Here is a 109,885-nt window from a genome sequence, read left to right on the forward strand (position 1 = left end):
AAAATGCACGCGAAGACAAAGCGCTAAGACCAGTAATTATATTTTCCATCTGAGGCTCGGGATCAAAAACGGAATGTTTTAACACTACACTCGAACCTGAAAGTCTGCAGCAAGTAATTGCGGGTTTGGATTTACCCTTGTGTGAAGATGTTCCTTTGCACTTGGCACACGCCAAAACAAGATGTGGCGTGTTCGTGCGCCCTAGGAGTTTCTCAGAGCGGCGACTCAGACTTATTTAAAAATTCTCTTTTCCTCAGGCGACGATGGTGCGCTCTGTTTGCCCGAGAGGGCGGGCCGAAGTGGGGCGAACCAACCCCCGAGGTTCGACGCCATCATGAGCAATGCACGACCACCAGGTGGCACGACAGGCTTCTTTGTTGCCCGTCACCAAGAAGTTCCAACAACACCTCGCACCACTGACCGCTCGTCGGACTTCCTCTGCAGAAGGGTGAGTTTCCCTCTGTCTAAAATACCGATGGTTCCGATATTAACTTCATTAAAAATACTGCCGAAACTTACAGTGAGGTGAATTATTGCTAGAGACTGGAAAAATTCGCGGGTTCAATGACCTCCAGGATAGACTCCACTATCCTCTACACACTCGGGAAAATGCCAACTGTTCATTGGCTGCTGACTTGTGAGTCGTCTCGACTGGGCAGCCTGTTATTTGACACTTCTACGAGTGAGGGTCTCTAATTGGCCCTCATTACTCCAGATTAACAATGAACCAATGGCAGAAGCACCACTAAGGTATAATTATTTGAATTGTAGCATGTCACGAAATGAATCCGCGAATTTTTCAGGTCTCTAGTTATTGCCCAGACAGATCGCTCAGTGAGACAGTAAGCTGTTTCCCAGACAGATCGCTCAGTGAGACAGTAAGCTGTTGCCCAGACAGATCGCTCAGTGAGACAGTAAGCTTTTGCCCAGACAGATTGCTCAGTGAAAAATGTAAGCTGTTTCCCAGACAGATCGCTCAGTAAGACAGTAAGCTGTTTCCCAGACAGATCGCTCAGTGAGACAATAAGTCTGCAGGACAGAACTACTTCAGGTAACATGTTCCACTTTTGCGAGCGGTTACACACAGTCTGAACATGTTTCGTTCGAGTCCATTTCTCATTCAACCTAAAAAGGTTTGTAAAGAAGTTTGAAACGACTATATCTTCAACAAAAGCCTCTGATTGGCTATTGAATGATGTTTGTAAAAAGTCCTTTGCAAAAAAAAAATGCTAATGGAGAATGTTACCGGCACAAGTTCTTGTAATAGTTTACCTACTACAACAAAAAATAACATTTAAATATTTTATTTTAAAATTGATGTTGATGGTAATTCTTTATAGTAAATGTACACTTTCTCAAATAAACATGATCAACAACATTCATTCGATGACAGTAGACAACCTGTTTTGGAGTTGAACACATTTTATGCCAAATGCTGTGTAATGTACACATTCACGTTTGTAAACATGTTTACTTAAAACTTGATCACCTGAAGAAATTTGGCGTTCCGTGTAACCGCACTCCAAGTTGATGATTGGTTGTCCTTACTTTGTAACTTTCCTGCGGGCCGTGTTCGAGAAGGCCTGGCATCAGGGCAGCCCAGCGTGAGCTGGAACCGTGAGCCGGACGAAGGAGACGAGAGAGCCAAACTCCCGATCGTGCATCTTCGGGTTTTTTTTTTTTTTTCATTGTAACTCATGATAACTAATGGTTAATTATGTTAGGTTAGCTACATTATAAATACTTTAAAACATTTTGGACGGTTGATATGATTATAATAGCTACATTAAAGATACTGTGAAATCATGCAAACGGTTACCTAGCCCTGAATAGCTACATTTTAAAAAGTTATTTGCTACGCAACCGTAAAATGATTTTACAGGTTTTTTTTAATGTAGCTATTTTTACCTAATATAACCAACCATCCACAACGTTTTAAAGTATTTATAATGTAGCTAACCTATCCTAATCGACCGCAAAATTTAATGCCACGCCGGTTTATATAAATGAGATAGAAAGGGGAAAAAATATTGGTTGTCTGTAAAGTCGGTTTACGGACGATAGTTTAACGTAACGTCATAACAGAACATTGATGAAAGGATTGCATACTTTTATGAATAAAATTGAATCATTTTTATTGAATTATCACTATTTCGTATGGATACAAAGAAGGTGTGAAATGAAATCTACAATTTAATTGTTAAATTTACTTTTATTTGCACTCATTAATTCAAATATGTTTATTACTCTAACGAAGAGTTAATTTTAACTATAACTTTTATACATGTTTTCTATTTAACTTCTTCCAATCTGTGTTATTCTGTTAAGGATAGGATGATGATAGGAAAAGTAGGAAACGAATGGGAGTGTTTCAAGTTTAATGTGCCTCGAAAAAAGTCAAATCGATGGTTGTTCCAATCGAGCGGAAGTGAGATAGATGTGGCGCAAGCGTACAATGAGCATAACGGGACACTTTTTCGTGCGTGCAGTAGGCGTTCATCGATTTATTAGACATTGTCACGTCAAAAAGCTAGCATGAACTTGGGGTGTGTCTCTCTCGTGTGTGAAATGAAGGCGAAGGAGGCGAACGTGGTGGCATGGCGGCCCCCGGAGGCGGCGTGACTGCGCTGCCGCTGACCCTGCTGGCGGTGTTCGGGCTGTGGCGGCGGGGTGTTTCGGCGCGGCTGCTGCGCTGGGCGTCCCTCGCGCTGTCGGCGGGGCTCATGGCGTCCCTCGGCCGCGCCTACCTGCAGCTGGCGCGCGACCCCGTCATGGCGTTCCGCGCGCTGGGCTGGCACTCCACCATCGTGCCCACCTACATCATGGCGCGCTCGCTGCTCGTTCGCAAGCACCGGTACCTTACTTGCGCTCACCCTCCGAGACACAGAGTACATGCTGGGTCACAGAGAGAAGGGAAAACCCCCGCAGCCCGGGGACCAGGAAGGCCCAGTTTTGTTCGTCCTACCCTGAGAGTGGAACGAAATTACAAGTCTATTTATAATGGTATTCCTTAGAAACCTTCCAAGTTATGCAATATTCATAGGTTACATTTGCAGTTATGGCCACTGTAATGATAACAGTTTTAAGATTTCTTTAAATTGTAAGTTGTACTTACTTGACATGGTAAATAACTTACCTTAATTTCGGGTGCATATAATTAATAAAAAAATAAATAAATAAATGGAGTGAAAATATAAATATGGCCAGCAAAGTATAAATTCAATCAAATTAAAATTTTAAAATAAATACTCAGTATTCAATTATTTAATTTAGTTCAATTAATTAGATTTAATAAATATGCTGTAAGTTTATTCTAATTTATTAATTTTATTTTTTTGAATAAATAATAATGTAATAAATTATAATTTAAATTAATTAGTATTCATATGGGGATATTAATTCACTTATATAAATACATTTGAAAATACACTTTAAAAAGTTTATATAAACACAATTTATATCACTAATAGTCATAATGAAAATTATGAAGTTATACTTCTTTAGGCGCGTTATGAAAAAATTATGAGAGTGAAATTTTAAGATGTGCGCGCATCACTGTAACACACAATTAACAGGTTGAAGCTGCCTTCTGAACCGTTCTTTAAGTCTCGAAAAAAAAAGCTACCAACAAAATAGAAATAGAACCTCTATTAGTCGCGCATGTCGGCACGCTCGTCGCCTCTGATCACTGTTTTCATATTTATAATATTTATCCACATGTTTCTAGTCTCTACATTGTGCTTATATACTTTTTCAAGTGCTCCAATATAATTGAGGTCAACTATCCGTATGTATTATTTATTGATATAAATTAAAATATTATCATTTAATATAATTAATATTAAGTATTATTAAATTATTAATGTTAAATATTTATTATTGGTTGTTTAGTATTTAAAAAATAAAGAACAAAATTTAATAAAAAAATTAATAAAAAAATGGTGATAAAAATTAGAATCGAACATCAAATTAAAATATTAATTTTTAATATTTATTATTAAATTAAATAAATAATAAATATTTATAAAAATAAATGAACTAATTTAATGAAAACTTTTTGATAAAAATGAAAAGTGAATATTAAATTAAGAAAATATGTGGACTGATAATGACGAGACAGTTGTAACAAGAATGGAAAATACAGACTATCAACAATCTTGGACAACACAGCATTAAACAGACGAACCTAACGATTATACAAAACAGATAATCTGGTTATCATAACAACAGCATAGTGAGACACATACGAACCCAGCGATGAAACAAAACAGGTATTCTGAACAACACAAGGATGACCTTACATTCAAATATTATAGACAACACAACGACGATAGCACAGACGAATACAGTGGGCTTCCTAAGACAAACAGCTGCAAAGTTTCGGGTACTGAAACGTGTTTCCATCATCAGGCACAGACTGATATGAGTTAATTGGGAGGACCCTTTTTGCTGCACAGGTACGTGAGAATCATGTCGAGGGCGAGTGCAGATGAAGGCATGGCGGAGACAGCGCACATCTACCTAGCGGCGAAGGCCCAGGGGCAGAGGCTGACCTCCGTGTACCTTTGCCTCGGCACCGTGTACACTCTGTCCACCTGGGCTGTGCCCCTGCTGATATCGCGCGGAGACCGCGCTCCCTACGACATCTGGTTCCCAGCTTCCGCTGGCCCCGTCACGCAGTACGTGTTCCAGAGCATCGGCATCGAGCTCAGCACCTACATGGTGATCGTGTGCGACATGTTCTTCATCTCGCTCATGCTCAAGATGATCGCCGACTTCAAGACCTTGAACATGGCGCTCACGCGACTCGGGCCTGCGGAGGGGCCTGGGAACCGTGGCCACCTCCTGGGAACTGTCGGCGCTCCGAGGAGGGCCGACGATGGCATGGAATTAAAGCTGGTGGCACTCGTCCGTTACCACCAAGATTTGCTGAGGTGAATGCCCGAAATACTCCAGTTGCCTCGGTCATAAAGTATCGTGTCCCATGTAGCTAATATCTTCCGCTTCTACCAAGACTTGCTGAGGTGAGTGCCAGACAGACTCCAGTTTACTCAGTCCTGTTTTTTCATATCCCATATAGCTAATATCGTCCGCTACAACAAAGTCTTGTTGAGGTGAATGCTCGAAAGCCTTAATTTGATTCGGTCATGATATCCTGATCCTCATCCTCAGAACGTTAATGTCGTCCACTATCACCAATATCTATTGAGGTGGGTGCATTGTGGCAGCCTCTGCTTTCCTCGTTCAAGTAGTCCTGAATTTAATGTAGCTTATATCGTCACCCACAAAAATTAAATTTTCTTGAAGCAGTTGCCTATAGGAATGCTGTTTGCACTGACGAAATTTTGTTGGAAATAAGGGCGCGGTTACACGGGAGTCTGAACTACTTCAGGTGAACATGTTAAGCTGTTGAGTGCGGTTACACACAATCTGAACATGTTTCGTTCGAGGCCATTTCCCATTTAACTTAAACAGGTTGGCAAAGTAGTTCAGATCGACATATCTTCTACATTAGCCTCTGATTGGCTGTTTAGAATATAAACAGTCTTTTGCAGAAATTCAAGATGGAAAGTGTTTCTGGCACAAGTTCGAGTAATATTTTACCGAATGCAACAAAAAAATTCAACAGATAATTATATATATATATATATATATTAATTGATCCTGACCTTAATTTTCTTAAAACTGAGATAGGTACTCTCGCTCAAAAATAATAATAAATAAGTTTAAAAATTTTACTGTGCATGTTGTTTGAATTCCCGATTTGTAAAAAAAAATATTGAGCAATATGACAACACATTCCATTTCTGCTGATAATGCTGTATAAACAAGTGAGAAAATCCCGCGTTTTCTGGATACAATTACAAAATAGAGATCAACAACACAGTCATTCGTTGACAGTAGACAATCGGTTTTAGAGCTAAACACACTTTTCAGCAACTACCGTGTAACCGTACACTTTCGCGTTTGTAAACGTGTTTACTTAAACATGTTCACCTGAAGTAGTTCAGGGTCCCGTGTAACCGCGCCCTAAAATAATTAAAATCCATATTCTTTAAATTCTTAGTGGAAATATATTTTTTCTAAAAAAATTTTAATCTCATTACTGTTGGAAAAATAACAGACTTTTGTATTTTTTAATAAATGTTTGGTGTTTAACATTTTAAGAAAGTGGGAGACCTGCTACCTTCTTGTAAAAGTATGGATTATTGTACACATCTTACTATAAAGTATGTCCATAAAAGAAAATCTCAATTATAAATTTTAATAGTATGAACGTTGTAGTTTTGGTTCAAGGTCACAATTAAAGAGTAACTCAAACAGTTTTCGATAATCGCATGCGTGAATATTGCTTTGTAATTTTCTCGCCTGCAGCGCAACCTCTATGGCGCAACCTACGTAAAATCTAAAATGGCGTTTCCTGTGCTTAAAGTGTTTTGTGTTCAGCAATGTTTAAAGAATGAATCTTTAATTTTATCCCTTCCCATTGGAATATGTTTTTACGAAAGTGGTTGAACGTCGAAGTGCCTGGTCGTTTGATATGGTCTTTGGTCATAATGATCGAGATGATAGAAACTTTATTTCGCTGGCCTCCCCATTCATCTGACATAATGCCATGCGAATTTTCCTTTGGGGCTTTATAAAAGATCGTGTCTATGTTCCACCTTCACAGTTGAGACGCAGAATTGAAGAGTCTAATGCTTCCATTTCTCCAGACTTTTTGAACAAAATGTGGGAAGAATTGGTCTTCATGTTGGATGCTTGCCATATAACTAAAGGTGCACATATTGGACTTAAGTATGAAAAACTAGCTTAGTTTACCTACAATTTCATGTATGATTTGTTGTAAATATTCTAAATTAAACTGTTCTAATATACCATTGCAAACGGTATATTCTTTTATGGACATATTTTACTTTAAATGAGTTCTCTGTTGAGCGTTTAATTAGCTGGCTGTGTTGTTTCTAAGTTGTAATGACATGACTGAATAAAAAAAAAAAAGGTTTGACCCACTCATATATTGTACGTTGACTGATTTGGTATTGTGTTTCCACCTAGAACTGCCCTAACCCTACCACATTATATTTGCCAATAATCCCCAATAATGAAAACCTAACAGTGTCTCAGTGCGGGGCGCTGAACTCTGATCATCATGGTGGCAAGCCTGCATGCTGTGTGGCCACTAAGGTGGCTCGGGTGGCCCGATGTCGTGAGGATGCCCACAAAATGTCTTGTTTTGCAGGGATGTTCGCGAGCTGCGAGAGCTGATGGAAAACTTCCTGTTCGTGCTGTACCTGCTGGGGTCCGGCAACCTGTGTGCCCTTGCCTACGAAGTCTCCAAGGTAAGACTGCCCTCTCGCCCAAGTCCTCGGTTCTTGTGACAACCAAGCTTTCCCAGAGATTTTTGCTGGGAGGGATTAAATGAAACTGCAATCATACCCTATAAACCCATCACAATGTTTAACAGTTAAATCTGAATTTTTCAGGTATATACTAGCCACAATTGCAAAAAAATTATTGATATGCAATGATTAAAATCAATGTTAAAATACTTAAGCGCACATTATTGTCAAAATGTTTTACAAACAATACCAACATAACTGGGTATTGGGAAGTGTTCTGGGAACTGTTTAGTAGTAGTTAATTGGCCTCTTTTTTTTGTGAGAAGTCAGTTTAAGTATTGATATTATATAAACAATTTGTTTATTTTATTGCTATTGACAATGGCCACCCTGGACTCTGTGGGGCTCTGTAGACCCTCTGGAAAATTTGAAAAACGAACTATTTTAAACAAAATTTTAAGCCAACCTATAACTTAAATTTCGACAATGAGTTACCTATCTCATTTATCTCTTAAGAATTGTTGATATTCTTTCCTGATAAATTATCTTCGGGTCAGTTTTATAAATGCCTTACGACCAAATCCCTGTGAAATTGCGTAATTATGGGAATAAAGTACTGCGGCAAAAAAATATTTGATAATTTTTCTAATATAAAAACATAAATTGAAATTTGTTTGGTACCAATCCTTTAATTTACATGAAAATAAAATTTATTTTCTTCTTCCTATCAAAATTTATATTCTAAAAATAGCACCAGGCAAACAAGTAAAATAAAAAGACAAATATCGGCATGGGGCTTCACTAACTGCTACCCGCGGGGCCTGGCTTGCCCCGCCCTGGAGTAGGGACGTCGGAATGTTTTCTTGAGTGGGGGGACGAAAAGATGTATCACACATACCTCAGTCCTAGAGTGGGGGGTCCGGGGGCCCTCCCCCGGAAAAATGTGGAATTTTAGATGCAAAATTGTGCTATTTAATGAGTTTCCGAACTAAAATATTAAATATACCATTCCAAGAATTTGATGACGTAGTATGTATTAAATATGGATTAAAATATCGTGGGTAATGGGTGACAAATAATCTAACCCATGTGATCTACCCCTTAGCTTCGGTCTTGGAATTTAATGTCAATAGATATTTCTTTGGTTCCATAACCTGTGAACATTGGTAGCTTGAACATATTATTTATAATCAATGTGATCACCAATGCAACGTTTGTAACTACTGGTTGAGAAAAATACTACTACGACCAAACATTTAATCTGGGAAAAGGAGGGGGCGAAATGCTACTCTCGCCCCCCCCCCCCCCTCCCATGCATAACAGCACGGGGGCGACTCGCCCCTGCTGCCCCCCCCTGTTCCGACGTCCCTGTCCTGGAGCCACCCCTGACTATGGAATTTTGTTGGCTCTAGGGCACTTAAATTAATAAAAAAAAAACTACTTTTCAATCAAAAAAGTGATACGATTGTGCAACTGTTCAAAATTTAACCTGTTAAGAAGTTATTTAAACCACCAATTTAAAAAATAAAATGTATTTTTAGAATTAGTGTCCTGGACAAGAATACATTTGCGGGAAGGGGGGGGGGGGGGGGGGTAAAACTAACAAACCATCACCTTTATAACTGCAGCACTGAGAGAAAATTATGACATCAACATTCTTTTGCAAACTGGAGGAAAAAATCCTATCTGTGGCTCTTTTGTCAGGTTTCAAAATATATTGCAAAAATAAACCGCTGTGGTTTCGTAGCTGCGGATGTAAGGACCTTGTATTCCCGTCATCGTCTTCTGTTGCTGCTGCATCTCATTCTTCGCTGATGGTTACTGTGTCAAGTGATATTTTAAACCACTATTCATTATTCATCCAATATTTTTTATGTTTTGTGGTCAGGCGCCCGGCTTCAACCATCAGATGACATCTGCCGGCAGTTACCTAATGGGCATGGTGTTTCGGCTGGGCGTCTACTGCTACTACGGATCTGAGATCACCAGCGAGGTCAGCGCCCCAGACTGTGCTGCACACAATCAACTACGTAATACACACCCCCATGTTCCATAGGCACTGTTCCCATTATTTTGCTTTGCTTACTTGCCAACAAGCATGTTTATTTTTGCCCCCTTACCTTACCATCACGCTAAAACTTAAATGTTCACCCTTGTGACTATAGCAAATTACATAATCCTATTCCTGACTCCCCCCCGCCGAATGCTCACTTCATCTCTGATGGTTTTTCTGTTTCCTCCCAGAGATATTCCTATTTTCAGGGTATGTTCACGACCTAAATAATTATTGCAATCACATTTAATTGTAGAAAAAGTATTAAAGTAGGTACCTACCATAATCAGCTACTAACATGCATCTCCAAAAAGCTAACAGAATAATTGTTAAGGGGCTCACGCTGGAACATGTGGATTTGCGAGAGAAAAACTGTCTTAAAGTATAAATGTTATACGATGAGAGATTTACGGTGGCTCGGAAAATGTAAGCTAGCTTGGAAGTTTGCTACACCCTTTTAAAGAACTTTCAACATTATAAACCAAATTTTCCATGCTTGAAAATGATTGCATATACATTTGTTGAAGCATTACATATTACTATAAAGTACACTTTAAAAACTATCAAACATTTTTACGTTGTACTGCCCCGGGCAGAGTCCCAGTTCTGGCCACAGCGAGCCCGCCGCCGTCGGTCGTCCTCGGGGGTTTATAATTTTTGATACAATACACTGAAAGGGCAGACGGATGGTGTAGAATGGGGAAGCCTTCATTTCACAGACGAGAGAGCCACACCCGAAGTTAATTCTCGCTTTTTTTTTCGTATCTTTAATGTAGCTATCCTAACCAAATCAACCGTCCACAATGTTTTAAAGTATTTTATAATGTATCTCACGTAACCTAATTGACCATTAGTGTCCTTTTATCAACACCCCCATATTTATTTACAATGAACACAAAAAAAACCTGAAGATGCACGATCGGGCGTTTGGCTCTCTCGTCTGTGAAAAGAAGGCTTCCCGTGTAGAATGTGCCGATTGCACGAGGGCTGTTCGTAAAGTAAGCTTCGTTACACCATTAAAATTTTAACTCGCGAGTAAAAAGCTTTTTCGTTGACAGTTCTAGTTTAATACAGACCTAATTTACATTTTCACATGATTTCATTCAGCTCCAAGCTTTAGGGCATGTGATCCCCCTGGAGAGCGATAGCAGATGGCGAGCTAAAGGCTCCGTGTGCGAAGCATCCGGGTGTCGTGTGTGCGAAGCATCCGGGTGTCGTGTGTGCGAAGGACGAGTGAGTAGTGCGAGGCAGTGTGCTGGGACAGAGTTTCGTGGCAAGAGACCAGCAGTAGAGAGAGCCCCGGTCGAGCCGAGCTCCAGAGATGAGAGTAAATTGTGGACTAAATGAAAAAGGGATCAATTTGTGGACAAGCAATTAAATCGTCGTAACATAATTAATAGTGTAAATAGTAGCAAATAAATAAAACCATATTTAATTAATTAGGTTAATCATTTCAAACGTTAGGTGTCCGAAGTTGGAATAGCCCTAGTTGATAGATTTAGGACTGAGATTAATATATAAAATAAATGAAAAAAAAAAAGCTAGAAAAAATTAGAATTCAGATATTCATTAATAAAGTTAGTGCTACGAAAAGCAGTTAGTTTTGAGTGTAAAAAAAAGTTACTGTTAGTTTTGAGTAGAATTTTAGGCAATGTAATAGGTGAAATTTGGGTGCAGGTATTATGAATAAATAATAATTTAGGTTATGTAATTAGTAAAAGTGATAGAAAGAGCGAGGAAGTTGCTGAGGATCTCAAGAAAGTTGAGAGCTGTCCTGGAGGAAATATTCAATTACATGGGGGTTAAAGACCGATATGAATAACTTCATGAAATAAATGAAAAGTGAGATAAATGATAAGAACTGCTGTGAAGAAACAAAAAGTGAGAGGAAAAACTGCTACGAAGAAACTAAGAGTGAGGGGAAGACTGCCATGAATAAAGGAAGAGTGAGATGAATAATTTTCTAAAGGAAATAATGACTGATTTAAACAGGAGGAGAGCAGCCAGAAAGACACAGATAATGAAATGAAGAGTGAAATGTAGAGTGAGATGGAGAACAGCCACGTAGTATGGAGGAGAAGAAGGTTCTCAAGGAAGAGAGAGTAACCAGGAGGCCATGAAGAATGAAATGAAAAGCAAAATAAAAGACAACCAAACAAAAGGCAAGGAAGGCCATGAAGAGTGAATACAACCTAGAAGAGGGAAAGAATGAAATGTAAACAAGTTAAATGAAACAAAGATTAGACAAGCAGAGGAGGCGAACAATGTTATGGAGCTCAAATTTTGTAACCAGATTTTACCAAAAGTTATTTGCAAGATGAAAAAAATTCACACAAGTGATCATAACTGCAAAAACATTTGTGACTTTTTACCGATATTAGTTAACGCTTAGTAAATGTCTGGTGACAGAAGTAGTTATGAAGAATAAAATACAATAGAAGTATTATGATCAATTTAGAACAATAACCCTTAAAAAGTAGTACCTACAAGGAAACTTAATATTTAAAATGGCACTTAGGACCGAGCTTTAATGTATAAACATGTAATTATTTGCTTCGCACACTCGTCCTGCTCCAAGAGGTGCCACCGGCTGTGGGAATTGTTGTCGGCAGAGCCTGAAAGTGGGGGAGGCGCTTTACTTCAGCGACTGGCTGGGGGCACCCATGGCCTTCAAGCAGCACTGCGTTCTGGTGATAGCACGCTCGCACCGCCCCGTCCGCTTCACGGCCGGCAAGTTTGGCACGCTGTCTCTGGACACCTACTCCAAGGTGAGTTATCTCTCTCCTTCAGCTGGGCTCTGTGAGCTGGTGATCGCTCGCATCGCTTCACGGCCGGCAAGTTTGGCATGCTCTCTCTCGACACCTACTCCAAGGTGAGTTATCTCTCTCCTTCAGCTGGGCACTGTGAGCTGGTGATCGCTCGCACCACCCTGTCCGCTTCACGGCCGGCAAGTTTGGCACACTGTCTCTCGACACCTACTCCAAGTTGAGTTATCTCTCTCCTTCAGCTGGGCACTGTGAGCTGGTGATCGCTCGCACCACCCTGTCCGCTTCACGGCCGGCAAGTTTGGCATGCTCTCTCTCGACACCTACTCCAAGTTGAGTTATCTCTCTCCTTCAGCTGGGCACTGTGAGCTGGTGATCGCTCGCACCGCCCTGTCCGCTTCACGGCCGGCAAGTTTGGCACACTGTCTCTGGACACCTACTCCAAGGTGAGTTATCTCTCTCCTTCAGCTGGGCTCTGTGAGCTGGTGATCGCTCGCACCGCCCCGTCCGCTTCACGGCCGGCAAGTTTGGCACACTGTCTCTGGACACCTACTCCAAGGTGAGTTATCTCTCTCCTTCAGCTGGGCACTGTGAGCTGGTGATCGCTCGCACCGCCCCGTCCGCTTCACGGCCGGCAAGTTTGGCACACTGTCTCTGGACACCTACTCCAAGGTGAGTTATCTCTCTCCTTCAGCTGGGCTCTGTGAGCTGGTGATCGCTCGCATCGCTTCACGGCCGGCAAGTTTGGCATGCTCTCTCTCGACACCTACTCCAAGTTGAGTTATCTCTCTCCTTCAGCTGGGCACTGTGAGCTGGTGATCGCTCGCACCGCCCCGTCCGCTTCACGGCCGGCAAGTTTGGCATGCTCTCTCTCGACACCTACTCCAAGTTGAGTTATCTCTCTCCTTCAGCTGGGCTCTGTGAGCTGGTGATCGCTCGCACCGCCCCGTCCGCTTCACGGCCGGCAAGTTTGGCATGCTCTCTCTCGACACCTACTCCAAGTTGAGTTATCTCTCTCCTTCAGCTGGGCTCTGTGAGCTGGTGATCGCTCGCACCGCCCCGTCCGCTTCACGGCCGGCAAGTTTGGCACACTGTCTCTGGACACCTACTCCAAGGTGAGTTATCTCTCTCCTTCAGCTGGGCTCTGTGAGCTGGTGATCGCTCGCATCGCTTCACGGCCGGCAAGTTTGGCATGCTCTCTCTCGACACCTACTCCAAGGTGAGTTATCTCTCTCCTTCAGCTGGGCACTGTGAGCTGGTGATCGCTCGCACCGCCCTGTCCGCTTCACGGCCGGCAAGTTTGGCACACTGTCTCTGGACACCTACTCCAAGGTGAGTTATCTCTCTCCTTCAGCTGGGCTCTGTGAGCTGGTGATCGCTCGCACCGCCCCGTCCGCTTCACGGCCGGCAAGTTTGGCACACTGTCTCTGGACACCTACTCCAAGGTGAGTTATCTCTCTCCTTCATCTGGGCTCTGTGAGCTGGTGATCGCTCGCATCGCTTCACGGCCGGCAAGTTTGGCATGCTCTCTCTCGACAGCTACTCCAAGTTGAGTTATCTCTCTCCTTCAGCTGGGCACTGTGAGCTGGTGATCGCTCGCACCGCCCTGTCCGCTTCACGGCCGGCAAGTTTGGCACACTGTCTCTGGACACCTACTCCAAGGTGAGTTATCTCTCTCCTTCAGCTGGGCTCTGTGAGCTGGTGATCGCTCGCACCGCCCCGTCCGCTTCACGGCCGGCAAGTTTGGCACACTGTCTCTGGACACCTACTCCAAGGTGAGTTATCTCTCTCCTTCAGCTGGGCTCTGTGAGCTGGTGATCGCTCGCATCGCTTCACGGCCGGCAAGTTTGACATGCTCTCTCTCGACACCTACTCCAAGGTGAGTTATCTCTCTCCTTCAGCTGGGCACTGTGAGCTGGTGATCGCTCGCACCGCCCTGTCCGCTTCACGGCCGGCAAGTTTGGCACACTGTCTCTGGACACCTACTCCAAGGTGAGTTATCTCTCTCCTTCAGCTGGGCTCTGTGAGCTGGTGATCGCTCGCACCGCCCCGTCCGCTTCACGGCCGGCAAGTTTGGCACACTGTCTCTGGACACCTACTCCAAGGTGAGTTATCTCTCTCCTTCATCTGGGCTCTGTGAGCTGGTGATCGCTCGCATCGCTTCACGGCCGGCAAGTTTGGCATGCTCTCTCTCGACACCTACTCCAAGGTGAGTTATCTCTCTCCTTCAGCTGGGCTCTGTGAGCTGGTGATCGCTCGCACCACCCTGTCCGCTTCACGGCCAGCAAGTTTGGCATGCTCTCTCTCGACACCTACTCCAAGTTGAGTTATCTCTCTCCTTCAGCTGGGCACTGTGAGCTGGTGATCGCTCGCACCGCCCTGTCCGCTTCACGGCCGGCAAGTTTGGCACACTGTCTCTCGACACCTACTCCAAGGTGAGTTATCTCTCTCCTTCAGCTGGGCACTGTGAGCTGGTGATCGCTCGCACCGCCCTGTCCGCTTCACGGCCGGCAAGTTTGGCATGCTCTCTCTCGACACCTACTCCAAGTTGAGTTATCTCTCTCCTTCAGCTGGGCACTGTGAGCTGGTGATCGCTCGCACCACCCTGTCCGCTTCACGGCCGGCAAGTTTGGCATGCTCTCTCTCGACACCTACTCCAAGTTGAGTTATCTCTCTCCTTCAGCTGGGCTCTGTGAGCTGGTGATCGCTCGCACCGCCCTGTCCGCTTCACGGCCGGCAAGTTTGGCACACTGTCTCTGGACACCTACTCCAAGGTGAGTTATCTCTCTCCTTCAGCTGGGCTCTGTGAGCTGGTGATCGCTCGCACCGCCCCGTCCGCTTCACGGCCGGCAAGTTTGGCACACTGTCTCTGGACACCTACTCCAAGGTGAGTTATCTCTCTCCTTCAGCTGGGCACTGTGAGCTGGTGATCGCTCGCACCGCCCCGTCCGCTTCACGGCCGGCAAGTTTGGCACACTGTCTCTGGACACCTACTCCAAGGTGAGTTATCTCTCTCCTTCAGCTGGGCTCTGTGAGCTGGTGATCGCTCGCATCGCTTCACGGCCGGCAAGTTTGGCATGCTCTCTCTCGACACCTACTCCAAGTTGAGTTATCTCTCTCCTTCAGCTGGGCACTGTGAGCTGGTGATCGCTCGCACCACCCTGTCCGCTTCACGGCCGGCAAGTTTGGCATGCTCTCTCTCGACAGCTACTCCAAGTTGAGTTATCTCTCTCCTTCAGCTGGGCACTGTGAGCTGGTGATCGCTCGCACCGCCCTGTCCGCTTCACGGCCGGCAAGTTTGGCACACTGTCTCTGGACACCTACTCCAAGGTGAGTTATCTCTCTCCTTCAGCTGGGCTCTGTGAGCTGGTGATCGCTCGCACCGCCCCGTCCGCTTCACGGCCGGCAAGTTTGGCACACTGTCTCTGGACACCTACTCCAAGGTGAGTTATCTCTCTCCTTCAGCTGGGCTCTGTGAGCTGGTGATCGCTCGCATCGCTTCACGGCCGGCAAGTTTGGCATGCTCTCTCTCGACACCTACTCCAAGGTGAGTTATCTCTCTCCTTCAGCTGGGCACTGTGAGCTGGTGATCGCTCGCACCGCCCTGTCCGCTTCACGGCCGGCAAGTTTGGCACACTGTCTCTGGACACCTACTCCAAGGTGAGTTATCTCTCTCCTTCAGCTGGGCTCTGTGAGCTGGTGATCGCTCGCACCGCCCCGTCCGCTTCACGGCCGGCAAGTTTGGCACACTGTCTCTGGACACCTACTCCAAGGTGAGTTATCTCTCTCCTTCATCTGGGCTCTGTGAGCTGGTGATCGCTCGCATCGCTTCACGGCCGGCAAGTTTGGCATGCTCTCTCTCGACACCTACTCCAAGGTGAGTTATCTCTCTCCTTCAGCTGGGCTCTGTGAGCTGGTGATCGCTCGCACCACCCTGTCCGCTTCACGGCCGGCAAGTTTGGCATGCTCTCTCTCGACACCTACTCCAAGTTGAGTTATCTCTCTCCTTCAGCTGGGCACTGTGAGCTGGTGATCGCTCGCACCGCCCTGTCCGCTTCACGGCCGGCAAGTTTGGCACACTGTCTCTGGACACCTACTCCAAGGTGAGTTATCTCTCTCCTTCAGCTGGGCTCTGTGAGCTGGTGATCGCTCGCACCGCCCCGTCCGCTTCACGGCCGGCAAGTTTGGCACACTGTCTCTGGACACCTACTCCAAGGTGAGTTATCTCTCTCCTTCAGCTGGGCTCTGTGAGCTGGTGATCGCTCGCATCGCTTCACGGCCGGCAAGTTTGGCATGCTCTCTCTCGACACCTACTCCAAGGTGAGTTATCTCTCTCCTTCAGCTGGGCACTGTGAGCTGGTGATCGCTCGCACCGCCCTGTCCGCTTCACTGCCGGCAAGTTTGGCACACTGTCTCTGGACACCTACTCCAAGGTGAGTTATCTCTCTCCTTCAGCTGGGCTCTGTGAGCTGGTGATCGCTCGCACCGCCCCGTCCGCTTCACGGCCGGCAAGTTTGGCACACTGTCTCTGGACACCTACTCCAAGGTGAGTTATCTCTCTCCTTCATCTGGGCTCTGTGAGCTGGCGATCGCTCGCATCGCTTCACGGCCGGCAAGTTTGGCATGCTCTCTCTCGACACCTACTCCAAGGTGAGTTATCTCTCTCCTTCAGCTGGGCTCTGTGAGCTGGTGATCGCTCGCACCGCCCCGTCCGCTTCACGGCCGGCAAGTTTGGCACACTGTCTCTGGACACCTACTCCAAGGTGAGTTATCTCTCTCCTTCAGCTGGGCTCTGTGAGCTGGTGATCGCTCGCACCGCCCCGTCCGCTTCACGGCCGGCAAGTTTGGCACACTGTCTCTGGACACCTACTCCAAGGTGAGTTATCTCTCTCCTTCAGCTGGGCTCTGTGAGCTGGTGATCGCTCGCACCGCCCTGTCCGCTTCACGGCCGGCAAGTTTGGCACACTGTCTCTCGACACCTACTCCAAGGTGAGTTATCTCTCTCCTTCAGCTGGGCTCTGTGAGCTGGTGATCGCTCGCATCGCTTCACGGCCGGCAAGTTTGGCATGCTCTCTCTCGACACCTACTCCATGTGTCATTTACTTTTAATTATTATTTTCCCCGGGTATTTTTTCATATAGACTTGGGATTGCATAGAGATCCATTCGTATATTTGTTCTAAAATCCCCTGTGTGTTTTGACATAGAATAAGAAGGATGTTGACACATATACTTTACTTATTGAAAATATTCTTTTTAACAAATACTAGTTACATGTGTTTTTTTGTTTATAGTAGGGATGGGGCGAATCCTGATTTCCTCGAATCCGAATCCTAACTCAAATCCTCGACTGGAATTGCCGAATCTCGAACCCGAATCCGAATCTTTTAACAGATGATGTCCACATATCTAATGTAAGTGAGATGTATTCTGCTTGCACTAAAAGTCCCTTGACTTTATCACATGTAGTTTGGTACATTTCTGGTATAGCCTAAGTGTATATAAAGACAAAAAATTTTTCTTGAGAAATTTCAGTTTTAGTACAGATTAGCAGTTAGGATTTTTTCTATAAATAAGCTAGAGGTCTGCGAGCCTAAGAATTTTACTTCGAGCCGAGCTCGAGCTTTTGTGGTACAGTTACACTTTTGGGAAATTATTTTTATCTTAAACTTAGTATAATGTTTGAATAAAGTATTAAAATGAAGTGGGCTTATTAATTTTGGGTAACTATTTACAGTGTGTGTTTACATTTTGCACTGCTAGAAAAAAATAACATTTTTTTCCATTGACTCTTACCTGTTTCCATTGGTTCATTAGTAACTGATATCATCCAACTAACATAACCAAGTATATGTTTGTGTAAATGTAACATATCTTTGGGAAAATTTCATCCTTGTCAATTTTTCTGGAGTCCTTACTGAGCTTCAACAAACTTAGCACCAAAAATCATGTTGTTTGAAAAGTACATTCACATTGTTTCAACATTTCCACTTTTCAGCACAATAATTCTGAGAGAGATTGTCACAGAGTATTAAATTCTGTTCTTTAATCTATCATGCAGAACAATAATTTGTTCTGCACGTTCAGGAGTTAAATTAGCTCTACGATTGGCGATAGTGTTTCCAGCAGAAGAGAAGCGTCTCTCGCTGGCAACCTGCTTGGCTGGAATGCTTTAGTAAAATTGCTTAACCCCAAAATTAGTGTCATAAATATCTGTAACTGGTCATTAAAGTTTAATCAATTGAAAGTTAAAAGCATTTTACTTCATTCAATTTACACTTGCAAAAAAACATACACACATAAACCTACATTGAAATTAAAGTCTTTTTCAATATCCTGAAATCTGAAATATGTTTACTCATGTCATTAAATGTACAGCTGTATTGAAGAAGCCGATTTTGCCAATATTTAGTTGAATCGGCATTTCTGCCGACTTCCGATACAGTACGCTTGTTAATTTTCGGCCGATATTACTGAAAAACGAAAGAGACTGACATAACCTAAAAATCCACGAGTACCATTTTCACTTTTCGTAGTAGTACTGCATTCTTTCACATCACATTATTTCTTAGCAAAATGTGCCAACCATACATATCAAAGTTTAACATCCTTTTTTTTTCCAACAATGTTCTTTAATTTAATATGTCATAAATAAATAATACATTACTATCACGGTAAATATACATCTCGGTTGTTACGGTAAATATAGTGCAAATATGGTAGCCATCATGCTTCTGTAGTAATTATGGTATTCTACAAAGAATCTTTAGTTCTTATTATGGTAATTATCTTAAAATATCTATTGGCTTTGTACTGTAGTTATGGTACATCAGCCATATTTCTTCGTATATTGTTGTTCATTTGTCTTTTCTTCATATTTACGTTTTACGTGCGCCATAATTTGAGACAGAAAGTTTCAGAAAAAATTTTAACGGACTTTATATCACACATTTAATGGCGTAAATGATGCGACCTCGGGCAATTTAAACGCTTTATACGGAAAAACCTACCATGCGGGACCTCGTAAGTGAGTTTTACTGTATTTTTTTTCCCGTAAATAGTAAAAAACCGAATCCTTTGACGAATCCTATATCAGACCCGCCGAATCTTCGAATCCCTAGGATTCGGCGGATATTGGATTCGGTCGCCCCATCCCTAGTTTATAGTATAATTTGCATATAGGCAGTGTAATATATATATATTTAGAGTCTTTTTCCATAAATGTATTTGATAAATAAAATCCACAAATGGAAACAAGATGGGTGTTTTTTCTTCCTGTTAGTTGGATGATCTAGACAGAGCACCTTAAGATTGTAATATGGACCGTTGAATACCATAGTAATGATTAAAATAGGTAGTTTTTCTTCGATAATGACATAACATAACATTGTACAACATTCAACTTTTTTAAGGCAATTTAATGATTCAGTACTCCAAATATGTTATTAAAAAGCTTTTTACGTTAATGTTATTAAGTATATTTTATATTTGTAGGTTAGTGTAGTTAGCTATCAATTTTATTTATTTATTTTAAACAATTTGGGGTCTGACTAAATGGATTACATAACTAAAAACTTTCAGGCTAAGATCTGTGAAAATGTTTAAAGGCTTTTGGCTACTTTGTGAACTAATCACAATTTTTCCTCAGATGATTTTATTTTGCTTTAGTTGAATGTTGTAAATCTCAAACAAGTGAGAATTTTGGCACCAAATGGAAAAAAAAAAAAGGAATTTTAAATAAGTACCAAAAACTAGCAATATCAGCTAAACGGAACCAAATACCCTTACAGGGATCTAGCCCAGCACGGTGGACTCAGAATAACAGTATGTAATGTATGAAAAATCTATATCCAACACACATATAGAAACAAATTTACACTATCCTTCTCACAATTATTCAGTGATGAAAACATATGAAGACTACCATTGGTCAGCAGTCCTTACAGTTGAATACAACGTAACAGTATAGGCAAACTGTCTCGTCACAAAAAAAAAATTGTGATTTTTTTACTTGTCATTAACAGTTTTTGTTAAAAACAAATTTTTACTTGAAATGCTTTTACCTACTCAGTGTTAATTGCTCAAATGTAATTTTTTTAAAGCAAAATATGTATTCTATTCATATATGTAATTCTAATATAATTCTATTAATATAATTCTATTAATATAAATGTGGTCATTTTGTTATGATGAGATTTGAAGAGAAGTTTTAGGGTTGTTCAAAATAATCACAGGTCATAGACAAAAATATTGTCGATCTTCATTCAGACATTGGAAATGGGTGCTTGTCACGTCCATGACACCACTGTGTGTCTTTTTAATGATTGCAGATCATTAACACAGCTTACTCCTACTTCATGCTGCTGAGAAAGATGCAGAGTGTTTGAAGATTCAGCATTCATCACTTTTGGCAAGCATTGTAGCATTTATCCTGAATAAAGTTGTACAATCCTGAGTACATTTTTAATATCTGAATCCATTGCAGGCCATAGCCAGGATTTTGTGAAGCAGACAAATTTATTTTTGAACCGCAATTATATTCTTACTGACCGTAAAAACTATTAATACATTAATAATAAAGTTAAGTACATTAAAAAAATCACAAATAATTTTTGGAACACACTAAACCATATCGATGATGAATTGGAACAATTGATCACTTGGATTACAAGATGTCAGCTTTAAAATATACATACCTATTAATTATTATTGAAGAGATAGTTTTTAGTTTGTTTTTTTAATTTAATGTCGCTTGTGTGAAATTTGACTTGGTGACATTCGCCTAAAACAATAGCATTAAATATCATATTTATGTAAATATGGGTACAAAAAAGTCTCAAATGTTTTATAAAATTTTATTATAAACATCTTTTTATCACATTTACAGAAATTTTTTATCAATAAAACATCTTAAGATCTTATAAAAGTGTAAATGGTAACAAACATATTTTTGGTAATTAACAATAAAACCTGCATGCTTGCATTCATATCTGCTCTACCAACTTAAAACAAGAAAAAAATTGCCAGAAAAATAATTTCCACGCTGGTTGTCTTCTACCAATTTGATGATAAACTTATAATGCCCTTTGGGTTTCTTTCTTGTTAACTTGTGTTGTCCTGTGGTGTCAACTGTGATTTTCAATGAATCAAGTTTTCTCTGAATGTATCGAACAAAATGCTACTTCAGGTCTCAGGTAATTACTGGATCAAGCACCCACTCATCAGGTTATGCATCACAATGGTAGATGTAACCAAGCCATGGCGTGTGTTGGTTTCACAGTAAGGGCGCGGTTACACGGGAGTCTGAACTACTTCAGGTGAACATGTTTAGCTGTTGAGTGCGGTTACACACAGTCTGAACATGTTTCGTTCGAGGCCATTTCTCATTTAACTTAAACAGGTTGGCAAAGTAGTTCAGATCGACATATCTTCTACATTAGCCTCTGATTGGCTGGTTAGAATATAAACAGTCTTATGCAGAAATTCTAGATGGAAAGTGTTTCTGGCACAAGTTCGAGTAATATTTTACCGAATGCAACAAAAAAAAACCAACAGATAATTACATATATTTTTTAATTTATCCTGACCTTAATTTTCTTAAAACTGAGATAGGTACTCTCGCTCAAAAAATAATAAAAAATAAGTTTAAAAATTTTACTGTGCATGTTTGAATTCCCGATTTGTAAAAAAATATTGAGCAATATGTAAACACATTTCATTTCTGCTGATACTGCTGTATAAACAAGTGAGAAAATCCCGCGTTTTCTGGATGCAATTAAAAAATAGAGATCAACAACACAGTCATTCGTTGACAGTAGACAATCGGTTTTAGAGCTAAACACACTTTTCAGCAACTACCGTGTAACCGCACACTTTCGCGTTTGTAAACGTGTTTACTTAAACATGTTCACCTGAAGTAGTTCAGGGTCCCGTGTAACCGCGCCCTAAATGAGTGACGGGACAGTAGCAACACACAGCATTGTAGTAATTATCTATTAATTCTGGCACACATGTGAATAAAGTTATTGTCTCTGTAGTTAATATATTTGCCACGGGTAATCCTAGGTTTACCCGGGTTAACTTAGCATTATCTAAGTTTTGTTGGGTAAAGTCTGAATGATTATTAAAATAAATGTGAAATTGGCATTTCCCTGCATACACCTAGGTCTACCCGACAATGACTGGGTAATATTCTTTGGGCACTTGGCCAAACAGAATAATGCACGTGCAGTGTTAAGTGATCATTTTTATAAAAAGTTTCAAGATTTATTATTGGCTGTGAAGGGATCGCATTGATTTTACTTTAACAACGCACAAACAACATGAAACTGTAAGAAAATTTTCTTAAAGAACCAGTTTTCTGTTTGTGAGGATAAATGATTAATACTGAAAATGTTTCTCCTGGAAGAAAAAAAAAAAGACAACTTGCAAATGAACAATAGCTTTCAGGTGGTCAAGGCTATAAAAAAATGTAATTATAAAACAAAATGTGCTACAAAGAAGTGTAAATGCATGTATGCAGGAAAACTTTGTCATTTGTAGAGTCATGGCAGTTTATCGTAATTAAAATAAATAACAATTTCTTTGTTATTAATAACAACATAAAAACTATTTTGTGAAAGTGCCACTTTGTGGATTATTGTCATAATTATAATTTGGATTACATTTATTACGAACATTCTCATTAAAATACTTTAAATAGGTATTTTTAATTACGGTATCTGTGTTTAGTTGGTTGTTAAATTCATTAAATTAAACTAAAGTTATCAATAATTTTTGTTTTTCTAACATTACCCAGGTACACATACCAAATTAAAAATTATTTGAGTGATTATTCAGACATTACCGATCCAACTTGGATAATGTTAAGTTAACCTGTGTAAAAATCTAGTTTTATTTTTTCTAGCATTACCCTTAACATATTCATTAATAAACATTTTGTATTCAAAAAACAATTCATTCACACTTTTATTCAATGGCACAAGACTAGCAATACTTAAAATAATAGCTAAAGAATAATCTATTCCAAATAATATGTACACTGTTTAAAATTAATAAATACTTTGTACAAAATGCAGTAAAGTATAAAACTGCACACTCATTATGTACATCTTTGGCATTTCAGCTTACTGAGCGACTGCCATAATCTTGTTTATCACAGTTATTTATTTGGCATATTTCAGATTCTAACATTTGTAAAAGGTCTCTTTATAAACCATTGGCATTAATATTTTTTTTTATCAAGTAGTCAAGAAAATATTATTTATGTTTCACATATTAAAAAACATATTTTAGTTCAGATATAGACACTAAAGATGACAGATCAACTTTTAAAATAACAGAAATGAATAGCAATAAATAAAACACTAGTAGGCCTTCGGGAAATGTGCAGCAAGCTTCCATGGAGTAGTTATAAAAATAATTTAAAAATAATTGTTGATAATATTGATTTCATGTCAATATGATCCTAATCTTGAAAGAGTACAAAAATATTTTTTTAGTTTATAATGCATTTAGGATGCATCCAGAGTTTTAAAATAGGTTTATAAAATAATATAACATCTCTATGATTCAATAACAATGGTAATAGATATAATTATTTTTCTTTTCTCTAGGCATACATTATTGAAAATCAACGGAAATGTACTGTTGTTGGTTTACAGTACATCTTCCAACAATCTGTCATACAATGGAACATTGCTAATATGAGTACCAGATATCACAAGAGTTTTGTAATGCACTTTCAGGTTGACTTTAAAAATCTTAGAAAAATTATATGGTATTTACAGTGATGCGCAACTCCATTTTCCTCATTTGCTTTGAGACCATTATGGAACATCACTGCCCTGCCTCAGTGTTTTAGTGTTAGGGGTTTAGCAAGTGAGTTATATATGTATGCATTATTATTTTAGCTAGTGCGCCATAGTTTTGTAGCCTTCGACACGGTGCCGAGGGTTGGTAGTAGTGTGTGTCGAAGCGCAGCTTGGAGTCTCTGCCTGACAGATTGGCAACAGGGAAACGCGTCAGGCGGCAGCTCCGCGTTTCGCTTCCCTTCTGGTACACCCCAGACATCTCAACTACTTAATGGACGATGTGTAAGTGAGCTCGTACAGTGATCAGACAGACACTTCGTGTGGACGGCGATGCCAGTGCCGAATGTGCATTAATACAGGTTTAGGTTTATCTGGCATCGCGTTGGGCGCAGAGAATGTTCGGGTGTGTCCGATAAACAGCAGTTGGACCTTGCGACAAGTGTTTTAAACGTGGTTTGCCTGATCTTTACAGCCACGCAAACGTGTCCCGTGTAGTGTCTAGTGTTCCGGGGGCCAGCGGTCCGGACTGGTGCTAACCGGGCGTGTGCGTCCGTCCCCGCAAAGCCCTTCGTCTCACGCCGGAAGTACCCATCATCCCCGGGGTCCCTCTTCCCCGTGCTCTGCCCTGACCCACCTCCTGGCGCCCATTCCCAACGTTGTTTCTCCCGCCGACCAACCCACACTGTTCCGATCCCTCCCTTCCAGGTCCAAGGGCAGTGGTGCGACGACGCGAGCTTATCTGGTGCTGTTTGTTGCAAGAGAAAGTGATTTGAATTGCCTTTTTTTAAAGCAGCGAGCAGAGTTAGTTGAAGGAAACTGCAGCACATGAGCCATGACTTGTGTGTCAGGGGGGAAGAGTGATAAGGCGAGAAGGGGCTATTGTTAACAGCCAGAGGAGAGAGAGAATGTCGCAGATATGCTGCCACAAACTACACGTGCACTTGCTCTTGCTCTGGAAGAACATGGGTGAAGAAAAAGGACAATTCTGGAAAGAAGGAAAAAAAAGGAAATGTGAGAGAGAAGGATGGCTAGGCTCAGGATGAATTGGAAAATAATGGTCAAACGTGGCATAAGTGATGCAGTTCAGGTGCAGAACATGTAGTTTTGAAATAAATTTCCCCCATAGCATAAAGTTTTCGCGATATCACGTGAAAAAATTGAGACACATTTGGAAAGAGAGTGCATCTAATGTTAGACTTGTATTGCATTTCTATGGATATAACAAGCATATGTTGTTCCACGAATGTCTACCGTCATTTTTGTGGTACATTTTATACCATGTGTTGTATAATTTTTTACTCAAAACAATGAGCAGCCCATCAACTTACCACTCTCGTGGGACACTGTGACACTTCTAGTGAGGCAAGTTCTGACTGAGACCTTCCTTTCAAGTGGTCTGTGAATGAACTGAAGTAGTGCAAGCAATATAAATATCTACTGTTGACTATCTTTGCAGATCTGATAAGCTGTTGTTTTACCTAGGATCCAGGGAACACACGTCAAGGTCACACATTTTTCTTCACATTTTGCCTCCGTCTAAAATTCACTTTAACCAATAAAAATACATATTCACAACAAAGAAACAAGGTATTAAAATTCAACAGTTCAAACTTACTACACGTATTGTATACGGCATAACCACTAGCTGGTTACTGCCACACAAATTGAGCACTGTGGGAGCTTGAGCAAATAAGTAATTCTCCGTGGTTGCAGGGCAAACATAGAGTATCAGGGACCTGGTTCCACAAAGATACAAGTCTCGTAAACAACGATTGTACGAAATAAGCACTTGTGATCACAAGTTGTCTGTCACAAAAACAAGTATTTCACATACCTTAGTGGACAAAGTTATTTGTCTGTAACAAGTATACCAAAACTTTTCCGTGACAAGTGTTTAATCTAGAGTCAATAACAAATGACGCTTAAACCGGTCGGATAAAGTTGTAAATTGCTTGATCGGGTGCGTAGCGTTGGTAGACAAAAAGAGTGACGTACGGAGGTAACAGGCTATTGTAATCTGGCTTTAGGTGCCTACCAACAAGTTGTACAGTCATCACCAACAAGCCAATTTACTTTGCAAACTTACATGTATTAATCTGTTGTCAGTAGAGACCGGGAAAAAATTCACGAATTCGTTTCGCGGTAGGCTTAAAATACAAAATCGTTACACCTCAGTGCCGCCTCTGCCATTGGCTCACAACTCACCCTGGATGACTCCGGGCCGATGATAAACGCCCGAGCAAAGCTTCATCGAATCACGGGCTGCTACGTTGGGATGTCTCACAAGACATCAAGCCAAATTTGACCGAGTGTACGTAGAACTACGGAGTTCATCCTGCAGGTCATCGAAAACCGCAATTTTTTTCCGGTCCCTAGTTATTGGAAATTTATTAATTGTTTCTTTGAGAAACAATATTTCGGTCGTTTTTACGAACTGGATGAGATGCGCTGGTCACGAGCGGACCTGTACCCCCGTGGAGCAGGGCGGGCTAGAGCCGCGCCGCGAGCAGCAGCATCAGCAGCACGGCGGGCGGCAGGAGGGCACGCCGCGCGCCGGAGGCAGCCGTGCAGACGCGGGCGGACGTCAGCACGCTGAGGCCCAGGTCGCTGCGCAGCCGGGGGCTGGCCTCGCGCACCAGGTGGGCCAGCTTGTCTGCCTCGCCCACGCACGCCTCCAGCTGCAGCGCGGAGGGGCGTGCCGGCACGGCCTGCACCAGCAGCAGCAACTCCGCCTCGAGCGTGAGGTGCCCGCGCACCGCGCACTCCGCCACCTGCGCCAGTCACGCCAACCTGCTCAGCCCAGCGCCCGTCGCTGTCGCTGCGAGCGGTCACAAGCATTCACACCACAACTACTCAGCTCGGCGGAAAAATAACTCATTATTTTAAAACTATGTTTTTTTTTTGTAGTGATGGTTTCAAATTGCAATTTTTCTCAAATCCGAATCCCGGAGAGAACCTCAAATATACTCCACGTATCCGAATCTAGGTGTCAGGAGTCAAAAATTAAATTATTGTACAATAAATTAAAAATATATTAACTATGGTGTTTTTAAACATTTTACTCTTTAAATGATTGATTCACAAAATAAGTTTTGCAGAATTAATACAAAGTGTACTTTTTAACATTTAATTATATAAAGAAAGTGCAATATCTTGGGGAATGGTAACAGGAGAAGTATTGACCTAGTAAACATTAGAGGTTATCAAATTATAATTTTTTTAATTTACTCTTAATTCCTCTAGTATTTTTTTTTTATTATCTATTTCCTTGAATATTGAATCCTCGAATACTAAGGATTTGATGGTATTTGAGGATTTGATCGACCCATCCCTAGTTTTTGTTATTTAAATTCCTCATGGATAGAAGGTCTAAAAATCAAAATCCCTGTTGTCAGCGAGGTAAGATGTTAAATAACTTAAATTTAAGTGTTTAAATTCCCAGTACTGTATGTAGTTTGTATCTCCACTGTTTATGATATTTCCAATAGAAAAATTTGTAACGCAATATCCAATACACACAGCCTCTTTAACAGTTGTTGCCATATCAAGGCTCACCCGAGGCGGGCACGAAGGAGAGAGGGCCAGTCACCTGCACGTGGCGCTCCAGCGCGGCCAGCACGGCCGACACGGACAGCGCGGCCTCGGCGCGGCGCGGCAGGCGGTCTACCTGCCTGCGGCTGTACAGGAGCCGCACTGCGCCGCCGCACTGGGGGCAGCAGGCCCCGGGGGGAGTCACCCCGGGGCAGCCCGGCGGAGCGGGGGCCGGGCAGCTCACGGCCGCCCCGCACTGCGGCCGAGCCTCCTCCGAGACGAGCCCCACGGCGCGGCACTCCCCCGCATAGTCCACGCTCACCCGGGCGGCGTGCGCGGCGCACTGCGACCCGTAGGTCTCCCCGTCGACCCCGCACACGGGCCCCTCGCGGGCGCAGTTCGTCTGCAACCGCCACGTACCTCACTCAGCGATGTCGAGTATTAATGCAGGGGTGCCCACAAGGGGGGGGGGGGGAACGACGCAGACTGCGTCATTAAAATTTCAGGGAGGGGGGGGATGGGTGGTTGTGGTTGAAAGACGAGAAAAATGTATATATTATGTACATGATTTTAGCTTCTAATGTGAAAATACGTTTCTGGTGCTTTGATAATTGAAAGGGATCTTGTAAATCAAATTTGGCAAACCCCAAACTTTCCTCAACAAAAGCAGTTTGGCATCCGTCGGTTCAGGATGGAAACATTACCTGACATGACCAAAATTATTATTGGAAATCAGTTTTAATTAATGCAAAATGTGATAAAATATAATACTAAAAAAGTATAATATTATAAAATAATTGAGTAAATCATTAAGAATATGGCATAAAAAATTTCGGGGCGGGGGGGGGGGGGGGGGGGGCACCTATGTATTAAGTCCTAGTTTCTTACAATCAACAATAATAATATGTCGAGGAAAATGTTTTCCAGATAGCTTCCTTTATATATATAAAAAAAAAAAAACTGTATTAAAAAATGTAATTTGGGTGCTTAATTAGTGTATTCATCAACCTACCTACACTAATGACGTAAGGCAATAATAGGTTTATTCCGCGCATGATCTAGGCCTTTTTTTTATACTACCGATACGTTACGTCGCTCCCGTGCGAGATGCACACCTTTTGTTTGGCATGCATCGCTGATTCCTGATTTGCATGCCTGTGCGTATGTTAAATTTGACTTCGCCAGGACGTTTGCTATTCATTTTATTTGAAGCTCCAGTTGTATGCAAAGCTTCACGTCTCGTGTGAATCATTGCATTTTTTTTTGCAAAGCTTTAAACCGTTGGAAGCCTAATTTTCGCTTATAAATATTTTAGTTTTTTTTTTTGTTGTCTTTGTTTTGCTTGAATAAAGTTGGTGGCACTCCGTTTTCTTTTATGAATGCTATGCATGTTTTTTTTATAACATTTACTAAATGCTGTTACATTATAATAGCCCAGTTGAGTAATAACTTAATTACTTCAAAAATTACAAACATTAAAAAAAAATTTTTTTACTTCAATTTGTAATTTGTAAAATAAGTGTAATGCAGCTTCGCCAAGAACAATTTTCACGATTCAATTTTTACTTTACAAATATTTTAAAAGTGTGATTTAATATTTGCTTCGCATAAAAACAAAACAAACAAGTAATTCACACAGGCCTAACACCAACAAATTTTTGATCACAGATAATATTAAATAAACTGTAGTATTCAACATGACATAGCCTACAGTATCATATAAATGTAGATTACACATTTTCTATTGTGCCGAATTGACGAAATGAAAGATGTAGTGCGGAACATGAGGAGCATGGTGGGTATGTGGAATGATAGTGAAAATAGGGCAAAAGAGGGGGGTTTCAATGGGGTGTCACCACTGTCTCTCACGTACTACATCTGTTCACAAGATGTTGACTGTAAGTGCATGAATGCAATGGAGTCAAGTGTGCATATCCCTTTTCTGCATTCGGAAACCTTACCTTAGGTTCAAGTGAAAGAACCAACTTCAAATTAGGGAAATTATTCTCTGCTACTGCAGTGATCTTATTTATGGAGATTTATTCTGTGATATGGTCAAGAACATGGGCAGGAAGGGGGCATGGATGATCTCTAAAGCAACTGATAAGCCAGCGTAAAAAGAGTGATGTATGGGTCAAGTATGAGAACTGAATATGCAAAATTAGGGAGTAGACTTCTCATCAAACACAATCAGTAGTACATAGCGTAAGGATCTACCTTTCATAAGTCACTTTTTATTTAATAATTTCAGGATTTGAAAAAGCATTTAAGGTGATAAGAGGTGGGGGACAAAAATTATTTTTTAAGGCATTCCCTTTAAAAAAAATTTCTGGGTGAGGACACCAGACTACAAACTCAGTAGAAAAGGGGGGGGTTTTGGAATACAGTGGAGCATTGACTGTCCGAACCTCGGTTAACCGAACGACCGGTTAACCAAATGCGTTCCAGAAGGATAAATTAATTCAAATGTGCATGTAGTGCATGCATATAGACCTACAGTACTCTTTTATTTACTGCAGATATCTTTGATAATTTTATTCTTACATAACTGGTTCTTTGTTTCGTTGGCCCTGTACTGCAATTTGTTTACATATTAGTTCTTTTGTGAGCAATGTAGTACAAAATACATACATATTTGTGTTTATCATCACTGTTTATTTGTTTCACCGTACTTCACATAACCCTAGTATTTTTTTTTTTTCCGAATAATGATCGCTTATCCGAAATACTGTTTATCAGTATATCCCCAGTTACCTATTAGTTAAGATAATCGATGCTCCGCTGTAATTCTATAACCCTCCGTCCCCTCCAGATCCCCAGAAACAGGCCTATAAAAATATAGTATATTCTTATAGCTTCATTTGGCTCCACTCGTCCTCAAATCCCGACGACGCCCATGAACAGCGGTAGAGCCCGCCAACAACACACGCTGGGCAGGAGGGAAGCGTGTTCTGCTGATCGTGAGCGTGTGCCAGAGACACAGCGAGCTGGAGAGAAGGAGAGAGGGGGGGGGAGAGAGTGAGTGAGAGAGTCCAGCACACACGACCCACCAGGCAGCGGCCGGTGTAGGCCAGCGCGCGGCCGTACTGCCGCAGGTAGCAGATGTTGGGGTGCTCCTGGCCCTCCGTGTCGCACACGGGCGAGTAGGGCACCTCCGGGCACGCCACGGCGTTGTCCACTGCAACACGCACGTCGCGCCGCTGCACTTCTCGCTCCGCCCCGGCTTCCACAAGCGTCTCGCCGATCCAGGCTTCGCACTCTTTGCAATGTTGCCATTCGCCTAACATTCGCACTACTTACTCAAACATATACTTGAAATATTAACAACAATATGTGTATTGTTTTTATAATTCATTTACTATTCCAAAACATACTAGATACAGTACTACACAGTCCCATATTAATTCTGCATTACTCCGTTTTAGTTTTACTCTGTAGTTACTTTTTTTTGTATTATTCTGTGTAATTTTTTTTTGGTGTAACCTATTAATTTATTTATCTACGTGTTTTGTTTTTTCTCTATTTGTATTGTCCTTTTGTACATGTTTTGTCTTTTGTGTATTTGTTGTGCTTGTTCCTTGAGTCTTGTACTGTTGGTAGGCTTTTACAAATTAATTAAATAAATAAATAAATAAATAAAATTCCGTCTACCTCCTGACAAGACTGGATGTCCGAACTCGACGGACTCGACCCTAGCAGTAGCCGGCCTCGATGGCGGAACACGCCCGCTTTCTTTTTACTTCCCAACGTTGAACTTTAATCAACCACATCTTTTCTGGTCCTTTAGTCACCTGTTTACCGTATAATAAATTATGTAAGGAAAGCTAACTATGGTTAGGCTTTAAGTCATCACGTAAAATTATTTACTGTCTCGCAGCTTGTAGTTTTAAGTCATTGGGACTTTGAGAAGGCGACACTTTGGAGACGTTGTCATGAGGCGACCCGAGATGTATAAAGAGAGGCCGAACTGTCAACTTGTGAGCTGCAGAGTGAAGTGAAGAGGTGAGTGACTTCTTGGCCAGCGACCGGCTTCACGTGCGAAGATCGGAGCATCGGGGACGGTATGGCAGTAACGAGCGAGTAGTGCAGAACTGTGTGTTGGGACCAAGGTGTGCGGTAAGAGACAACAGTGGAGCGCGCTACTGTCAAACCGAGCTCCGGTGGGGAGAGTAAATAGTAGACTTATGAAGGTGTGATTAATTTGTGGACAGTCATTTAGATTGTTGTAATTTAGAAAAAAAGTGTACATAGTACTTAATGAGTAAACCTCACTTAATTAATTTGGGCTATACTTTCATGACATGTATTTTCCCTCATCGAACAATATAAAGTATAAATTAAAAGTTTAACAAAGCCAGCCTAGTTTCTTAAAACTAACAAAACATAAGTTGCAAGAAATGTTTTCCAGGTAGCTTCTTTTATGTAAAAAAAAATTAATTTGGTCGCTAAATTGGTATATTCATCACCCTACCTCCGCTAATGACGTAAGGCGGTAAGAGGTTTATTCCATGCCTTGTAGTTTTTGTCAGCGGCCGTGCCGGTCGGTAAAGAAACTGGCGGCGGGCTTTGCTCCACGGGAAGCACTCACCGCACATGTACTGCTTGCACGGCACGCCCTGCTGCAGAGAGAGGCACGCCTTGCGCGCCACGTAGCACGTCTGGCCTTCCCCACACGGCTTCAGGTCGCACGGGTTGGTACTCGAGCACGGCTGGAACCTGAAGTCCGAGTCCGCCAGACCGTTGCACCTGCAGCACACGAGCTAGTCCGTCTCTGCGAGGCCTGACACGAGGGAGAAACAAAACAAACAGTTAACATCTAACTAGTAACAAAAAAAAAAATATAAAACACCGCAGCATCAACCAAGTTCGGTGACAAACCCAAAATCGGGGCACTAAGAAAATAAAGTACCTAAATCTGAAAGGTGCGTAGTTACATACGTGGTAATACAGCTGAAACACATGAGAAATTAATTTGAGTGTTCAAATAAAAATATGATGTGCTATATATTGTAAATAACAAGGAATCCTCACCACTCACCATGAACTTGTGGCGGAAGCAACGCACTCCAATGAAATGTGGTTTGGCAAAATAATCAGGGGCTGGATGGTTGATGACGACGCGAGACAAGATTTTTTTTGGTTTTAGTATTTCTTTATGAAATCTGTTTATTAAAAAAAGATAGCATGTTACCGAAAAATATGACAAATGTTTCCATGATACTAATTTCTCCAAAAACGAAGTAATTTTTGACTGATTCGAAACAAAATTAAAAACAGAAAGATTTCCGAATGAAAGGGTCCCCATTTGCTTCCCGCCTCAGGTACAATCACGTCTCTGGGGATGATTGTTAACGCGGTCCCCTCGGAAGTCGGAACAGGGCTGACTCGCCTGGCGAGGCAGGGGTTGGGGTACGTGACTCCGTTGCGGCCGCACACCGGCTCGTACGAGGGCGGGCAGTTGCAGGGCAAGCTGGTGAAGTCCCGGTCCACGCCCTCCGACGACGAGCTCCTGCACTTCTTCTTGCTGAACGTCAGCTCCCCGGCGTAGCAGCTGACGTCCTTGCAGTCGGTGGGGTACGTCACCCCATGCTCTGCGCACAAACACGTCTCCCACGTTCAAATTGTTCTCTGTGATACATACATTTATCACGTAAAAAAAAAAAAAAAAAAAAATAGTGCTGGGTCCAGTGGCGGATCCAAGGGGAGCCACCAGGGGTATTTCCCCCCCCCCCCCCCCCGAAAAACCAGTTGTCTGCTACATTAATATTGCCGACATAAAATGATTGTTTCTGAAACCAATTAAAATATATTAATATAATAAACGAGTTTCTTGTAGTATCGTATAATCTGGTGGTTGGATGTTATGTGTAGTGTGAGTAGATTAAATACAAATTTAGTAATTTTAAGACATTTTTTTTCTCTGGCTGTTCTGAAATCCTAGAGTGCCCCCTCCGAGGTGAACCCCTGGATCCGCCACTGGCTGGGTCAAATCCGTATTCTCTAAAATCCAAATCACGAATTGGAATCCCCAAGAGAACTTCGAATGTACCCCTTGAATCTGAACCTATGTCTCAAAGGGCCAAAATAAAAAAAAAAAATGTACAAGAAATTAAAAGTATCAACCAAGGAGATACCAATATTTTAAAACCTTTTGACAAAAACAATAAAAATTTATAGTTAACATTACTTATCATTTAAATTAAAATTTTAATAAGTAAATTAATGACATATATTTCAATTAAAAATCTAATTTTTCCTAACATTATATATATATATATATATATATATATATATATATATATATGCAAATTAGTTTTCTTATAGTTAGTCATATGTACTGTTACAAAAGAATTGTCCATTTAAAAAGTACATTGTAGTTGTTTTTATAAACTTCTCGGGCAAGAGTCGCTCAAAACATACAGAACATATTGCAGAGTTTACTGAGAGTACAAAAGAACTCTGTCTCACTGATCTTGTAGATGCCGTAGAGGCACGAGTCCATCTGGATGCAGGGCAGGGGCTCACAGTGCTCTATGGCTCCGCTGGCCGAGCACTGGCACACCGAGTGGCAGCTCCTGAGCAGACCCGACCTGCTGAGAGGCACCAGCACCAGGGTCCCAGCGGGCACCATGTACTGGGACACCTCTCCCAGCTTGCAGCCTGGCAACACACACACAGTCACAGAGCAAGGAGTCAGGCCTACGGCCTCCAGCCACATGTGGCGACTGCGGAGCACGCACCTGGCTTGCAGGAGTAGGGGGCGCACCGGCGCCCCGGGGAGCAGTCGTGGTTCACCAGGCACACCTGGGAGCTGTTGCAGGGCGAGGGTCGGCACGGCGAGGTCACCGAGTCCCGGGGCGCCTCGCGCGCGGCGCCGCTGGGCTGCAGGAACCGGGCCAGCGAGATGCACGGGATGCTGGGGTCCTCGTACGACAGCAGCGCGCACAGGGACCGCGTGGTGTGGTTGGTGGCGTGCAGCCTGCCCCAGTCCACGCACCGGCCCAGCAGCTCGAGGCAGTCGCTCCTGCGGACACCCCGCGGTCCCCCGTGTCACGTGTGGCACGCCATGGGCGTCGCAAAGATATATTTTTTGGGGGGGGACTGCAATTGATTTAGTTGTTGAGGAATATCCACCCCCTGGGAAAAAAGCGGCCCGGGAAAATTTGGGGTTTAAAGGTGCAAAAAGGTGGTTTATCAGGCATTTTTCTTTCCTTAATATTCTAATTATAGTTGGTTGCAATATATAATTTATTTTTTATAAAAAATATTTTCAGAGAACAAATTTGTAAAAAACACAGTGCTCACATTACCACGATTGGACTAAATGCACCATGCGCAACATATGGGTTATATCACAGAAATCATATTAATAATATAACTACAAAACTAAATATATTATTGGAGGGGATGAAATTGAATACTTTTATTATTGGGGGGGGGGGGGAAGAGTCTCCCCCCGTCCCCCCGGTTGCGACGCCCATGGGCACGCCACCACACCACCACACCACGAGGACCACCGCTCCGGTCACCTGCACACGCGGTCCACGTGGGTGTAGCGGTCGCAGGGCTTCAGCTGCAGCGCGCAGGCGACGGCCTTCCACAGCCCCGGCGAGCAGGCAGAGATGTTGAGCAGCGGCAGCTGCAGCTGCGGCAGCTGCAGGCGTCCCTCCTGCCGCCACAGGGCCACGTCGAGGCGCGCTGCCTCGTCCGCCGCCTGGCCGCAGCTGCGGAACAGCTCCGTCGGCCGGTTGTTGAAGTTGGTGCAGTAGCTGAGGCCGTCGCAGCCCAGCTCGCACGGCTCGTCCACTGCGCAACACGCCCCCTCCCACTGCCTCCACCTCGGGTACACTCCACCCTCCTGCACTGCGTCCTCACATTTATCATTTCAGATATCCTCATTGTCTTTCAATATACAGGGCTAAAGTCAAACAACAAAATATTTCAAAGACTTACACCAGACTTTCTACCTCAGACTTCATTTTTAACTCTACACGAATAGTTTTAAGCAACACCCAAACCGCAATTGTCTGCTGGTCAGTGTCATTACAGCGGAAATTCAAGAAACTTGACTATTCACGCTTATCATGGGGAACAGGGGCGCAACAGCTAAATTTCCAAAGGGGGGGGCAATATACCTATTTATAAAGAATCATCAATCCCCCCTATTGAAGTGGGCGGTCCGGGGGTCCTCCCCAGGGAAAATTTGTATTTCAAGGTGGAAAATGTTGCTATTATAGCAGATTTATTCTCTAAAAATTGATTACACAGCACTTTCTTTGCCCCCGTTTTCTTGCCCCCACTTCAAGGTTTGAGAGAGGGGGGGGGGAAATACCCTTGCCCCCCCCCCCCTGTTGTTGCGCCCCTGACGGGGAGTGATGAAAAAAATTGCAATTAATTTTTGGATTTAATATGAATCAATAAAACTTTGTATGACTATATTTACGTAGTGTGTAAGGACGCGTGCCGTTTTGAACAGGAACTAATTTACTAACACTAAACCGGTACTGTGCAATCAGGTGCTGATAAAGTGATTGGGGAAGGCGGTATTAACAGTGATAGCAGTGATGATAGTGCACTCTTGTCATCAAGAGAAATGGATGGCATTGCAGAAATTACCAAGCACAAGTAAAAATGTAACTCGGCAAGTCAATGTTTTCCTTTGCTCTGCAGAGTCCGAGACACACACACACGCTGTCACTCCCTCGGGTGAGACCTTCTGGCTCGGGCGCATCCCTGACATTCCAGCAACAGGCAAGGTCGCTGGTCGCTTCTCTTCCCCTCCTTGTGACGAGGCTCAGGCTCGGAGATATTTGGGGTGTTCGGGTATACTTTTAGGAAAAGTGTTTTGGGATACCCCATAACATGTGCTGCAGATCACATTGTACTTCGTGGTAACAAAAAAAATTGACCAAAACTTGTTTGTTTTTTATGACTTTTCATGAAATTTCCCTAAACATTCAACCCTGCCACTGAACTCGCCCAACAGCAAGGGTCGTGCTCCAACCTTCGTCGATGCAGTGTCGCAGCGCGTCCTCGGAGATGCGGGCCGGGGACAGGCACCGGCTGCTGAAGTCGTCCCACAGGTGCGACCACTCGTTGGAGAAGGATCGGACGCAGAGGCGGCGGCAGTCCTGGTCGACCGCCTTGCCGCAGCAGTGCATCTTGGCCGAGTCCATGCCCAGGCGGTCGATGCGCGAGGCCTCCACAGGGGCCGGGTTGCTGAGGAAGCACTGCCACAGGCGGTCCTGCAAGGCCACGACGGCCGCATCACCGTGTCCTCGCTGGCCAGGTGTCTGAAGCAGCTTGGCTTCTGGGTTGTAGCCACGTCCTTGGCGGATAATTCACCAACGTTTTCTTTCAACATTGCAGTCACCATCATCAGGGAGCAGTTACCTACTGACCAGGGGCGCAACAACTAAACTTTCCAAAGGGGGGCAATATACATTTTTATAAAGAATCATCGATCCCCCCCTATTGAAGCGGGGGGTCCGGGGGTCCTCCCCAGGGAAAATTTGTATTTCAAGGTGGAAAATGTTGCTATTATAGCAGATTTATTCTCTAAAAATTGATTACACAGCACTTTCTTTGCCCCCATTTGCCTTGCCCCCACTTCAAGGTTTGAGAGAGAGAGGGGGGGGGGGAAATACCCTTGCCCCCCCCCCCCCCCCTGTTGTTGCGCCCCTCATACTAAAAAGTTGGCCTAACTGCTCCCTTGATGATGGTGACTGCAATGTTGGCCGAAACGTCGGTGAATTATTTGCCTAGGACACGGCTACAACCCAGAAGCCGAGCTACTTGCTACATTATAGTCTGCTGTGTCCTCACTGGCCTCGTGTCTGGACTGAGATGACAGGATTGACAGCTGTAGCAAGTGTGGCAAGTTGTACGTCATGAGAATCAACAAATTCAGTGGCACACACTCAATCAAAGGTAAAAGCCGCACACAAAATTGTATTGAATTGCTGATCAATTAACGGGTGTTTTTTTGCCAAATAATAATAGAAAATTTTTTGTTTTTAATTTTGTCGAGAATCATAAATGATTCTAGAACAGCTTCTAGTTTCTAATTTGTTGAAAATTTTAGTGAGGAAAAAATTGTAGTAATTCTTAGCAGTATCCAATTGTGAAGAATACTTATTAAAGTAGGATTGCTTTGATAATTTAATAATTATTTATTTATCTTTGTTCAATTTGAAATTCTTATTAAGAGTAGTATATTAACACTCTTGACAGTTCTGTAGTTGTGACAAAAATTGTGACTTACTTAATGAACATAAACGTAGAAAGAAATTATACATATCTGTACTTAAAGAAACAAAAACCCATTAGAGCAGGGTGAATGCCTTCAGTGGCCATTGGTTCACAAACTTACCTCCCAGTTGGAAGTTTGTGGCAATTTGGTATGTATGTAGACCAATGTGCAGCTTACACTAGCTTGGTTAGTTGCATAATTTTTAGGGACATGATAATATGGTGAATTGTGATAAAACCTAAATAACACCACATAACAGCAAAATGCAAGTTATTACACCATATAGCACATAAATGCAAGTTATATCATGGAACTATGTAGTAATTAACTAAAATTAATTCAAATCATAAAAAAAATGTAATGTTTGAAATTCATTAAATGTCATTAATACAAAAAATCTCATAAAAAAAACATAAAAGTGAATGGATTAGAAAGTTAAATTATTTTATAGTGCATCTTTTATTGAATCACATTTAAATCACAATTTTAAATTCTCGCTTATTAGTGTTGGGTTGTGCTGTGTTGTGGAGAGAGACACTCACGTGAGGCAGAGGGTCGCCGCACTCTTCCACCAAGCTGTCGACTATCTCCTGGTTGGTGGTCTTGGTGCGCAGCACGGCGCGGCACACGCTGCGACACTCCTTGCGCTCCGCCAGCTCGCAGCAGTGGAGATCTGTGCCCACATCACCCATTGCAGTACAGGGGAACTTGAATTTCGCAGGCGTTCTTCAGGCCGAGCCGCCAGGATCGCTGCAGTCGGGTTTCGCCGGCGTTCGCCACGTTAAAAGGCATGAGTTTCCTATATTGTTCTACTAAGCCGACCTCCGTAACGTGGTCGGATGCACATCGGTTCACGGAGCGAGGGGTTCTGGGTTTGAATCCCGGGTAAGGCATGTGCGTTAATCTACGAACGATAATCTGATCGATGATATGGTGATGAAAAAAAAATGCTTCATGGCCGTTGGCACATCGCTGTAGGCCACCAAAAATTAATGAAGTGAAGTGAGGGGAAGCCTTCTTTTCACAGACGAGAGAGCCAAAACCCGAAGTTCATACTTTTTTCCCGTATCTTTAATGTAGCTATCCTAACCAAATCAACCATCCACAATGTTTTAAAGTATTTATAATGTAGCTAACCTAACCTCATTGACCATTAGTATCCTTTTATCAACACCGCCATATTTATTTACAATGAAACAAAAAAAAAACCGAAGATGCACGATCGGACGTTTGGCTCTCTCGACTGTGAAAAGAAGGCTTCCCGAAGTGAGGCGCGAGCACTACTCACAAGCAAGCGGGTTGTCGGCCGTGGTGAGGTGCGTGAAGTTGGCCACGCACTGCAGCACGCGCGGGCCGCAGCTGTCGGTGACTGTGGCCCGCAGCTGCGCGCTGGGCGTGTGGCGGCTCCTGAACACGGCCCGGCACGCCTGCGCGCAGTCGCCGCTCGTGGCTCGCCGGCAGCAGTCGTCTCCCAGCTGCGCACACACGCCTCGCCTCAGCACGCCGTCCGCAGGTTTGCTCGCACAGCCGCCAGCGCCACGCAATTGTATTGAAGTGACATTCTTTTGGCGAGATTGGAATAAAATTTCTAGGCACAATTTTAACGCAACGTTTTCCGTGAACATGTGGCTACAAATCATTATATTCCTATTGTACCGTGTGATTTGGTTTAATGTATTAGGTTTCAACTCATTTCCGTATGTGTTGATTTATTTTAGTTCTATTTGTATCGCTTAAGTTTATTTCGGTTATTTCACATTAATATGTTCAAGTAGATAACATTTACACCATTTCAGTCCTTTCTTTTGATTTATTTCGTTACAATTCATGCATTTAATCATTGTAATTCGTTTTTACATTGTTGAAACATTGTTGTGAAACGTTTCTGACGCGAAAAAGCATAGAGCACTTGTTTCTAATCATTTTGTGTTAAATGGCATTTCAATATCTGAAGTAGTTTACCAATAATTTAACAGTTTAATGATTTTGTTAGGTTAGGTAAGTAAAATTATGAAAATATTCTGTTTGGTTAGGTTAGCTACGTTTAAAATATAACTGATATTTTAGCAATAACTTTTTTTCATTTTGATCATTTAAATACTTTTATTAAATCCTGAATGTACTTTCGAGGTTGTAATTGCCCAAGAAGTTTCACTTCGCGTGTACTGAGTTACACGAACTTTTTTTTTTTTCTCTTCCCGTGTTTGGGTGCGATACAATTGATTCCAAATCTAACTTAGAAAAGTGGGGGGAAATAGCCCAAAAAATCCCACATTGTGAAATTAACTCTATCAGTAAATCAAATGAATATACATAACAATGAAATTAAAAAAAAAATTAGACGCAGGATGTTCGCTGAATGTGATACATCACGCCGCACACTGGGTAATTTAGCTTTACAAATCACGTAGGAGAATAGTAGGGCAGTATAGCAGCTGAGACCACTTGAGGCGTGCTCGATTCAGTTATTTTATTATTTTTATAGTGGTTAACTAGCCGTTGTTTAGTTTTAACTTAGCAGCTAGCGAGTGTCACGGACCGAAGAGGTGTGCGGAACTCTGGTCACCCCTGTGTTTGCTAGGCGTGCACGTGACGTGTGTTTCCGGCGGGCGACGCTTGGGAAGCCTACGATTCACGCCGAGTATTCGACATGCCCGAATATTTCCGAGTACATGCCTTCGGGTGACTTCGGAATTCTTTTTTTTAGGTGAAAAAAACGTCTGTTTTAAATGCCGGAAATGTCAATGATAACTTCTCCAATGCTACCAATGAGAAAATCTAGTCAATGTGACTGTTACATATACTGGAAAGTTATGTATGAATGAAAAAAGAAATAAAACACCATTTATGTTTGTTCTTCTGAAATAATAAATTTGTAATTACTAAGGTGAGTAATTTTTATAAAAGGGAGAATAATAATAATAAAAACAACTACTTTTTGACAAGGGTTTTCTGACATTGTGATCTAATAGTTCGCCATTTTAACAAATGATTAGGTTAGGTTTATGTATTACAAATCTGTGATATAGAGAATGGAAATGGTCAGTTGGGTTAGGTTGTGTGGACAGTGGATTATGATAGGTTAGGTCCATTTAATATTCTTTAAAATTAGGATGATTGGTTAGGATAGGTTAGCTACATAGCTAAACAAAAGAATTCCGAAGTCACCCGAAGGCAGGTATTCGGTAATCTTCGGGCATGTCGAATACTCTGCGTGAATCGTAGGCTTCCCGTGTGTTTCCGGCGGGCGACGCTTGGCGCGCTGCAAACAGACAGAGGGGAGAGCAAGATGGCGTGTGTGACGAGATGTCATGTACGTCACAGCACCCAGAGGGCGGCGCTGCGGCTACAACAACTTCAAAATGTAAGTCCGTTCCATCGCGCCCCTCCTGCCCCGAGAGGTGCATTAACTGTGAATAACTTTGGCTACTGGGTAGCAGGCTGTGTGTGCCCTAAGTTTGGGTAGCATTCGGAACTGGGCGAAACATTGAAAAAAAAAACCTATTCCGTGAACTGCCATCTGCCTAGACTGTGGAGAAACTAATTTGTAGGCGACATATATATATTTTTTTGTAACTATGAATAAGTTAGTTTATTACTGGTACCTTCTTTATCTATTAGACCAGCTGCAGCTTAATTATTGTTGCACTAAAAGTCGAATAGCGAAAGTAATGTTAATAGGAAATGCACTGCACTTAACTAGGGCCAGAGTCTTCGGTAGGTTGGAGTTGTTGGAAGCCGAGCATACTCCCCTACGGAGGGGAGAGGTTTTGCATTCTGACAAGCATTCCACTTAAGTCCCGAGGCTGTCGATGACAGCTGAGGGACAATGTTTTTGGTATCCAGCCAAAACTACTGGAGTGTCAGGGATCAGGCAGATTCCGTCACAATAAGACAATATGTTTTGATGCGGTGATAATGGCGGGTGTAAAACGTGGTAGGTACCATTGTTACTGAGAATTGGTGTCAAATGGTTTCTAACTGGCCAGTAACCACAGTCAGTAGAAAAGGCAATGTGGTCGGTGCATCCTAAAAAATCACATGACACACGTTTCATTATAGGCTACGTTAAAAATAATTATAAAAAAATTCTTACGGTTACTTAGGAATTACGAATTTATGACGTAGGTATCCTGGGCCTAATAAACTGTTCACATGATTTCACAGTATTTTTTTTTATCCTGATCACACTGTCTGAAATTACATTTCCGAAACTTACGTTTACCAGAATCCAAAAGATAACTGCGTGCGCGTGCGAACAACAAGATTGCTCTTTCTTGGCGCATTAGCGCAACTTCTGCTGCGGTCGCGTTAATAAATACGTAAGTACCCACATAACACCTAACACACAACTTAGAAATACCGTAACTTAGGAACACACACAACACATAGCCACGTAACTTGGAAACACACAATTGCTTATTAATCTTTTGGGATTGTAATGTCTGCAGCTTTTAATATTGTTTATTAATCACGTTCGTAATATCCAGGGCTAAGATTTGAATTGTTCTGCTGTGCAGATGTGCTCTGTGTGCTGCAGCATGAGTTATGACCTGTTATCAGAAAATATAAAGATATTTGCACGGAACCCTCTTTGTTTCTTTACAAGCAACTATGAACTAGCTTGAGTCATTTGAGGCTCATTACTATGATTGTATGCGAATCAGGAAGGGCGCAAGACCGTACTTTCGTTCTTGTTTTGGCCATTTATACCTTCTCTAGTTCAACCTAACCACATAACTCGGAAACACACAACACCTAACAACACGAGTTGTAGCAGGCACGAGCTGATGGACGGTGTGTTTGCAAGCAGGAGGGCTGACCTGCTGGCGGCCCAGGCACGAGAAGAAGGCCAGCTCGTCGCTGCGGCGGCAGCTGTGGGCGAGCTGGCGCCGCGACGCCGCGGTCACGCAGGCCAGCTGACAGGCGCGCAGCTGCGGCAGCGAGCAGCACGCCCGCCCCGACCAGCCGTCGCCCGCCCTCATGTCTGCAACAACCACCCTCCTCATGTCTGCAACAACCACCCTCCTCATGTCTGCAACAACCACCCTCATGTCTGCAACAACCACCCTCTTCATGTCTGCAACAACCACCCTCCCACCCTCGAGCCGTCCACTGGCCTGCTGCGTGTGACATCGAGAAGCCTAAGATGTCCATCAAGTTCTGTCCCTGCCCAACCACGCCCGAATATTCACCTTCAGCCAACCTCGGGATTTGTTTTATTTTTGCGCAGGAAAAATGAATTCAAATATTAAAAGTGGTCGATTAGGTTAGCTACATTAAAACACTTTAAAACACTATGGACGGTTAGTTGGGTTAGTATAGCTACATTAAAATAAACAGAGAAATATTAATATATATAAATAAACCCGAGGTTGGCCGAAGGTGAATATTTGGGCGTGTTCGGGCAGGGACAGAACTTGATGTACATCTTAGGCTTCCTGTTCGACACCAACTCACAGAACAAGAGACAAAATCATCCGACGATGTCAGGTGGCAGTGGTAAGGGGGGATGAAGGGGTACGTACACACCCCTCTCCCGAAACTCGATAAAATCTTATCATTCCCACCAACAAAAGGAAAGAATTTGTAAGCGAACAACAGGCAAAGTGGTTCTATCCCCTTCCTCCTCCCCTTTTTTAGAAATGAAATGCTACGTACGCTGTTGTCCGATGTAATGTCCAGTTAAATGCATAGACAGCACAGATAATTTATTTTTATTTATTTATTTATTTATTCATGCACTCCGTTTAGTCCCAAATTAGGGACATGGAGCAAGTTAAATAAAATTTAATACAATAGAAGTTAAATATAAATCAACAATACAAATCATACAATCATATTACAAATGGTTCAAATAATAAAAATTAACGGTATATAAACCTATATAAGTTATATAATAAATAAATAATAAAATACACACACAAAGTAGGGCTACAATACAATCAACACCAAGCTATAATTATGCAGAAATACAGAATAAAATTTATACATACTAATATTGGTGATCCAAATATTCAATAATAGTATAAAAGGTATGGGTATGGAGAAATTCCTTTATTTTTTTTTTAAATAACACACTGTTCTGAAAACAGAAAATTTGAAGATCTTTGGGCAATTTATTAAATAATTTAACAGCTATACACTCTATGCCTTTTTGAGAAGCCGACAGTGACGAAAATTTAACATGAATATTATTTTTTGATCTTGTGCTATACTCATGAATTTAACAATTTAATACAAACTTATCCTTATGATCCGTGGAATGAATCAGTCAGAAAGACAATGACGAGAGAACAGGGACAAAAACAGTACATACAGACAAACAAAACAACGCTTGGCAACACAGAAACAAACGGATGAACATTACGATGATAATACACCTATAACTTGGAAAACACAGCGATGAGATAAAATATATTCTGGACAACAGAACGATGATGGCATAGACAAAACAAAACAGCTGCCAAATCAATTGCAATAATCATTTCAAAGAAAGTAACTCTTCACCCTGATAGTAGGGCAGCTTAAGGTGCTTTTGGCACTATCTCTTATCCTGCGTGTCATAGTTTTATTCTCCTCGTTAAGTAATATGTACACGGTGGAACTGTTTTGTAACCTATTTAGTGATCTCTTATTGTTACCAGATATTGAGTGAATCAGTTTCCAATTTGTTAATCTTCGTATTGTTACCAGATATTGTGTGAATCAATTTCCAATTTGTTAATCTGGCCTCACCACAAATCATTAAATTATTTGTGATCAAGGAGGGTTCTAACTTATTCCAAATAGTTTGACTGCAGGGAATGTACGAGGGTTATTTTTTTTTTCAACCTCCGATCGGCTGTAATAAAAAAACGGGAATGAATTGGGAAATTATTTTAATGTCAAAAGAAACGTACATCTTTACTCTATTTTTCCATATAATCACCGTGCAGATTGAGGCATTTGTCGTACCGATACACCAGCTTTCCAATACCCTCTGCATAAAATGATGCCTCCTGCCTCCAGCCACGTTTTAACAGTGCCCTGCAGTGTGATTACAGTTTCATTTCTCCATGGCATGCCCATTAATCGATACCCTAATCGCTCGTACACGAATAGACACGTCTCGTAGTGTTTACCCCCTTCCACCAACTATGTGGAGCGGCCAACTCACACCTCAGTTGTGTTTGACCACCCTCCTTACAGTCCGGATTTGGCACCGAGTGACTATCACCTTTTCCCCACGTTGAAAAAGTGGCTTGGAGGACGACGCTTCAACACCAATGATTAACTGCAGAGCACTGTTAAAACGTGGCTGAATAGGCAGGAGGCATCATTTTATGCAGAGGGTATTGGAAGCTGGTGCATCGGTACGACAAATGCCTCAATCTGCACGGTGATTATGTGGAAAAATAGAGTAAAGATGTACGTTTCTTTTGACATTAAAATAATTTCCCAATTCATTCCCGTTTTTTTATTACAGCCGATCGGAGGTTGAAAAAAAAAATAACCCTCGTACATAATCAAAATCTTACCAGTCTGGATGTAGTTAATAAATATTGCCAAGTCCTGCGGAATACATAACTCACTTATGCTAGCGGCTACCGTGCTTTAGGGGTAAGGGATGGCGACTCAAAACACTCCCGTCTCCAAGCCCAGACTCCACATCCCTATTCAAAAATACATTAGTGACTTAAAACTTACCATCTAGAGTCTTATTCAGGCACTCCCAGAAGGATTCCTGAAAGAAAAAAAGAAATAGACATTACTTAAAAACTAAATTAGCATGTTTTAAAAACTACAGAGCAAAGGTGTATCTAGAATTCATCATCTTTCATTGTGTAGAGGGTCCATTGTATTATGCAATAATAAACTATTACAAAACGAATATTATTATTAATAAAAACATATTTGAAAACTAGTTTGTGAGGATTAGTTTTAAAAATTTATTTATTCTGATTGCTTTTTGTTTTATTTATTTTCTAATTTGTGAGGAGGGTACCGGTCTCCCAATTCCCCCCCCCCCCCCTTTTTTCCCCTGATATGCCCTTGCCCTTGCTAGACAGTATTTCTTTTCTGAAAAATTATAGCATATGTTGGCAGAGTCCAGTATTTTATTAATTTTTATTTTTGGATGGATTGACAAACATGTGCACTGGAAGGTTTGCTAATGATAAAGATGTTTACTCGAACTTACGTAGTTATAGTATTAAGAGGCCCATTCAGGACATGATTGTAGGGAATTAAGATTAGGAAAATTTACAGCTTCCCATAACAGATAAATCCATAATGTTTTTTGAGCACATAGGGAAAGGATGAACCAAATTTTCTAAATTTTATAATTATTTTTTAAGTCCCGAATGTATTGTTTTACACAGATGTTTTATGGCTCGTGTGTAATTCATAAGAAAAAATAAATATGTATTCACATAGCTAGAGTATAAAATGTTCATTAAAATGATATACGGAAATACATAGGTCACCGCTGAAAAAACTCCCCGAATTTTTTTTCAATGACGAAATGCATTTCCGCTCATTTATTCTGCCGGGCAGTGTGATAAGCACAGGCCGCCTGGTCTCGAAGTAATAAATGCTCTGGTTCAGGCAAATACTTATTCCCAGAGGAAACCTCCGGCGAGGCAAGAAAGCTCAGTACGGTGCACAAGTGGTGGTTATTTCTGTTGAGTGACTGTAGTTTTTACCGTCTTTGTATGCAACAATGCAAGAATGAGTGGAAAAAAGTAAACTGAGAAAATAATTATCTTTATGTTTCTGCGGCAAGACAGAAAAATAACGCTACTAATCTCAAAGCATGCTAGATACACAGCATGCAGATTATGTTCATTAGCCTGCGTAGTTGTAAAATACTCTGTGACCCCCTTTCCTACATAATGTTGAGAAAGTAATTTTACACAGAAACAGTATAGTTTTCGTTAGGTTGTCAGTTTCCATTAAGTCCAAACAGATGAAATTTATATACCTATGATATTTAATGCATCTATTACTTATTAGTTTAAAAGGGCTGAACTACCTCTTTACAATTAATGAGGGGGTTGGAGGCGGGTAAAGCTAAGCTTATGCAGTTTTCGAGGGAAATATCGATTAAATATCCATCAAAAGTATTTATGTTTGAAAATTTAGGATTTGTATTTAAAAGTTAGGGTATAGAGCATATCAAGAACCCACTGCAGCTTTCAAGCATTAATAAAAAAAGAAATAACTTCCAGAGTGCAGGAAGTACTGTTATCATGAAGAAGGTTGTCAGACAAAGTGAGTTCCTTGTATATATTTTATAATAATAAATTTGGCAGCACAAACAGTTTCTGGTCATTTCACGAGCTATAGCATAGTGGCATTTATAGCATAAAAATAAAGATGTTTTGTTATTAAAAAGAAACCAATGTATTTATTGCATAGCAGGAATAAACTTTAACTTTATTCTGCAGTTATCAAGACCCTGAACTATGTAACCTTGACAGCAAGGGAGTAAAAACGGCAGCAGCAGCAAAAGAAATTTCTCCAAAAGAAACAATTTAGGGTTTGAATTTCTCAAATTGGTATATCTGTGGTGGGCAATTTTCGAATGTTTATTGGTACTCAAAATTATGTATTATGCTTAATTTATTTCAGAGACATAATTATTAATCTTTGAACCATGATTGCATGTTTTAATCCCTTAGGGGATGCTATACGCAACATGGTAAAATTTGGTTGGCAGATTTTGTATGTTTATTATTGCTAATCAAAATAATTTACTATGCTTAATTTTATTTGGATGTATATATATAAAACTTAAAACCACATACACCCTTTTTATCCTCTTGGGGGCTGCATTTCGCAAAATGTAAAACTGTGGTTCGTAGTTTTCGTAACAAATTTTTTTATTAAGCTGGATTAAATTGGAAGTTAAATTTATTTGTCTTAAAACTATATTCACTCCTTAGGGATGGAATTGTACTAAATGGTAAAATTGTCGTAGCATATTTGTGTGTGTTTATTATTGGTCCCTTGCATCTTTTGTTATGCTTTGTTAGCTTAGGAAATATCATCTTCAATCCATATTTGACTCTTTTTCATCCCTTCGGTGTTGAATTTCACCAAATGGTATAATCATGGTTGTTTGTTTTCTTATGTTTATTATTACAGAAAAAAAATTCTTACGCTTAAATGTTTAGGAGATATAAATATTAATCATAAAACCATATTTATAAACCATATTTATCAACCATATTTATTTTGAAAAAATATAAAAATTGTTGTTGATAATTTTTGTATTATTATTATTGGTATCCAATATACATACATATTTTACATTGATTAAATTAGGAGATATAATTATTAATCTTAAAATCATACTTACACCTTTTTCATCTCTGAGGGTTAAGATTTTGGAAAATTTAAAAATTGTTATTGGTATTTTCAGTATCTTTATTATTGATACACAATATCATTTATTATGCTTAGTTGAATTCAGAGATATAATCAATAATCTTGAATTTCAAAAAATATAAATATTGTAGTTGGTAGTTTTAGTTTTTTTTATTATTCAAACCCAATATTATTTATTACACTTAATTAAAATTCGGAGATTTTATTCATCTTTAAAACATACTTACCCCTGTTTTACCCATTTAGTGTGGTTTTCAGCAAAATTTATAATTTTTTGTTTGGATATTTGTATGTTAATTATTGGTACTGAATATATTTTCTTTAGTTTGGTTAGTTTCACCCTCTTATGGGTGGAATTCTGTAATTATATACAACCTGGTATTTAAGTTTGCCAAAGAACGTTCTAATTTTAAAAAAAAGTTCGTCAAAATAATTTGTCAACTAGTTTTCGATTGATGCTCAAACAAACAAACCTACAAAAATTTTAAAAAACTATATATATTTTTTGAGTTTTCAACAATGTAATTAGTAATTTCCAACAGTTTTTCCTTCATAATTTCATTCATCATTCGTACAACTCGCATCGAGTGATCTGTTTGGTGACGCGTGTTGGATCCTGAAGCATGGCCCCCCACGAGGGTGCGGCTGGGTGGACCCCTAGGTGCTGGGCCCGGACCCAGTCCCGTTTATTTTTAAATGTTCAACTATCATAATTTTTTACAAACTAGAAAAAAAATATTGAACATTTTATAAATAAAGCTTAGTTTGGACTTATAAAATAGTAACCATAATTTTATTATACCCTGTATTTCCAGGTTAGATAACATTCTAAAAAGAGTGTAAGTCAGAAATAAACATGCAATTATAATGTAGCACGTGACTGTAAAATTGGGTGGCGGGGGGGGGGGGGGGGGTCGTCTCCGATCCTGGGTCCGGAGCCCGTAATCGAATGTGGGGGGCCATGTCGTGGAGGCCATGTCGTGGGGGCCATGTCGTGGAGGCCATGTCGTGGGGGCTATGTCGTGGAGGCCATGTCGTGGGGGCTATGTCGTGGGGGCCATGTCGTGGGGGCCATGTCGTGGGGGCTATGTCGTGGGGGCCATGTCTGGAAGACGCGGGGGCGCGGGACTCACCAGCTGCGACGGGCAGAAGTCCTGTATGCGCCTGACAGACTCCTCGCGGGTTGTCGCGTCAGCCGCCGCCTCCACCAGCGACATCTGCAACACGGCACTCGCGAGCTGGGTGCACGCCCGGGGGAGAAAACATGCGACAGCATGCCCCCGCCCACCCGGGGCGCACACACGGTGCGCAGAGCCTCAGGTAAAACAACTCAAGATACCCCACTGGTTAAGAGTTCGCTGAGGGCCGTAAAGTACTTTTGATTTTGGATTAAGTTTTCAAACCGTGTTTTTAGAAGAGTTAAAATGGCTAAAGCGCATGTTTTCACAGTAATTATTACCGGTACACATTCTTGAAAGCACTTAAGGGACTTGCATTACCCCTTTATCTTCCTTTCTCGGCCATATAATGTTACGGTCACCGCTCATATGCTCGACGAGAAGACTGCGCGCCAGTCCAGAGGAGACACCGCGCTAGAAGCACCAGCGAGCGTCGCACCTATCATCCCGCCTCACTAACACAGATACACCCCTGACGAGGCGGGTCCCTTAATATGATAATGTTTAAATACTTGTTTACAAAGGTATTTGGTATACTAACTATGTACTTAGTGTGTAGTCACACTGAATGCCACACTGAACACGCTGACAACAGTGGCGCATGGCGTAGCGCCCCTCGTGGAAGACGGGCGCACCAGACCAGGAAGTATCTGCACCAGCTTGTGGACTCGGAGAGACGCGCCCATTGGCTGCTTCCCGGCCTTCCTCTCACCTCCGCGGGCCACTTCCGGCAGACTTCAGTCACACAGAGTTGTGGTGCCTTGTTTGATTATTGGACAAAAAAACTTTTTTTTTTTAAATTTTAGTTCATTCAACAATAAAAGATTTTTTTTTTTTAAGTTTTTTAAACTATAAGTTTTTTTTCAAGCAAAATAATTTCTTAAATATTTTATGTGTAAACGTTGGAGTACTAACTAATCCACGAGATTTAAGAGAGAACAATTCTAAAGAATACCTAGTCGTAATGTACGATATGATGGTTGTACTGGACCCCCGCATCCATACAATCCTGGGCCCGAGACGTGGAATACGTGAGAATAAACAATAAGCGCCGGGGGTCTCCTTGTCTTTAGGGCAGCCTCCAGCCGCGCTGAGACGTGAAGCCCGCAGTTGGTTGGGTTTCACAAGAGCGCAGCCTCCACCCCCCCCCCCCCCATCCCCCCCAGCAAATCATTTATCCCCACGTGACAGCCGTGAGGACACACTTCCGGCGCGGCAGCTGCGCCCTCGAGGCCTCCCATTGGCTGCTGGAGTCCCCCCTCCCTCCCACCCACCATCGTGACCAGGACAAGTGTCGCCTTACGCCCTCAGCTCCGCGCTGCTGCGGCGCGACAGCTCTGTCCTCTATGGGCCGAACTGAGCGTGCGGAATATTGGAGACCTAAGATGCACATCAAGTTGTGCCATTCCCGATTACACCCGAACAATCCACCTTCGGCCAACTTCGGTATTTGTTTTATTTTTGCGCAGGAAAAATGAACTCAAATATTAAAAGTGGTCGGTTAGGTTAGCTAAATTAAAACACTTTAAAACACTAAGGATGGTTAGTTAGGTTAGTATAGCTACATTAAAATAAGCAGAGAAATATATATATATATATATATATATATATATATATAAACCCGAGGTTAGCCGAAGGTGAATTGTTCGGGTGTAATCGGGAATGGCAAAACTTTATGCGCATCTTTAGGCTTCCCTGAGAAAGCTATGCGGTTGAGGAATGCCAACTGCAAAACTTAAATTTTAAAAATAAAGAAAACGTAATTTTTTTTATCCATAATAACTTACATTAAAAAAAATTTACAAACATTCTTAGTGCAGAATAAGCTGTATTAAAAATGTGGCGTATTGAGAATAGTATAACTACAAAATATACTTTGGAATAATTCTCGGTAGCACTGAAATAAACATGGTTGCCATGTGCAGTCGTGTGCACGTGTGTTTATTTAAAAAAAAAAAAATTGAACCTGATGTTATGATTTTAAACACTCATACTTTACGGCTATGCAGTTTTTAATTATTGAAACAAAATATTAAGCATTTTATCACGTTTTGGTCGTTCCATACACATATGGTGAATATTCCCAGCAAAGAAAGACCACAAAAAAATCAAGGTTGCCAATATTTTCGTTTGAAAATTTAACGACTTTTAGGTTGTTAGGTTACTTATAAATAACAGTTCGCTGATTTCCAAATAAAATAAGAGGGTTATTTATAGCATTGAGTTGCGACTCTTTTTATCATCCTTACTTTGTGCTTCTGAGGCTCTTCAGGCCTGACAACTGGAAATAAAAAAATCTACGGAAAAAGAGCAAACATTCCTGGACGACAGACTGAAGATGGCGATCAAACCGGCGACGTTTCCACAACAGATTCCCAACAGCCAACGCTTCTTACAACGGCGCTAATTTCTTGAGACGCCATGGGCAGCTTAATGAACGGCAGTTATCCCCCACTGGCTGCTCTAAATGATTGAGCAGCTTATATGATAGTCAATTCACATTCTACTAGAGTTGTTAGGGACTTATGTTGTAGTTGTAACAACTTGCTCCTCACAGGGGACGTTTCGGGAGAGGCTATCGTACAAAAAAAAATGTATGTCAGATATTTGGCTTGGAATATTTAAAGATTTATGGTCCCAAAAACTGAACCTTATTGATTATATACAACGTTTCATTAAAGGAAAAATTAACACACGTATTTAAATAAACTTCACATAATCTCAAAAATAAACTATAATAATACAATTCGGGCTCGAGAGGGGCTATCAGACCCTTCCCCGCCTTACCCCCCCCCCCCCCCAAATTCCTCTGGAGCCACGCTTGGTTTCTTAAAATTGATTAAATGATGATTATTTCCACTGCCTACACTAAATACTTGGATATTTTATACTGGTTTTAAATGTGGTTTCCATGATTTATACGATTTATTCTTGGAAGGCAAGTGACATCTCATATGAAGGAAATTGAGAATGGCTTTTCCGAGATGCTTGGGGCAGCCTTCTTTTCACAGACGAGAGAGCCAAAACCCGAAGTTCCCCGAAGTTCATGCTTTTTTTTCCGTATCTTTAATGTAGCTACCCTAACCAAATCAACCGTCCACAATGTTTCAAAGTATTTATAATGTAGCTAACCTAACCTAATTGACCATTAGTATCCTTTTATCAACACCGCCATATTTATTTACAATAAACAAAAAAAAACCGGAGATGCACGATCGGTCGTTTGGCTCTCTCGACTGCGAAAAGAAGGCTTCCCCTGTCACGACAGGCGGTCTTGCACTACACACGGTGAGGTACGAGGCGAGGGCGTTTAGCGAGCCACACACTGTCTCTCTCGCACCTGCAGTGACCGCCACACTCGCCGCGGGGCGAGAGGCGAGCCACAATGTGGCGGCTCGTGTGGCCGGCGGGCCGCACAAGGCGCTCTTTCATCGCGCTGCTAACGACCGAGAAATGAGAGAATATCGCGACGAGCATCGGCGGTCGGCCCGACACCGCCTGAGCGGCCTTCTCCGGCTCGCCACAGCGGGGCGACTGAAGTGTTGCCCCTTGGAAGGGCAGTTCTTCAGGATTTTTCCGACAGTGGTTAGTTTGTACAGCGACTGGAATGGGCAGCCCATCCAGTATCTTAAAATGTGTCTATTTTCGTAATTTTATAATCCTGAATTGTTACCCCTTGGAAGGGCAGCCCATCAGGATATCTTTAACACTGGTGTTTTTGAAAGGTTGTCTGAATTGTTGCCCCTTGGATGAACAGCCCTTCAGGATTTTTCTGACAGTGGTTAGTTTGTACAGCGACTGGAATGGGCAGCCCATCCAGTATCTTAAAATGTGTCTATCTTCGTAATTTTATAATCCTGAATTGTTGCCCATTGGAAGGGCAGCCCATTAGGATATCTTTAACAGTGGTGTTTTTGAAAGGTTGTCTGAATTGTTGCCCCTTGGAAGGGCAGCCCTTCAGGGTTTTTCTGGCAGTGGTGTTTTTGAAAGGTTGCCTGAATTGTTGCCCCTTGGACGGACAGTCCTTCAGGATTTTTCTTACAGTGGTGTTTTTGAAAGGTTGTCTGAATTGTTGCCCCTTGGATGGGCAGCCCTTCAGGATTTTTCTGACAGTGGTTAGTTTATTAAAGTGACCTAACCTAACCTAACCTAACCTAACCTAACCTAACCTAAACTAACCACTGTCAGAAATATCCTGAAGGGCTGCCCATCCAAGGAGCAACAATTCAGACAACCTTTCAAAAACACCACTGTCAGAAAAATCCTGAAGGGCTGCCCATCCAAGGGGCAACAATTCAGACAACCTTTCAAAAACACCACTGTCAGAAAAATCCTGAAGGGCTGCCCTTCCAAGGGGCAACAATTCAGCTCCCCCGCCAGAGCCACCAGCTAGCTCCCTTTCCCTTCCCCCCTCTACAGCGGCGTGAATTCCCCCAATGCGGACACGCCGCATCACGGGTTATCACTTGAAATTGAGACGAATGGCTTCTGTGACATCACCTTCACACGTGCTACATCACCTTCACACGTGCTACATCACCAGCCACACTAACGACGCAACAGCGCGCAAGCAACGCCTGCTTTGTGCGGGATTGCGACGATTTAACGTAAAAAATAAAAAGGGGGGGGGGGTTGTATGTAAAGTCGGTTCACGGACGATAATTTTACGTGATAACGTCATAAAAAAACATTGATGACAAATTGCATACTTTTTAATTTTCAATTATTATTGACAGTTTTTTTTTTTTGCAAATTTAAGTCAATTTTCTCTCTCTCTCTCTCTCTCTCTCTCTCTGTGTGTGTGTGTGTGTAGGTGTGTGTGTGTGTGTGTGTAGGTGTGTGTGTGTGTGTGTGCATTCTAGCGCAAGAGGATGTAAATTAGTAGATTTAATTTAAAAAAACGCCACAAACTACAAAAGAAATTGGTGTAGGCCAAATTACCACGTGGCATACGGACACGCTTCCAACAATGGCGTGGTGTGAGGAATGCCTTTAAGGGGGCTGGCTCTAAGGGTGGGTCGTGAGGGCTGCTTTCAAGGGCGGAATTGCGCACAAAGCAGCCCCCCCCCCCCCATTTCCACCCCGCCTTCTTCCTAGCTCATCTTACCGGATTGGGCGGTGTTGTGTGTCTAGTCCTGAGATGCAGAGGCAAGCTGACCTAGATCTTAAAGCCCTGCGTACTTCATTTACTAATAACACCGCCAGGCTAAACAGCATTGCTCGAGTGCACTTCATAGATATGGGCGTAGGTCATGCAAAACCTTACTACTAATCAACTACAGTCGAAACTCATTCGACTAATTAAAACATTTAAAAAAAAATTCAAAGCAACCATGAGGACTGCCGACAGAAGTAAAAACTTTTTCGCAATTTTTACGAAAATATAGTATCACACAACAAATTTGTTTCATCACGTTAGTAAAATAACTCCTAAATTACTATAAAATACGCATTGCATAGTAATTGTAGGTATTAAAAAATAAATAATGATGGTCTTAATTTTTAGGTTATATTGCTAAAAAGACTCAGTTTTCTACGTTATTCAAACTATATATCTATATGAGAATATTAATATATTTTATACTCACTTTTTACTGCACAGTAATCGAATACTTAAGATTTAAAAGCGCAATAAGTTATACCAATAGGAACAGATATAGTGTTATCGTCAACACGTCACGTGACCATGTCGATGACGACTTACATGAATTTACTCCCTATCCAAACCTTCCCAAAGAAGTTTTCACTTCAAAAAAAATCACTTCCGTGTTGGAGGTTTAAATATTATTTTAAGCTCTCTTGCCTGATTGTGACGGCAGTTGGCAGAGTATTCCGATATTTCCTTGCTCTTTGCAATTTGCATATCCAATATGCTACTCTACGCCAGTGTAGTTACTTGATCTTCCGGCGCGTGTAGTGGCTACAGCGGTTAGAGTAAGAGTAGTATAGTTCGGGTGTTCCGGGTACAGACTCCAGGCTAGGGATAGATACAATCCACCGTCTTGGGTTACAGTGACTTTGAACTTGACCTTGAACCCTACGACTGATATGACACTTCTGGGTGGAATGTGACACTCCAATGAGGTTTTACTTACAAAATAAATATTGTACACTTAAAATAAAGCTAGAAATAATCAAAAAACTTTCAAAGTACTACATTTTTACGTTAAACGGCTGACCACGGTTCAAGCCTCGGCAAGAGTAACGAGTATTTTTCATATAAAAATGAGAAAAAAGTTACTTGATTATAATATTAAAAATTTATGAAAAATTTTTTTTAAAAGAAAGCACTAATTTCATCGACTTTGGGGCAGTCAGTTTGATCCCCGATTGATGCATCTATAAAAATTCACATAGCAGCCTTCCACAATTATTCCCGGCCAATGCAAATCGCGAAGTCTTATAGGATTCTATTTTCGTCTGCCATTGTGTGCTAATGCCAATCACCATTTTGTTTCACTTGTCCGCTAGAACAAACTAGTGTCAAACAAGATATCTACAGACGTAACTGCATAATAACACGTCACAATAATGTATGGAAATTAAAGGTGTTACCCCTAATTATTTTAATGAAATGATTTTGCTACTGTCACAAAATTCGCGGTAATCGTAGAAAATAAATAAACAAAACCCAGACCCCTGTGTTCCATCTTAAATACTTCCTCTATTATTTAAAATAAAAATTTCGTTAAGCTTCAACTACAAAGATGTATACTATACTTGGGAAGCACTTTAGAGCATAAGTCGTATAATATATCGTTACTAGTGGGAAAACAGGTCCGGAAAGAATAGCCCAATTATTGAATACAGATTTATTTATTAGCTAATATTTACACTACATGCTAAGTTATAACAATCGAATTGTCAGTCTGTATATTAATCACACATTAAGTCTAATATTCACTCTCCCCACTAGAGCTTGGCTCGACAGTGTCTCTCTCTCTCTCTCTCTCTCTCTCTCTCTACAGCTCGTCTCTTACCGCACACCTCTGTCCCAACACACTGCCTCGCATCCGTCGCACATGCCACGCTTTAGTCCCCGACACTCCGATATCTCCGCCCACGAAGCCAGTCTCTCGCCGTCCTCTATCGCTCACCAAGGGGTCACTCTCTCCTCTTCACTTCTCTCTCACTGGCCGGCCTCGTTGCCTCGCCTCTAGCATCCTCGTAACAATATGTCTGTTAACTGGTACCAGCGGGTCAGTGCGAGGACCAGCACGAGGCTAGAGGGGAAGGGGGTGGTGGTAGTAGTGGAGGAGGAGGGGGGACAGCCAGAGCTGGCGCGGCGGTCCGAGGCGCTGGCACTCTCACACACGCATTCCTGCGGCTGGAAATAGCGCAGTCTGCCGGCGGTGCGACGATACCCTCGAGCCGTCCACAGCCGCTCCGACACTCGGCTTCCGTCCCTGCGCTTCCTCTTCCTGCCTGCACGTGTGCCTGCAGTGCAGGATGAAGTGCGACGCTCGCTGGTGCTTCTAGCACAACATCGCCTCTACGAGCGAGGCTCTGAACTGGCGCGCACACAAGTCTTTACGTCGTTCATGGGACAACTGAGATTTGTACGGTTATGTTGTCACGCTTAATGTCGCATGGCGGAGAAACGAAGATAGAGTTGTGTTTTCAAGAATCTCACAGGATGTTTCATTGACTGAAAATTGTACCGAAAACACGGGTTTCAAAACAACTTTCACTCTCCTAAAAATGCAGTTTAAAAACTCAACACGGAACATGTGGCGGAGATCACTCGTCAAATAATGCCCCAGTTGTGAATTCTAACAGTATTAACTGTAAACGTTGCAGTGTGTCGACTAAAAGACACGTTCAAAGAGTGACTCAGAGCATGCGCGAGTACTGATTTGTTGTTATCTCGCTCGCAGCGCCGCCTACGCAAAATGGCGACTCCTGAACGTAAAAAAAAAAAAAAAGAGATCATTTATGTAATTATGGAAAAATTTTATCTTCCGAAGTTATTTTTGAAATAAGGTAGATGTGATTTGCCGATTGGAACAGATGCAAAACCATGCAAATAACATGAAACAGTTGAAATAATTAATTGCCGTTAAAAACCTAGAGTGCACATTAAATAAATTTCAATTTTTAAAAAATGGGGGTTGTCTGTAGAGTCGGTTTACGGACGATAATTTTACGTGATAACGTCGTAAGAAAAAAAATTGATGAAAATTTGCACACTTTTTAATTTTCAAATATTATTTACAGTTTTTGTAAATTTAATTTAAATATTTTGTTTAAATATAATCACGAACAATTAGTTAAAAAGCCCGCCTTAACCTGTTTGATATTATAGAAGATTTTCTCGCACGGTGGTTGGCCGGTTCTTGCACGCTCGGCTCAGGCGGAACGTGACATGTTTTCGAGCGTGCAGCCGGCGTTCATCGATTTATAAGACGTTATCACGTACAAAAAAAAAACACATAATCCAACGGCCAGTCTCGCGGCCGGCCCAGTCGCAGCTGCTGTTCGCTGCCTCGGCCCTCCACACCCCAGGGGAAGCCTTCTTTTCACAGACGAGAGAGCCAAACACCCGATCATGCATCTTCGGTTTTTTTTTGTTCATTGTAACTCATGATAACTAATGGTCAATTACCAATTAGGTTAGGTCAGCTACATTATAAATACTTTAAAACATTGTGGACGGTTGATTTGGTTAGGATAGCTACATTAAAGATACTCTGAAATCATGTAAACGGTTTCCTAGCCCTGGATAGCTACATATTAAAAAGTTATTTGCCAAACAACCATAAAATGATTTTACAGTATTTTTAATGTAGGTAGCATCCACAATGTTTTAAAGTATTTATAATGTAGCTAACCTATCCTAATCGACCGCAAAATTTAATGCCATACCGGTTTATGCAATGAGATAGAACGAAAAAAAAAAAAAAGCGAGCATGAACTTCGGGGAACTTCGGGTGTGGCTCTCTCGTCTGTGAAATGAAGGCTTCCCGCCACCCCAGCTGCCGCGCACATGAGTGTAGTTCTGCAGTTGGCAGCGGCGGACTGCTGTGTTTACGCTGGCCTGCTGCTGTGTAAACCAAGGAGGCGGCAAGGAAACGCGGGTCATTAAACGGCTTCCTCTGTTTATGATGTTTGTTTAAAACAAGAACAGCGGCTTTGATTTCAAGGAGGTCTATCGTACTACGTATGTAACTACTGACTGGTCACAACTTCGCCAACAGTTGTCTTTTCGAAACTATACATTTAATTTCCTCCAACTAAATAAACGTCAATTTAAAAAATGTTCATAATAACCATTGTTTAATGTAGAAATATTGGCTCCTTAAGAAGGGGGGGGGGGGGAATGGGCGAAAGCCCCTTCTAAGTCAGATTTTAATTTTTTTTTATACTATTTTGGAGGGAATATCCATGTTTACTTGAAAACTTATATACAATATTTTACAATTATTTGATCAAAATATATATTAAATATTTAAAATTTTTCGCAACTGCATCCTTCGTTGTACGCTCGACCCACTCTAAGAGTATGCCTGCAGGCGGCCCTGTAGGTACTCTCTGACAGTGCCTGTAGTCTTACTGCGTAGGGATATGCATACTTCAGACATCACATGGTGCTGCCAGAGTTATAATATTTAGTAGTGTCTATATTCTGCATACTAATCCCAATTATAATATATAGTTTCTTGGCCCATTTACTATTTTTGAAACCAAATCAATTAGTATTTTCAAGTTATCTATCAACATAAACCACAAAAGTATACGCGTTCGTAAGTTTATATACAACTGCCATAAAAACAAAATACAGTGCAGCAGTGTGACCACCCTTTTCGAATAATTTTATATATACCCAAAACAATGGCGATATTTTGGATACTATAATATTAAATACTCAAAGATGCAAAAGAACGATTTCTAGGTTGCTGGAAAACAATTATTTTCGCTCGAATACAAAGCATGCCTTTAAATCATACGGGTTGGTGCATTATTTTGAGGTTGGTAGTAACACAGGAACCAACTTCAGATTAAGAGCTTCGTAGACGCTGTCTAGTGCCAGACCAAGGATGTATGCGTCTTTTTTTCTATAGCTAATTGTTGTGCCATGTTGGTTAGACACTCAAAATATTGGCAGAATTATTGTTTTTGTAGTGTAGAAACAGTTTTAAATGGAGTTTTTATTAACGTGACTGTTTTTTAACGACAGAGATTCTAATAGAAACTTACTAATATCATCAGACGTTATCAAGCGCCATTTCCACAATGCTGTGGGCGGAACGGTATAGCGATGGTGAGGTTAGACCACGGTCAGCATAGGCGTGCCTACAGGGGGGGCCAGGTGGGCCATGCCCCCCCCCCCCCCTAATGTAATCACTCAGATCGGCATTTTCTCTAATGCGTTCGTTAATATTCGTATGTTCCTGGTACTGTGACACTCAAACTGTTTTTCAGTGTTGCAGCGTGCTAATTAACAATATTTTTAAACATTTTATCGTTCTGGAAATACAGTCGCCTTAGTTTATTTAAAACACGAGGTCATGGCCAAACAAAAAAAAAATTAACAGATTTGTTAAAGTTCTGTTGTCTGAATTGCTGTGTTTGCATTCACTAAAAATGTTCATTTCAAGGTAGATCTGGACCAAGCTATTGGAAAATTCGAGGGGGAAAAATGTGTAAGTAGTACCCTTTAAACATTGTCTTTGGAAAAAAGAAAGACATATTTTCAAGATTGTTAAAATTATACGGATATAAATATTAACTAGTAAACATGTCTCGCTGATACTGCACAAAAATATAAACACGGCAATGAGTGAATGTATTTGGGCTATTTAACATTCTAAATTCAGCTTCTGATTTAAAAATTGATGGAAATGTCTGGGCACGCCTATGACGGTCAGACACTGTACAGCTGGGACGAACTGCCGGGTGGGTCGCGGCTAACTGGCGACTTGACTCCAGCAATTGGAGCACGCCCCTGCGCAAACAAGCGGCCATGATTGTTCACTCCGCGCGCGAGCCACAGCAGCGCCGCGCGGCGGCAAGGCCGCGTACTGCCACGGCCACTGGCCCGAGACGCCACATTTGCCATCGTGTTCGCTGACTTCCTCCGCGCGGAATTCAAGATGAGATGGTTCATTGGTGATCTTCGGTTAAACTGGGTGCAATTTAATGGAGAGTGCTTTTTTTACGGTAGGGGTTATCCCAGTGGCGGCGGTGCAAATTATTTCTTTCAGTATATAATAATTCGGGACAGAGTTTCTACAAATTACTGTTACATTTCCCCAAAACTGTCTCACGGTAAAGCTCTGCTTCTGGCATCACGACGCATTATGATGATTTGGCGGAATACTTGATTGGTCCTGGTGTTATTATCTAAAATAGCATCAATGACTTTTAAGATAAACATTTTCTAAAGAAAGCCAGAAAGTTTTTTTTAACGCTATATTTGTCTTTGAAGTCACGGAACATGTGGCGGAGAGCACTCGGACTCCGTCAAGATTTGCAAAATGTCACCCAAAATAACAATAAAAACTAACATCTTAAGATTTCAAAAAAATTGGTTGTCTGTAAAGTCGGTTTACGGACGATAGTTTAACGTGACAACGTCATAACAAAACATTGATGAAATGATTGCATACTTTTATGAATAAAATTTAATAATTTTTATTGAATTATCACTATTTTGTATGGATACAAAGAAGGAGTGAAATGAAATCTACAATTTAATTGACAAATTTACTTTTATTTGCACTCATTAATTAAAATATGTTTATTACTTTAACGAAGAGATTATTTTAACTATAACTTTTATACATGTTTTGCTATTTAACTTCTTCCAATTTGTGTTATTCTGTTAAAGGATAGGACGATGATAGGAAAAGTAGGAAACGAATGGGAAGTGTTTCAAGTTTGATGTGCCTCGAAAAAGTCAACTCGATGGTTGTTCCAATCGAGTGGAAGAGAGATAGATGCGGCGCATGCGTACAATGTGCGTAACGGGCCACAGCGTAACGGGACAATGTGCGTAACGGGACACTTTTTCGTGCGTGCAGCCGGCGTTCATCGATTTAGTAGACGTTGTCACGTCAAAAATGGAAGGGGGGAGGGGGGTAACAGTAGTGCTGGTACAGGGACGTCTAACCTCCTTGGGACAGGGGGTGTAGGGTGTGTTGACTGAAAAAAAAAAACAGTATTATTAATCCCACATAGTTCCAGGTTCACTTCACTCCTCGGAGTGTTCGCAGAGGGGATGTGTTGTTGTCGGCTGACGCGAGTGTCCATCAGCAGGCAGCGCGGGTGCCAGGGGCTCTGGCGCGGCGTCACATCCTGCAGGCTGTCGCCTCCCCGGCCCCGCTACGTGCGCGGACTGCGTCCCGGGACATGCCCCGGGCCCGCCTGCCTGGCGGCGGCTCGCCTCTCGGCCGGGGGGACCTGCCCCCGTGTCCACGCCTGCCCCCGTGTCCACCATCGCTAATTCTCAACCATGCTTTAAGATGATTAACATTCTAAAAATCTATAATCAGTTTTCATAACGAGGTTTTTTTTTTTTTGCTGGGAGATGGTTAGGTGGCAAAGTGACAAAGTGGCCAGAAGGTAAGGGTGGCTGGAGGTAATCAAGCCACCATGTGGCAGGGTGGTCACCTAACAGGGTTGAGATTACTGAGGGTGGCCAGGCGGTAGATGGATGGGAGTGATCAGGGGGTGGTGTGGGGGGACTGAAACTGTGACCACGTGCCCTGGTGGCCATGCTGCAAGTGGCAAGGTGGTCGTGTCGGACACCAGTGGGCGCACACTGCTCACCTCGGCGCAAGCAGACCTGCAGGAGCCGGACGCTCTGGCGCAGCACGAAGACTCCGCCCCTGCAACAACCAGCCTCCAGTCACCACCGGCGCCCTGCCCGGAGCTGGCACGGTAGCGACCCGGGGACGCACCACAACGCCGAAATGCCAAATTGACCACAACACCGACAGCTGGAAAACTGCTGTGTACCACATCGCCGAAATACACTAACGCCGAAAAATGTCATTGCAGGACTGCCACAAAGGTTAGGTTAGGTTAGACTAGGTTAGGTTAGAATAGGTTAGGTTAAGTTAGGTTACATTATGCTAGGTTAGGTTCGGTTAGGTCAGGTTGGGTTTGATTGTGGTATTTCGGCGTTAAGGTACATTTAAGAAACACACACAAATTCATTCAGTTTGTTATTTCGACGTCGTGGTACACAGCAGTTTTCTAGCTGTCGGCGTTGTGGTCAATTTTGACATTCGGCGTTATGGTATTTCGGCGTCGTGGTGACGACCCGTAGCGACCCACTTGATCCCCGGAACTTGAACCTTGATATTCTTGTTTCTGGCCTTCCGACTTTCCGGCGGGATATTTCGTACCCTCTGTGGATAGTAACAACCTATCCTTCGTGGCCAGGTTATTAGTGTCATGGACTGTGTAAAGAGACTAGGAAAAAAAAACGTTTGGTATCGCAGCGTGTATTTATTCTTCTATTGTAAATTGTATATATCTATGTTCTAATGTTTTGTAATTTTGGCATATGCCATCTGTACTACTCTTACATTGAATAAACAGAATTTATAAAACCAAACCAAAAACCAACAGTAGATCAAGCCTCGTCGAGTAACTTTAACACTCCTTCTCCTCCTATCCTTCGCTCACCGACCCTAAAAGGTATCCAGGGGCGTTGCTTTTTTTTTTTGTTGTTGTTTTTCTGGGAAATAAACAGGGTGACATCTGAGAAACAATCTCTTTAGTAGTTAGCCAGTTAAATACTGACACTGAACGCACATGTCTTAAAACGGCTATACAGTGAGGGTGAGCACTGCTCACTGGGCAGTTGATTGCAGAATTCATCGCTGCCTCAAAAGGCCACGTACAATTTTTAAATTCCAATGTCACCTTTAATTATTATTGACAGTTTTAGATTCCAAGTTCCCGGCACATCAACAGGCAATTAATGCTGTGTTCCCTGTGTTAGATGTAACCCCCAAGGCTGTTACATCTCTCAGAGGACACTGGTTCCAAATCCTTAAAAACTAATCAAAAGTAGGGGAAAAAAAGTTTCTTTCTAGGGCTATTTGACTGTTGGAATAGCTGTAGAGGCATCTAGTACGTATTAACACCGTTAAGGAAGGGTAAGTCCCTATTTGACTCAGGGGTTCAGTTTGTTCCGAAGGTCAAGCATGCCTTGTTAGCTCGAGACGCACCCAAAAATTCCTTAAGTTCAAACACGCATATAATAGTGAAAAGTGAACCGATTTGGATTCTGAAAAATTGATTATTCTCCATAAAGTAAATGAATTACGCATGTATGCTATACATTTATATTTATTAATTAGTCAAATAAAACATTAATTATACATGGTGTTGTGTTTTCTTTATTGCATTTTTATAATGACTCTGTCCTAAAGAATAGCCATTAGAAACTGATATCAGGCACCCTAAGCTTTTTTTCATTAACACTGTTTTGTTTATTACTTGATTCTTATTTTAAGCTTATTGAAAAATTACATTATATATTGTTGAAAAAATTACTTAAATTTAAAGATTTTTTTTACTTTTTAGTTCATACAACAATGAAAGAATTATATTAGTTGTTTAAAATACATATTTTTTTCGTATATGATAAAAATAGTTCCATACTGCAGAGGCGATATACTCCAAGCAACCTGTGTAATAAATCGTGCATCTCAAACGAAACCATAATAGCAAGATGATTCATATTCATGGCAAATTTGACAGACTAACTTTAAATCGCACAAAGTGGCATCGGTGTTGTCTGCGCTTCCATCTGAGGAGAGACTGAGATTTACGACTTCTGCCCATTGGGCAATCTAAGGCTTCCTCACTAGTTCTTGCAACGAGTTACCAGGTATTATGAGTATCTTTTCATCTGTAAGCCCATCCTATCATGCCACACACAGCAGTTCGACGAATATTACGTTCCAAAGTATAGGGCCAATGACTGATACCTAATGGTGCAATTTACTGAGTGCTTTTCCAAGCATGTGATATCCTGGCTCACACAGGCACGAAAAAATTTCATAAATACTTTACTGAAATCTGTGAAAACACTACAATCAACAGTTGTTATACTCACAAGTCAAAAGCGACAGATGTTGCGCGGGATGCTAGTGATGTAAAGTACGTGCTTGCCTCTTCAGCCAAGAATACTGGCAGGTATCTCTTGTATGTGTTTGGAGGACGTGCAAGATCCCGAACACAGGACGAGAACTCTTTCTCCACTTTCTCATAAACAACCTTCCACGCGAGGATAAGTCCGTCTCGGTTTTCTTCCCAGAACTATTCAAGAACACCTAATAAATGTATTTTCGGCGCTAATAACGGGCAGGACACGTGAGGCGACCCCACCACAAACATCCTCTCCAGGAATAGCGGCATACCGCGGCCGGCGGAGTCGCGCAGTGCAGTAGCACAGTGGCAGTTGTGTGTGGGGCAGGAACTGAGGTCCCTCTGGTGCTCTGGGGCACCAGGGCAGACTGCCTGCTGACAAGACACCTGCCTCGCCACAGCTGGCCTTCCTCATGTCATCCTGGTCTTCATGATGCCCTCGTTACACCGTGATACCATGGTTGGTGGAGTCGCGCAGTGCAGTAGCACAGTGGCAGTTGTGTGTGGGGCAGGAACTGAGGTCCCTCTGGTGCTCTGGGGCACCAGGGCAGACTGCCTGCTGACAAGACACCTGCCTCGCCACAGCTGGCCTTCCTCATGTCATCCTGGTCTTCATGATGCCCTCGCTACACCGTGATACCATGGTTGGTGGAGTCGCGCAGTGCAGTAGCACAGTGGCAGTTGTGTGTGGGGCAGGAACTGAGGTCCCTCTGGTGCTCTGGGGCACCAGGGCAGACTGCCTGCTGACAAGACACCTGCCTCGCCACAGCTGGCCTTCCTCCTGTCATCCTGGTCTTCATGATGCCCTCGCTACACCGTGATACCATGGTTGGTGGAGTCGCGCAGTGCAGTAGCACAGTGGCAGTTGTGTGTGGGGCAGGAACTGAGGTCCCTCTGGTGCTCTGGGGCACCAGGGCAGACTGCCTGCTGACAAGACACCTGCCTCGCCACAGCTGGCCTTCCTCCTGTCATCCTGGTCTTCATGATGCCCTCGCTACACCGTGATACCATGTTTGGCGGAGTCGCGCAGTGCAGTAGCACAGTGTTTCCCGACCCGAAGGCCGACTTATCATCTACCTCCCCTCTCAAGTCTGCGCACTTATAGGGTAGTTTGTGAGTCAACCAACAGATCTGTATTTAAACATTCCAGAGCCGACAATAAAGCCAGAACTGTGTAAAGGCTTGACCAGGAAAGGTGTTAGAGCTTCAGCTATGACCAGAGGCTGAGGGCTACCCATCCCAGCTTAGTCACCTCCATTCGCCCCAAAAGCGGTGCCCAAGTGGAGGCAGAGGATTGCCACTTGGTGCGGAGAAGCTATAATTCGCTTCCATGCACCAATTCCGTGAACCTACTGGATCATGGCTCGGATAGCTAGAGCCGGTAACAGCTCCGACACCTCGAAGGATTATTTTGATGTTTCGTGTAATTTGAATTTAAGAAAATAAAATGGAAGTTTTAATTAAGTAATACTGTTAAAATTTCAGGGTGTCAGCACAAATTTATACAAAAGTTTCCCTAACTTTTCCATGACTTTCCATGACCAAAATTACAAATTTCCCTGGCTAATTTTTTTAAGAATACTTAACCTCTTTTGCAATTTTATGAACAAAATAAAGATAGTCCAGCCTCCACTATCTATATAGATGTACTTGTTCAAACGGAACCTTGAATATGCCATTTTACAGAGTGTATGACTGTGCATTAAAACACCATCTGAAAAAAAAAACGTGTTCAGATTCTTTGTGATTGCATACCGTAGCATAAAATTTCCCCCTGAAATTACTATCACTGAGAAATCTCAATTACTTTTCCAAATTTTAAAGTAAATTCTCCGACTTTCCCCGAAAAATTTCAAATGCCTTAGGTACTTTTCCCCGACTTTCCAGAATGCGGGCACACTGCATATGAAGTAACTGAGAACATATGATTCATATACAAAATTCAAATCTAGATCCAATTATTTGAGCAGATCTTTGAAACCTTAGAGGAATGACGTGTGTTTTGAAGAAGTCAGTTGTTTACGCTAGTTTTTTCCGGCCAAAGTCCTGTCTCGGCGGCACTAACGGTCGCAGCCGGTGGACTCTGCCCCCTGTCAGACCACCACACGCGGCGGCTCTGGGCAGCTGAGACAGACGGCGTTTCATTACCACAACTGTCGACGACGTATGTCACGGCGCAGGTTAAAGTAATAGTAAATCCGTGTCACTTTCTACGTTCTTGTTTCAGTTTAGTTAGACGTTTCACATTTTGTGATAGATTATATCCTGCTTCAAAAAAAAACCTTTTAACATTTAATAATTTTGATAAAAGCGTATGACCGTTGGAGGGGCATTCCAAATGCGATCGTCAATGATTACGTAAGCCACATGATCGTGAGCCCGTGTTGAAAGCATTCGCACGAGACATTATTCGGTCTGCATTGGCCATTGTCTGTGGGTGGCCACGTTAGCCAACCACAGTTAGGCCAGCTATAGGCATTGCTCATTATGCTCAAGGCCCGGACACAATAAACACAAGGATTTCACTAACACAACACAGTGACATACATAACAGCTGAACTTCGCGTTATTCAATCTGACTAGCGGAAATGGTACATCGTACATTGCAATAAGCTTTTATATTTGTGTTAAGTTAGGTTTAACTAATGTTTAATGCTATGTTGTTGCTAAAACTGCGATATTTTTTCAAACAATCGTAAGCTTTGAACGTCATACTACGTCTTTTCAGAACTTATTTTATTTAACAAGATTATGCATCCGTTGACTATATTGTGCCGGATATTATTTTATTTTGTTTTTCATGTTCGCGTAATGGAGTTAAGTCAAGGAAGTTGAAATAAACATCAAGGCACATACTAGCCGAAATATAAAAAAAAATGCATTCAATTTTTTTAATTCCTGCGTTATTTTAGATTTTATCCTGTTAATGAAATATTTTTTTACGACACTAACACAAGGCTTTTGACGAAATTACAAATGGCCATCTTATTGAACTGCTCAGGAAGAATAATCTAGACACGAGAAATATTAGAATTATTAGCAAATCTGTACTATCATCAGACTGCGGTAATAAAAGAATGAACTGAAATCTAAGAGGAGATAGAAGTAAGACGAGGGGCGAAACAAGGTTGTGTTCTTTCACCTACATGTTTCAATACATACTCAGAGCAAACAAAATCAAACAGTTCTTGCAGAAGAAAACTGTTGGAATCAAGGTTAGCGGAACACTCATACATAACGCACGTCTTGCTGACGCACGCTATTGTAAGCCAATGATCTTGATGATTCACAACTGACTGATCGTGTTGTAGAAGTCAGCGAGCAATATGGTTTAACACCTCATTAATATAAACAAAACTAGATTTATGGGGATTTAAAGAGCACAGCAACAAAAGGAGTTAATAATCAACAACCAAAGAGTGCAGGAGATCTATAAATAAGTACCTTGAGACAGTTTTTAACGAGAATATTAATTGTGCAGAAGAAATAAAGTCAAGAAATGAAAAGGCTAGAAATGTATTTAATAAAATGAGGAAAGTCCTCTGCAACACAAGAACTGAGCTTAAAAATATAAAGATCAGACTTCTGAGAGATGTCATGTGTTCTCTACATTTTACTATGGGATGGAAACACGAAACTGTAAAAAAACAGTGAAATGAACAAGCTAGATGTGTTTGAGCTGGACGGAAAAGGTAACCAATGATGACGTGAACACAAGAACTTTTTTTTTGGGGGGGGGGGGGGGGGGGGGGGGAGAGGAACTGAATACAATTAAAATCCGAAAATTCCAATTTCTGGGATATATCATACGAGGAGAAAAGTAACTCACCTGCTGCAGCTCATATTTAAAGGGAAGATAAAGAGAACAAAGTAGAATAAACGTTTCCTGTCTGGACGATTTGAGATGGTTTAAAAACACCGCCAGCGAATTATTATTGGCTGCGATATCTAAAACCCGGGTATCATTGATGGATGTAGACTCTTTTTTAGAGGGAGTGGCACGTGAAGAAGAATAAGACAGCAGCATCGTTTTAACGAAGGCTAAGACAACAATCAAAAACAAAGGAATGGGTTTTAAGTTTACGTCCGTTGTAGCCAAGCTTCTGTGCTTGTCTTGTGTTGTGTGAAAGCTTATCGCTACAATTACAAATGAGTTGATATTATGTTGATTGTGTCCCGGGGGTTCACGCCCTAACGACCTTTGTGACGAGTCATCCGTGGATAACACTGCAGCCCGCGCGTACAGCACTGACAGAAGGAACAGAAGGGACGACAGCCCGACAGGGTTTCCACAAAAAAAAATATTTCGTACCAATTTAGGCAAGAAAAAAGTACTAGATTTGAAGAAAAAAAGTACTAAATTATTATTTGTTATGGTTTTAACAATTTAGGAAGTTATTATGACATTGCAATGCTCTAACTTAAATATCACACCACACACACATACATTCCATAGTTTTTAAAAATAATTACGCTTAATAATAAAACATATTGGAGTTACTGTAATATTATTATATCAAAGAAAAAAAAGTACTAGATCTGAGCGTAAATGTACTAGACCACTAAAAAAACTTATGAAAGTACTAGATCTAGTCAGGGCCGGTGCAAGGTAAATTGGCGCCCTAGGCGAAAAACCTTAATGCCCCCCCTCCCCCCCCCCCCCCCAACGCCACAAAAAAAATTTCCTTGCCTCAAAATACATCACGTAAACCTAAAATTTTGTCATCAATCAAATGTAAGCAGGCTTGTGTGTTTTTTTTTTTTTTGTTTTTTACTAATCATAAACAGGTCACCGTGGACTTTAAATAATTACTTATATCAATATAAACATTCCAAACTGTTACAAAAATCCATTTTCGTCTAGTTTCAATAATCGTTAAACATATTATATGAGCTGTTATGTGTCGTGCTGCGCCGCCCCCAGCTACTTGGCGCCTAGTTCGCCTGTGTGGACGCGCCGGGCCTGGATCCAGTAGGAAAGTACCAACTGTGGACAGCCTGCAGCCCGAGCGAGCTGCAGCGTGTCCGGGCAAGTGGCGGGGTTCCCGCGCAGGGCAGCCAACATCAGCACGGAGCATGAATAAGGCAGGAGGCGCGCCTAGGAGTCCGCCAGCACCGCACCGCCGCGCCGGTCAAATATTCATGTGCCTGCGGTCCGCCGGTCTCCGCTGCTGGCGCTTCGTACCCGAACCAGTACTTCTTCAGGCGCGTTGGGGGAAAAAAATATTACGATAGTGAATTTTCACGATGCGCTCGCACCATGAAACGTAATTTACACCGGAAAAAAAATTAAAGTTATATATGTGCTTTTAAATCTCATAGTTTAGTGATTTAAATTAAATACTGGTCCATATAATAAAAAAAAAAAAAAAGTGAATATTACTGTAATAAAAACTCCTCTCTGAAGGATCCCGATTGCGCTTGCAAAATTGACAACAATCCCTTTTTATTTATTTATTTATTTATCTATCGTCTTTATTGGTGGCGAAGTTAAGGCGGTACGCCTTTTCTTACACTTAACCACTTTTCTGCAATTGCATCAAATAGTGGAATATTAAAAATTAAGCATGATATAAGCAGATGTTGACTAAATATTAAGAGAACAAATTAAAATTTTAACTTAATGTTCAAATATTAACTATTACAAAAGATTCAACCATAACTAATTTAAGTAATTAAAAATTAACGTATGTAGCTGCGATGTTATCTTCCCTTTATGTCTTTTCTTTTTTTATTATTATTCTTTTAAGTCCTGTAAGGGAGGAGTCCCCCCCTGACACACCCACTCCTAGACTTACGCCCTGAGAACTCGAGCAGAGAAAGACCAACAAGAAGGATCAACAGATGTGGACGCAGGAGCTCAGGGTATGTGGTGTGCAGTGGGTTTGCAGAGCAGAACTGACTGAGCCCTAGTCGCAGCGCACATCAGTACGTGTTTACCAGGGGATATAGTCACTAGATAGGGCCTACGATGGCTTATTGAAGACTGTGGAAAAGACTTGTGCCAACGTGAGAAAGCTATTTTAAACTAAATAATTTTATAATTTTATGTTGAATCATTTGATTTTGATGAAGGAATCTGATTTTATTTTCGAAATTTACTTTATTTTACTTGTTTAAAATCATTCGTGCTAAATACATTATTTCTTTGATATTTTGAATGTAGGTGTTGGTGTCACTGTTCGTTTAAAAATTTAAAACCGTTATAGTTTGAATTTGAAACGAATGTAATTTGGCATTACTTTGAGTTATTTAAAAAATTTCAGATGGAAAAAGTTAAGAAAAAAACTTTTGGAAGAAGATGTTGGGTGCAGTACTGTGAAAATATTAAGCCTAGAAACGATGTGAAAAATTTTAGTTGAAAATAAATATTTGACGGTCTACAAGTAAACATGGGGTTGTTAGGTTATGTGTATTTGTTGGACTTCAGAATAAGTTATTAATTTGATGGATAGATGATAACCAAAGTTATTCTCCGAAAGATTCTAATTTAAAAAAAAGATTGTGTTTACAACTGTCTGTGTCCGCGCTTCGTCGTCGTGGGCAGCTGTGAGGGGATACTCGCAGCCTGCGGAACAACTCATGGGCAACCGCCGATCAGCAAACGGGCCAAACGGGCATTTGCCCAGACCGCCAGTTTCTGTGGGGGCGGGAGATTTTTAAGTGCGAAAAAACAAAAAAACAAAAATTTGAGGGACTGGAAAAATAAGTTAATTTTTTGACGTACGGTAATGGTTTGATTTTCAAAGATACATACATATACCCTACAACAAAAAAGACGTGTAATATCTCCGCACCAGCCGTAAGAGAAACACACAACCTTTTGACAGCCAATGTCTAGTATTTAGTTTCATTATGTGCCGTTTTAAAGTTGATGATAAATAAGCTTGAATTTGTAAAATTGTATGATGTTTGGGGGAAATGTAAAAGGAAGGGGAGAGACACGCTGATCTAATCACCGCAAAATATTTCACCAAAATCCAATTGAATGTTGTTTTTTTTTTTTTTTTTTTTTTCCACGATGATGTAACGAGCTAACGGACATACAGACAACTAGTGTTTTGGTATCTTTTATCACTTTTCGTTACAAAACCCAGCACCATACTATAAATACACTCCATGTACAGATACGACTGTTACAGTTTTATTATGTCCACAGATTTGCCGCTCTGCCTTCCTACGGACACACGTGCAGTCCTCTCAGGCCAAGCTCAGCACAGGTTCAGTACGGACTCAGCACGGACTCAGCAAAGAATCAGCAAAGACTCAACACAGGCTCAGCACACTCAGCATAGGCTCAGCACAGAATCAGCATAGGCTCAGCAAAGAATCAGCACTCTCAGCATAAGCTCAGCACAGACTCAGCACAGACTCAGGAATGGACACTGCGGCTGCAGATGAGCCCTTCTCGTCTGCGTATTGTTGAATGCTCTTATTGTTGAATGCACATCAATGAAAATCGTTTGAACGCTGACTGAACGATATTATCATCCTGTTTATCATTTTAACATATATTTACGCCTAAGCAGTGATTGTATTAATTAGCGATTTAATAATTTAAAAAAAAATTAATAGCCTAAATTGAACACGTGGTGGTGAAACGAAAGCAGTGCAAGACGCAAACAAATGATGGTCCAAGCGTTCTACTAATAAGGTTCACGGACGTTCGCGGTCATTGTTCTGAAGTTGCTTGGCTTCTGGGTTCCAGCATGTTAACCGCTGCTCTGAAGATGGCGAATGCGAGGTCGACCGAAACGTCCGCCTTGGACGCGGCACTCACCGTGGACCAGCAGGCGGGGCGCGCACAGCACGCAGAGCAGCCAGCAGGCGCAGCTGCGGGCGGCCGCCATGGCTGCGTGGCTGTGGATGTGTCTCCGGCGCGCGCGAGTGGGCGACTGGCGCCCGGCGACACTGGCGACACGCGACACTAGCGCTGCGGCGGCGGCGCCCGGACCCAGCGCCGCGCGGAGGCGGGGCTCCGCTGCTCGCTCAAGGGCAAGCGCCTTGTGCCGTGTGCCTTGTGCCTTGCGCCTTGTGCCACAGTCCAGTTCGCCCTCGGAGGACGAAATCACAAGTATGTATATTGCCAAGTGAATTTATTGAAAACCTACAACTTACGTTTACAATCTGCTGATTTTTTTGACGTGACAACGTCTAATAAATCGATGAACGCCGGCTGCACGCACGAAAAAGGATGACTCAATGTCCCGTTACGCACATTGTACGCTTGCGCCGCATCTATCTCTCTTCCACTCGATTGGAACAACCATCGATTTGACTTTTTCGAGGCACATTAAACGTGAAACACTCCCATTCATTTCCTACTTTTCCTATCATCGTCCTATCCTTAACAGAATAACATAGATTGGAAGAAGTTAAATAGCAAACATGTATAAAAGTTATTGTTAAAATAATCTCTTCGTTAAAGTAATAAACGTATTTGAATTAATGAGTGATAATAAAAGTAAATTTATCAATTAAATTGTATATTTCATTTCACTCCTTCTTTGTATCCATACAAAATAGTGTTAATTCAATGAAAATGATTCAATTTTATTCATAAAGTATGCAATTATTTCATCAATGTTTTTTATGACGTTGTCACGTTAAACTATCGTCCGTAAACCGACTTTACAGACAACCAATTTTTTTATTGTAAAATTTTAACTTTTTTACACTAAGTAATTAATATTAATGAAAACAATTTCAATGATTACAAGTAGCACTAATTGACATTTCCATACAATACTGACGAAACTATGTTGCATGAAACCACAATTACAAACATCATGAATCCTTGCTTGCGCAATTAGGTGAAATTTTTTTTTCAGAGATACTAAATACGAATTGTGCATTGAATAGTGTCATGAAATTTAAGTTACACGTTTTCCGTTAAACTGGTTTCATTAAAAAGGTTTCTTCAGTGCGTAGACAGCCTAAAGTACGATAAACACACACTCTAACAATCTAAATCCCACAACCAGTAGAACAAATACATGTGGACATTTTTCATCATCAATGTCCTACTAATATATGAAGTCTGAGTAGTGTGATCTGGTCGTTTCTAGTGCAGAGTTGAGGATGTGGTGTGTGATGAAAGTAAATGACAAGCCACCAAGTTTATTTTATATTATTATCAACCTACGTAACATAATATTATGTTTTTCCGACATTGTTAATAATACATCGTATATTTGCAAGTCAAATTTCCGGTTTTTCCACAAAAATGGCTCAAAATTCCTCTAAATGACACAACATTTACCCTCTAGATGTGAAAGATTACCCATTAAAAAAAATCCTTTATTCCCCCTCAAAAATCTGTGGATTGAAATGTCCACTAAGGACTTAAATTCCGTTTAACAAAATTAATAAACCAAATACTAAATAAAGCCACATGGTCTGAACCTTGAAAACGGTCCCTGAAAATGACACCTTAAATGAAATTGACACCCCGATCATGTTTTTACCTAAAAACTCAAAAGTTACTTAAAGATAATTAAAATATTTATTTGTTTAAAATCTATTTACAAAAAAAGAGACCTCTCTTGGATGAGGAAGGGGAGGGGAGGGGGTCCTCTCACCCTCTTCGCCGATGTCGCACTTAGCTTCACTCGCAGAACTCGCAGAACTCTCGGAACTATCGGAACTATCGGAACTATCGGAACTATCGGAACTATCGGAACTCACGCGGCACTCGTCGCGGAACCTCAGCTGATGAGACTAAATTAACTATAATCTGCATCATGGCAGTGGATGTAATTAAAAATATTAAATGCTTGATCCTGTCTCACAGTCGAAACGGTTGCTTCCAACACCCTCAAATATGATTTGTCAAAAAAAAAATTTAAAGGCTTATGACTGTCTCCGAAATCACTAGCACAAACCACGGTGGTTGACTTGAATTTCGGTCAAATATGTCGCATAAATAACGACAAGAGTGTTATACATCTCGTATTGTTTCCCAACTAATCTAATTTCATCAATAGCGTAAGTTCTTTTAATCTTTCATCTTTTTAGTTCCGTGGTTGACCCACTCAGCCCATTTTATATATGGGCTGCTTATTAATTTCATCACTGCCTCATGGGATGTGTTCCAGGCCTCTCAATAATGGATGTTCGTCACCAGTGACTCTTGACAGCTTCGTCCATGCACGGCCATGAATTACCGCGAAATGTGCACGACCTTACCTCACGGGATCAAGGGCCGAGGACTTTCAGGGCCCACCTCGTACCATCAATGTGGTGCTTAAACTAACTTGCAACTCCTAGACTGTGTTCTTTGTGAAGCAGTATCAGGCCGTACACCTCAACATGCCCTAGACGATCAACACCCGAACTTAGCATGTGCTCCAGGGTAATTTAGGCCTGCCACTAGCATGTGTTCTAGATAATTATGTCCACACCTACAAGGTGCTTAGACCAGGGGCGTGCCGGGGGGGGGGGGGGTTAAGGGGTTCTAACCCCCCCACACTTAGCCGCAATTTTTTTTCTTATCTGAAAGCAGGTTAGCTAAAAGCCTGGGTGTCTTACTGCTATCATCGGCCACTGCACTGAAGGGGAAGAGTAAGCGAGCCATACCGATTCTCCTTCCCTTTCCCTACCCCTGTCGCGAGCAGAAGCTATAAGGTTGTGTCGCCGTGACGGGTCCCAAGCTTTCAATAATTATCTTACACCTATTGTAATTAACCAGCGCGGTAATTATAAGCAGGTGGTGACTGGGTAACTCTTCAAGCTAAAGCTAATTGTTTCCAGGAATAGGCCAGTTCTGCCGAAACCCAACCATTTTTATTCCTTTTTTTTTTTTTGTATTGTTGAGCTTCGAGCATGATTTATGATTTTGAGTGGACGTGGACAAGGCACTTGGATTGATTAAAATATCTTTAATTAATTTCTTACTTCATTACTCAAACCATTTTTTATTAAAAAATTAATATTTTTACCATTACAATATTTAAAGTTAAATACCGAAAACTGCTCAAATAGCACTATTTTACACCTTAAAATCCAAATTTTCCCGGACCCCCCGCTTTAATAGGGAGGACCATGCTTCCTAAATACCCCCCCCCCCCATACTCAAATCCTGGCTACGCTAATGGCTTACACTTATCATTTGTTCCAGAGTAATTGCTCTAGACTGCACTTAAAATTAATGTTCTCCAGCATAATTTGTGTCCGCACTTAGCATGTGCTCCAGTGTAATTTATGCTAGCACTTACCCATTGTTGTAGAGAAAGCTTATGTCCGCACTTAGAAGTGCAGGGAGTAGCCAGTTCATGCATGTCACTTGCGCCCAAAATATCGATGCCGCAAGATCTCGCGCTGGCCAGATGGAGCTGTTGTCTTCCGCAATAAAATTTGGTTGGGATGACCCACGAGTAACTATGGCGCGCAACAATGGACTACGGCCCTGAGCGGGAGATGGGTCGCGTGTGCGTGCAAATGTTTGTTGCGTGTGCTCCACATACGCACAAGATATGTCGCGCGGCGCCTAACCGCGCGCCGATGCAACCCGCACAAGGAAAGTGTTCGCGCGCTGCGCGGGCCAAGCTCGGAGCCGCTCGGCAGTCCTCGGGGAGGCTCGTTTTGGCGGGCTTGCCAACCGGACATCGCCGCAGGCGCCGGTTCCGGTTGCCCCGACCGAGAACATTCTGCCATGTTTGATACGAGCAGTTCGCAGAGTATAAAAGGGGGCCCATATTGCGGTGAAAGAGGAGACTCGTCGCGACCGCGAGCGACACCAGCCGGAGGCCCTGCTGGCCTTCGCTGCGGAAGGAAGCTACACCGTCAACACGTCTCGCCGGCTGCCGTCACGCTGCCCGTTGGAAGAAGCTCCCACTTGGTAATGTACTGTTTCGTCGTAGACACTTAGAAACCGAGTGGGTAGAAAACTTAGACTGAGAAGAGGGGCAGTGGTGACGGAGGCAAGGCTTGGAGACGGCGGTGTGAGCTCATGAGTCCCGAGGAAAGACTTGACTACCGACTGGACATACAGCACTTAGGTGCGAAACCCGGGAGTGACACCCGAAGAATAATCCCAGTGCCCACACCGACGAGCAGTTCTCGCGCTAAGATAGTTTGCGCAGATAGTCACTGGTAATCCATGCGCCGACTTGCCCGCAGAAATACGTCTCGACAATAGTCGACGAGGTGTTAGGTTATTTATTAGAGGTCTGCGTACCTACGTAAAAACACGCTATATGTATTAGTCGTCTTGTGTATAAAGGTCAACAATATTGCATAAGTCGAGAGTTTTGGTTAGTTATTTTCTTTTACAGTCTGGGAATTTATGTACGTTGTAACTTAGCTTTTCTTTGACGGTGTACCCAGCGCCAAGCGGCGTGCCAAGTATGAGAGCACGGGCGATTGTAATGTTGATGTGTTAAGCTGCATTCACGTGTCTCATAATTGCTAAATGTTTCTGTTCGCAGACTTTCGAATCAGAGCCACGCCACAAATAGGAACTGTTTACGTTTTCGTCATTAATGTTGTAATGAATAATTTCTTGTATGATCAGTAATAAATGTATTCAGTTGTAATAGCTTTTTTCGATGACTTTTCGCCACACTCTGTTTCCTTCCTACTCCTTGTTCCCCTCGTGTGTTTAACACGAGAGGCTACAAGTTGTTTGCGTGATAATCATCAATCAACCACCCAGTTAACTTGAGGTCCTGTCCATAACGTTTTAATGTCTCTTTTTCCACATGGCGATGTCACACACCCGAGGGCAACCAGAGTCTCTACACTCTGTGAGTTGGTTCACGGGTAGAACAGTATGCCAACTGGCACCCCTAGTAATTTATCCTTATTCAACACCATCAGGAAGGTAGTAGCCGAGAATAAAAAAGGTTAAAAATCTACAATGCACTACAATCATAACAAGTTGAAAGATTTCAGTCGGCACTGTGATACAATATTTAATATCAAATTAATGTAAAAATCTAAAATATTGAGATTTCAGGCATAAAACAAACTTAAGTAGTGTGACATGATTTCAAACATACGTATTTGAAATCATCAGCTCATCATTATCTGATGGAGAAAATTTGAAGCCATTTTTAGTCCAAAAATGCTCCTCCAAATCTTTGTCAAATATTTGACAGTGTGAATACATCATTTTATCGAATCATAAAAAAATATATTATTTGTTCGTTGCATAGAGAAGTTAATTACAAATGTTAATTTGCGCTTGAAATATATCAGTTACAATAATACAACCCTTCATTTTATTCAGTACTATGGCTTTTTTTAAAATCTGAAGTGTGGAGTTTTAAAGTACAACATTGTTAAGAATTAAAATCAGAAAACATATTTGAAGTTGATATAAGTAATTCTGAGATGGCAATTTTAGCTTGGTTGGTTAAGTATGTAGCTACGCCACAACTGAGTAATTCAAAGGCATTTCTTATAAACATGATGGTATATGCTATTTACCTATTCGTGTTTTCGTTTAATTGGTTTGGTTCGATGAGCATCACCAGCTACTATTTCAACAAACACATGGAAAAACTATTCGTATCCAGAACTCCTGGCTTGGATGGCATACGGAACATTGAAGACTTCTGGATATTCGCGGAAGGTCCAATGCTGGACTCTCTCTTCCCTGAACCTGGTGAAATGGACGGTAACCTTATTGTTGGAGGACCAAGGCTGAGACAGGCGAAAGTTCGGAATAACTCGTGTGAGGTACATTCCCATTTAAAATACTTACAACACTCGTGTTATGGCCACTACACAGTCTCCACAGAAGACCGAAAAACCTTTGGTCCAGGTACGACCAGTCCCTGGGTTTTCTCCCATATGGGCAGTGACTATTACCAAGGTCTCGTCACGACGTATGGTGGAGGCGGGTATCACCTTGACCTGCCTCTTAACAAGATTGACGCTCTGCAGGCTATACAAGAGCTCCGGCAGAACAACTGGCTGACGCGAGGAACAAGAGTGGTATTCGTGGATGTAGTCGTCTATAGCGTCAATGTGGACAAATTGTTAATCGCCAAGCTGCTGGTCGAATTCCCTCCAACAGGTGATGCCCTACCGTCCTGGTTCTTTGAGGACTCAAATACTACTATATTTTCCCAGTCCATGGATTACTTTGTTTTTGTAAGTGGGATGATTAGCATGGCATTTAATGTTTACTTTCTGCTGCTAGAAGCTTGTAGGCTTGTGTACCTGAAGCTAGCATACTTCTCAAGATTCTGGAACTATTTTGATTTCTCTGTAGCAATTTGCAGCATTATATCATTAAAATACGGGATTGAATACTATTATTTAATCTCCAGTACCATGGCTAAACTTCCAAATGGTGTTGACATACCGGAGTTCGAGGTTTTGGCAGTATGTAGCCTCGCTCTAAGAGCGACAACTGCCATTGCACTGTTAATGTCATGGCTGAAAATTTTTTACTTCCTTCGAGTTGGAAGTAGCACTCTGGCCAAGATAAAGGTGTCTGTATGGTCGTGTGTTTTGAACTCCCTTGGCTTATTTATGGTCTTCATGCTTTTGGTTTTTGCTTTTACTCACCTAGCTCATCATGTACTAGGTCCCCACTTACACGAATACAGCACTGTCAGCATTACCTTTTCTTCGCTCCTCAGAGCCCTCTTGTGGGACTTTGATCTGGAAGAACTCCAAAGGTCGCGACCTGTGTTCGGACCCATGATACTGCTCGTCTACCTGTCGCTCGTCTTGACCGTTCTTTGGAGCATCCCTCTGGCTATCTTCGCGAGGTCGCACACAGACGTGATGTCGGAGATCTCAAGGAGGTGCAACTTGTGGGACCAGTGGAAGGAGATGGTGTGGGGCCAGTACAGTTACCGACAGGGGAAGGTCACGAGCGAAGAAGAGTTGCGACTACTGCTGGAACAGGAAGGCCTCACTGACGAGGACATGGCAGCGGTGTTGTCCAGGATGGGCGTGCGACGTGGCCAACATGTGGACTCGCATCACTTGCGGAATGCGCTAGGCTGCCTGCAGGATGCCGAGATGCTCCCAGAGTCAGCAGTGAGATGGCTTACTGACCTTCAACAGCGAGTGGATGCAGCAGGGCAAACTATGGTCGCCCTCACAGACAGAGTGCGCGAGGCTGTAGATGTGGCTTCTGGTAATGCCATGCTCAGCCCTTAGAGGTATATAGTTCCTTTATTGGTTCTATTTGTATTACTTTTTTATTTTATTCAGTAAACCTATCTTTTCTTTTTTTATAGAAATGTAACTGATATATATTTAATTGTTTTGGTTATAACATTGATCTAATTAAAATAAAGTGTTAGGGACATAATCTGGAAAATTGAGTTAGTAGTAGATTGAATGTACTGTTTTATTACGACTCCTTAAAGGGAAACGCACTTGCGTGTAATTTTTCAGTTTCTCCATCATTATCTTACTCTGTAACAACTCCAGCACTTCTACTTTTCTGCAACGAAGAGATTTCTTTGTGGACACATTCTTGTTCAATAGTTAAGTGTAGTAAATGACGACTGTTAAATATTGTTACAATCATTTCCTGTATTTTTGGATATGTATTTTAACTTTTATTAGCTCATAACGAAAGTATGCACTTAAATCATCAATTATTATCCTTTCAGAAACTTACATTGGCATCTGGAAAATAGATCTTGCTTTTGTAACTGTAGAATTTTTGGTTAATATGTCTAATTATATATATTACCTTACTTCTTAAGCCCCACAGTAATCGAAGAGTGCGATGAAAGTTGACGCCGTCCCCCCTGCCTGATTTGAATTTACGTGAATTAGAAATGTTTTGATTAATTTTGATCTCAAGGGCGGGGTTCCTGGCCTCGTGGCTGCAGGCAGGGACGCGTCGGCAAAGGGCTCCCCGGGCTGTTATGGCCTCCCAGGACGCCGTATTAGTAAAAACACACACGTACTTTTAACTGGTTTATTCCGTCGCACACGTTACACTTGACACGCTCACGCGACTGGCCGCTTCATCGTCGACCTATGATCCACCTACACCACCCTCTCTTGGCGGTACTCGTTACGGCCGCTCAGTGGCCCGGCGGCTAGTACATTAAGAAGGGTAGTTACCCGGCGAGAGGCGAGATGAATGCACAGGTGAGCGGCAAGCCTGGTTCTGCGCCCGAGAGAGTCTGGGCGGGGCGTGATATGAAGTACGCTTACGGCGGGTTACACAAAGTTACTAAACACTGAAACAATACACTAAAGTCACTAGGGCTAGTCCCGGGTTCGGACCAGGTCCGGGTGTCCCACTCAGGTGGTCACACAATGGCGGCTACTCCACGTGGTGGCGAGGGCCACGTTATGCTGGGTACGGGCACGGCGGAATCCGGCGGGATATCACGTCCGTGACCGTCGCACGTCCCAGTTGATGAATCGTCCGTAAACTTATTCTTGCGTTTGGCGCTGTGCCGCCCCGCGTGGGCGATGAACTAATTCTCCGTGGGGGGTTTTGATAGCGTGAGGCGCAGGCACCTTGGCGGGTCGCCTATTTAACTTATGTATCACAAGACAGGCTCGGTGGCGAGCCACACATTATATTTAAAGACCGTACGAAATCTCATACGGCCGGTTAGGGCCGACCGGGAAGCTGTTGAAACGGTTTGACTATAATTACCTATTGTAGTTAATGATGAATTGGTGCGAAAGGTGAGTGCTTCCCGTGCGCGGGGCTGCCGGCCCTGGCGAGTCACCGATGACGACTGACTAGCCTCCCTGGCCACCGCGGCCCGGGGGGGGGGGGGGGGGGGAATTCCGCGCTAAACAGCGGAGCGCGGGAAGATGATTTCGGCCAGTTTTGTGAATAATATTAGTTTACAAAATGATTATTGAATTAACATTAATTATTAGTTATTTTACAAGTATTAGTTTTTGCATGTTTTATCGAATGCATGAACAGATTATTTAGTTGCGCAGTGCCACACCCGGCTGGGCGCTTTGCACACGTAGGAGGCCGTGACTGACGTCACGCCGTTCGGGGCACTGCACTACGTTACACGCACGGGCGTGTTCGAGGCACGGCACTGATCAGGTGTTGAGGACACATAACGGCCTGTGCTCTCAGAGGGAGCACCGACGACGGCGTCAAAGTTTATGAACTCCTCCCAAAACCATTACTGATATTAAAACACATTATCATATGAAGGGGAAAACTGAAATAGTGTAAAGTCTGTAAAAAACTACAGCCCACTCGCCATAGGCTCGGGATGAGCATGCTGATACCTGCCAAACACTGGCGGATATGCTCGGTTAGGGGCTCGGCTCGGAGGGAACTGCTGTCCCAGGCGAGCTGAGCATGCTGGTACCTGCCACACACTGGTGGATACACTCGGTTACGGGCTCGGCTCGGAGAGAACTGCTGTCCCAGGCGAGCTGAGCTTGCTGGTACCTGCCACACACTGGCAGATATGCTCGGTTAGGGGCTCGGCTCGGAGGGAACTGCTGTCCCAGGCGAGCTGAGCATGCTGGTACCTGCCACACACTGGCAGATATGCTCGGTTAGGGGCTCGGCTCGGAGGGAACTGCTGTCCCAGGCGAGCTGAGCTTGCTGGTACCTGCCACACACTGGCAGATATGCTCGGTTAGGGGCTCGGCTCGGAGGGAACTGCTGTCCCAGGCGAGCTGAGCATGCTGGTACCTGCCACACACTGGCGGATATGCTCGTTTAGGGGCTCGGCTCGGAGGGAACTGCTGTCCCAGGCGAGCTGAGCATGCTGGTACCTGCCACACACTGGCAGATATGCTCGGTTAGGGGCTCGGCTCGGAGGGAACTGCTGTCCCAGGCGAGCTGAGCTTGCTGGTACCTGCCACACACTGGCAGATATGCTCGGTTAGGGGCTCGGCTCGGAGGGAACTGCTGTCCCAGGCGAGCTGAGCATGCTGGTACCTGCCACACACTGGCGGATACGCTCGGTTACGGGCTTGGCTCGGAGGGGACTGCTGTCCCAGGCGAGCTGAGCATGCTGGTACCTGCCACACACTGGCAGATACGCTCGGTTAGGGGCTCGGCTCGGAGGGAACTGCTGTCCCAGGCGAGCTGAGCATGCTGGTACCTGCCACACACTGGCAGATATGCTCGGTTAGGGGCTCGGCTCGGAGGGAACTGCTGTCCCAGGCGAGCTGAGCATGCTGGTACCTGCCACACACTGGCAGATATGCTCGGTTAGGGGCTCGGCTTGGAGGGAACTGCTGTCCCAGGCGAGCTGAGCATGCTGGTACCTGCCACACACTGGCAGATATGCTCGGTTAGGGGCTCGGCTCTGAGGGAACTGCTGTCCCAGGCGAGCTGAGCATGCTGGTACCTGCCACACACTGGCAGATACGCTCGGTTAGGGGCTCGGCTCGCAGGGAACTGCTGTCCCAGGCGAGCTGAGCATGCTGGTACCTGCCACACACTGGCGAATACGCTCGGTTATGGGCTCGGCTCGGAGGGAACTGTTGTCCCAGGTGAGCTGAGCATGCTGGTACCTGCCACACACTGGCAGATATGCTCGGTTAGGGGCTCGGCTCGGAGGGAACTGCTGTCCCAGGCGAGCTGAGCATGCTGGTACCTGCCACACACTGGCAGATATGCTCGGTTAGGGGCTCGGCTCGGAGGGAACTGCTGTCCCAGGCGAGCTGAGCATGCTGGTACCTGCCACACACTGGCAGATATGCTCGGTTAGGGGCTCGGCTTAGAGGGAACTGCTGTCCCAGGCGAGCTGAGCTTGCTGGTACCTGCCACACACTGGCAGATATGCTCGGTTAGGGTCTCGGCTCGGAGGGAACTGCTGTCCCAGGCGAGCTGAGCATGCTGGTACCTGCCACACACTGGCAGATATGCTCGGTTAGGGGCTCGGCTCGGAGGGAACTGTTGTCCCAGGCGAGTTGAGCATGCTGGTGCCTGCCACATAGTGGCGGATATGCTCGGTTAGGGGCTAGGCTCGGAGGGAACTTCCATATGATAGTGAGCCGAGCTGCTGAGGGCAATGCGACGAATAAAGTGGGAGGACATAACTGACAGATTTGTAAAAACGGGTTTAAATCCCAGTGTAAGCTGTTTCAGTCGTACTGCCTGCCCTGTGCTCTAATTGCCACAGTTTGTATATTGCATACACAAAGAGTGCTCATGAGATTTGGAAGATGGTGCACTTTTGTCTTTTTGAGTTTGGGTTTCTAAGTTTTAATTACTCGGCTTGCAAAATGTGATGATGATGATGATGATGATAGTTGGTTTGAGGCGCTGTCGCGGTTGACACTCCCGTTGTCACACCACCACAAGTTAGACACCCGTCTGGGAACAGCCTTCAACACTCCAATCTTGTTTATCTTTTTTAAATTATTATTTTGCACGCTGCTCCGATAAACGAGTGCCCCAAAATTCATAAATAAATTATTCAAAAAGTTTTTAGAAAAGGAAGAGAACAGATTAATAGTATTTAAAATGAAAAGAACGTAATTACTTAAAATGTCAAAAACTTTAATGAGACCATTTGCGCATGAGCATGGTAAGGAATTTAATTTACGACCAAATATCAAAAAAATTACAATTATATCTAAAACCTTTTGCCCTATAAAGTTACAGAGGCTTTTAATATAGCCATGTTTTAATATATACCAATAAATAATAAATACTGCAATAAACGCATAAATAAATTCAGACATTAATACAAAAACCGTTCTTAATATATATATATATGTATAAATAATAAATTACAATACTATTCAAATAAAAGTTAGTGAAAATTAATGTCACTCTAAAACATCTTGATTACACCCGGGTGATTTTATTTTACGACGCTTCATGGCAAGCTTGATGGAAGGTTCGATAAAAATGAGTACGAGGACGCAACATACACTCGACGTGGGAATTAGGGTCTTTTGGCAAAAGTTATTTTTAAATTGTTCACTGTTATGGTGGGCAAAGTTTATATCAACGCCCCGGGGTTACAGGGGCAAAAGTTCGGAGCCGGAATCACTTACTTGGATTGAACGTTGTACGTCGCATCCCACCCCGGACCTCCTGGCCCGGAGTTTAGCCGGCTGTACTTTAGCACACATGCTAAATACTTCATTAACGAAAAATGTAGCGTGGACTCTTCATCCTCTTGGCAGCACCCGCCACAATGTAAGTATTTCCCGAAGCTCAATATACGTCAGCTGATTTATGTTAAAAAAAATTCACGAGTCCCCGCCGGCCCAATACCACAAGCCATCACCGCGCTCGTCACGCCCGAAGCGCATACACGTTCACCACGGCGATTAGCTGACGACTCCCTCATACAGCTCATTCCGTCCCTCTTGACGTATTTCCCCCACCACCTTATTGCCTTGGAACAGTCCATTTGAATGTTCACGGGGGGGAAGCGTCGTACACCGTATTATGATTCAAAGTCCAAAACGATATAATTAAATATCAAGAAACTAAACAATTTAAAAAAAAAAATAATATAAAAACATATTTAAAAATAAGATTAACAAAACTTATAAAAGACCAATACTTATAAAAAAAAGGAAAAGGGCAAATACTAAAACTAAAATTACGTCACAGCCATAATTCAAAATTAATTAAAATAAATATAAAATCAAGTGGCCATGCCACCTATGGCCACAGCGCGGGAGTGAGAGGGCCAGCCAATGCTTCAAAGTGTCAATGATATATATATATATATATATATATATATATATATATATATATATATATATATATACACACACACACACACATATATATTTTTTTAACTCGGCCAGGGAGGTGTCCACTAGTTTGACAATCATATGTGGTGCTAGTGTTCAGCAATTAATTATTGGTAGGTATCACTAAAGGTATCAAAGGTATAACTAAAGTTTTATAATATAGTAATATGTATAAAATGTTACAAAAACTATATAAAATAACTCAAAAAAGTTTTACTACGAAAATACAGAATAGCGCATGTTTCATGACGATGAATGAAGCAAGAAAGAAGTTGTAAAGTGACACATAAATATCTGCCCACAGTTTTCCGACACAAAGATAAAACTTGCATTTGGAATATATTCTACAATAAAGCACTGTTTAACGGAATATTACTAATTTAAAGGTTAAACCCAACAAATCCACAAAAAAATAAACATTTATTTTCAGCACAATAAAAACAAATATATCGATTATATAGCACCACATGCACTACGTTCAAAATCTTCTCTAACCAACTGACGCATCCTAAAAGTACATTATTTCACCGCAGTGTGCCGCTACGTGTCCTAAAACTTGCGAGAAAAGTGAACGGTTGCAATCTGCATTAAATCTCGCCTTCCCAGCCAGTTAAAAATATATTCTTATATTGTGTACACATTTTTGTAGTTCGTGTAATAGTAATAAAATAACCAGAAATACTGCAGCTTAATAAATTCCCAAAATTAGAAAACAAAATATATATTCAGATTAGAGAGTTTATTTTTAAATATTTCGGCCAAATTCCTTCACGTTTCGGGGGAAATGCTAATCATACTGCTAATCATTCCTTATTTTCATTTCTTAACTCCTCTGTCTTCTCGTCTTCTCGTACAATTAATAATCGTACTAAAAGTTCACAAACCTGACAAATATAAATGTGGTTGTCACGATTATAATTAGCAAAAACCGGGTCACAAGTATATAAATGATGTGTGTTATTCATATTTATAAAAGGTTTGTTTAAATGCTAGGTATCTTTCTATGTAGATATACAAAAAAAATAGTCAAACTGAATAGGTATATATAAATACATGAAGAAACTAGGAATTCTAAGTAGATTTCAAATAAATACTGCCCATTGTAGCCGTTTCAAAGGTGCAACTTGAGGAAAAATTTTACGTAGTTTTTCGTTTCATGATCCATAGACCCTAAAAACCATCGTCAACTAAAACGTTTATATAGGTAAGTGTCACATTTCCGTACCATGTAAACTATCAAATTAATTCTAATTTATTACGAAACAATGAAATATTATCTACAACTTTCGTCTGAAATAAGTTTTTATACAATCTGCCATTACTGCAAGGAGTGGAATAAACAGGGTTTAACTAACAATAAAAATAAAAATAATAATAACTTTGTTACTAGGCACACTTTCAGATCGATTCACGTTGTTTGCAAACCCTACAAATATTACCTAAAACATTTGTCTGAAACAAAATCTTATACAAACAACCACTACAAATAATAAATTAGTACTGTATGTTTAAAACTTTTTGTTATTGGAAAATGGAAAAGTGTAATTTTTTTTGTTAATAAATAAAAAAGCAGAGTAGATAATTAGGTACTTGCTAGAATTTTCGCAGTTGTTTATTTTATTCAGAATCTCACCTGATTATGTCAATTAACTGTTTAATATGCAGTAATATGAAACAATTTCTTATAAAAATTATGAAATTTGATATATATCTATTACTATTTTATTTAGTATAGACATTAATAGTAATGGAAATTAAAACTAATTACATATAAAATAGCGATTTTAATATCATTGCAAAAACAATGCATTGCATAGAGCAATGTATTTTAAAAATAATAAAAAATGAACGAAAAAACAAAACAAATATTTTGTTAAAAAAATTCTGTCAACGCCTACATAATATTTTATAATAATAATGTGGAGTTTTGAAGTGAAACACGGAAAAGTATTCAAATAAGAATATTATTTGGAAATGATTTAAGAGTTTAGATATGGCTTTTTTAGGTTGGTTATATAAATATGTGCGGAAACCGCATTGCAGTAATACGAAGCCATTTCTTATTAACATGATGACATTTGCTGTTTACCTAATCGTGTTTTCTTCTGTTGGATTTGGCTCGATGAACATCAACAGCCACTATTTCAACAAACACATGGAAAAACTACTCGTATCCAGAACTTTTGGCTTGGCTGGCATACGGAACATTGAAGACTTTTGGATATTCGCGGAAGGTCCAATGCTGGACTCTCTCTTCCCTGAACCTGGTGAAATGGACGGTAACATTATTGTTGGAGGACCAAGGCTGAGACAGGCGAAAGTTCAGAATAACTCGTGTGAGGTACATTCCCATTTGAAATACTTACAAGACTCGTGTTATGGCCACTATACAATCTCCACAGAAGACCGAGAGGCCTTTGGTCCAGGTACGACCAGTCCCTGGGTTTTCTCCCATACGGGCAGTGACTATTACCGAGGTCTCGTCGCGACGTATGGTGGAGGCGGGTATCACCTTGAACTGCCAAGTAACAAGATTGACGCTCTGCAGGCTATTCAAGCGCTCCGGCAGAACAACTGGCTGACCCGAGGAACGAGAGCAGTATTCGTGGATGTAGTCGTCTATAGTGTCAATGTGGACCAATTGTTAATCGCCAAGCTGCTGGTCGAATTTCCTCCAACAGGCGATGCCCTACCGTCCTGGTTTTTTGAGGTCTCAAGGACTTCTCTCTTTTCCAAGTCCAAGGATTATTATATTTTCGTGTGTGCGATGATTAGCATGACATTTAATGTCTACTTCTTGCTGCTAGAAGCTTGTAGACTTGTGTACCTGAAGCTAACATACTTCTCGAGGTTCTGGAACTATTTTGACCTCTCTGTGTCAATAGGCAGCATTATATCCTTGAGATTCGGGATCAAAAACTACTTGTTCATCGCCAGTACACTGGATAAACTTCCAGATGGTGTCGATATACCAAGCTTTGAAATATTGGCAAGAAACGGTTTTAATGTAAAAGTGACAACATCAATTGCACTTTCACTGTGTTGGCTGAAAATTTTTTACTTCCTCCGAGTTGGAAGTAGCACTCTGGCCAAGATAAGGGTGTCTGTGTGGTCGTGTGTTTTGAACTCCCTTGGCTTCTTTATGGTCTTTGTGCTTTTAGTTTTTGCTTTCACCCACCTAGCTCATCATGTACTGGGTCCCCACTTGCACGAATACAGTACACTCGGAGCCACCACAACTTCGCTTCTCAGAGCGCTCTTGTGGGACTTTGATTTGGAAGAACTCCAAAGGTCGCGACCTGTGTTCGGACCCATGATACTGCTCGTCTACCTGTCGCTCGTCTTGACCGTTCTATGGAGCATCCCTCTGGCTATCTTCGCGAGGTCGCACACAGATGTGATGTCGGAGATCTCAAGGAGGTGCAACTTGTGGGACCAGTGGAAGGAGATGGTGTGGGGCCAGTACAGTTACCGACAGGGGAAGGTCACGAGCGAAGAAGAGTTGCGACTACTGCTGGAACAAGAAGGCCTCACTGACGAGGACATGGCAGCGGTGTTGTCGAGGATGGGCGTGCGACGTGGCCAACATGTGGACTCGCATCACTTGCGGAATGCGCTAGGCTGCCTGCAGGATGCCGAGATGCTCCCAGAGGTAGCGGTGAGATGGCTCACTGATCTGAAACAGCGAGTGGATGCAGCAGGACAAAAAATGGTCGCCCTCACAGACAAAGTGCACATGACTCTAGAAGTGGCTTCTGGTGATGGCAGTTAGTGTTACCATGGTCAACCCTTCCCGGATTATGGTTTATTTACCACTTCGAATTATGTTTTGTTTTTTGTTTTGCCACGTGAAATTACCTGCTATTTTGTGTTATCGTTGTGAAACATTATAATCAGGATAATGTGGGACCAAAATGACACTTGTAATTTAGTCCTTGAAAGAATTTCCAGGTTTTTTTCTCAGAAAAAAATACTGAGTTGATATAATTTTATCTTGGCTCTGAATTGTCGGAACATCACCCATATGTATGTGGAATGGCTTCCATAATGTTATTGTTGTCTTAGATAGCTTTATTTCAAGGGGCATACAAAGCGTTATTAGTGTTATTTGAGAATTTTTGATCAAATGACCATTAAATTTGTGTTTAATATGTATATGCTTTAATATTATATGTTTCTTAAAATATATGTGTAGGATATATTATAACGTGCATTTTACATTGCGCTTTTAAAATAAAGTACATACATACCATTTAGTTAATAAAATTTTCTGTTTGCAGAAGGAAGTTAGTCTTTTCTATCATGCCCGAAATGTTTGCACTGGTTATAAAAATAGCAGGAATACCTGTTTGAAGGGAATTAGATATTAAATGTTTACGGAATATGTGTTCAGTTAAATTAATATGTATCTCCTTTATGTATTTGAATGCATGAAACGCACATATATACAATTTAAAAAATTCAGTTTCAATCAAATTTATTTCCTAAATAGCTCAACAAGTTCTCGGCATTTTGAGGATCGACAAGCACAAGAGAGACTGTGAGGGAAGTCAGTGTGACACAAGGGAATTCTTTAACAGAAGAGAGGAGGTAGATGGCAAGTGCTGGTCCTGTTCTCTGAAGGTGGTGCTAAGGCCCGCAGATAGCTGCTCCTTTGGGGCGAGTCTCCTGCCGTGTAGTCCTGCCGAGTCAACTGTAGGCGCATGCACAAAGCAGGCGAAGTGTCAGAGCGCAGTGGCAGAAACAGCAGTGGCTGGAACGTGGTCACTAGTGATCACAAGTGCAACTGGATTGGAAGATTCAAAAAGCTTCCTCGTGCAGCGGGGCGATATAATTGTAGCCCTTGGAAATGGTACCATTCATACTTTTGGTGGCGGTAACTAGTGTAAATGAGTAGAAACTGGAAAGGTATCCTTTCCGCTTTCGTAAAATGCATATTATTTTCTGCTTTAAAATCCTGAAAGTTTTCCATTCTGGAAGCATATCCCAAAATGGCTGCCATACAAGTAATGTATCGATACAAGCACCTAGTTCCTCAGTTTCATAATAGGTAGCGCTGGACGGGAGTGTCCACAGAATACCTTACCTAACCTAACTTAACCTAGCCTCGATTAAACGTTATAGGGAGCTAATAAATTAACATTTATCAAATGTAAAATTGTAGATAAGGTATTTTTACTGATGTGTTTACTTCATGCCATTCTTTCATCTGGCCTGTATCGATACATCACTTGTCTGACAGCCATTTTGGGATATGTTTCCAGAGGGGATATCTTTCAGGATTTTATGAGCGAGCACAAACATGTCGCAAACTGGAAAGGTTACCTTTCCAAGGGAATAACTTTCAGGATTTTAAAGCAGAAAATAACATGCATTTTTTTTTAAATCAGTTTATTTTCTGCTGTGTCATTGTACAGAAAATCCTGAACGGTATCCTTTTCGAGGGGATATCTTTCCAGTGCATATTTGCATTAAAACCGAAACATTTTAAGAAATCGGAATGGGTACCTTTTCCAGTTTCTACCCAGCTACACTACCGCGACCAAAAGTATGAAAAGTACCCTTTCCAAGGGGATACTATTCAGCCCCCCCCTCCCCCCTCCAACATGTAGTGAGCACGGGAGAGGACAACATTCGTCTGGCTTGGCACAGGCCGGGGCTCCCAGCGGTTAAATATAGCGCGGCCGAGAGGCACCGACTGTTTATTCATAGAGAGCTGCTCCATCCGATGTTTTGTTTTGAACATTGAACCACGCATCCACCATGCCGGATCCCATTGCCATTGATGTGCTTGCCCAAGATACGTTACTTGACCGATAGCTGTAATTTTAAACTCATTATCGGGTTAGATAACGAAGACTATTTAGGTAGCTTGGCTTATGGGTTGTAGCCGCGTCCTTGGCGAATAATAATTCACCGACGTTTCGGTCGACATTGCAGTCGCCATTGCTCCCTGATGATGGCGACTGCAATGCCGACCGAAACATCGGTGAATTACATATGCGCCAAGGACGCGGCTACAACCCAGAAGCCAAGCTACTTCAGACAATGGCCGTGAAAGCCTGCGAACATTATTGAAGACTATTTAGTTTCGTCGAAAGCTAACTCATTACAGACATTGAATATATATAATGTATAGAAGTCGCGAGCCCAGGTTAAATTTTCTGTCCGGTTTCTCAGAAGAATTGTTGTAGTTCCAAGCTCCGCCGCTGCGATCGCTTTCATCGCTGGGTATCGGCCGTATACGCCCCTGGTGGTATTTGGCAGAACTAGGTTAACCAGCCCAGTCGTGACATCATCCTTCACCCCCCCCCCCCAGCACCCCTCCGAAAATCCAAGACCAACGATTCAAATTACCCGGCAGGTCTTATCAGCATCGTTAGGCGACCTTGAAGAGGAGCTTCCTTTACCGTCGTTTGAGAATGATGAAATACCAAAAGAAGCTAGCCACGGGAATCACTGAATTATGGGATTCTGTACCCGAGTGAAGTGAAAATTAGCTATTAAAACTTTGTATTGGGTCAATAGTCAGTGTTCCGTTCAAAATATGGTTTTATTTTAAAAGTAAAATACTTATTTAAACTATATTTCGCGTTTGTACAAATTTACTTTTAGATATTGGCAAGGAAAATCAACATACCTTAAACAACCTTCTCTTATTCAACGTTATCTATTAAGTAGTAAAAGGGGTAGATATTATTTTAAAAAATTAAAATAAAAATGGAACCCACTAAATCAGTATTGGCAAGATATATATACATTCAATAATAAAATACGCATATTAAAATTTTTTGTATTTAACTTTTTGCGGTAATAAAAATTCAGGATGATTTTAGTTTAATTGGTTTACGTATATTGCTATATTTTCTAAATCACATAGAAAAGGGAAAAGAGTACATCAGTGAAAATTCAAAAATTTAGTTTAAGTAATACTAGCCATACCAAAAAATCAATATGAGAGATAAGAAATTTGGTAACTGCTCTACATTTCAAATAAAAATGCATTGGTTTCATGAATACTGAAATGTATGCGTAATAAGGCGTATTATGTTATTATCCTAAGCATGACTATAACTAAAAAAATTACAGTAATTTAAAACGATGGCAGTCTTAACATACAATAAGTGCGCGAGTCTTAGTTTACATTTTAATTGGCTTCTTCGTCAGATGGAAAAGAGTTAAGATTTCATCAAGGAAAAATATATCCTCAAAGTCACTAAACCGGGAGATAGAAAATAAGGTAGGTACTTAATTTTAAATAAAAGTTAAAATAGGCTTCCGCTAAACCAATTAAAAATAAGTCGTAAAAATATTTTTATTTATTAAATATGTTCTATACTTGACAGTTCTTTGTGTATAATTCTTCAAAAATCTTTGGAATTTAATACATACTTTTCTTAAAATGGTAGAATATCAGCAATACCCGGAAATTACGTGAGCAAAGCCACGGGTTATTAGATATACTTTTACTATAAAATAAAAACTATACATTTGTAGTTCACGAATGTGATATTTTGTTTATTGCTTCACAACATTCATTTGCCAATCACAAATTTCATCGTACAACTTGTCAGAAATGTCACCAAAAATGAGAGATAAATTTTTTTTGACGAATTTCAATTACGAGGAAACCTTTCGCAAGATTTTTTCCTTCGCAGTAGTCACTGGGACACCATTAATTTAAATTCACTAAGATAATAAAATTGTATGTATAATGATTTGTTTTTGTATATTTATATAACTTCCCAACCAATTTTTAATGATTTTCATGTGAATAAAAACTTGTAAAGCAATTTAATTAACTGTGTCATAATTCTTCTGATTAGATGGAAATACAAACTTTTCATCCGTAATATACGATGATAAAATATATTTATTATTGCAAAATAATATTCACTGTTCATAATAATTTTTAGTATACAATCCTTTTTTCTCTTGTGTTAAAATGGGTTGATAAAATGAGGAATTATAAATATATCACTTACTAAGTCCGTGCACAGATTTACACAAAACAGCAATGTAGATAATCTTTTTTGGTAGTTTCTAATTTTATGCCCTGAATAACATGAATGTGGTTGAATTCATACCAAAGTGAATTTTTTGAACAACTTAAATTGATGTCATAAATAAATATTTATTTTATATTAAAAATCCACAAACTGTTTTTAAAATATAATATTTATCACGCCAGATGGAATAATAAACAAAAAATAGCTCTTATATGTTGTCTGTGTTTAAATAATTGTATTATATTTCATGGAAATATTATTTACCTTTCGGTTATTAAAAGAAAATATATTTGTATTCAAAATACTTGCGCATCGTTTTTACGAGCATAACTTGTGTATCTAACCTCAAAGCAAGGAATGTAAAGAGTGGCAACTCAATGCTATAACAAAAACTCTTATTTTCTTTGGAGATCCGGGAAATGTGCGTTATTTATAAGCAACTTAACATAGTAAATCGTTAACTTTTCAGATCTATGTTGCCAAAATTGATTTTTTTTAGTGGTCATTCGTTACTGGGAATATTCACCATATAACGTTTAAGATTATTTATTTTGAATTACGAAACAACCAAAACATTATGTAAAAATGCTTCATCTTATGTTAAAAAAAATTATAAACTGCATAGCCACAAAGTATGACATCATACCATTAGTTTCAGTTACTAATAACATTACGTGCACGCGTTTGAACAGTCATCGCAGACATAGTTGTTTCATAGCTACCAAAATCATTCAACGTTGTCAAGAATTATTCCAAATTATGTTTTGCCATTTTACTCAATGAGCCACTCCGTTAACACAACATTTTATAAATTCTGAACTACGAATGTCAGTATTTTTTTTTAAGTTATTACGTTTAAGAAATTTCTGTAGTTTTCTTATAATTAAAACTTAAATTATGATGTTGGCATCTTTTAACCGCACTTTTTTTTTTCGGTGGCCGTACTCCTCCAATTCAGTTGCGCCCGCCCGTATCTAAGCGCTCGGATTTCAACAAAAGACACCGCCTCTCGATAGAGTGAGACAGAGAATTACGCGCATGACCTTGAAAAAAGCGACGCTACAGCGCTCTGGCGTGGAAGCTGGTAACTACGAGCACCCTCTTGTGGAAAGAAGAGCTGTCTAGCGGCGGAGCTAACAACTACCACAGTTTTGGATCCGAAAATTGGAATAATAAATCCTATCCCCTCGCGACTTCTATAAGTTATATATATTCAATGTTACAGATGGACACATCTAAGGAAGAGGAGAACGATTGCATAATCAATCGCCCATGACCTTCACACACAAAAAAAATCACAGCATTTGATTGAAGTAATTTTGGGAAATCATTGAAAAAAATAAATCAGAGTGACTAACCCGAGGTTCGAACCCATGTTCTCCCAAGTGCAAGTTCCGTTAAGAGGGCGTGAAAAATTTTGTGAGTTCCGTTACTTTTATGCTACAATCAAAAATCTTCAACACAATTTACTAAACCGACACGTACAGAGAATTTTATTTTGGAAAAAAAAAGGGGAGGGGGGATAGAACCACTTTGCCTGTTGTTTGCTTTAAATTCTTACCTTTTGTTGGTGGGAATAATAGATTTGTACATTTTTTTTTTTTTTTAATATTTCGGGAGGAGGGGATATATTCCCTCCCCCTTTTAATACAATCCCCTGCGTACACCACTGGTTGCACGTCATTTAGTATTTGCGAGGGCTGTGAAAATACAGGCGTTGTTGGTATAACGTTTTGCTATATATATAAGTTCTTCTGCCTCTAGCCCACCTTGTGTAGAGACGGATTTTATTTTAGGGAAGTTTATCTTGGGCTGAACACCCTCCCAAATTTGAAAGAACACTGATATCACTAAGGTGGAAATAACGGTGTGTTTAACTAGTGGTAAAATATTAAACAAACATGCATGCAGTCAACGTTTCAACGACGTACAGAGACCAGAGGGCTGATTATGAACCAGCATTTTGCGACACAAGACACTGTAAACATCCAAGGTCGTGGAGATAATCGCAGGAAGAAGCCGCTTGATTACAAACACAACACTTCTCGTAAAACTCCCGACTGCTGATCACGTTCTAATCTTTCAGTTCGAACACACATTTCGAATACACTTATCGCACCAGTGGCTATGGCAATACACATGTACTGCTGCATTGACGACACAAAATTACTTTATTCCATCTGTGGGGTTGTGATGCTGTGAGGCTGTGAAGTTGAGGCTAAGACTGTGGTGTTGTGAGTCTGTGGTGTTGTGAGTCTGTGAGTCTGCCAGGTTGTGGTACTGTGAGGCTGTGGAGTTGACAGGGTTGATGTTGCCTCGCGACTTCGCGAGCAGTATCTCTGTAAGCCCAGGTGTGATTCACCCTCCTGGTACAACTCTTTGAAACCTAAAATTTAAAATACTTAATTCAAAAGACTGTAGACGTTACCGTGGCCATAACTTTAATTTACGTAATTGCACATAACTTTTAAGGTTTCCAACAATTACCAATTAAATTAACAATGAAACTTTAAATTTAAACTTGCTCTAAGGGTAAAATGGCACATAAAAAAATGGGTGCGTGTACTTATGTACGCGCGTGAGAAGGTATACTTCTTTGGCATCATTAAAAATAGTTTTAAATTGCATGCAAATAATTAATTACAATAAAATTATAAAAGGGCTGGAAAAAGATAGTCAACACAGTCAATAAAGTTCAGTTTAAATTTGAAAAATTAAATAAATAAAATTTAGAGAATAATAAATATATATGACTTAATTTGTACTAAATATAAGATTCTTAATTTTAAATTTTTATTATTGATTACGTATTTAATATTATAAAAGAAAATAAATAAATTTAATAATAAATTCAAAAAAATAATTTATGTTTATTCATTTTTTAAATATTATTATTTTCTTAATTTAATATTCACTTTTCATTTTTATTAAAAACTTTTAATTTGTTCATTTATTTTTATTAATATTTATTATTTATTCAATTTCATAATAAATATTAAAAATTAATATTTTAATTTGATGTTCGATTTTAATTTTTATCACAATTTTTTTATTACATGTTTTATTAAATTTATTTATTTATTTTGTAAATATTAAATAACTAATAATAAATATTTAACATTAATAATATAATAATATTTAGTATTAATTATATTAAATAATAATATTTTAATTTATATTAATAAATAATACATACGGATAGTTAACCTCAATTATATTGGAGCACTTGAAAAAGTATATAAGCACAATTTTATTTTACTAATATTTACGAATAGTAAATAATATTAATCAAAATATTCAATTTAAATCACTACTGAATATAATTTATTAGCACATAATATATAATTAGCACTTGTATGAAACTCACACACGTGTTGTGAATGTACAAACTAGAAAAATGTGGATAAATATTATAAATATGAAAACAGTGATCAGAGGCGACGAGCGTGCCAACATGCGCGACTAATAGAGGTTCTATTTCTATTTTGTTGGTAGCTTTTATTCGAGATTTAATGAGCGGTTTCAGTATATTGACCGCGCAGTATAACCACTGCTCTGACAGAAGGTTATGAGGAAAATGTGTAGGTATTATGTTTGATGTAATACCAATATAATGTGGGTTTTTTTAAACCTTGGAATTTACTCTTTACTATGACTATTTTAGTTTACCAAAATAAATTCCTTGGTATTTTCACTATCATAAAGTTTCATTTGGCATACCAATACGTTTGGTATGTCCCCTAACGTGGGTTTATGTTCATACACGTGGGTCCGCCATCTTCCTGTGAAAATGTTACATGGTGCGTGCGCAGCTTCAACCTGTTAATTTTGTGTTACAGTGATGAGCGCGCATCTTAAAATTTCACTCTCATCATTTTTTTTTCTTCATAACGCGCCTAAAGAAGTATAACTAAAAAAAAAATCCGAAAATCAAAAACGGGACACTATGGTGCCTCCCTCCTCCCTTGCAACACACTCACACAACTCGACGGCCTCGCTCCAGTAGTAGCTGGCTTCAAGTCTAGCTTGGGGCAGCCAGCACCGCGAAGCAGCCAGACATATTCGCGGGGGAGCTGAATTGGTGCCCCTTGGAAGGGCAGCCCTTCAGGATTTTTCTGACAGTAGTGTTTTTGAAAGGTTGTCTGAATTGTTGCCCCTTGGATGGGCAGCCCTTCAGGATTTTTCTGACAGTGGTTAGTTTGTAAAGTGACCTAACCTAACCTAAACTAACCTAAACTAACCACTGTCAGAAAAATCCTGAAGGGCTGTCCATCCATGGGGCAACAATTCAGACAACCTTTCAAAAACACCACTGTCAGAAAAATCCTGATGGGCTGCCCTTCCAAGGGGCAGCATTCCAGTCGCCCCACATTCGCGAGTCGCGAGGCCGAGCGGCAGTGCAGAGTCGCCCACGCGCTTATCTTATCTTATCGCGCGTCACGTGGCCAGCAGCCGCGTGACATCACTGGACTGCGCGTCGCCGTGGTTCTGGAGCTCGTACAGGAGGTGGCCTCATCTTCAGTGACATCCCAGTGGAATTGTATACATTCAAGGGCTTTTTTTTTTTTTTTTTTTTTTTCCACGTCTCGATAGCGCGAGATTAGATTGACGGACATCTTAATATTTTTGTATTACAAAGTTAACTTTATCTAGAAATGTACGATAAAAAATAGTATTTTTCTGTTACGAAGTAGGCCTATTAGTATTCTTAGGGAAATGCTTGTCAGATTTACGAATAATCCGTTTTATTTGTTTTATTTAGTACCTTTCTTTGTTTTTACAGCAACAGAAGGAAAAAATTAAAAATAATAAACCTTTATTTTTCTTTACGAAGTACCCGTAAATTGACGAAGATCCCTGGCTAATTTGAAACCGGTACTTTTTGGGACTATTTCAATTCCGGCTTTAGAACCAAGAACATTTGATGTGAAAAGAAACAGCAACGAAATGTGGACACAATAAATGAGGCATAGTGATGTGCGAGAAGTCTTTTTCAAAAACCGAGACGAGATCGAGACAGAAATACTAAAATTCCTGAGAATCGAGACAAGATCGAGAATTCAGTTTTTTTTCTTATTTAAAAATTTCAATTTGGTGTCTGTGATGTTTTCCTCAACGAGTTTTTAGATGCAATAAATTGGGCCCACCCTGCTCTTTCCTCTTGAGTTCTTTGTAATATCATTGATGTGCAAATATCAACAGTTTTACACGTATAAGCTATTTAATGAAAGAAATGAAACGACTACATATACGCTATAGACAGGGACATGCAAATTTCGCATTTGCGATGAAACGAATTTTTACGCGAAATTCGTAAGTTGGTAAGAATACCAAAGGATTGTAAACGGTATGGAGCAGCGAACATTGCCGGCCGAGCCGAGACTAAGTGAAGGGCGCCGGGCTGGTGTACGAGGTGAGAGGTGCACGAAGCAGCTGACAGGGTCGGCCGTGACCCCGATCAGGAACTGGGGCGCTGCTCGCGCGAGGGGCGCTGCCCCGCGAGCAGACAGCAGGGCGACATCCAGGCCAACAGTTCTCCTCTTCCCCACACGACAACATGCATTCAAAGAATTCTTTCATTCTTTTTTTTTTTTTTTGACGCGATAACGTCTTATAAATCGACGAACCCCGGCTGCACGCACGAAAAAAATTGCCACGTTCCGCCTGAGCCGAGGCGTGCAAGGACCCCGGCCAACCACCGTGCGAGAGAAAATCTTCTATAATATCAAACAGGTTAAAGGCGGGCTTTTTAATTAATCGTTCGTGATTATATTTAAACAAACTTTTTTTAAATTAAATTTGCAAAAAAACTGTAAATAATATTTGAAAATTAAAAAAAAGTATGCAATTTTTTATTAATGTTTTCTTATGACGTTATCACGTAAAATTATCAACCGTAAACCGACTTTATGGACAACCTCCCCCCCCCCCTTTTTTTTAAGCTACCCGGTAATATTCTCTTTTCTTCTCCTTTCGCATATTTCCTAGCAACTCATTCTATAAACAAGAAGATAAGTAAAACATGTTATTCAGAAAACTACGTGATCTCCAAGTTAACCTCTCCCGGGCTTTGTTTAATTTTGTATTAATGAAGTTGCAAGAAAGTATTAACGTTCAGTATTTGAGACCATGTATTTGTAAATGTCCCGAGGCCAGTTTCTGACATGCATGCATCCTTTCTTTGCACGACAGCCCCTTCCGGAAAGTCCCCTCCGGCCGCCGCTGGCTGCTGGTGCCACGAATGTGGCCCCAAGTCGGCGCTCAGAGCCACTGGGAGTCCAACACCCCGCGTTGTTCTCGGACTTGCGCCCAGCACGGCCTGGGTTCGAGCCCGGACCGCCTAACCCTAGCTGGGCGCACGAGCTCCAGAAGCGCGGGAGTCGCTAAGGGCGACGCTGGCTCGCGCGTCGCACGCATCATCGCCCCTACGTGCCGGCCGCCCAACTGGCGGGCAGTAACTACAGTTGTCTGCTGGAATGTTTCAGTCTAAAGCTTCCAGCACTTCCGCATACCAATTGCAGTATCGTGTTTGGAATTTTCCATGCCTCAGAACGTACGTGAAAACACACGTTTTAGCCGTATTCGCTGTCCTAAAAAAAAAAAAAAAAAAAAAAAACAAGTTCAACACGAAACCTTAAAACAAACTCGTACAGACAAATGCAGTGACTAGAGCCATGTATTTCTTAGCGAAAACATTTCGAGACCAGCTGTGTTTTTAAAACACTAGCTTTGTAATTTATTGACTTTCTTTCAGGTGCATATCTACTGCCAGCACACCAATCACAGCAACGAGGCCAAACAGGGCAACGGCTTCTCTCGCAGACGGCCGCCAATCACAAGAGAACAATCGCTAGCGCGGGCATACCTCATGGCAGTCCAATGAGCGGTCGGATTTATTCGCGAAAAATACCCGCCCCTAACAAAGACTCTCAAATGCTATTCGTACCCGGATATTGCCGAACAAATCTCGAGCGGTTTGCAAATGGCGCGGTAAACATACCTGAGTAGACCAGACTTTGCTCGTGGTGGTTACATAAGACTCACCGGGTCAACATTTGAACTGATGACGTAACGAGCGTTGGTGGGGGAGCGTCGAACTGTAGTCGGCGAGAGCTGCGACTCCGAAGGTAGTCGACCGATTTGCGTGAGTTAACTTCGAGTTGCCCGTGAGAGAGCACCGAGTGGTGCTAGTTGAGCGGAATGACTATAAAGTTACTAACATTGGTTTTGGAGCCATTAATTGCGAATGCTTAAGCGATAACGTTTATATTGGAAAAAAAGAAAAAAAGCAAGCGAAATCTCCCGAGCAGAAGCAATTAAAAATGCATAGAAGTGTAGTTGGTGTCGAATGAGACAAAAAGTAGCCGAGGGAAATGAGCCAGGGGGGCAAAACTGTCGTCTACCTCACGAAAAGCGACGAGGAATGCAGAAAATTGTCTGATGATTCTGAGGTTGGTACAAAGTCAGTTGAGCCAGTGGCTGTGAACAATGGGCCGAGTTTGTCGCGATTTGGTGACGCAATTTTTTTTTTGTCAGCGCCAAACTCTCAAGACAAATACCCGTGAGGCAATGGAAGAAAGGCTGATAGAATTATTCCGCAACAAATAACTAAAAATTATTTTTTACAATTTTGTTTTGACGTGACAACGTCTAATAAATCGTCGAACACCGGCTGCACGCACGCAAAAGTGTTCCGTAACGCACACTGTCCCGTTGCGCTGTGTCCCGTTACGCTTATTGTACGCTTGCGCCGGAACAAACATCGATTTGACTTTTTCGAGGCACATTAAACTTGAAACACTCCCATTCGTTTCCTACTTTTCCTATCATCGTCATATCCTTAACAGAATAACACAGACTGGAAGAAGTTAAATTAGCAAACATGTATAAAAGTTATAGTTAAAATAATCTCTTCGTTAAAGTAATAATAATATTTTAATTAATGAATGCAAATAAAAGTAAATTTATCAATTAAATTGTAGATTTCATTTCACTCCTTCTTTGTATCAATACAAAATAGTGATAATTCAATAAAAATGATTCAATTTTATTCATAAAAGCATACAATCATTTTTCATCAATGTTTTGTTATGATGTCACGTTAAACTATCGTCCGTAAACCGACTTTACAGACAACCAATTTTTTTTTTTTTTTAAATAAATGATAGTCTTTCTTTTGTTATTGTATATTATTGTGTGTCACCATGGCCCATCAAGAGGCTCAATTCCGAAAAATGCTATCCCCCCCTCCACTTTTGTTTTGAGCTGGATACACCCTCGGTAGAGACTCTTCAGCTACAAATTAACAGGGTCGTCCTTGAAAGTCTAGCGGAGTGGCGTCACCGGCGGAAAGAAAGGCAAGATTATGGCTTTGTAGAGCGCACGGCTGAAGACGAAGCCTCGAATACAGTGGCCCGGGCCAAGCTACGAGCTAGCGTCGGCCTCACTGTCCAGCGAAGACTGCAGTAGCTAGTGATGGGCACCGGCGAATAAAAACCATCGACTTAATCGATAGTACGACACTATCTCGTCATTCACGACTAATATGAATATCAGTCGATTAAATTTAGTCATTAGACATTCACTCGTTGTCCCCAGCTGGTTTTTGATGTTGAGATACATTTTCATGACTATACTTTTTTACACATGATTGCAGGTATTTTTGAAGAAGAAAAAATGTTGGCTGGAAAAAAAAATAAAGGGCTAACATTTTTTTTGTATTTGTTTTATTACTTTGCTGTTTATACATGGACACAATCACAATGAAAGTCATGTCTTAAGAAGCAATATCATTATTATATTTTTGAGGTTACGTTCGCAAGATTGTTCTAAGCACAGCAATTATTGTTATAGTTTGTGAGAAACATTTTTTTAAAAAATTTCTTTGTTCTCTTAATATTTTATACATAAAAGTTTTACATCATTATTATTAGACTAATTTTAAACAATATTAATGGTATCTACACCCTTATCATGATCGCTATGTCAACACTACGGCGGTAATTATAGTTAAAAAAAAAACTGATATTTAACAAAAACAATCATATATTTGTAGAGTGAATAGTAATTGGAACAGTTTTCAGTCGTTCAGACTTATTCAGTCGTCAATAACACCGTTGCAGCTTGAAGTGAATGAAAAGTTATTCGACTAAAAATATCGCATGATTATTCAATAGTGCGGTAGCAATAATGGTTGATTATTTAATAGTAAAAATTAGTCGATGGTGCCAAACACTAGCAGTAGGCTACTTACTGATCAGTCATCGAGGCCACATCGGCCTCTAACATTACCGTTGGTATACATGTTAAATCTTTGCAACTGGCCGGTCAAGAATAAAAAATAATGAAAAAAAAAAAAAAAAAAAAACCCCTCCCGACTGTACAATGAGGCGTAATAAGTGAATCAGATGCGAATCTTAGTGAAACCCCAAGGCCAGGTTTATTAAATACGCAAGAAACACAATAACGCACGATAAGTAAGACGCAAAAAGTTATATAACGACTCTTTTAAAAAGCGTTCATAAACTACGCAATAACGCAAAGCAAACATCGCCCACTTTCAACTTCTTGCGTTTCCACATTCCATATTTGAATTGTTTCGAAAACTTCTTAACACGCAGACGGTGTTTTTTTTATTTTTTATTATAATTATACATTAACGACATATTCACGTGTGGCACTTTTAAATCAAGTAATTGACAGTTTCATATGTTTTCATGATAAACATGAACTGACAGAGGAAGCCCGGGGAAGAAATTAGTTTTCTTCTGTTTTACAATTTCAAGTTGTAGGATTGGTTGCGTCTTGCAATTAACCTTTTAATAATCGACCGTGATACTTCCGTTGGTCACGTGGTGCATTGTTGAAACGTGTTCCTTGCTTGGTTTAAAACTCAGCCTAAATGGTCCGTGAAGCCATAGTGGCTCGTCCTCACTTCCCAGAACTCGTGGGAAGCCTGGTCGATGTGGCCGCGACAGTCACGTCCACGGCTCGGAATGAAATACGGTTCAGAGCACTACTTTGTGCTCGTGGCCACTTACTTTCAGCTGGGTACAACGTGTGCCCGGATCACGTGGCAGGCGCATAAGTGGCTGCCTCGTGTAAGCTGTTATCGACGTAGGCGCACAATGAGGAAAGAAGAGAGAGGGGCAACTGCGGCAACACCCCCCCCCCCTCCTGAAAGGTTCGCGGAAGCCGGCGCGAACTGCGCAACAGCCGCACGTGCGCAGTGACGTCAGCGCAGGGTCACGTGTTCCGCGGGCCGCCCCGACTATTGATCATGACGTCACGCCGGCGCTGGCGTCGTTGGCAGGGCGGGCGAGGCGACGCCTTTTCGCTGGTCGCTGTTTGCGAGGGCCAGTGGCGCAGCTGTGGTGCGGATCACGAGGTGCTCGAACCCGCGGACCAGCTCGCCAGACAACATGAGGTTACGCTACCATCACCGCTGGTGGATTGGTGACGTATGAGGCGCTGAGCGCGCGCCTGTGTGGTGGGGAGCAGGGGAACAGAGTGCGTGACTAACTGGTTTGATCCAGTATTCGTGTCGGCTATAAATACTGTGGCGCGATCACTACTCCTCAGGCAGTTGGACGAAGCACTTCGCCGAGAGGCAGCCGCCTTTCTTGGACTTTCTTCGGGAGGTCAACAGTTTACTGCTAGGTGGTTCACGTTTTATGGGTAAGTACTGACTGGTAACCCTCTGCTGTCATCGCTAGAGCTTTACAAATCGTGTAGGTATATTCTTTATTGGGTTAAGAATTATTATGTTTTCCAAATATTATACACTGTAGGTCATACGAACAATTGTTGAATTTAATTCGACTTAATCTAAATAGAAGAGACATAATGTTCTTGGCGAGCAACAACAATATGCTTACTAAAGTTAACCTACCTGTAAACTATAACGTAATAACGTAATACACCTTCTTGACAATGTTATATACTATACTGCATATTTATTATCTACTTTATTGAGTTGCTAGCGCAGCATGGACATGTATAGTGCATTGAATCAGCATCATTATAAAGCCCAATTTAATCTTAATTCTGGTTTATTTAATTTAAAATATAATCAAGAAAAAAGGCATTTTATAATTCAATAATTTATTTAAACCTATAAACTATAATGTAATACATATTCTTGACAAGGTTGTATAATATACTGCATGATTATTAAACATCGAGTTGACTAGCGCAGTTTTATTAATCGAATTAGCGTCATCAAAAAGCTCAATTTAAATCCTAATTTGCGGTTTATTTAATTAAAAATAAAAGCAAGAAAAAAGGCATTTTATAATTCCGTAAGTTATAGTCATGACTATTGTTGAAGTTGAGTAAAATATTAGTAAAGTAAAAAGAAAATAAGGCACATCACTTTCATTGGCGTTACAGGAATACACAGCTGATCAGGGAGCCCTAGAGGTATGCAGGGTCATCGAGAAAAATTAAGGCCCCGAGGGCAAATCATGTGGTCGGGTCCTCTCCCTATTACTTAATATTCAAATCCAACATTTAAAAAAATATCTAAAAACTGTAAATGTGACAGTGGCCATGTGTGATCTGAGCGTATTTCATAACGTATAAGATTTCCATTTATTTTTATTATAAATATGCTTGTAATTTCGGCCTACTTTTAGAGTAAACTCGTGCATTAAAACTTCTCGAAATTCAACCGAACCTCCTAGTACGTACCCAGACCCAACCCCTTTCCGGCCCTTATCAGCTCTGCTGATAAGACTTCACTTCACCATGTCAGCAAAGGGCGCCGTCTATAAACCACGCTGATTTAGTGTGTGTTCTTTGTTTGATGTAGTGTTTACCTTTAACATCAGATCAGTCGTCAATATGACTTCAAATGACATTGATTATACTCACGATTAGTTTCTTCGTACACCATAATTTGTTGCACACACATTTAGTATTAAAATAGTTTGATGAAACAAAAAAAAGTAAATTAATGAAATATCATCATGATGACTCCTTGAAATAATTGGAAACCATAGATATTACAGTGACGTTGCTACACTTTATTTGAAAACAGTGCGTAGCCCAATGTATTTTGAAAGCGTAAGGCCACGTCCGAATTCAAGTACCTATGCAGGTTTATACTTACTTGTAATCTTGTGTGCTTCACTTGCCCCGGGTGAACTTGACGAATCACGATGGATTCAGTGATAAATGAGTTAAACGTTTGGCATCTTCAAATGGTATTAGTCAGCCAAACAGGTTATTTATAAATTTTTCCCAAAAAAATAAATTTTATCGATAAAAACAATGTTTTAGCAGGGTAGTGTCACAGGAATTCACAACAATTAACTTTGATTCTATTTTTGTTTCATAGTTACGATCTGTATGTACATGTATTTGTTTACATTTCCTTATAAATTGGTGGGAGGACACGGCATTGAAGGCAAACATGCTGCTGATTGTTGCAGAGCAAGAGAAGCTTGTCAGGAACACAGACCTCCCTGCGGAGCCCATTAGCAGCTGCAGGGATGAATGCGGATACGTGCCAACGGTGGGCCGCTGGGGCTCCGAGTGGCCGAGTTGACTCGAAACAGACGAATGGGCTGAGCTAACAGGGGAATGTGAGTGGCCGGCGGGCCACCCACTGCCCCTGCCGTCGTGGGGCAACACGAGACCGGCGTTGGAGGTGGAGAGCGTGGAGCGCTATGAGGAGCTGGCGTCGCACGTCGAGCTGGCGGTGCAGCAACTGCTGCAGGTCCACCACTACAACAGCGTGGGCAACCTCATCAGGTGTGTCAGCTTTGCATTGCTTCTCTCTGCCAGTGATGAGGGCAAAACTCACCATATGTAATCACTCTCAGACCCTGGCTTTAAAAAATTGTTTGTTTGTACGGGAAGCTTCTGTATGAGTTATCTCATGCCAAGGGAGGGGGAAAATTTTTGAGCAAGATGTTTATTTTTAGGTTCTACGAAGAGTTCCGCGCAAGTGGGTCGTCGGACATGGTGAAGTTCTTCAGGAGCTACAAGCCGCCCATCACCCCGGAGCACCACACGTGCGTCGGCCTGGCGCTGGAACTGCTGCGACGCTTGTCAACCCTGGAGGAGAAGTTCCCTGGCCTGACCAGCAGACTGTACCTTGTGTCCTGCGAGGAGGTTCGTAAGACAAACCACATCTCGACAGTCCAGAGCTGAGTACAGCAGGGTATGTGAATTGTAGCGAGCCGTGCGTTCCTGTTGCAGCAAATAGATGACCTGGACTGCTACCATCACGAGGAGGAGCCGGATGCCATCAACTCGATAAAGGAGCACGTAATGGTGGCGCTGCGTGTCACAGTGGCCGGCCGGCCGGGCTTCCTGCTGTCCGACCCAGGGTACCACATCGCGCGCGTTGTCACCATCATGGCCGACGCGCTCTACCCCCACACAGGTGTGCATCACCTCCCATCACTTAGTCTGGTGATACCTTTACAGCTGCATTTGAAAACTGATCTGTGTCTTCTTAGAGTAATGTCTTAGTTGATATAGGATTTCCCATTGTCATCTTGTTTAACTGGCACCCTGTGTCTAGTGCAAGTGGGACAATAATGGCATAACATTTGAGGTGCTGCAAGGTCGATAGTTGACCCTGTGATTATCCACCCCATATTTATTTGCAGTATTTGTCTTACGTTAAATGTAGAATAGCCAAGGCTAATGGAATTCAATACAAATTTAGATATTCTGTAATTATTTCATTCTTAACAACATGATGCCCTATTTTACTAATAAAATGCCTCTTCTTTTATTTAAAACTATTCTTAACTCAGCATGACTGTTTCTCCAGAGCATGAGAGAGTGAAATAGTGTAGATTGTGGCAAAATTGAACTTTTATACCCAAGGCTGTAACTTATTTTTATTAGGCTTAATAGAAAGTGGCTCCACTCATGCAGGAGTAGCAACAGCACTAGACATGTGTGGAGCTCTACATGTCTGCATGACTCCAACCAGCAGTGCTTATTAGTAGCAATACAAAACATCTACATGTGACAGGGGCCTACAGAATTTTTTTTTTCAATTTGCAGTTGCCTGTTTTTATTTAACATCACCTACAGATAATTTTGTACGTAATAATAAAGCCACACCTAAGGTCCAGTGGAGCCACCATTACTGCATAGTGACTGAATTTACCAAATGTTAAAGATAACTGCAATAATCTGTCCCCTTAAAAACTAAACGCAAAAAAATAAATGAGAGGTAGAATGATGAAACGCACTACCAGTGCCAAGAAACTACAGAACAGCAATCTTCTGTTGAGTTCTTGTATACACAGTACTCGGAGGTTCTGGTGCTGCACAGTAGCAATAGGAGAAAACGTCGTTGGTTTCGTCCCACAGGTTGGTTCACCCAGTCGGATGAGCCGGCTTGCCGCAAGGAGTACCACTACTCCGCCTTGTCGTCGGACAACGACTACATCGTGTGGCGGGACCGCGAGACGCGGGCGGGGCGCGAGAAGAACACCCTGGGAGTCATCTACGTGGCGCGGCCGTACCTGACGCCCATCGACGTGACGGAGCGCCGCAACCTGGTGTACAACCTGTGCAGCCTGCTGGCGCGCGACGCCAAGGGCCACTTGCTCGCAGGAGTCTACTTCAAGATCGACCACTGGCCGCAGGGCTCGGGCGACGCCACCTTCAACATGATCTACCAGGTGGACGGCGAGACGCGCAAGGCCAAGATCCCCTTCGCGGTGTTCCTGGGGGGGCGGGCACCCCCCGGCGACACCGCGGCGCTGGTCGCCAAGTGCTGCAGGCAACTGGGCTGGCCCGAGGGCCGGCTGGAGGCCACGCTGGCCAGTGTAGCCAACCTGCTGGCAGACGACGGCTTCCGCACCCAGTTGCTGGACTTGAACCAGGAGATAGAGGCAGCGTGCGACGACGAATAGGCGCCTTCCCCTTCTCTTGTTAGTACTACACTACTTTAGTTTGCATTGCCATCGTTCACAGCTTGCGATTTCCCACTCAATATGTTTTTGTTGTTATGTAATGCTTTTTCAGTAGCTTGTTGCTAAGAGTTCTCAAAATATTTATATATCTCAATTGATTAAAATTTTGATATAATTTAGGTGAGGGCTTTAAAGTTTATGTATCTTATTGACTTTGTGCATTTTGTTGTATTTACACTTCCTTTGTGGGCTGTTCACTTGCTTCATTCTGCAGCTCTAGCCTTCAAACCAGTTGCTGACTGATGTGCAAGTATGATGGAAATAAAGGTGACAAAGAAAATGAATGTACATATTTCATTCTGAAATATTTTGTTATTACTCCCCTCCAAATAATATTTTTAACTTTACAACAGAAACCTTTTTTACAACACATGCCACAACTTCAACCAATTAGTAAAATTGTAAGAATAAGCAAGCAGTGCCCTTTACATCTCGTGGACATTTTGTGACTTCTTAACTTGTGAGAATGCATTCTTATTCATACTGTTTACTGTTTGACACTTCTTGGTACCAAGTGTCAAAATACCCGGTACAAGACTATTTTTTAAAGTACATTCTTACTGGAACAAGGTGACATTGAATTGGAAGAAGTTTAAAAGGTTACAAAAACATTTAGATGTTTTGCTGTGCAGCTGAAAATTTTTCCCTTTTTTTAATGATAACCAATTCATAATTTTTATCCCAGTTCCTTGTCCCTCTAACCTCGAGTGACCAAACTCGTCATGTGAGGGTGGAAGCATGTGCGGATCGAGGCAATGAGAGGTAGGTTTCACCTGGGGCCAGCTAGGTGGTGACCATTCAAAAAATGAGGCAGGATCGCAGCCCAAGTGGTTTGCCGGAGATGTTTCCACAATGAACAATGGTTTGGCAGCTGCTACCCTAGCATCGCGGCACCTTAGAGCCGACCCCAGTAACAACCAGAGAGGCTGGTAATCGTTGGAAAGATACACCGACCTGGTTAGAAGGCTGGTTTTATTGTAATGATTCCTGTACTAATAAATATTCAACACAGTAATTTAACACACTTCACTGGCAAACGGTTTGGCAAATAAAATGTATGTTGCTCATGTAAACAATCATTTAAAGTGTCAATGCCCTTGTGTAGCTCAAGAAAAAAAAAGGCTTAAGTGAAATAATATACCTTTAAACCAGGGATGCAACAACTAAATTTTCAAAGGGGTGGCAATATACCTTTTTATAAAGAATCATTGATCCCCCCCCCCCCCCCCCTAATGAAGCGGGGGTTCCAGGGGTCCTCCACCCGGAAAATTTGTATTTCAAGGTGGAAAATGGTGCTATTTGCAGTTTCATTATCTAAAAATCGATTACACAGCACTTTCTTTGCCCCCGTTTGCCACCACTTCAAGGTTTCAGGGGGGGGAGGGGGGGGAAATAACCCCCCCCTCCCCGTTGTTGCACCCTGATTTAAACCATTAAATACAAGACAAAAATATCTTGGAGCTCCAAGGGGCAGTGCCTATCCCTGGCAATCAACCAGCGTAACTGTAACTGCTGGTGGTGTTCAACATTAACAACTGTGCAACTTTCAAAGGTGGAGCCTGACTAAACACCATCCCTTTCTTCCCTTGTCCAACACACTGTGGGGAATAAACTCAATAGTCATACGTAGCACTAAACACCACGGTGGTGGCATTCCCACGCCGCCTCGCTCTGCGGACAAAGCCAGGGACCCAGGCTTCGACGTCTGTCCAGGCAAGTATCATTTCAAGGCTTAGATTGCCAGCTATTAACCCCTATCCCCTTTAACAATAATTGTATGTGTACCAGCCATTTCATGAAAAACAATTATTTTAAAATTAAATGATCAATTTTCATAGCATAAATTTAAAAAAAAGTTCC

At 41.6% G+C, this 109,885-nt stretch overlaps 6 protein-coding genes across 8 annotated transcripts; 5 read left to right on the forward strand and 1 right to left on the reverse strand.

Annotated features, from left to right (window-relative positions):
• Positions 1-2,580: 2,580 nt before the first annotated feature.
• On the forward strand, positions 2,581-4,938 carry LOC134543229 (uncharacterized). The gene is made up of 2 exons (XM_063388132.1): positions 2,581-2,854; positions 4,458-4,938. Exons 1-2 carry the CDS (start codon positions 2,598-2,600, stop codon positions 4,936-4,938), a joined length of 738 nt encoding a protein of 245 aa, XP_063244202.1. The 5' UTR covers positions 2,581-2,597.
• Positions 4,939-6,385: 1,447 nt separating this feature from the next.
• On the forward strand, positions 6,386-20,615 carry LOC134542969 (odorant receptor Or2-like). 2 transcript variants are annotated; one of them, XM_063387606.1, is made up of 5 exons: positions 6,386-6,779; positions 7,244-7,343; positions 9,232-9,336; positions 12,009-12,164; positions 20,491-20,615. In XM_063387606.1, exons 2-5 carry the CDS (start codon positions 7,269-7,271, stop codon positions 20,545-20,547), a joined length of 393 nt encoding a protein of 130 aa, XP_063243676.1. In that variant the 5' UTR covers positions 6,386-6,779; positions 7,244-7,268; the 3' UTR covers positions 20,548-20,615. The 2 variants fall into 2 exon arrangements, with proteins under 2 accessions (XP_063243676.1, XP_063243677.1); XM_063387607.1 differs by having other exon boundaries at positions 6,395-6,779; positions 9,232-9,373.
• A 386-nt stretch (positions 20,616-21,001) lies between these two features.
• Positions 21,002-72,306, reverse strand: LOC134542968 (reversion-inducing cysteine-rich protein with Kazal motifs). 2 transcript variants are annotated; one of them, XM_063387604.1, is made up of 16 exons: positions 72,197-72,306; positions 62,080-62,138; positions 49,264-49,347; positions 45,446-45,482; positions 42,580-42,743; positions 39,045-39,231; positions 38,299-38,429; positions 36,509-36,749; positions 35,034-35,310; positions 34,245-34,528; positions 33,973-34,164; positions 32,894-33,095; positions 32,093-32,250; positions 30,555-30,682; positions 27,563-27,907; positions 21,002-26,763 (listed from the first exon to the last, which is right to left on the reverse strand). In XM_063387604.1, exons 1-16 carry the CDS (start codon positions 72,264-72,266, stop codon positions 26,401-26,403), a joined length of 2,922 nt encoding a protein of 973 aa, XP_063243674.1. In that variant the 5' UTR covers positions 72,267-72,306; the 3' UTR covers positions 21,002-26,400. The 2 variants fall into 2 exon arrangements, with proteins under 2 accessions (XP_063243674.1, XP_063243675.1); XM_063387605.1 differs by having other exon boundaries at positions 26,363-26,744.
• A 5,398-nt stretch (positions 72,307-77,704) lies between these two features.
• Positions 77,705-79,702, forward strand: LOC134542950 (polycystin-2-like). The gene has a single exon (XM_063387575.1). The coding sequence runs from the start codon at positions 77,752-77,754 to the stop codon at positions 79,537-79,539; it is 1,788 nt and encodes a 595-aa protein (XP_063243645.1). The 5' UTR covers positions 77,705-77,751; the 3' UTR covers positions 79,540-79,702.
• A 7,389-nt stretch (positions 79,703-87,091) lies between these two features.
• Positions 87,092-89,223, forward strand: LOC134543045 (polycystin-2-like). Its single transcript, XM_063387752.1, has one exon. The coding sequence runs from the start codon at positions 87,137-87,139 to the stop codon at positions 88,838-88,840; it is 1,704 nt and encodes a 567-aa protein (XP_063243822.1). The 5' UTR covers positions 87,092-87,136; the 3' UTR covers positions 88,841-89,223.
• Positions 89,224-105,630: 16,407 nt separating this feature from the next.
• On the forward strand, positions 105,631-108,309 carry LOC134543230 (uncharacterized; the record flags this gene model as incomplete). Its single annotated transcript, XM_063388133.1, has 4 exons — positions 105,631-105,833; positions 106,007-106,196; positions 106,284-106,470; positions 107,418-108,309. Coding segments are annotated over 4 exons (1,128 nt in total), but the record flags the coding sequence as incomplete, so codon positions are not given.
• Positions 108,310-109,885: the final 1,576 nt, after the last annotated feature.

The sequence above is a fragment of the Bacillus rossius genome, assembly GCF_032445375.1.
Source record: "Bacillus rossius redtenbacheri isolate Brsri chromosome 9 unlocalized genomic scaffold, Brsri_v3 Brsri_v3_scf9_2, whole genome shotgun sequence".
Classification (NCBI taxonomy): Eukaryota; Metazoa; Arthropoda; class Insecta; order Phasmatodea; family Bacillidae; genus Bacillus; species Bacillus rossius.

Excerpts from the sequence above, each read along its gene's own strand:
- LOC134543229 (XM_063388132.1), top strand. The coding sequence starts at position 2,598 with ATGGCGGCCCCCGGAGGCGGCGTGACTGCGCTGCCGCTGACCCTGCTG. Across the intron at positions 2,855-4,457 it reads CTGCTCGTTCGCAAGCACCG|GTACGTGAGAATCATGTCGA; the intron begins GTACCTTACTTG and ends TTTGCTGCACAG.
- LOC134542950 (XM_063387575.1), top strand. The coding sequence starts at position 77,752 with ATGGCAATTTTAGCTTGGTTGGTTAAGTATGTAGCTACGCCACAACTG.
- LOC134543045 (XM_063387752.1), top strand. The coding sequence starts at position 87,137 with ATGATGACATTTGCTGTTTACCTAATCGTGTTTTCTTCTGTTGGATTT.
- LOC134542969 (XM_063387606.1), top strand. The coding sequence starts at position 7,269 with ATGGAAAACTTCCTGTTCGTGCTGTACCTGCTGGGGTCCGGCAACCTG. Across the intron at positions 7,344-9,231 it reads TTGCCTACGAAGTCTCCAAG|GCGCCCGGCTTCAACCATCA; the intron begins GTAAGACTGCCC and ends TTTTGTGGTCAG. Across the intron at positions 12,165-20,490 it reads CTCTGGACACCTACTCCAAG|ATCATTAACACAGCTTACTC; the intron begins GTGAGTTATCTC and ends TAATGATTGCAG.
- LOC134542968 (XM_063387604.1), bottom strand. The coding sequence starts at position 72,266 with ATGGCGGCCGCCCGCAGCTGCGCCTGCTGGCTGCTCTGCGTGCTGTGC. Across the intron at positions 34,529-35,033 it reads CACGTGGACCGCGTGTGCAG|GAGCGACTGCCTCGAGCTGC; the intron begins GTGACCGGAGCG and ends GGGTGTCCGCAG. Across the intron at positions 30,683-32,092 it reads GTGCAAGCAGTACATGTGCG|TGGACAACGCCGTGGCGTGC; the intron begins GTGAGTGCTTCC and ends TGCGTGTTGCAG.